At 42.1% G+C, this 142,978-nt stretch overlaps 3 protein-coding genes and 1 long non-coding RNA gene across 12 annotated transcripts; 3 read left to right on the top strand and 1 right to left on the bottom strand.

Moving 5' to 3' along the window:
- The first annotated feature begins 12,626 nt into the window (after positions 1-12,626).
- FSD1L (fibronectin type III and SPRY domain containing 1 like) lies at positions 12,627-46,558 on the top strand. 4 transcript variants are annotated; one of them, XM_051643068.1, is made up of 14 exons: positions 12,627-12,735; positions 17,237-17,332; positions 18,232-18,363; positions 21,716-21,817; positions 24,666-24,688; positions 27,078-27,199; positions 30,961-31,170; positions 31,494-31,592; positions 33,329-33,455; positions 35,429-35,461; positions 39,289-39,386; positions 39,831-40,082; positions 40,408-40,496; positions 42,183-46,558. In XM_051643068.1, the coding sequence occupies exons 1-14, from the start codon at positions 12,721-12,723 to the stop codon at positions 42,300-42,302; spliced, it is 1,518 nt and encodes a 505-aa protein (XP_051499028.1). In that variant the 5' UTR covers positions 12,627-12,720; the 3' UTR covers positions 42,303-46,558. The 4 variants fall into 4 exon arrangements, with proteins under 4 accessions (XP_051499028.1, XP_051499029.1, XP_051499030.1 ...); XM_051643069.1 differs by having other exon boundaries at positions 39,292-39,386; XM_051643070.1 differs by lacking the exon at positions 35,429-35,461.
- Positions 46,559-46,875: 317 nt separating this feature from the next.
- FKTN (fukutin) lies at positions 46,876-94,645 on the top strand. 5 transcript variants are annotated; one of them, XM_051641999.1, is made up of 9 exons: positions 46,876-47,249; positions 48,517-48,576; positions 51,295-51,498; positions 52,972-53,249; positions 54,689-54,821; positions 56,462-56,591; positions 57,748-57,881; positions 58,804-58,931; positions 93,798-94,645. In XM_051641999.1, exons 1-9 carry the CDS (start codon positions 47,145-47,147, stop codon positions 94,159-94,161), a joined length of 1,536 nt encoding a protein of 511 aa, XP_051497959.1. In that variant the 5' UTR covers positions 46,876-47,144; the 3' UTR covers positions 94,162-94,645. The 5 variants fall into 5 exon arrangements, with proteins under 5 accessions (XP_051497959.1, XP_051497960.1, XP_051497962.1 ...); XM_051642000.1 differs by lacking the exon at positions 93,798-94,645 and adding an exon at positions 62,991-66,192; XM_051642002.1 differs by lacking the exon at positions 93,798-94,645 and adding an exon at positions 62,991-63,064 and having other exon boundaries at positions 58,804-58,975.
- On the bottom strand, positions 62,266-78,807 carry LOC127395300 (uncharacterized). Its single transcript, XR_007891773.1, has 3 exons — positions 78,737-78,807; positions 77,985-78,057; positions 62,266-62,347 (listed from the first exon to the last, which is right to left on the bottom strand). It is a non-coding gene; the product is annotated as an uncharacterized LOC127395300 (long non-coding RNA).
- Positions 94,646-112,264: 17,619 nt separating the features above from the next.
- Positions 112,265-128,757, top strand: TMEM38B (transmembrane protein 38B). 2 transcript variants are annotated; one of them, XM_051642004.1, is made up of 6 exons: positions 112,265-112,453; positions 118,065-118,221; positions 121,210-121,394; positions 122,323-122,410; positions 123,974-124,091; positions 125,638-128,757. In XM_051642004.1, exons 1-6 carry the CDS (start codon positions 112,348-112,350, stop codon positions 125,845-125,847), a joined length of 864 nt encoding a protein of 287 aa, XP_051497964.1. In that variant the 5' UTR covers positions 112,265-112,347; the 3' UTR covers positions 125,848-128,757. The 2 variants fall into 2 exon arrangements, with proteins under 2 accessions (XP_051497964.1, XP_051497965.1); XM_051642005.1 differs by having other exon boundaries at positions 112,294-112,362.
- The last annotated feature ends 14,221 nt before the right edge of the window (positions 128,758-142,978 follow it).

The following is a 142,978-nucleotide window of genomic DNA, read 5'->3' on the forward strand; positions in this document are numbered from 1 at the left end:
TCATTCACATCAAGATACACTTAAGGTGTGCTTGTGCAGGTTACGTAGTAGAAACTAATACATTATAAGCACTCCCCACTGAAGTAGGCTACTCTTTAGAAAACAGAGCAGTTGCTCTTGAGCCAAAGGGTTATTTTCTTGCTGTTGAAAAAGCCTAGACAAATCCAACATTTGTGTTTCTTCCAGATGAGCCCTGCCAACTTGCTCAGCCTAAGGGCACAGCTCAGTACAAGGCACAGGCAGGACATGAGCCTAAACAGTAACAGCTTCATCTGCTATTCTGTTCCTTCCCTTGCAGTCACAATAATGAAATCCAGGGGGAATTAAAAGTATTCTGGCTGCAGAGCCCATCAGCCAACCATTGTAATTTGGCCATGAAATGAACAACCATAGACTAGCAAGCACAATTAGCTAATAAGATTGGTGTTTCAACATAACCCCATTTTAAACAGGCTGCTGATAGAGTAATAGTGACACCAAAATAGAAATGTATATTCCCTGAAGCTCATTGTGTGTTCAATTAAGCAGCGTTACAAAGAAGCCAGCAACTGATTTTTCACTCCAGGCTGTCACCGGGAGGAATTTCTTTGCAGAACACTGTGCTCAGACCTGCGCTGACCTGCACATTTGGTGTGTTGTACCCCTCCCCCAAGCACAGCCTGGAGTGCATCGCTGCTCATGCTACCCAGGTTTTAAGCTGCTGCAGCTCCCCTCACAGAGCTCAACCAGGAGAGACTCCACAGCCGTCTGGCTGCATGCTCAGTTCTGCAGTATCCATGTAAATAACTCCATTCTGTTCAACTGGCGTGGGCTGAGCCATATTTATTCCTTTGGGGCACTAGGGGCCTGCTCCTCCCCTTCTGTACATGAAGATCAGGAAACCAAACTGGCTGTGTTTGTTTCTCTGCAGGCTATTTCAGTGAGGTCCTAGAAAACGGAGTTCGCTGCAGCTGCCAGATCTCACTAGCACCTCAATGCTTACTTATTAAGGAATGCCATAGCAATGTGCAACTGCTTCCCACAGTGCTCCCGGGATTTGGAAGCCCACTAGCAATGGTGCCTCCACTGCCCCAACTGGAGACTTGAGTGCAGCTCTCTGAAAGGAAATGGCAGCATTTTTTTTCTCCTCTACTTTGTCCTGTAAGAGCAAACTGCTCCCTTTTATAAATCTATTCTAGGCTTCTAACAAACTAGCAAAGGGCAGTTTGTCTCCTGAGAGCCCATGGCATTAAATCTTTCACCACAATAATAATCCTGGTGCAAAGAAGACTCCAGTCTTCAAAGGCACCTCCTGGACCAGCTCCAAGGTGGGACAGTCCTGAGATGAGCTGTGGTGCTGCAGCTGGGCTGGGTGGCTGCCTTCAAACCACTCTCCCTAGGACCTGGGACCTCGGTGTCCCTGCTGCCTCCCAAGCCTCCCCCAAGGGTTGGGTGCCCCTTGTGCCAGGACTGCTGTGTGGTTAGCTACCCTTCTAGCTAAATGCCTATTGCCAGCTCAGTGACCTTTTGACAGATGTTGGCCGGGTGTTGTCTGCCCCTGCACCTACCTCCTCCTCCAAGGGAGGGTCTGGCTGCCACCACCCCCTTCCCCTGCAGCCTGTGTTCCAGGCACCTGGTGTGACCCGGGAGCTGGAGGCAGCTGGCCTATGAGCACTCTGAGGAGCATGAACAGATGAAAAGCTCGCCTTTCCACTGGCCCAGCCCAGGATCAGGAGATGGTGCACAATGCATTGCCAGTACCTGACCTCCCCCAGCGCCCGGCCTTGCCTTCTCCAGCCAGCTTATCAGAGTGTCACCCAGGGTGATGCACCAGAGGTCATTGCTCTCCCAGAGGCTGCAGGAACTTAAGCCTTTGGGGCAAAGGTGATCTGCTCCCTTTGTGTTTCAGTTACTGTAAATATAGGACAGGGTCATAACACCCATTTCACGCTCCCCAGATTCTTGTGCTTAAGGAGAGTTATTGGCTCCTCATATCCAGCTGTACTGTGGGGATTTTTCCTGCTGCCAATCTTCTTTTGCTGTGCAGCCAGGCTTCCCTGCAAGATATGGGAAAGGGTCAGATCCATCCTCCATTGCTGCTCTCCTAAGGGGGAGCAAACATATGCAACCCTATTTTCACAGAGGTGCAAAAATGTGACTTTCAACCCTTTTATAATTTTATTCTTGTCCTTGAAGGTCACATCCCCTGAAACACCTATTTTACCTCACTCAATCACTGCAGTCCGATTTTTTTCTTTTCTTTGAGCAGACAGGAGATCTTCATGCCCTTTCCTTCTCCCCATTCTGCCCTATACTCCCTTCCTTCCCCCACACTCTCACCCAAGCATTGCCCTGGTTGTGCCTCCCCCTGGTTCTCTGCTGTGATTTTCCCAGATGAAGCCCCAGCCTCAAACACTTTGTGTGATCCCCACCTCTTTCTCACCCAGACCTTCCCTCATGACACCTCTCTGCTCTTCCAACTCAGATCTGAAGTGTCACACAGCCATGGCTGCTCACCCCAACTCTTGCTCCTGCAATATGGGAAAATGTTCCTCATCTTTCTTCTGCTATCTGTCCTTTGTCAGGCTAGATGTTAATTCTTTCTCTCACAGTTTAAACATCCTCTGGGGAATGACAATGGAAGCTGTCTCCATTCTGCAACCCTGGCTTGCCCTGACAACTTCAGTGAAGGTATGCAGACGGACAACAGCTTCAAATCTCTGCCCTGCCTGTCACACAATCCACTGATGACCATGCAGTTCTGTTGCTATTTTAAACTTTAATCTTCTTGCTTTGCAGTTAATGCTGGCAACAGAATGTTGCTACTGCCTTCCTCTCTCTGTGTAGGTGTGTCATTAGGTAGTGCTCGGTAAACCAGGAGTCACTCCAATACAAAACTACTGGTGAAACATAAATTGCAATTGGCTCTGCCCCTCTTCCCCCCAGCCCCCCCTTTAATTGCACTACAGGCAGAGCATAGTGCTCTTCCAAATGCTTTTAAACATCTCACTCTAAATGGTTTGAACAAAGACCCAAAAGCCTTATGCCATGGTGGTTCTCAACTTCATTCTTAAAGTAGCAATTAAGTGGGAGTGCTAAGTGCAGGGTCCCTCACTGGTACAGCACACAACCACAAATAGAAGCAGCATCTATTTACATTTCATTCATAGTGCCTAGACTCAGATCTAAGTAACCCCAAAGCTTTGTTTCAGAGTGTGTTTTGTCTCGGGTCCTGTTATAATTTGAATACTATAATTCATCTGAAGTGGTCCTTTTGAGAAGACAGGATGAAGTTAATCACTCCACACTAGCTCCAGCTCAGGTGACACAGAGAGACTCGCATTGATTTCTGCAGGATTTCACTGCGCTTCTCAGCTGAAAGCTGAGAGCACTCTAAAGTGACTACTGTTTTCAGTACCTGGCATTTTAAAAATTAAATCTTCCTTCAGTTACTGACATTAGCAGAGCATAGTGTCTGATGTTGTTACCTTTCCCTCTTCTGAAAGACCACAGCTGGTGGGTGGCAAGGCCCCCATGATCCTTGGCACACAGACCGACGTGCAAGCTCTTCTAGTGGCAGGTGTGTCCCTGCAGTGGTCTCATGGTGTCCTTTGCTGCACAGGCCCTTGGCATCCCTTGGTGTGTGAGGGCTGTGGGGCACAGGGCCAGACAGTTCCCTGCAAGAGCAGGGACAGAGGGAGTCTGGGGCATGGGAAGGGACAAGGAATGCAGCAATAGGTGCTCTTGATACCCAGGTCTGGGGGTGCTGATGAGGATGTGACTCAAGTCCTAGGATAATGCAGGTCTTTTGCAAAGCCAGCAAAAGTGCTTTCAAATTCACATCCCCCATTTCTCTGCCTTGTCTTTGCTCTTCAAACCTCTTACAAAGTTCTTCAAATGTCCCTAACAGCTTTTTTGCCTGAGGAAAACTGTGGCCACTTCAGAAGAGGTCATGCCCCTAGAAGGATCCAGTAAAAAACCCTATTAATTACAAATCTCTGTCTGTGATCAGTGAGCTACACATTTGGCCAGCAAATGGGAGGCTCTACAAGCTAGGCAAATCCAAATTGCATTAGCAGCAGGCAGTTGTTTCTGTGATGAAGGGCACGTACAATGCACAGACATTTTCTCAAGGATCACAACAGCCTGCTTTCCATTCAGGTCTCTGGCAACAGCTTTGTCCTTCCAGAGGAAGAATGCTTTGGAGCTTCACTGGTCTAGGTGGCCATCCCACCCACTGGAGGGAGCCAGCAGGCCACGATGGGCATCAGATGCCTCTGACTGGTTGCAGAACAGCTCATCCTGCTCCAGAGAGCAGGGGGGCACTGTGGAGAAGGGAAACAGGTCCTCTTGGCCACAGGTTGTGAGTGGGGACTGGGTGTATCTCTTCCTCTTGGCCACAGGTTGTGAATGGGGACTGGGTGTATCTCTTCCTCTGCAGGAGAGCATTGGTGGTGTTCAGGTGGAGTTGGAGCTGGCTGTCCTTGGGAAGAAGCTGTAGAGCTGTACCCAGCTGCTTCTTCAGCTTTCAGGCCATCTGCAGCCCCCAGGAGGAGAGCCTGGATTGCCATGTATGCCACAGCCTTCAGCTCCATTGCTCCCAGGCTATAGTTTCTGTGGGTGCAACAGCTTTCTCCTGTGCAAAGCCTGCAGACCCCACCTTGTTCAGCAAACTGGTGGTAACTAGCTGCTAAAACCAGTAGTACGTCGTGCACCACGTTTGGAGCTGCAGCATTCCTGCTAGACACTGGTCACAGGCAGGTAACCCACCACTCTCCTCTGGCCAGTCAGACTGATGAAGACACAGTGCCATCAGCTGGGCGTTTGCAGCCACCTGCCTGTCACCAGAGACCAAATGACTTCTGTACCAGAAGGCAGGGGCTTCACGTGACCATATCTTTTCTGGTGGACCAGCTCTTTGCTGCAGACAGCAGTGCACACAGAGCATGTGCCTGCCCTAGGTGAGGAGGCCAAACCAGTCTGCAGCACAAAACCAAGATTACGTCTTGAGTCCATTAAGAGGACAGCAGCTAATCCCTGTGATGAAGCAGCTTTAGGGAGCCTGGTGTCCTCCATGGCGTGCCTTGCTGCCCATCAGCACTTCCCACTGTGCTGCACGTCAGCAGAGGTGCTCCTGGCACTAACAGCCATCTGCCATGGGTCGAAAGCCTTTGTCTGAGCTTTGCTTTGGAAACCTCTTGTGAGGAAAGGGGAGGTCCAGCTGGCAAGTTGGAAAGATAGTATTCCTTAACTTTTAACAACCAGACAAGTGCAGCTGACAGTACAGCCCAGCAAAGGGCAGTCAGCCTTGGAAATCCTATTAATCATGCTCCCTCTCTTCCAAACTACAACCAGTCTCTCCACTGGAGTATGCCAGCACATCTCTTCCTGAAGGTTAGAGCTTATATTTCCTCATCTCCTCTTATCTCCTCCTCCCTCACACTCTATTGGAAAAACAGAAGCAGACCCTGTTTCCCAGGTGTGCTTGCTTTATGCCACATGAGAAAGCTCCTTTCCTCTGCTCTTTGTCCTGCAGCTGCCTGTGCTCCTCCCCAGTTTATCTCCTTACTCTGTCTGTCTTCTTTCTGCTTCTGGCTGGCTGCAGGGCTTCTCAAAATCTGATTTTAAAATGTGAAGTGACTTCTGGATGGTGTGGCTCTGGGCCAAGCCTTCATAGGCAGTGGCTAGGAAAATGTACTTATTCACTGCTTTTCAACATGGGTCAGAGCTTATTCCAACAGGCACTTTGGCATGAGAGGAACAACTTCAGAAACTGACAAAATGATGTGATTTGAAGAACACAGCCTTCATCTTCATGGATGAGTGACTCCAGAGCACTATACTTTGTTTTCATTTCTTTCCAGCAGCTCATATGAACTTTCTTAGTTCTGCTTTATTTGCACGGTGTGTATGGGTATATCTTACCTGTATAGATATACCCTGTGTCCTGAAGTGTTCCTCTCTCCCTTGGAGGGTGGGGGGTGGGGACTGGGGGAAAGAAAGAAATTCATACTAGTTAAGTGAAATTGAAGCCCAAACTCGACAGAGCTGGGTCCTTTTGAAACTTAACTCACCCACCAGAAAGAGTCTGTAGTAGGAGAACAAAATTCACAGTGGGGCAGATATGGCACAATCTTGGTGCCATGCCAAGGCACTGATTTGCTACCAGAGAGCTGCTACCAGCATGGGGCAATGGCCTACCAGAACTGGTTTTACTGGGCCTGGTTGCTGCCTTGTATTATTCCCACAACTCATATTTTAATGTAAGAACAGTTTCCTGGGATGGAGGATGGCTATTTTCTTTTAGTTCTATCTATTAGGAGCGCCGTGACAATTTGTAGCACTGAAGGGCTGTTTTCTGTAGGCTTACGTGTACCCAGAAGGTTCACATCATGTCTCTTCAGCCTCCTCTTGCAGCTACATACAGTTTTTATTTTTGCCCTACTGATCTGAAGATGCTTATGACCCAGGTCACAGCTGTGAGCATCTCTGTTACACTTTTTGGCACCACAGCATGAACTGGGAGCCAGGGCATTTAGGAGCCTGACCAAAGTGAAATCTGCTCTGACAGAGATGGATGAAGGAGCTGACTTTAAATATGGGTGTGCAGTGGTATGTGGTATACATGAGAGGGTCACACATGGTAGCAATATCAAGAATATGAAAGTTGGGGATATGAGGACAAGAAATAGGAGGGAAAATAAATATGGAATTTAACAGTAAAAGGTACTCTGGAGAAGAACACAATGGGTCTAACTGGTTAGCTTAGGTATGATTTTCTCTGATGTCTTCAGAAAATGTTTAAAGTAGGCTTTGGGGCACATGCAGATAATAACCTTTGCAAGAACATGTGAAGAGCTAGGAACATGTACAGGCCCTTTCACCTAATCACAAAATTAATCTGCACAGGGCACGATGTTTAGGTCTTCTGGAAGAGGTTGTGGTTCAATGGCAGCCTGGCAATACTCCCCTCCACAGGCTTCAGGAAGGCCAGCTGTGAATTCATCACCTTCCCAGCTAACTGTGCTCACAGAAGTAAGGTTTCTACAGAGGCAAATACCAAAAAACAAATCCGTGTGCTGTGGCTGATCAAGGATTCTTCTTTTTTTTTTTTTTTTCTTATTTCTCTTCTCCCTGAGAAATATACAATGCTTAAAGCCCAGGCTGCATGGAGCAAGGTGAGAGGCAGCCAGCACAGGCACTCTCCTACCTGGTGCAGGGTGTGTCCCTAGTGGACTCAGGCTCCAAGGTTTTCAGTAATAGGGATGATGTCAGGTTGGTGCTGGGGTGAATTTATTGTGTCCCAAATGGTGATGGCAGTTTTTACACTAATCACACCAAACTCCATTCCTCCCTCCTTGCAATTTAGTGCCAATAAAGACAGATTCACCACTGACCTATAGTGCATTAAATGAGGAAAATATTACTTTAAAAGCTTCAAAACCTTATTTGACAACGCATTTTCACTGGCAAGAAAGTATCATTAAATGAAGAGCAATTCAAGTCTTCATTCCTTTTTTTTTTATATATATTTTTTTTTGCCTGTTTTTAATTCTAGTGGTTTCTTGTTGTTTTGTGTTTGTTTTGTTAAAAAAAGAAAGCCTTAGTGTGCATAAAACCAGCAATGCGGCAGATTTTAATGGGCATTCCAGGGGAGGAAAATCAGTTGTTCATGTTTCAGAACACATTTCTTCTCCTGGAAGACTACTAAGAAAATTAATCAAAAATCAAAGCCCTGCTATACTCAGTATACATATATAATTTATATTATGTATCTAATGCACAGTTCTTATCTCAAAGCACTGTTTGTATGTACATTTTAATTCTGTGGTTGCAGAGCCTGTTGGAACAATACAGCAGATTTGATAGGTGCAGCCATCTCTGCATGCTCATAAATAAAACCTCATTGTGTTTCCTTCAGTGCAGTGACTAACTGATTCAAAGAAGAGTGGGAAAGCCAGTTTTCCTCTGCCCACTGTCCTCTGTGCTTGATATGAAGCAGAACGTTCAGAGGTGCAGTCTGGGAATACGAGGGGCCTTTTTAATAAAAAGTTCTCATTTCAGATCTTTAACTGCAGCTAATATTTTCTTTGCTTAAAAAACAATAAAATTCAGAAGTTGTTAGTGGGAGGAAGGATATTGCACAAATCTTATTTTCTTGAGTCATGATAGAAACACCGCAGTAATTGCATTTAATATAATGAGTTGTCACCAGACTGACATCTGAGGCTTTCATGTTCATCAAGGTAACGGGGCAATAATCAAGCACGGAAGGAGCAGCCGTGTCACAGCCTCTTAGCCCGACCACAGTGACTCCCAGGAAGCCCTGGGCACAGCCCACACAAACCCTCCTGCCCAGCCCTGCTAGCTGGGGTAGCTTGCTTGGAGGGAAGCCAGGTAGTCTTTTAGTTCTTAGGTTGTTCAGGCAGACCAGGTCCCATATACCGAGGCATCCAGGCTTTCCTGCTGCTCTACCAAACTTCCTCTGGGTGACTGGTAGTGCTGGTGGTTTCTGACCTGCTCAAGGAAAAAAAAAAGGAAAAGGAAAAGGAAAAGGAAAAGGGAAAGGAAAAGGAAAAGGAGAAGGGAAGAAAAAAGAAAAAGAAAGAGAAAAAGAAAATGAGGGAAAAGCAGAAGAAAAAGAAAAAAGGAAAAGAAAAAAAAAGAAAGAGAAAAAAAAAAGAAGAAAAAATTGATGTAGCAAGGAAAGCCTGCATCTATGAGGAGCCTGTCTGGGCACTTTGTCTGGGACTCACACCTTGCTTTGGTACATCCTCAGGCACATACCCTCAAAAGCCCAGAAGAGCTTCAGGTCAATGATGGAAGTGAGCTGCCTTGTGTTTTTAAGTCACAAAGAGAAGAGTCTTTCAAAATAATGAGTCACAGTGATTTTGAACTGTGCAAGGCATGAGGTTAGTTGCATATAAGCAACTCCAACGTCAGTAGCCGTTGTCAGAGGGTCCAGCCCTTCTCAAAGCCAGCACAAAGCAAATAATACTCTTTTATAAAGGCCAACCACAGCTGTCTGCCTACCTTGTTATTTTGCTAGCTTGACTTCTTAGACAGAATTTCAGTAAAGTTTTAATAACTTCCAAGGCTTCTTCCATGCAATTGCAAATAAATGTAAGTACTGCAGCCCAACTAGCATTCAAAAAAAAAACCCACATATAACCAGCATAATTCTATACTTCTAGCTGGAAGAAAATATTATGAGTTTTGTTCTTCCAAGTTTCAAGATAGTAAGTGCTCTAAAGAGAGGGCCAGGTAAGGCTAAATCTTGCTTTATGCTTCAGGTGTTAAACTGTAGGAAAGCAGTACGTTTGGTGCCAGAAGAAATTTGCCCTGGGGCAAAGTCCTTTCTTAAATTCTAACCTCCATTTAAGACAAATTTGATAAATAGATGTGTCTAATTTACCATCCTGAGTGGAGACAGATTAAATCCAACCTCTACCTCTATTACTGTGTGATTACCCAAGCTGGTCTGTTTTCATTTAGGTTTAGGGAACTGAAGCACTTATTTCTCCTCCACCTCCCTGCCATTGTTTCCTTTGAGTCTTCTTCCTGTGACATCTCTTTTTGGCCTAAAACAGCCCAAAACCTTAACTTGAAGGTATTCTCTAACCCCTGCAGCATCCTGCTAGCATTGCTTTTGCTCATACATTAGCTTAGTGACCATCTGCTTGTCAGGCACCCTACCTAACAGGGTTTTTGTGCAGGCCTCAGCTTCCTACTGGCTCCTGAGGATCCACACATGCTCCTGTCATGTTCCCTGATCTCTCAGTGTATAAAGCAGTAATATGTCATTACAGGTTCCTTCAGGGCCAACTTTAATAATATGAAATATGTCTTCTCACCTGTTCTTCCTTTTAAAAAAATCTCTCATCATGGAAAAATAGAACATAAACAACTCTAGAAAAAATATTCTCAGTAGATATTTTGTTAACAAGAGTGCTGAAGAAACCCATAAAACCATGGAATTATTTCCTGATGGTGACCATTCCTTTGCATTTGCAGTTTTGAAATAAGAAAGCATGTAGGAAGATGTGGTTAAATCTTTACACGTAATCCAGACCTGGGATTAAGAAGCAGGCCTACAACTTCAAAAATCATTTTAACCACCACGCAAATACATTGCAGAGGGTTCCAGACCTAAATGTGCCCCTTCCTGAGGCTGGCATTACTGGCACCTCTGATGTCTGACCACAAGGACTACTTCTGACCCAGCTGCCAACTTCTTTCCAAGAAATTAAAAATCCCTTTGAATTTTAGTATTTTGTTGCTAAACTGTTTGGGGAAAACAGCACTGGTGCCTCTTACCTTTGATTCATGGAGTTGCAGTCATGGTAAATCTGCATTCTCCCTAAGAAGTTGTGTTTAGAAATGTAGGCATTAAGTAAGTTCATTTGAAGACCTAGTGCTGTCTTCTTGAAAAGCTTTAGCATGTTTTGTACCATAGGGAAGACGTGATAGGTAAGTCCTGTTCTGAACAGATGTCATCACTGAGAAGATGAAACCAGCCCTCAACAATGAACCCCCTTGCTGCCAGTCTGGTATGAAACAGGGATGAAAGGAGGATGGCCAGACAGCTTGCAACAGAGCAGTCCCACTTATCATTCAGTCCCACAGCTATCTTTTTTGTCACCACCAGTCATGTCCCCCAGCAGCTGCAGGCTGCTGACTTCTGTGGTGATAGCCATGCCCTGTGCTCCAAATGGTCTGAAACCTTTCCAAGATATTTATAGGGTCTACTCAAGCCAAAGACTCTTGGGGTTTTCTATTCAGCACCAGCAAAATTAGCAGGTGTGCAAGGCAGAGCCAGACTTCTGCCATGGGTAGACAGTGGGTATGACTTGCTCCCAGCACTGGTTGTTTTTCCTGCAGGTATAAGACTCCTTGCCTCTTGTCAGCCTGAGGTGTCGCATGACCAGACATGATTTTTCTTCCTCTTCTTTCAAACAAAGGTTTCAAATGGAAACTACTGTGGGTGATAATTGTAACAAATAAGATATAATGTACCTGGAAGACATGATAAAATGTTCAAACCACAGCCAAGGCCCAGACCAAGCCATGTAACATAGCCCTGGGAGACCTCTGGATGGAGCTGGGAAGACTGGAGTTATGCCTCTTGGCAGGTGACACCTCCTCATTGCTTCTGCATTTCCTCTTGCCCTGCATTTGTACAGTGCTGCTGATGCAGAAGGTTAAACCACGGCAAGAGAGGGCTCACAGAGACATACAAGCCTTTGAAGAGACACACAAGCCTTTGAAGAGACACCATCTCTGGTAGGTGGCAATATCTCCCCACTGTGATAAATTTCTGTGCTAGAAGTGGGCTCGTGTTGGTGTGTGCCTGGTGTGAAAAGCGTTGCCTTCACAGTGCTCAAAGCTGCTATAAAAACCATAAAGCTACACTTCAGCCCAGCAGCTGTTTTATGGCTGCTTCCCTGTAGAACGTCATCATTATGAAATTACTGTTTCTTTTCAATACTGTGGAGAAACAACTTCTTTTTTTTTTGGATTCTTGAGCTCGCAGATAAAGCAAAGCTGCCTTAGAGGACGTCTAACCTAACACCTAGCAGCATGACACTGTCGTGCAAGGCACATCACTGCAACTGTTACACTGCTGTGGTCGTGCCCCAGGCCCCAGGGCAGTGCCTGGGGTGCTTCGCAGAATCACAGAATTGTTCTGTTGGGAAAAGACCTCTAAGATGGTGGCCAAGAAGGCCAGCAGCATCCTGGCTTGTGTCGGGAACAGTGTGGCCAGCAGGAGAAGGGAGGTGACCGTCGCCCCGTGCTCAGCAGGGGTGAGGCTGCGCCCCGAGCACGGCGCTCAGCTCGGGGACCCTCACCGCCAGACAGACGTGGAGGTGCTGGAGCGAGTTCAGAGAAGGAGCTACCAAGCTGGTGAAGGGGCTGGAGAGTAAGTCCTGTGAGGGGAGGCTGAGGGAGCTGGAATTGTTCCATTCGGAGAGGAGGAGGCTGAGGGGAGTCCTGATCGCTCTCCACAACTACCCGAAAGGAGGTTGTAGTGAGGTTGGTGTTGGCCTCTTCTCCCCAGTAAGTAATGACAGGACTAGATGAAATGGCCTGAAGCTGCGCCAGGGCAGGTTTATACACTAGATACTCAGAAGACTTTCCCTTAATGAAAGAGTGGTTGGGTGCTGGAGCAGCCTGCCCAGGGAGCTACTGGAATCACCATCCCTGGAGGCACTAAAAACCCTGCAGATGAGCCGCTGCAGGACATGCTCTCATGGCCATGATTGTTTTCACGGCTCAGCAGGAAGCAGCGCTGCGCCGGGCAACTCCAGGCCCAGCGTCCCGGCGCTCGGAGGAAGGGACCTCCCTGGGCGGTGGCGGGACTCGAACCCGGGGCTCCCAGACAACCACCCCCCTCCCCCCTCGCCTCGCCTCGCCCCGCGCGCTGTCCCCGCTGACAGCAGACAGCAGCCGGCTCGGACTGCGCATGCCCAGAGGCCCCTCCCCGGTGGGGGGGGGGCAGACGAGCGGCACGTGCCGCCGGCGGGCGCGGGGCGGGGGGGGGGGCGGGGGCGCGCGGCCCCGCCCGGGAGCGCGTGCGCCGGTGCGGGAGGGCGGGGCCGGACGGGCCGTTGGTGCGGGCGGGGCGGGCGGTGCTGCCGGGGCGGGCGGTGCTGCCGGGCGGGCCTCGCTCCTGCCCTCCCTCCTGCCCTCCGTCCTGCCCTCGCTCCTGCCCTCCCTCCTGCCCTTCTCCCTGCCCGCATCATGGACGAGCAGAAGGTGGGTCCGGCGGCGGGATTCTGCCTCCGCGCGGGCCGGGCCGGGCCGGGCCGGGCCGGGCCGGGCCGGGCCGGGCCGGGGGGGAAGGCGGCCCTGCCCTCCCTCCCTCCCTCAGCCGCCGCGGGCCCGGCGGGTGCGGGCAGCGCCCGGGCGGCTGCCGCCGGGAGGGTCCCGGGATGCCGGCGCGGCCTCAGTGCTCGGCCTGGCTGCCCGAGGGGCTGGGCTGGGCCAGTTCCGCGTCACCCCGCAGCGGGGCGGGAGGGCAGCGAGGCGGGGAAGGCGCCGGCCCCTTGGCGGTTCAGGGGAAGAGTTGAGGGGAGCGGACTGGCGGGGCTTCTTCGTCTCTGCTCGCTGCGGCTGCTGGCGGCGCCGCTGCAGCGCGGCGTCCTACGGCTCGGGTCTGGAGCCCTTTCGCAGGGGGTATGCCTGTCATGACCGATTATGGTGTGTGCACAGGCCCTGGTGTTTGCCATGGATGTCATCCAGTGTTGAAGGGAATTAATTGATGAAAGCGTTCTGCAGGTTTTCTTTTCTCATGGCTGCTGACCTGTAAGCCCTTCCCTTTACTTGCCCTCTGCCCCTTCCGTGAAGTTAGTGCAAAGCAGACGTGCCCGGCTGAGCCCTGGGCTTTCTAAAACTGATACTCTATGCAAAAAGTTCTGACTCAGCCTTTTGACTTCCAGTCTAGCATCCAAAAGGGCTTCTGTTACTGTCTTTGTGAAGACTGTTCTTTGCTTGGAAACAGCTCTGTGAGTAGGGTCTGGATAACTAGCACCACTAGTTACTTGAAATTTACAGATCACAAATGTTTGCTGGTCAAAGTTAGGTGTTTGTGCACTGCCATTTCCTACACATCTGTGGTTTGAAAAGTGAGATGTGAAATGCCAAAAAAAGATTGCTTCTATTAAATGCTGTGTGAGTGTGAGTCTGTGTTTGCCTGCTTTAGGTGAGATTAGTCCCTCAGGGAAATGAACGCTGCATCAGTTGTGGGTGCTGTAGGTGGATGTTCCTAAGTGGCATCATTCATCTGTTTGAATTTCAGTGCTGCTGAGAGGTTCTGAGTACAGGTGTAAAATTGCTGTTGATCTCCTGCTTTACAATACTTTGTAAATTTGGTGCTGTCACCTGTATTGTCTTAAGTATGGCTTCGAACTCTGACAACTTTGATTTGTGAATAAGTGCAGGAGATTAAAGGAATAGAGGTTAAGTATGTCATCTTATTTGAAATTCAGTCTGCACATGAATGTTAGTGTGTAAGCTGACACAGGTAGGATGCAGAAAAAAAAACAAACCACCGATGAGATGCAGAGTGTAAATTTTTTATTGTTACCTCATGAATCAGGAAGTCTCCGCAGCAGCACCTGGGGCAGAGGCATGCAAGCAGGAGTACAGGCACCATGGATTCCTGTCCTTGCCAGAGAGAGAGATTTTGAACCTGCTGCTTTTGACTGTACATTAGGGATTTCTCTTGAGTGGTGGTTTTCCACTGTGCTTCCATCATTCTCACAGTAGTGCAGGAATTTTGATAGGGTGCCTCTGAGTGTATCACAGATCAGTGTTACCAAAACACTGGTGTTATACTCATCAAGCATGCAAGACTAAGCAATGATATATGTGTTTGATATGTGATTTTTGACACCCTGAGGTGCAAGTTGCTTGAGTGCATTTACAATCCCCCTCACCAATTTTCCATTATATTGCCACAGTTAGTATGACAGGATTTTTTCCTAGGCCTGAGGCTCTGTCAGAAACAGAGTTCTGCATTCAGTCATGTCATAAGACTTCAGTGTGATCTTGACCAAGTTGATAACTTGATTCTTAAACAGAACTGACATAATTGTTTATCAAAGTTTACTCTAACTTTTATGAGGAGCCTGCTTCAACAGGTGTTCTGTGGCATTAGTTACCAGCTATTCAAAGAAGGATAAATTGTCTACATTTATGATTCTGTCAAGTCTATAAGCCACCACATGTTGCAGGGCTTCCTATTTGTTTTCATATCCTTTTATGTTCTTCATCCCTTGGACATCTGTTATTTTATAAATGCAATGCATTTTTTTCTGCAAAGACTGTATTAGATTCAGAGAATAAGACTAGAACATAAAAGTGAAGAGCAATATGAAGCTCACCACCACCAGCAGAAATTACTTCTGTAATAAACATGCTATGATGTTTTGAAAACAAATTTGAAACTGACCTCGTTTAGCATGTGCTAGCCAGATAGAAGTCTAAAATAAAATTATTTTTAATGGGATTCTGCAAAATACTGCATCTGTCAGTGGGCGATAAATGTAAATTTCCTTCAGTGTAGCAATATCATGAAGCTTTACTGAGCTTGGTGCTGTTGTAATTATTTTATGAAGTAACTTAGAATCTAAATCTCAACTGCAGCTTAATTGCTAGCTTCTCTAGCACCCTTTACATGTACTTGTAGTGGTTTTCAGAAATTCCACTTAAAGGAAGAAATGGCATCAGTGTTGTGTTCTGAATTTGGCATGTGTCTCGATGTGTTTGGAAGAAAATCTGTTTATTACATAGTAATTATTAGAAAATGAGATATGTTAGCGATTCCTGAAAGCTGACTTTCTGTTCTGGTGGCTTGTGCATTGGGAAAAACTCTGTCTACAGCTGGTGGATATTTTTAGCCTCTTTCATCTGCATTTGTAGAAGGTGTCTAATCTTGTTTGGTTTGACGACCAAACCTGATGAAGTTTCTCTTTGGAGAAATTTGTAGCTTACTTAGATAGCTGTACAGATCCCTGTTTGGTCAGTTGATTTTAAATTTAGATGTAGTGGAAAACCTGGACAGCCATCTTCCAATTGCTGCCATATATTTGGCTGTATAAAGGTTTTCTAAGTATTCTTCACATGTAGATATTTTCCTTTAATCACATGGAGCTGTAAAAACGAAAAGCTTTGTTCAGTAATACATAAAAGACTAACTTTTTTTTCCATGTGGTAGAACAGAGTAAGCCCTAAAATCCTAGTTGAAAGAGGATAGGGAGTTTTCTTGTTCATCCAAATTGACAGGTACGTTTATAGGATCTAAGGCTTAACTGAGGGCTGTCTGACATGTGAAAACAATTGCCTCTGGTCAGGAGTGAATGCAGAAGCAGCTGGTTGGACAATGGTATTTCATCTGCCAGTCCGATGTGTACAAAGTTGTCTTTGCACATGTTCAGTTTTAACCAGACAATGAAAAGATTCTGTAACAAAGTGATCAAGACTTCTTGTCCTCTTTGTTTCTGAAATAAGCCAGTCTCGTCCTTTTCTGCTTCCTCAGAGTCCTGATTTTGATCATTGCTAGCTGGTCCAGTGTATCTTTACATAACACCATCACAATGCCTGTAGTAAATGCAGTAATATTTCGCTTTCTACTGCTATTGTTTAGACTTTGTGAACATGACCCTGTGCAGACAGACAGTGCGCTAGAGTACCAATAAAAACATCATTGCAGATTCTTTGAAAACTGAGGAGGAAGGGGTCAGAAGAAACCGGTATGAGCATGGTTTAGGATTAGTGGAGATTCCCTATATGGGACATACTTTTGAGGATCGCTGTGGATGTTGTGAAGGGATAAAATAGTTTTCTTGCTTTAACACATCTAAGTGATCTAAGTAGTAAATGATTGTTAAGAAACTGTTTATCAGAGGTACCTTTGTAATATCTTTTTGGTGTTCTGGCTGGTTTTAAGTTGTGCTTATTAGCTCGCCATGCCTGGTTTTCCTAAATGTTGTTAAGAAACAATGTTAAGCTGAGTAGCTTGAAACTCACAGTCCAGCTGATTAATAACATTTTAATTGCAATTAAGACAGCTTTTACTCTTTTTTTAACAGAGCCAAATCTAGCATTTTAGAGTCAGATTTCTTTCTAGAACTTATCAACCAGACTAAAGTATTATCCTCTATTTTTACTTGCATATGCCAATATGCTCTGAGCTTTCTTTATGCAGCTTGACTTAGTTTTAAGTAGCAAGTGTTGATGTATTTTTGTCAAAGTCTTAGAATACGAGGCTGACTGCTTAACAAAATTAGATTTGGTAGTCTGACAATAGAAAATGCTACATTTTGTTTTTTCTGGTTTAACTTTTACTACCTTTTTTGATTTTAATTGTTTCTGTATTTGGTTGTACAACCTCTAGCTTTCTCATCTGGAGAAGCTGTACACAGCAGAGTCTAGTGCCAGTAGGTAGTCTGGTTATGACTTGGGAGCTGCAGTAGCGTGGATAGCAAAGCATGTGAAACTGGGATGTATCATAAAATGGATTTTTGGTTTCTCTTAAACTAACAACTGGAGATCTCCAGTTCAGTGAAATGCTTCTTAGAACCTTGATACTCTTTTCTAGCAAGATATGTTTCCTCATCGCATCAGAATAAGAGTTGAATTCACCCCAAGTGGAATGTGTATGATGAATGTCCAGATATGTTGAAATAGTGATGGTGAAAAAATTACACAGTTCTTTTACAGCTTCTCTAAATTTTATTTTTTTTTATAATTCTAGGAGACTCTGCAAAGGATTGTGTCTACTCTAGCAAACAAAAATGATGAAATTCACAACTTCATTGATATGCTGAATCATACAATAAAAAATGTTCAGGTATATATATTAAGGTTCATAGATTGTAGGTGGGAGAGCAGCAGGTTTCCAGTTTTGTCAGTATCAAACTGTGTGGGTTATTATGTAAGTTTAAAATATATCTTAATGTTGGAGCCAAATAGAAAAACATTTGATTTTTTTAAAATCTGTCTCTAGTGGAAAGTTTTGGGTTTAGTTTTTGAGTGGAAAGGTATTGTGGGATTTGTGTCAAAAATCTGGATCTGATGCGAGAGCTCAAACTCCTCTGTGTTTTTTTTTATGACTTACAGTCTGCTTGGCAGGCTGAAAAATGAGACCATTCTGATACCTGAGAGAAAATTCTTTGCTGTTTTTTTCAGTAGTTGCAAACTCTTGGACTTCAGTGAAAAGTTAAACCTAATTTTTAAAGCATCTGCAGCAGGATATTTAGATTCCTTTAGTGTGTCCGTAAGATTTAAGTTGTTTCATTTTAAAGCTGAGCCAAGTTAACTACAGAAATTGAAATCACCCAGGAGATCTGTAAGCTAGTTTTTTGAGTGCAATTTTTAGTATCAAAATGTTTTATATGGAACTGGGTGACTACCTCCTTACAGACATCTAGCAATCCATATATAATTGTGAGAAGGAAATCAAGGCCTTTGGGCATGAAAAAAGGTTTCCAAATATGTTGGCTCAGTGCAAGTTTTAATATTGTGGAATTTTTGTTGATTTCAGCCTCCAGTGTCCTGACATAAAGTCTGTTCAGTATTTGTCCAACATTCTAAATATGTTTTTCCCTTTTGATAAGGTGAGGAGTAGGAGTGACAAGGTATGTAGTGGTCGTAGCAAAGTATGTTTGGACAGGCATTATGACTTTCAGTCTATAAGAAGGTCTGCGTTGTCTCCAGTACAAGTTACAGTGGTTTTGATTATTTTCTCAGGTAAACTCTTCTAATGCAATCAGTGAGTTGGATGAAGAATTTGATGGTCTGTATTCCATATTGGATGAGATGAAGGGGAGTATGACCAACACTATTCAGCAAGAAGAGGCCCGTAAAATTCAAGCCCTGCAGGTAACTGTGTAACTACATCTGTGAATTTTTGCAGCTACATAGAAGCAGTCTAAAACTGCTACTTCAACTGAAAACTGAGATTTTGATAGTGTTGCAAGAAGTACAGTAAGAGTAAATTTAATATTTTCTTTGATATAAGTGCTTCTCTGGTCCCTTCTGGGATTAAGGGTACTTCACGGTCTCTAGCATATTTATGTTCCCAACATTGTTGTGTAGAAAGAAATTGGTATTATCTGTAGAACTTGTAGGTGGAGAGTCACTGCATAGGAGCAAGACGTAGATACGTTTACTAACTCCAAACTAGAGAGCAGCTTCTGAACCAAAATTGTTTTTTCCTCTTTGGAATATGAGCATCTGAACCTGTAGACATGCCTAAGTGATTTGCTTGGGCATAAACTTGAGTCGAGAATTGCACCAGGTATCCTTATCAAAAGGATAAGGATACCTGGCCATCGTCTGCTTATTAACATCAAGCAAATTGTGTGTGCAAAGAGGAAGACAGCTGGGCACAGGTTACAGTGTTGCCTGCTGCTAAACCTGGTAGGTGAACTTCACAGCTAGTAGTTGTGCAATTTCACATAGGAGAATCATTCCAATGTATTTCAGAGAAATAGAAACAAAAATTTAACTTTGTGAAACACGTATAATGTTTTTTCCAGTAGCTTATAGGAGGCTGGTTCTAGCTTTCAGAAAAACTAGTTGCATGGGGCCAAAGGACAGTTAAAGCTTGTAAGCTGAAGCTGCTTTTCCAGCTTTTTTTGTTAAATTATTATAGTTGCAGCATTCTTCTGTCTAGTTCTTTTTGCTAATGCCAAGCAGTAAGGAAGATTTTTGTTCCTGAAAAATGGTACCTTCTTGTGTCTAGTAATTTTAAAAATTCTAGGAGCAGTTTCCTGAAACAAATTCCATAGGCTTATTTATAAATTGTTTTATGTTCATACTGAAAGACTGGGTGTAAAACATTCCAGAACTTCTGAATCCACAACTTAGGTTAAGCACTTAAGTGCACTTTCCACTTCCAATTTAATCTTTCTCCTCATGTATCTGTTTTAAGTCCTTCTGAAATTTCTCAACAGACAGAAGTCTAACCACAGCCAGGGACACTATATGTCAATGGTTGAAGAATAACTGCTTCTTAATCAACAGCTCACAGGATAAATTTAGCTGTGGAATGTATCAATTATTCTGTTTTATAGTGAAGAAAAACTATAAACTTAATTTTGCAAGTAATGATTATTGAACTGAATCAACTGTTTTGATCAAGATCAGATGTGGTTGAACCAAGTTCTTCTGAAACCTTTTCAGTGTGGTACAGCTGTATCAAGAGTTGCTGCCTGGTATCTGTGTTGAACAGCTGAGCTGCTACTTAGTCAGCAGAGGATGAAGACAAATGGAATGTTAGAGAGCACTGACACAGTTGTTAAGTGCCCTACTTGTCTTTCAACTAAGTCTGTTCTCTAGCTTCATTCCCAAAGGACATTCTATTTACTTGATGGCAGACCAAGCTTCTGTAACTGAAGGCACAGCAGGAATGCTTTTCCCAGCAGTCAAACTACCAACCTAACGGATGGAAATTGTTGCATTGAATACAGTAATCCAAGCTATTATCTTTGACTGGAGCTGAAAGTTTGTTTTGTATGAGAAAACCAAGGAACTTTAGTGAAGTCTAAACATCCTGTTTAAAGAGATGCACTTGCTTAATTTTTTTGTCCTCTTAAAGTGTTTGTACTGTAGGTAGTCTTCTGCAGTATTACTAGATGCCCTTGTTGAGACTGTTGTAACTTAAAATACTGGGACTACATAACAGTGGATAAGGGTGAAACTTTAAGTATTTAGACTTACTGCTCCCAAATAATTTCCTTGGAAGTTAAGGCTGAGAATTTAAGTTCTGCCTAAACCCTTGCTTTGAAAATATATTGCTTCATTTTGGCCCAGTGTATTTTAATGACATTACAGTATTTATTTTTAGCTTCCAAATGCAGATGCATGTCAGTAAGATGCTAATGTAAGCATCCAGTTGCCATGTCATTTCTGCAAAGCTGTTTGGAAATGCCGCTGGCATTTGCTTCTCTCTTTTGAGGTTGTTTGGCTGGGATGTTTTAGCAGTATTATGGCATATCTGAGTTTCTCAGCATTGGATATCCTCCAAAGAGGAGAGCTGCTGTATTAGATGAATGACACCTTGTGTTAATGGCATGCTTCAGAAGTTATCTGGAAACTCTAGGAAGTTCTAGCTGTTGGACTGGTTCCTTGCTGCTACTTCATCTTTGACCAATAAATCTGAGGGACAGCTGGCAGCTGGCCCACGTCAACTTACTACACTTGCCTGGACTAGTTACACTTCTGAAGTGCTTGTGACCAGTCTGTTCTTGAAGTTGATGCAATTGTTGTTTGCTTTTGAGACAGTGACTAGGGCAAGCTGTCTTTCATGAAGTGTTTTAAGAAGAAAGTTACTTGCGCTTCACTTGTTCTGGGGTATTTCGGTAAGTATCACAGGAGTAGAAAATAAGCTGTAGGTTGAATGGCAGTGCTGGCAGGTTTAAAATGCTGTCACAGTTTGAGGATCAGCAATTAAACCAGAGACAACAATGCTCTCCATCCCGTCCCCTTCCCACTCAGGTAGGGAAGGAGAGAGAGGATGAGGGAGAGAGACTTTCTGGATTGAAAATTAAACTGGTTTAACCTACAGTATGTTTAGGATCCTATATTCAAAACTAGTATTTTCAGGAATATACCCGTAGTATGTAACATCAAAAGTTCTCTGACTGTTTTATATGCTGGGAATGGCAGTTTACTAATAATAGGAGTTTTAGAAGTATCTCTTTTGTCCTTCTTCCTATGCTTTCCTTCCTCTATTACCACCTTTTGCTGTTGATTTTCAGAATTGTCTTGTGATGATTCTGAAACTGATTTGAGATGTAAAATGGTTGCCTTTTTCTAGGCTGTTGCTGCATTAAAAAATACCAGTTCATTGGTGTAGTGCAGTTCTATAAACAGAAATTGCAGTGTATGCAGTTTTAAGCATTTCTTTGCTTCTGAAATCCTGGTTTTGGGAATAACAGGCCTTAAAATTAAATCTGGCTTTAAAGTCAAACTTCACTACCTATCCAACTTTCTCCCCGTTGGTTTTATAGGATGTGCCTTTTATCATTGTGCACTTGTCAAGCATGGTGAAGTTCTAGTTAACACATTTTGTCAGGTGTAAGCCCCTGATTAGGCCAGTAAGTAGTGACAACGATTAAGATAGTAAGTTGTGACAAATGCACAGCAAAGTCATGTACATCTTGTACTCGTAGTTTGTAGACCACTTTTTAAATGTGCCTGCATCAAATTTTTCTTACTCTCTCTTCAGGATCAGCTAAGCCAGTGTAGTAATGCCTTAGAGAGTTCTGAAGAGCTGCTGGAACTTGCTGCACAGTCACTGGACATAAAGGACCCTATGGAATTCTTAAAGGTAGAAAACATTGAACAAATGTGCATAAGGTAGATGACTGTATTTGTCTCAATTTGAAGTATGCTTTGCATTACTGTACTGGACCCTGCAAACTTGCCAGAAATACTGAAAGGATAAAGAGGCATTTAAAAATACAGTTAATGCTCTGTTGAGGAGGCCAAGTCAAGTACTATAGTAAGAGAAGAGCAAAAGGAATGCATTTTCCTGAGCAACTGTCAGTGATAAGCACACTTACACTAATGCTAGGTGAATGAAGCTGGAATGAGGTAAAATAAATCTTGAAGTAACTGAACCAAGGCTTAGAACATGTGTGGTGTCCAGCAGTCACAGCCATGTCAAGTGACCTGTCAGTTGCCCAGTGTTGTTGTTACACAGCACTTGGAAGGAGTCTATATTCTAGCTACAGCCGTTGTGGATGATAAGATTATTTGCTTTGCAGAACTTCATGCAAGCTGTGGATCTTTAATTTACAGCCCTGAACTCTAAAGCTGTCCTGAAAGATCTTACGAAACTGAATTCAGGGCAACTCTTCTGCTCAAACCATGTAATGCATATGTATACTGTGTAGTTAGGAGCCTGGATTTGGGCCTCACATTGTGATCAATAAAAATAATGTGTACTTCACCAGAGCAGACTTGTAAACAAGGTGTATAACTGGTAGAGTATACTTGAAGATTAATATAGCAGATCTACATATACACTGACTCAGTACACTAGGCTTGCTATAATAATCCATGTGTTGGTAGTGGGGCCAAGACGCAATTACTTTTGCCTTTCTGCATTTTAACAGGAACAAGGATACAAGTTACTCTAAAAGAGTGGGAATGAAAGCTGTTTGCTGTGTCACTGACAGTTTTTGACAACTTGTTTGTGTGCTGCCGTGCTTCCTGAGTGTCAGCTTTGATTTATTTGCCTTGAAGAGTGACAGTTCCTAAACTGAGTCTTTTTCTTAGCACTTAGGTTTGAGTTGTCCTTTCTGTCTCGTCATTGTGATGTGTAAAAATTAAGATAGTTCATGAGCGCTACTCGGAACAGGGCTTTGCTTTTACTCTTAAGTTTCTTTTCAGATATTTTCAATGGTTTTTTTCAATCAAATACACTAGGGAAAGTTATTTGAATGTTTGCTGGGGGAAGAAACCTCTTTAAATTTGGAGTCATAGGATACCGAAATCCAATTCAGTGCTCTAATATCTATTGACACTTGTGTTATTCTAGTATTCACTTGTAAATGTGCCTTGGATGTGGCATATTAAGGTAATATTGCCTTGGCTATTAGCTGGCTAAATCTGTTGCTCCACTAAATGGAATACCAAGTTCTCCTGAAAGGGTAGCTCCAGCCCTGACTCTTACTGGCACAAATTTTCTTTGGATCCCCTAGTAAATCCCTAGTAAAAGGAGAAACTAGCATAAGACTAAACCAAGATAATTTTAATTTTTTTTCTGTCTTAGATTTTTGTTGCTTTCTTTGCTGAATTGGCTTATCTGGACTATGAATGCCAGCAGACAGGAGGGGTCAGTGGTTAGATAGGATGTAACTTGACACTGCTGGGCAGCTTATCTGATATGGGCTGACAAACTTCCTTGTTGGTATTTGAGAAACAAACTAAACTCAAAAGAGTTAAGCCAGCAGTTTTGCAGAAGACTTTTCACAGGGTCCTGGCTACCACATATTCTGCAAGGCATGGAGGTTACAAAAGTGTTTTTTTTGGTTTTTAAGTAGCTCTGTTTTTGTCCACTCCTGTCATACAGGAAAAATCATAGAATGGTTTGAGTTTGAAGGGACCTTAAGGGTCATCTATTTCCACCTCCCCTGCCAGGAGAGAGACTCCAAGCCCTTTCCAGCCTGGCCTTCAACACTTCCAGGCAAGGAGTATCCACGGTTTCCCTGGGAAATCTGATCCAGTGTCTCACCACCCTCATAGCGAAGAATTTATTTCTGATGTCAGTGATTTTTACAATAGCTTTAGTTTGAGGTCAAACAAAGCTAACTCCTAAGCTAAATTGTTTCTGAACAACTTAGTTCTTTTCTGCTTTCCGCTTCAGGAATATAAAATTGATTTTATTTGATTGCTAAAAATTTTATTTATAGCAGGAGTAACTAAAGTTTTGGGGGTTTTGTTTTCTGGTGGTTTTTGTTTGTTTCTTTGGTTGGTTGGTTTCTTTTTTATTGAGTGTACTTTGTGTTTAATTGGAAGTCCTCCACTTTTGGTTGACTTTAAACTGGGATGCTACTTCATGTTTGTTGTCTCCTCTTTGGAAGGGAAAGTAGTTCAGCTGAATTACAACTAGATCAAGTAGTAATGTTAGCTCAAAAAGTGGATTCAACAGATCTAGCTAAGCCACCACTACTTCAACAGTTGTTTTTTTTTCTTAGGTTTGCAGTTCCTCTTAGTGAAGGACAGAGATTTTGTCTTTCCAAATACCAGTTAATATTTATCTTTGAAATATAACATCACCACTTCTACCTCTGCCTCAGTGGTATCATTTAGATGCTGGGAAAAGCTATATATTGTTTTGAATAGTGACATATGGAGAGAGCCTTTTAGCAAACATTGCCAGAATAGTACGGTTACTTTCAGAGGGTAAGTTAAAACGAGCCCTGTTTTTTATTTTGGTGTGGTTATTTAGATCAGTTTTTTCCCAGGTGATATGTTATTGCAATTCTAACCATTCTATTAACATGCTTTATGGGAAAAATTCATCTTGGAGCAAATGTTTAACTCATTTTGATCTTCAAATCTGAGCAATACAGCTGAGGTTGTTCTCAGCCTTCTTGCACGTTCCTGCCATTGATACTTGCATGGAAATACTAACTACTTTCTCTTTCTTCTCCCTGACATGCATCAAGGCTGCCAGACAGATCAAAGATAGGTACAGTACAAAGTCTATCGCTTTGGTGTCTTTGAATTAATCTTACCCTTGAAAATGCATTTATTTTGAAAGGGTCATAGTCAGCTTAAGTCAAATTCATTAGCATTTTCCTAAGTATTTGTCATGATACAACAATTTTTGAAAGAGAGCTAAATTTTTGTGTTTCTTTGGTAGTGTTTTTCCTTGTTGGCCAGTGGTCTTCCATACCGTAATAAAGAAATGTTTTTATCACAGGGAAGTAGAGCTCTGCAGCAGCTATAGTAATAATAATAATTTTTATTCTTGTTTCTGTAATTATATAATGAATAGCATATATCATTAATAATAATAAACGTATGGTTTATTATTAATAGCTGATGGCTGAAATTTAATAATGTGTCAAGCTGACTCTGTCCCTTTAAAGTATGAGAAGAATCTTGTTGTTTGTCTGTTTTAAGTGCTTACAGACTTTTGCTAGCTAACTTTCCTTTTGGATGTTAAAAGTCTTGTAGCTCTTGAAATATTTCTAATGACATCACTGTGACTAATGTCAGTAAAATTGCTGTTCCTGATAGCTTTCCTTTGACCTGTGTCTTCAAATGGTAATTTAGAAAGCAAAACTTTGCTGTTTCAGAATAAATACTAAGGCCATTTTTGTTCAGTTGGAGGAATGGTAACTACATTCCAAGAGTCTGACTTTGGGTTCAGCAACCTTATTATAATATGCATTGTATTTTCTAAGATGGGTCATGGGGTGTTTCCAGCAAATGTTGCTCTTATGGACATAATATGTTGCTTTTCAATTTACGAGTTTCAAGAAAGGATCTGATTGTTTAAATTGAAGTTTTGTGCAAAATGAGTTACTGCTAGAGAAATCAATATTTGCTTTTCCAGGGGTAAAGATTATGTCCTTAAGAAATCAGAGGCATAATGACAGTGGTGGGAATTTTAATTTTTTTTTTTTTTCTGTAATAAGCATCATCTTACTCTTTTAGTTTCTTGAAATGCTGCTTGATCTAACACTTTTGAACCAATTTTGGCTGGTGCTCTAAGATCAGTGCCTAAACAGATATTAAAAAACTTTCTGAAGCTGACTACTCAGTGTTCTCTTACTGCTAGTAAGAGGATTATTCTTCTTTAAGGAGAGATTTACTCTACCTGTCTGGCTGAGCAGTGGAATCTGCCAGACAGTCCATACTGAATTTCATAAGAGAAACTCTCTCTTTGAAAATCAGTTGACCTCAATTTCATAATTGTCTTATATCTCAAAACCGTAATGCTTCTTATTCTTGTCATGCTTATGTCTTTTAATACTTCATATTTCCTCCACCTTCTTCACTACCTTTTTTTTTTTGTTTTCACCATTCTTCAATGTACCTGTAGTTAACAAAAGATTTTCTTGCATACCAGTGAAGTACTTAATGTGTGTCACTTCCTGTGAGCTGTTTAGAGGCACCACAGATTTGTGGGTATAAACTGGATACAAGTGTTTGCAGCTCACTCTTTCATGGTGTGCATGTTACTTTCTAGTTAAGAATCTGTTTTTTAAAACAGGAGTTAGGACCTGTGTGCTCTCTAAATCAATGTTAAATTGTGCTGCATGGCTTGATGTCTTCAGGGTTAGAGAACTATACAAGAGACTTGTCCTTTTGTTTGGTAATCTAGTTGATGAAGAACAGGAGTGTTTTAGAAGTATTCAGAATAAGGATGTGCTAAGATTTTGGAAGTGGAAGTGGGAGTTGTGCTTTAGTGTCTCTTGTAAGACTGATCTGATACTTGCATGCTCCAAAGCAGTGTGGTGTCTGTAACCTAAACACTTCATCCGCTTGAAAGATCAGAGGTAGATATGAAATCAGAATATTAAGCTTGTTCACTGCTACTTATAAATGCCATCTGAACACTATTTAAGGTGTGAAAATATATCCCACTTTGGAGGTAATGAGTGGATCTTGTCCAGCAGAAAATTCTTTGGACCTTTTTAAACTAAAGGCTTAAGTTTCAAATATCTAAATACATAAACGTGATATTGATGCTGCAGTACTTACGTTTTTTAATTCTACCTAATTTTGTGTAAAATGATTAAAATTTTGTCTCATCAAAGTTTTTTCACTAATAAAAGAAGTTTTAAGCTTTTTAGTAAATTATAGTATTTCTTTGCCTAGTAATATGGAACAACTGGTAGCATACACCATACTAATTTTGAGACAGTCACATTAGCAAAACTTTATTTTGGAGTCTGTGCCAAATGGTTAACAGCTATCTATTAAAAAATGTTCTGTTTTTTTCATTAGTGTTTTGGCTAACTGTTTGAAATTAACATTGCATATTATCTGATGGCTGTTTTTGGAAATGGCTGTAGGACTTAAACAATGCAAAATTTATTTTGCTAATGCTGCTTTCTTGACTTTAGAGTCACAATGGCTTCAGCGTTCCGCATCTCTCTGAAACCAAAGGTCAGTGATAGCATGACTCATTTGATGGTGGACTTCACTCTGGAAAGGCGCATGCTCCAGGCTGTAAAGTTTTTGCCAGGTAAAAACTGTACGCAATGAGTTTAATTTGTTACTACATTAATAACTACTGTATTTAAAAAACAAAAACCCAAAAAACCTCACCTCTTGCACCCTAGTAAGCAGATTTTTCAGAGTACCTAAACTCATTTATCGGCTGTTAAACTGAGTACCCTGAGGTTAAGAGTTTTATTGTGTTGCTTTCTGCACAATACAGCATTTCAGAAAAGAACATTGATCTTGGAAGTGTTTTTTCCTTGAGGTGTCAGCTTCTCTGTGCTTCCTGAAATCATAAGGTTCTGAAGACTGTACCTGCTAGCTTGATGCTTAGTGACATGCCAAAATCTTAGTCATCTGCAGTAGTGTTATGCATGGAACTGTAAGCTAGTATGTCACTTAATAAGAGTGGAGATGTGGTTTGAAACACGAGAGAGTAGTAATCTACTCAGGCAATGATACTAATACGTAATACAAAACATAGTACATAATTCCAAATGTGTATTGATGCCTTTATTTGTTGCTGTTTGAAAGTAAACTTAGGTTTCTGAGGAGGAAGGATCTGCAGGAACCACCAGCCTGTGAACTGACTCTAAGCCCCATCCCCTGTCCCCTGTGCCGCTTGGGGGCAGGAGGGAGAGAAACCAGGAGTGAAGTGATTTGGGGCTGGGAAGCAGGGAGGGGTGGGGGTAACATATGCAAGCCCTGCTCTTGTGTGTTGTCTGTGTCTTGTGTGTGTTTGATTAGTGTGAAATTTAATTATTTTTTCCACAAGTTGAGTCAGTTTTGCCTGGGACCTTAATTGGTGAAGAACCCTCCTTGTCCTTTGTCTCAACCCAGGAGCTTTGTCCTCATCCCAGTTTGTGTGTGTGTGAGGGGGAGTTGAGTGAGCTGCTATGGGGCTGTTCCTTTGTTGTCATATTGGGCCCAAACCATGACAATGTCCTTTTATTCATACTGCTTTTCTATTTAAACCACTTTGCCTATATTCCAAGAATATATTGATAAAAATACTGCTGGTAGGGGTATAAATTGTTTCATCTCTAGGTCACTAATCCAAATCTATTAAGGACTTGGCAGCTTCAATTTGTGTTCAGGCGCATTTATCTTGTATGCCACAGATGCGGTATGTGGTAGCAGGTGTAGTAAAATTACCAACATCGTTCCTAATGGTCAGCTAGCAGCTCCTAGCCAGAAATTAATCTATTAGTCTTAGACTCTGGGTGGCAATTATTGCTCTGTATTTCATGGATAAGGGAACAAGGTAGGAAGGCTGATGAGAGTGCATGTTTCACAGGAACGGAAGTGTAAAGGTCTAACAGTAACCATCAATAAAGTCTTTTATCAAGATTAAGATATTATTTAGTATGACCCTTCTTATGCTTTCATTGTCCTTATCAAATGTAGAAGAATGTAAATTATTTGGGCCTTCAATTTGTAAATAGGAAAATTAACTGGCTGTGTATCAATCTTGCTGTCTTCTACTGTAGTGCCAAGCTATCAAATTACTCTTACACCAAGTGCTTATAGCTCAAACTGTTGCAGGCAAAATTGCACTGAGCATTGATGGACCTTCATACGTGAGAAAATACTAATTTTGTGGACTGGGAAGCTTAAAACTGATTTGGTGTTGTGGTAATGCACATGTTTGAACAGTGCTTCCCAGAATTATGCTTAAGATTTGGTCACTCCAAACACTTGGAGGACTCTCTATCTTTTCCAGAGAAAAAATAGCTGGGGAAATGTAGCTAAACTTACAGGGATATATTCTGAAACAGTTGTCTTCATCTTAATCTTTCTTTTGCCTAAGAAAAGATCTTACTGATAACACTCTCAAATTATTGTTGAGTGACTTTGAAACTTGATGGCAGATGCATGTGATTAACACTTGACAATTTGTCATGGTTTAACCCTGGCAGGCAGCTAACTGCCACACAGCTGTTTGCTTGCTCCTCCCTGCCACAGTGGAGCAGGGAGGAGAATCGGAAGGGTAAAAGTGAGAACTTGTGGGCCAAGATAAAGACAGTGTAATAGGTAAAGCAAAAGCTGTGCATGTAAATTAATTAATTTGCTGCTTCCCATGGGCAGGCAGGTGTTCAGCCATCTCCAGGAAAGCAGGGCTCCATCATGCCTGACTGTTTCTTGGCAAGAGAAATGCCATAACTCCAAAGGTCCTTTCCTTCCTGCTTTTTCCTCCAGCTTCTACTGTTGAGCACGATGCCATATGTTATGAGATGTCCTTTTGGTCAGTTGAGGTCAGCTGTCCCAGCTGTATCCCCTCTTGACTTCTTGTGCCAACCTACTTGCTAGTGGGGCAGTATGAGAAGCAGAAAAGAGCTTTATGTGGCTCAGCTCTAACTAAAACCCTGGTGTTACCAAAACTGCTTTCCAAAGTGTAGCACTGTACAAGCCTTTATAAAGAAATACAATTCTGTCCCAACCAAAATCAGTCCAGACTTGAATACTTCTGCTTTCAGTCTTTTCTCTGCTGCTTATTTGTTCTGAAGCATTTTAAACCTATACCATCAGTTTCAGTGTAATTCTTGCTTGGCTTAAACTGCAGGGATATGAGGGTAAAAAGGTGTGTTTTGGTGGTGCTAGGTTAAAGTATTTGAACAGCTCACAAAGAGAAGATGTGAAGTAGTGTGTGTAAAGCAAACTAGGCCTTCTTCTTCTAGTGGACCTTCTTATGGCTAGGAGGTGATGCTTATTGCCACCAGTCAGGGTGGAGGGGAATCGCAGCTAACAATCTGCTCAAGAAATAGTTGTTTTAAATGCATGAAGGCAATTTGTATCTAATTAGGACTTGTTCACTGGGACTTAACTATACAGAACAACACAGTTAAGGGTTTGAGTATGAAAAGGGATGGTTTTTGTCAAACAAAATGTGCAGGTCTATCATTTCCATGAATGCATCAGTATTGTACTTTCCTGATGTTCCTGCTTGATACCTTGACTTACAGGTAACTTTGAAATCTATTTCAAGCTTTTGTGAGTGCTGAAACAAAGGAAGAGCTTTTGCAGATCCTTCCTCCAAAAAAGTGCAAACAAGAGAACAACTTACTGGCTTCCTCCAGCAAAAATCTTCCTTTAATGTATTTTAGAAGCTATGAAGAGTATGTAAATGCCTCCTTTTGAAAATATTTTCCAGTGAGTTAAGTGCTTTTTGATTTAAAGGAAACAGACTTCTATTATCTGTAAACAAAACTTCAGTCTTTTCGCTAGTGAGTCTTAGGAATTATTTCCTCCTCTTTCAAAGAATGAAAAGGAAACAAAACTAGGTAACTGCTGACTGGCTAGTGGAAACTATTACACTGTTAGTTGTCTGTAGTGCTGGAATGAAACCTAAATTGTATTGTTTGAGGGCTGCAACTACCTTATTTACCTTCCAAAGACTCAGAAATAAAAGTTTGCTTCTTAATGTTAGTTTTGTGTAGTGTTATTTTAAATGTAGGTTCATAATTTTAAGTCCACTCTGCTCTAGCATGCCTTTCTTACTGCTTCCAAAAGGAGATCAGCCCAGCTGACTGAAAAAGCAAACATCTAGAAAATGTACTGGAAATGTTTACTCTAGAGCTAGTGCATATTTCTCCTTCTATGAAATGCACATTCAGTGAAAACAATATGCCTGGTTTTCTATTGTGCTTTACTAATGGAACAGATCACCTAAAAGGTGTGACTGTGACTGTGCTAAGGGCAACTTCTGAACTCTAAATCCAAGGACAACAAATTATTATTCAGGCCATTCTCTTCTTTAAACGGATCCATATATTTGTCTTTCTGCAGTCCCTAAAGCTCCAGAGATAGATCTAGCAGCATGTTTGGTTGCTGACAACTGCATAACGGTGTCGTGGAGAATGCCTGAAGAAGACAGCAGAATTGATCATTTTGTACTGGAGTACAGGAAAACCAACTTCGATGGGCTTCCTCGAGTAAAAGATGAACAGCGCTGGGAGCTGATAGACTATATTAAAGCTACTGAATATACATTATCTGGTAAAGGTTTTTTATACATCAAAACCAAGAGTACTGATAGAATTTTTTTATGCTTGGAAGTTATGCAAAATGTCCATTTTTCTGTATGTAATGAAGCCTCCATTGCTTCTTATTAGTCTTGGGTGCTTTGTACAATAGTGGCTCTGTATTTTATTTTGGCTTTGAGGTTTTCTAAAAAATCATGTACTAAATGAAGTTAATGCTGATATTTAAGCTTGTTTTTTGCAGATTGAGATAAATGGAAGACAGCTATATGGAAAAAATCTTAGTTTTGAAAAAAGTGTCAGTAATTAAACTAATGTTTCTAAACATTCACTTTTTAGGTCTGAAATTTGATACAAAATACATGAACCTTAGAGTACAAGCTTGCAACAAAGCTGTGGCAGGGGAATACTCTGATCCTGTAACTCTGGAAACCAAAGGTAAAATTTTAAAGATTCTAACCTTAGATGTAAAGAAAAACCCTGTACTTACTGTTCCTCCTTCATATGTAAACTTGTATGTTAAGTCTGTTTCAGAATTAACACTACCAAAACATGTCCTAAGTGAAGAGGACAACAACCATTTCTGTAAAAGATTAAGAAGCTTGTTGGCACAAAGTTGGTCTTTCAGTGTTCAGACACTAAAAATGAGGCAGTGATGTAACTGTCTTCAAGAGCTTGATACTGGTGGTCTAGAGCTGTGGATTGATAGTATTATGTGCTGCTACATCATTCCAATGTATAGCAAGGGAAGATGAATGTTGTGGCTAAGCATAAGTAAGACTCTAGGGCACCTAAGTAGTTGGTGTAGTTGGCTGGTTATTGGCGCTTAGTGTGTTACAGTTAATATATTTGTGTAAATATGTGCTGAAAAGGATTTTTTTTTACTTTGCAGCTGTAGATTCTAGTCACTGTCAAAAGAATAGGCAGCTCCAAATTGTTTTAAGTTAAGTCATTGTTTTAGAAATCAGTGGTCTGAGGATGGGGGCTTGCTAATACTGTTTTGTAAATAAACTAGAAGAAAAATTTCAAGTGATGTTTTGTGACAGAACACAAAGCTATGATAGAAATAATGATGTTATGATGGAAATAATGGTCCTGAGGCTCTAAGTGTAGCCTAGTCTGTAGTATAAAGGGCAAAATGGCTGATGTGAACTGGATAATGAAACTATACATTCTGTTATCTGTGGAAGTTACTTCCTAAAAATAAAACTGTGTGATTTGATTGAGCTGAGGGACATTCTAGTAACTCTTCAAAACTGATTTTAAGCAACACTTAAGCAACAGTTGTTGTCAGATATAGTATCCGTGTAATAGCCACTGATGTTCATTACTCCAATACTAGAAAAATAATTTTCTTTTTTATTATTTGGACAGTTACCATAATTTCTGTATTATTTTTGATGTTTCTTTGTGAGTATTTAATTCACTTCCTTTAATAATAGGCTTACTCAGTATACTTGTCCATGTGTTTGCCTTAATTGTTTTTTAGACTTGGGTACTGTTGAGCTTTAAACTCCATACATCTCAAGTATACTTCTTTGAGAGGCAGACTATAATATCTGATGGTATTAGAACACTTAGAGTATAGTCTGTAAATAAACATCTTCAGAGAACTTGGCATGTGGTGTTAGCTTTGTTTTCTTGGATGAAGGACTTGGCTGCAATAAATACCAGGTCTCTTCTAGTTGCATACATCCCCCATTGTTCTTGTTTTTGCATTTGGCTTCACAGTTCAACTCTTTCTGCTTGTATGTGCTATCCTGTCAGTTCAGTATTCTCCAAGTTTGCAATCCTTATCATAAACACCTTGTGGGAGAATCAGTGCTGCAGAGCATGTAAAATAAGTATACCTGTTGGAATTACTCATGATTGTAAGAATCTAGGGAGTTAGCTCTAATTAGCAGAAAGCACTAGCTGAATTTAATTGCTGATACTGCAGCATTATAAAGATGAAAAAAGTTACTTTGGAACCTATGCACTGAAGCTAGATAGTTTAGATTTATTTAAAAGGCTTCTTACCTTGATTACAAGCATCAGACTAAAAAGCTGGTGTTTCTATTAAGTTAAGTAGTGCTTTGCTACCATATTGCTACTGCTTAAATAATCTTCTGTGAATACCACTGTTGGGCGAGAGCATTATGCCATTTCACTGTTTTGCATTTTGTCTTGACCAGCATTTGTGTTCAGTTTGGACAGTACTTCATCTCATCTGAACTTAAAAGTTGAAGATAACTATGTTGAATGGGATCCTACTGGAGGCAAAGGCCAAGAAAAAATAAAAGGGAAGGAAAATAAAAGCAGGTAAGAACAGTTTTGTAAATATTTCTGTTGACTGGGAGGTCTCATCTGGAAATAAAATGAAGAGAATGGGGGGAATTAAAGCACTTGAGAGCAATGGGACAGCAAAGGAATTTTCATTCAGAAATCTTTCTCTTTTTTATTTCCATTCCTCTGTCACACAGATTTAGGGGCTATTTATGGAATCTACTGGAAATGTATTTTAATCATTAAATAGATTTTCATTATTTTTAAAATACATTTGCTAGGGTAGCATTCTAAGTACTGAAACAGCTTGTACATGTGGTGGATTAACCTTGGCTAGCCACCAGGTGCCCACCAAGCTGCCCTATTGCTTACCCTCCTCAACTGGACAGTGGGAGAGTAAGTATGGTAGAAGGTTAGTGGGTGAAGATAAGGACAGAGGGACCACTCTGCAGTTACTGTCATGGCGAAAACAGACTTGAGATGGAGAAACATGAATTAATTTATTGCCAATCAAAAGCCAGGGTAGAGAATGAGAAATAAGAACAAGTTAAAATATCTTCCTCCCAACCCATCCATGATTCCCAGGCTCCACTACATTCCCAACTTCTCTACCTCTGCCTCTTATGCAGTGCAGGAGTATGGGAGTTGCAGTGAGTTCATCATGTGTTCTGCACCTCCTTCCTCCTCACACCTTTCCGCTGTTCCAGCTCCTTCTTCCTCCACCTCTCTGCTGGAGTCTCAGCCAAGGGAGGCAGTCCTCCGTGGACTGTTAAAATATGCTGTTATCTCATAACCCTTGTTGTTGAGGAAAAGGTACCAATAAAATGAACTAGATAGGAAAAGATAACAGATAATGGAAGATGACTCTTATAAAAGTGGCAGTCCTGAACATATTTACCAGCTATTTTCATCTAGGAAAAGTACTTCAGTAACTTCAACAGAATTCTTGGTAGATTGTTGCGCGTTAGGCATTTAAATGTGTGCTGTTCAGAATCACTGACTAAGTATGATTGGAAGAATATCACTAGAGCAGTCTACTCTGGCTGAACCTTGAATATATCCAAGGATTAAGACTGTGTTTACTTGCTAGGCATCTATTCCAGGCCACCTTCATGGGAGGGAAGAGGCATCCCCAATACCTGACTGGAATTTCCTGTGTGCAGTGCGTACCGGATGCCTCTCCAGCTATCAGTGTGCACCCCTCTGAGAAGAACCTGGCTTGATCTTCTCAGTACCTTCCTGCTACCATGTTAAAGACAGCAGTTGGCCCTTGTCTTTCTGAGACTGAGCAAACCCAATTGTCTCCCAGTGCTTTAGTCCCTTAATTGTGCTATTGGCCCTCCACTAGACTTGGTCTAGTATATTAGTGTATAGCCCTGAGGAGCCCAGACTTGGACACAGGGCTTCAGGCTTAGCCTGACAAGTTCCAAATCGAGAGGAACAGTCACTTGCCTTGCCTTCCTGCCACCTCTAGCACGAGGGCACTGTGCAGTGTGTTGTCCCCCTGTTGTTGGCTTCTGTTGTCCATCAAGACTTCCAGCTGCTTTTCTGCAGAATTTTGCTTTCATCAGTTGCCCCCCAGCCTGTCCTATTGTGGGGTGTTTGCTTATCTGGAGAACAGTATCCATAGCTGTGAGCCTGGTGTTCAGCACTTTATGTACACAGCTTATGGTCCGCTGCCTAAATCTATATCCCACCTGTTTGACATTTAGGGATGCTGTGTGAGAATGGGTCAAAAGCCTTGCTAAAGTCAAGGTGTGAACAGTGTCCGTTTCTCTTGCCTTGTCCACAGGACTGGCTGCTTCTTCCTCAAACATAATTAATTGACTTTCAGCATGTGCTTTTTGGTGTAAATGCGCTGCTTGAAATAATTTATGAACAACCACCTCCCCTTTAGGCATATACTGCCAGAAGCATGGTAGAGTAAGTTTCATTGGCATCTTAAAAATTGAGATAATTTATTGTAGTATGAGAACAGTTGTTTAATGACTACTTATTTCTGTCGACAGTGGCCAGAATCCTCTGCTGAAGAGCAATAGAAGGTGATAATATAACTCTTATTCCTAGAATCTAGCACCTAGTTTTGTTGGGAGTCTGTGCTACTTTGCTTGATGTAATCAGAAATAAATCTAATAGCCTTTATCAGTAACAGTACACAAACGCTTTTAAAAGAATTTTGAAGCTTAATTTTGGGTTCATAGAGATATGTATATATTTTCTAGTGACTGGAAAACAGTCTTCCTGGAAGCATGCATCATACTGTGTGGGGAGACCTGATTTTCAATAGGTGAAAGAACTTTAGGTATTCTAATGTTGATACAAAGATCTCTGTTATTTACAGGGATATTGATGCTGCCTTAACCTGGTACATGATAGCACACTAATTTTTTTAATGAATGCAGTAAAGAGTTCCTTTCTGAGAACTTCTAAAAAAAAAATTATAATTTATATATTTTTTTCTGAAAACAGTTTTGACTCTGAACATGTTCTGTAGCTGTTACCAGACATCAGAGAAAAAGAAATTGTGTTTTTACACTTTTAACGAGGATGAAGTGAAGCCTGATGTCATGTGTAAAAAGCTTCATGGCAATTCTGCTTGTGGAACGAGGTGTTCAAATGAGAGTGACTCTTTTTTGATATGTAAAGGCAGCTAAAATATTCTCCTGTTCCTTGTGCAGTTGTGTTTTTTATTATAAGTTTTTTTCAGTACTTTTCTAATAAAACTGCAATTTAATAAAAATATTTCTGTTTTTGCTCTGTCGCCCTTTTTCAGTGGTTTAGAAGTTGTGAGATCAAAACAAATACTCAGGTTCCAAATTTCTTGTAGGCTTTACTCTTCTATATTCATCCATTGGGTGAATATTTCTTTGGATTGAGATCAGCAGTAAACAAAAGTTTGTGGAGGAGGTCTTGATGCTGGGCGGTGTTGAAAGTTTCTGGTAAATGAAGTTTTCAAACTGTCTTGGAGTATTTTGTACTTGCTTAAGAAACTCTTGAGTCTTATACCTTGGTCTGTCTTTGTAGTTGTCAGTAAAGAACTTCCTTAGTTCCAGCCTTTGCTTTGGTAGAAGAACATGGTCACAGGCTTAGCTTTGTGTCTCAGGCTGAGCTTTCCTAGTAGGAGATTTGGATGAGCTTTAATTTTTGCAGGAGACTTTTGTTTTCTGTTTAAGAGTATCTGTGCAGCATTGTCCATATTAGAAGAGAAATCTGAAGCTACCTCTATCGTTGATGAAAAAAACTGGAGTATAATTGTTTTAAAAATCAAATGTGCAGCTTTTGAAGGTTGGGAAGACATGATGGCAAAAAGATGCTTAATGATCTGTAACATATTTATTAGACTAGCATAAAGCCTCTGGATAACTTCTGATGTCCCTCCTTGGCCTTCTTTCTCCAAAAGAGGATACATATTGCTTAGAAGATGTTTTATTTGCTGAAATTAATAAGAAAACTGAGACTAACTACAGTGCTGTAGGCAATAATCCTAACCATGGGTTACTGAATAGTGGAAGAAATGCCTCATTTACTGTACTAGGTAATGAAGACTGGTGTATTGGAAAATGAGCACCAAATTGGCTTTCTGCCAGTTATCTGCTATAAAGTTTCCTGCCGTTCTCTATTGGAAGGGAGACCTAAGCACTGAGGATAAAAACAACTGTTTTTTCAAACTTTTATGCCAAATATTTAACTTCGTTGTCTGAACTGTTAAAGGCTGTTAGATTTTGAGTGAACAGAGCATATGCTGCGGCCATTTACAGAAGACTCAAACAAAATAAATTATATTGAGGACCTTTTAATGTCTTCCTAACTTTGAGAAAATACTAGCAAAGTACATGTATTTCTCCTGTGGTGATTCTCTAAATGGCCACATTGCTTTCTGCAAAACTCATTTACACTGAATCTAATAGAAAAATTTCAGCAGCTTTTGTTGGAAGTGTGAGTGAATGATCTTTGATGCACTTGAAGCAGGATGGAATCTGCAAGCAATGATTTCCCCTGAAATCATGCTTTAATTCTTGGCTTTGCTTTTTTTTTTCATGCTACCACTTGTTACCTTTTTATTTGGTAAGTAAACTACAGCTTGTTAACAAAATTCAAAACCATCTAACATGGTGTACCTGCACAATATACACTTACCTTCTTCATGTAACTCTTGCAAGTGATTTAGAAGCTTAGCTGTCTTTTGGTCAGTACTGGCAAATATATATGCTGAATGGTGATGCTAAAGAAGACACCCTTTTAATCAGTGATTTCTTGTACACTTCTGTAACTGGAATAAAACAAACTCGATCATAAAGGTGAACCAGAGATTCTGGCATACTTATGTATGACAGCTTAATACCACTCAGCTTTTGATTCCTACATGACTTTATTTTAATGAAGGTATTAGGTAAAAGGAGTATTTTCTAGCCCTTCTTGTAATGGTATTTTAGTGCAATTCCAGAAAACTTGAAATCCGTGTGTTAAACAAAACAGAAAGGAAAAAAAAAGCTAAACTTCTCTGTATTAGTGAACATTTGAGTAGCCATTAGGTTTAACAAATTGCGGTTAAGGAAAAGTTGGAGAGGAAAATGTGTGTGGTAACTCTTCTAAGACTATTATATGATAGACTACAGAGGATGTGGATTTAAAAATTACTTCTCACATGTGCATTTCAGAGACTTCATACTTTAAAGTTTTGTTGTCTGTGCAATTAAACTGCTTAGGCATTTCTGAGAAGTTAAAATTCTTTGCTACTGATTGTCTTTAAAATAATAACCAGATGTGACTCCCTGGCGAGTGAGGTTTACTGTTGAGTGTAATTTGAAAGTAGCCTTCATTTTGTGTGATGGTTAAATTGCTAGGAATTATTTTTGAGGGCATAACCAAGGAAAACAAAATGTTTGAAAATCTCATTGAGTTAAAATGATTCTTGTGTGCAACTGATTGCTCATTAGAATGTTCTGCAGAGTGAAGTGTGTCTTCATTTATTTTGCTATTTCTTACTGAGAGTTCTTTTGTAAAGTGTGATCAGAAGTTCTAAGCCTTTCTTGATTGGGATTAGACTCCTAAATGTTATTACTCTTGAGGCGTTGCTGTGTGCTTCTCAGCACAATGTGTTGTGGCACAATTTTCTTTTCTGAAGTCTTTGGTAGGGCTAATATCAAATAAAATTTCTCCCCCCCTTTTTTTTAGGAGAGTTGTGATGTGTTAAACTCTGAAAGTCTCACTTAATCTTTTTTTAGTATAAATTGTGTTTAGATTTTATGCTCTTGGGTTTTGTATCATCTTCAGTGCATGTATTTTTAAATAAAATTACTAGTTTCACTCCTTTCATTCCTCATTGGTTTACACGTTTTCTTGGGATTTCAGTTACTGCTGACACAAGCCACACCTGTGCTGAAAAACCTACCTTTAACAGATCTGATATTTTCCCATTCACTGATATTTAAATTCCAGTGAAAATTAGACATTTTTGCATCAAATATTGGGAGTGAAGTCACACTTGTCCTATTGTTGTAGCTGATCTACAAGACTTACTATAAATTTTTTGCATCAAACTAGAAACTTACATTCTGTAAGGTTCTACCTAGTATGTGGAGAACACAAGCATTTATTCAAAACACAGGCCACATATCTGTTTTTTTCCCTCATGTTGCATTTCTCAACTGCCTCTAAATTTGCTTCTTACAATGTTTTGCCTTTTTTTTTTTTTCCTGACTGTCATCTCTCTCAGTTCTTGTGCATACGTAGTGTTAGAGGTGTTTAGTGGCTGAACTAATGTGGCATTTCAGTAGCTTATGCATGCCTTTAGCACCCTAATTGACTTGGGAAAAATCATGCATTTCTGTAATTGCATCCAAATCTTGAATGGTTCATTTCTTCTTAGAAGTGGTGCACCATCTCCAAAGAGGACATCAGTTGGCACAAGATCCCCAGCGAGGAGCAGCAGAGATCATTTTACTGGTGAATCATACACAGTGTTGGGTAAGGTGAACTTTTTTCTTCTGATAGATGGGTAATACTATGGAAGGGCAGATTAGGTAAGAATTTGAGGGAAAGTTTGTGACTTATTAAGGCTGTGTATTTGATGCTGTCCTGCACAGAGGTTTTGCCTATATAACACCAGAATTTTCTGCTGTAAGTGTCTTCAAGCCTATTCTTCATTACAAAGCTCTTAATCGCTGATATTCACTGCTATTAAATGTGAATTGATGTCAAATCTCCATGAGTGTAAGTAAAAACTTTAATTATTCTATTTTATATTTATTTTCTTGCATATTAACTTTTTTGTTCCTTACAGTTCAGATTTTTTGTATTTCTAAGCCTTCTCCTTAAAATACAACAGAGAAGGCATCACTGGTGCCTGTCAAGAAGCAGGCATTGTAAGGTACACTTAGTTACAGCAACTATATGTATTCTTTTTGGTAGGAGACACTGCTTTTGAAAGTGGACAGCATTACTGGGAGGTGAAAGCCCAGAAGGACTGCAAATCCTACAGCGTGGGAGTAACATATAAAAACCTGGGGAAATTTGACCAGCTAGGAAAGACTAATTCAAGCTGGTGCATCCATATCAACAACTGGCTGCAAACAACATTTTCAGCAAAACATAATAATAGAACCAAGACTCTAGATTTACCTGTTCCAGACAGAATAGGAGTATACTGCGACTTTGACGGAGGTAAATTATGATCATGTGAAGTTCAGCTAAAAACTTGCTTAGCTATTCAGTGTGAAGTTGAAGCAATGCTAAAGTAGCACATCATTTCCAGATTTGTATCATTCTATATGAAAATAAGGTCCAGAGCTGTTCGTGTAATTGTGCTTGTAATGTCAAATGACCTGGGTCCATCTATGTGACAGAGCTACTAACTGAGGATTTTTCAGTCACATGGGGTGTATTTGGTGTGTTCTAGAAACTGTTCCCTGGAAAAGAATCAATTTTACAAAAAGTTGCACCCCGGTAGCATTTAAACGTATTTTAACTTGTTTTCTGCCTGTTTTAGGTCAGCTCGCATTCTATAATGCTAACTCGAAGGAGCTGTTACACACTTTCAGAACAAAGTTTACCCAGCCATTATTACCAGGCTTCATGGTCAGTATCTTTAAAATTTTGTTCAGTTTCTAGGACTGAATTCAGTTTACTGAGACTTAGTGCTTTTTAAAGGAGGAAACTGGGAGTACTGTTTTTGTCGGACTAATAATTTTTGAAAATGTTTTACTTTCACCTTTTTTATTTTGTGTTGTGCTTGTAATAGCACTCTGACAGGAGAACTCTGCACCTGGATGTCTTAGCTATGTAAATAAGTCATTATGTTTTTTAGGGAGTCAATTAACAGCACATTCCAGTAGCTGATGAGCTACAGTAGTTCACCTAAACTGATGCAGATAGGAAGCCAAGGTGCTGTGAGCTGTCAGAGCAGGAGTCATGAGACAGCAACACCAGATGTTTCCCTCAAATACAGGAGTCTAGCTTTCAGATCTTTAAAAGCTCAGTGGGATTTTCTCACCAGTCATTTCACTGCTCTGCGTAACTTTTTTGTGGCTCCAAAGCTACTCAGTGAAAAATTACTGCAATTCTAAAGACTCAAACCTTGTGAAAAATGCAAGGGAAGAGAATTAGTTACTGCTTACTGGTTTTGCTATAACGATTTAAATAATTTGTGTAAGTAACTAGATTTGGAGGCCTCGGCTGCTTTATAAGGTGGCATCATATGCATCATACTTTGGGAGCAGGGCTGGGAAAACTTGGGAATCCAGAGGAGGCTATCATGCTAATTCATACTAAAAAACTCAGCTTCCTGGGCACTGATGCCTAGCTTCCCCTAAACAGGCCCATGGAAAACACAGCATGGTCATTTCCAAGTGGGATTAGGCCAGTTATTAAAGTTACTCTTCTTTTGGGCATGGAGGAGGAATGGAAAAGAATGGAAAATTTCACAGTTTCTGCAGTTGGTTAGATGTACTGGCAATAGGAGTCTAGATCTTTAATGGCTATTTGGAGCTGACTAAGCAAGTTGCCTTACTGATCCTTTTCAATATGTGGGAACAGAACAGCTTCGGAACTGTTGGGATACACTTCTTGACCATCTCTCCACAATTGCAAACACAATTCCAAAGGCATCCAAGGAAATACTTGTTTACCACACCTCAGCCTGTTAGGCTGTGTCTCATACAGCCCCTAGTACTTAGTGGTACTAGTCTTATATACACTACTTCGTTTAGCTTGAACATCTAAAAAATGACAAACTACTTAATTACAGCTCTCGAATATATTCATAAACGTGGAGATACATTCTTTCACATAACTCAGTTGTAGAATAGAGGTCCTTGGCATCTGTGCCTCTGAAGCTTCTCAAAGCTTAATGTTTTTGTACTGTGTTTACATTGATGTAATTCTGCCATGTTCTAAAACTGCACACTGCTTTCAGACACTGCAGCATAGTGGGAATGCTGCTTTGCATTGTCATTCAAAGTACTTGCTGCTAGCACATTGTTCTTTAAAGTAGTTTTCCTATTTGGAGCAAATATTTTAGTATTAGATCTTACACTTGGTTATAAACTTGGTCATAAAGCATACTTTGTGAAGCATCTCAGATTTTATGGTCTTAAAAATTAGCTTCTATGTGATTAGAATGTTTTACAGAGTGCTGTGGCTAGAGAGAGAGAAGACAAATGTAGCTGCAGGATAAGTTTTGTGTTAGTTCTATTGTGGGATGGGAGAAGACAGATGTAAATGCTTCATAATGTTCAGAATATTTATTATTTTTTTCTCCCTTAGATTTGGTGTGGTGGGCTTACAGTGAGTACTGGATTGCAGGTGCCAAGTGCTGTGAAAACTCTCCAGAAAAGTGAAAATGGATTGAGTGCTTCAACAAGTAGCCTAAACAATATTGCCTAGTAATGTCTGTTAAATATTTCTATTGCTGAATGGGTTGGTTTTTTTTCTGTGTAGCTGCTACTCACAGAAGCTTGTGAGCATTGGATTAAACTGCTACCTACTGCTATTTAAGACCTGGGTACTGATAATGCAAAGGTTTGGGGCTAAAATGCTAGAAACCTACTGTGAATCCAGACAGGAGTGTCAGACAGAAAACTGAACTAACTGTTGCCTATTTGGAAAAAAAGTGGAGAAATCATGACCTGTAACTATGTACTTTTCTAATACTGTATTTAAGTGTTTTGTTATGGAATTGAATATTAATTTTGGTATTGATATTATTTTTCTATGAAGACTATAACAAATGCCATTTTCTTAGCTCTCTGAACATTAATGACTTGACTATTTATTTTATTATTAGTGGGCTTCCCTTTAGAACTTGGGATATCAAACCTGTATTTTGAAATAATACTAATTTGGTAGCCTGGCCTGGCAAAATGTCACAGCAGTATAATTTCAAAAGAATACTAGAAGAATTTGGAGGCCTGATACGAAGAAACAGTAAGAGCAGTTTGTGATTTTCCTTTAATACAAAATAATTCTATTTCGCATGAGTAACTCTTTCAGATATATTTAGAGTTTTGCTCCTATTTATCACAAATTACAGAAAACGTAAAAATTTAAAGTATTTCAAAACATTCTTATGTCCTCATTGAAAGTTGCATTATGATAGCCAGCCATTGAGGTAGGAAGTATTTCAGGTCGGAGGTTCAGAAGCAGACATCCAAAGCTTTTTAAAAACCACAGCATGGTATTGCTCACTCAGAAGCTCCTAATTTTTGGTCATCTCTTGCCTTTCCATTTTTGTGGCATTACTCTGGTTGGATTGTCATAATCAACAATTCATGTTGTTCATCAAATGCAACTGATCACTGAATCTTTCTCTGCTGATAGCAAAGCTGCAATGCAGCCAAAGGTAGGAACCAGGGTGTCAGAACTTTGGTTTAAATCCTTCTCCTTAAAGAAGAGGGCATGGGCAGGATGTAGAAGATCTTACAGCTTTTCTTTCCAGCCAGCTTCAAGGCAGGCTAAGACTTCTCAAGCAGCCATGTCAGTATCAAAGCTGTCATTGAGCAGAAGCAGCCCTAGATTCCTGGTGATAAGGCAGTACACTCTGAGCCCAGGCACACATTTATGCTACCTGTTTTGACTAGCCTAGTGAGCATTCCTGGAAGTTTCTGGATAAGCAGGGAAGTCCAAAAAAGTGCATTATTTCTTTATCCAGCAGAAATGTGGCTTTTATATATAGCATCCCACTCTTAACTTGCTAGCTTGAACTATATGCCATGTATAGGTTGTTATGAGTCTGACTTCCAGAGGTTCATACTCTAAAGAATCTCTTTATAGCCTCCAATTTAACACCTTCCCATTCTGTAAGGGCAACGAAAAATTAAAAGATGAACAAATGCTTTGACAGCTAACATACAGTCTGCTTCTGGATCTCTGGTGATATATTTTCATTCACATATCAAATGAAATGTTGAGCCTGGATGTTCCATCATCTCAGCTCCTAGTTTGGAAGCTTAGTAACAATAGTTAAATAATTCAAATGATGGGAGAGCTAAAAAAACCCCACAACTTGTTATATTCTTCGTGGAAAATCCGACTTTTAAATGAGAATTACCTGTGTATTACAGACTGTTTAAATCTACTATCTTCCCTTAAATCAAGTCCAGGAGACTAGAAATAATTTTCAGATACACACTTGAATCAACTGTTTCATAACTGAAGATTTTTTCATAATCTCACCTGAAAACTGTTTCAAATTCATGCTGGTAAGGTCCATAATGAATTGGCTCCTTTCCTACAGGGCCAAAGTACTTTCTCTTCTGTGTATCTCTTAGTCCATAAAACATGAGCATCTAATAATCTAATACTTTGTTAGTATCAGTGGGTTCTTTCTGTCCATCAGGATTTCTCAAGAGGAGGAGAAATTCCTTGAAACAACTCGTAATAAACTGGTTATGATGTTCAGTGGAAAACTTAAATTTTGTTCTTAATTTTAATACCTGATCTGGAAAGATTTGTTCCGCTTGAGAAATCAAGTTGACAGGACCCTTGAGCTGTTAAGTGTTCATTTCATATCTGGAACTTGAGCATCTCTAAATATTTTCATTGTGAATAAAGTTAATTGTAATCTCTTTTGCAGAGGAAAGTGCAAAACAATTCCCTGTTTAACTGTACCTTCCTCTGCCATTTTAGTGTTTTGGGTCTTGAAATTATGGTACTGGAGGGTTGGTTCTTAAATGTTAACAGCGTCCTGAATCTGTTTCACACTTTATGTACAGATGATGTTGTTATCCAGATAGCCTGTGTAGTAATCTTAAATATTTCTTCCTCCTTTATTTCCTTTTTACTGCAATGAACACCTGACTGTCAGTTCTAGGGGCTCAGCTGCTGTGAATTCAGTGGTATGTGAGGGAGTGAGACTTGAAGGCTTGGACCCTGGTGGTGTTTAGAGAAAGGAAGATTATGACAGATGCTTCTTGTTTTGAGACTCGTTCTGCTGAATGACTCTGGTAAACAGACATTGAAATAGTCTAGTACCTGTTGACGCTGCCCAGTCACTGGCTTGATCTTGGGTGTTCAGTTACAGTTCCTATTTAGGCTTTCCTTTTTGGAAATAAAGGGAATGTTTACAAGAATTTAATGTGTAATGACAACAAACCATGAGTAATCTCCAACCCTACATAAGAGCATATAAATTATTAAGTTCTTTTTTGAGGAAGTTGTAGTGCAACCTGCAAGGTAAATTTGATATGCACAATGTAAAAATGTAATTTTTCTTGGACAGTTATAAGAAGGCTTAAGTATTTCATACTGTGACTTGTGACTCGCAAGTTTTAAATGTAATTTTTCTTGGACAGTTATAAGAAGGCTTAAGTATTTCATACTGTGACTTGTGACTCACAAGTTTTAGTTTAACGGATGTCCTAGATGAACTTAATGTGAATTTTTACCCTTAAAAGATGAGTTTGTAATATAATAGTTTGCACAGATGTCAAATTTTTGCTGCTAACAGCTAGTCCAATTGTTTTTAGTAAATGGGGATATGAAGAATTGCCTTAAGCACTTTAGATTATTTTTTTTTTAGAGTCTTTTTTTCTGAGCTAGTGTCTGTCCTTACCAATATATTGGTGATACTTCATTGCAGTTGGCCCACTGTTTGTACTTGCAGCTAGGGAGGGATGCATGCAGCCTATGAAGTTACTTTTTTCCTAGGGAGTCCACTTCAGGGTCCGGAGGCATTGTTCTTTGGCAGGGGAGTAGACCTTTTGAAGGTCTGTAGTTTTGCCCAGCAGTTAATGCTAAGTATAGTATGCCTGGTGACTTTAATACTCCTTGAGCCTCTCTCCCCTGGAGTTGATGCTCTTTGGTGGCTCGACAGGAGTTTTCTTCTGTATGACCAAAATGAGATTGAATTTAAAAGAAAACCAAACATTGGTTACTGGTAGTATTTCAAAGTCAAAATAACTTCAGAATAAGGAATGAGGAACTGAAGGTTTCCTTTGAATTTCTAATAGATCAGAAAACTGTAGCTTTCATTGTTTTCATGGAGAGATGTGTGAACTGCAGGAGGGGATGTTAATTTCAGAAGGGATGATTTAAAATCATCCCAGTGATAGGTGCTTCTCCACATACCAAACATGGATGGCAGAGGTTGACAGGATTATTTCTTTAGCCATCCTCTAAGCAAAAAAAAAGTAGAGGCTAATGTGCAAATCCTCTTTCCTCCCCCCTGCAGTCTCCCACGCTGCCGCTGTTTTGTATTAAGACTGGAGAAACTAACCGGTTCCGTCAGGAAGAGCATCTAACTTAGCAATATTTTAGTCCGATAACAGGTTATAAACGTGACACTTTGACAGACACTTGTTCATCATTGCCACCCAGCCTCCCTGGAACTCTTAACAGTCTGGATGCCCTGCTAGAGGGGGAAGCCTGGGTGTGGTTTTCCCTTCTGCCGAGCCGGGCTGATCCTCCATCGCCTGGTGACCCCGCAGCAAGGCCGGTGCGGGGTCTGCCCAGGCACTGCCTGCCCGTACCTCAGGTATCGTCTGCCAGCTTCCCCCCTCGCCCCCCGGAGAGCACCCCGAGGCAGGAGGCGGCCTCTCGCTGCCCACAGCTCGGAGCCGCCTGGGAAACCGCCGAGTATTTCCATGTCTTTGACTTGTGTGTGATGCAAGCTTTTTGTATTAATACAGAAGTTTGAAATCTGACGTCTTGACCTGTTCCTTTGCTTCGGGGAGGCTTGGCGGGGCGGGGCGGAGGGGCCGGGAGAGCCCTGTCCTGCCGCGCAGGCGCGCGGGGCGGCGGGCGGCGCTTCCCGGGGCGGCGCTTCCCGGGGCGGCGCTTCCCGGGGCGGCGCTTCCCGGGGCGGCGCTTCCCGGGGCGGCGCTTCCCGGGGCGGCGCTTCCCGGGGCGGCGCTTCCCGGGGCGGCGCTTCCCGGGGCGGCGCTTCCCGGGGCGGCGCTTCCCGGGGCGGCGCTTCCCGGGGCGGCGCTTCCCGGGGCGGCGCTTCCCGGGGCGGCGCTTCGCCAACGCCGGTCCAGGCCGCCGGGCGGCTGGAGCTGCGCTGCGGGCCAGGCCGGCCTGGCAGCGGGAGCCTGACGGGCCGTGCCCCGGTTGTGCGTGCCGGGAGGGCCGGGTGAGGCGCGGGGGACGGTCCCTGCGGGCTGCGCGGCGGTGCGGGGCCCGGCTCGGGGCGGCCTCCGCTGCCGGTGCGCGGGGAGGAGCTGGGAAGCGGGGGAAGATGAGCGACGCGGCGCTGCTTCCAGCCGGTGATCGACATCGTCCCGAAGACTAATGCAGAAAATCAATAAGAACGTGGTTTTGGCGCTCCTTTCGCTGACCAGCCTGGTTTTCCTACTCTTCCAGTTGTACTATTACAAGTTCTACCTGTCGCAGAAGGTAAGGGAGAGCTGCCCCGCGCGGGCTTGCCTCTCTGGCATAACCCGGTGTCATGCCGGCTGTCTCCGGGCTCCTCTCGGGCACGGCTGAGCTTCCCTCGCGTGGGCGGCAGTTCCCGCAGTGGTGACACGAAGCGGCCGGGGAGCCCGAGCAGGCTGGTGGTGGCAGCTGCAGGGTCCGACTGCAGTTGTCAGCCTGAAACTCCCTTCTTCGTGTCAGAGACTTCCCGTTCATTCTGAAATGCGCTGCCGCTCGGTGTTCTCCGCTGCAGGCTTGAGCCACCAGGATTTTTAACCTTCACAAGCCCTCCTACTCCTGTTGATAAGTGTCTTTTCTTGGAAGTGAGCTCAAACCAAGGCCTATCTTAGGGCTTTTCCGAAGAAACAAGGAATGCAGCATGTGTTAGTTGCAGGCTTTTCAGCCTTTTTAATAAACCTTACCTTTTACCACAGGTATCCTAGTGCTTTGTGATACAATGCTCATAATTTTCTAGATATGACAGATCAAATCTTGCTTTCATGCCACCTATTGAGTGTGATTTTCCGTGATGAAAGAAGAGATGTCACTATAAATTAAATACTTTGCTCATAATTTGCAGTTGCAATTTAAGCCGAACAAAGGAATTAATTGTCTTTTCACAGAAAAAAAACCACATAGGTATCATGTTTCCCAAGTTTGCTTTCTTTTGGTGAGGATATTCTTAATAAATGCAGGCAGTCTTCACACTAGGTGAAACCAAAACCTTTGGCATTTTTCTGAGTAGTTTCAGATTGTAAGCAACAGGGCTGAGGATAAGAAATTCTTCATCCTTTCAAAAATGCTAAAAGCTGAGCCAACAACTGCCTTGGCTTTATCGTGTGAGTAAACTGTCTCAAATTTAGTTCTCTAGGATAACATTTGTAAAGACTGAGGCATAGTCCTGCTGTCTTTCCCCCAGTGCTGTTTGCCTAACAGGGTTTGTGTTTGTCATCTTCCTATTCTACATTTAGCCACATATTGACTTAGAAACTTGAGGCCTGATCATGCAATCCATGCGTGTCTGGAAGTCCCTAAGGCTTGTGCTGCCCTGCTACATGCACTAAGCCAGAGCAGTTGTTTATGATTTCACGTTCAGTACTGTAGTTGAGTGGAGACACAACCACAGCCATAATTATAAAGTGCTAACTGGATAAATGACCTTGAATATCCTGTAAAGAAACCCTAAGCAGGAATTGAACTGAGACTTACTTTCTTTTTCTTTACCTATTCCCTTCTTTGATATTTTTAGAATGGAGCAGTTTTTTCCAAGGTCAGAGGAAGCCAGTCAGGTCAAGACAGCACGAGATGGGTATGTACAATGTCACTGGTGTATATAGGTCTTCTGCAAGTCTCAGAAACTCATACAGGATTGCAAACTCAGGATACACTTCTCTTTCCTCTTCATGGGAGATTTTCTAATATTAATGACTAAAAGATACTTTCTTCAATGGCTAAAGTTCTGAAGTGTTTTAAGAGAGAATTTTAAAAGAGAAATAGTTACAGTTTAGCAGCCTTTACTTGAGCAGCCCTTAGTAGTGTTGTTAAAAATTTAAGAATGAAAACGTGTTCTTTTTAATATAAGAGTTTTGGTCCAGACTTGTGTGTTCTCTCAGACTGAGAACTGAAAAGCTGGGTTTGTTTGACATGCAGCTTGTTGGATAGTCAGTAGCATGGTAAAAGAATCAGCTGCAGGACTCAGGTCGCATAATACCCCTCCAGTTATTTAACCTGCTGCTCAGTGTTTCGTGTTTCTTGCTTATGCTGGGTCATGAAGCATTTCACAAGCAGGAAAATGTCACATTTCAGCATTCACCAGTTGCTGTATTCCAGTGTTCAGGAGCAGTGTTAGGAGTGCCATTATGTACCTGAAATGTGATATTTTTTTGTGGTTCGTTACTTCAGGTTTGCAGGATTGAGTGCAACCAAAGTGCCTTAGGGAACTGCAATCTCAGTTATGATATTTGTCACTAGCATTTGTTTGGAAACACTTCTACAGAAGTCTTTTGTTAACAGATCTCCCAGTGGAAAAGCAGCACAGATGGTTAAAGAGTATGACACCCTGGGAGCTGGCTGCTTTTCACTTTGGATGCGGTTTTGGTAATATTGCTAGCTAGTAAAATAGCCACTTAAATGCCTGGTTTCTGCTAAGCAAGAAGAAAGGTGCTCTAGTTAAGAGCTGTTCTTGAGAGTAATCCAAACCAACATCTCTGTGGACATCTGCTTGCTTTCTCCAGGAATGTCTCTCTACTTTTGGAAGTGTCACCCCATGGAACTACCTACAAGGTGCTAGGTGACATGGTGGCAGTGGTCTTCCAGTCTGCCAATCTGTGGACAGAGTTCTCATTAAGCTTTTAAGTTGATATTGCAAGATCATTAGTAACAAAGCAGAACGCTCCACAGTCCTGTCTTAGACCTGTTGCTCTCCAAGCTTTCTTCAGAGTCTCTGCATGATGGGTGTGAAATGCTGTGTTTGAATGTTTCTCTTAGCTTCTTAACATCATTAACATGTCTTTCTACTGATTATGGAAGTTTCAGCTAAAAGTGTTTGTTTCCCTGGAGGATTGATGGGGAAAAAAATAGATGTTCTTGCATAGATCTGCTACCTGCTCATCAGTCTGATCTGCTGGTGTTAGTTACAGAGATAATGCTCCCACGTCACTGACACTTAGATCTCTGTGTAGCTGAAATCACCAAGAAGCTGGCCTTGCTTCTGCTGGTGCAGCACATGTAGTGCTGCTGCCTAAATTCACTTCGTTGATCCACATTCTGTCTTCATTCATGTTTTTATGTCTTTCTGAAGCCAAAGGCCTGTGCCAGAGTTGGAGGTTGGCCTTGGATTCTGGTGGAACAGATTGAGCAGCTGGACAGAAGAGTCATTACAGTTTCAATTAGAAAGCCAGGGTCGTATTGGTGGGCAGGTAGCTTGGGCAGTAGGCCACTCTTTTACCTCATCACACCTCTTCTACAATCCTTGAGATTGTAACAGACAGAAAGTCTGATAGTGCTGTTCTAAGCAAATATTCTTTCATATTAGAACAGTACTTAAAGTAATTAAATTTGGCTGTTGCAGTTAAATACATTAGCTGCATTTTTAATAGCAGGTTGGCTATGATTGCTGTGTATCTTCTGTGTGCCATGAACATTTAAATGTACTTGATTAAAATTCTGCATTGAGTCAAGTTGATAAATCCTCTCATCAGGCACAGGGCTTTCTTGCTGCAGCTTATGCAGGGTTGCCATGCCTGAATGCCCTGGCTACACTTGTATCCAAAGGCTGTCTACCACTGACTTGTTACTATCTCACTGAATTGCTCTTCCCACACAGCAGTCATTGTGCCTGAGGTCTGGGGATGCTGCTTGGCAGTGGGTCAAGTGCCTTGCTAAAGTCAAGGTGGGAACAGTGTCCATTGCTCAAGCTTGCCCACATACTTCTTCAAAGGCAGTTGGTGTGATAAGGTGCAGTTTGCCTTTGACTGGCTTTCCCAATCACATCCTTGTCTTTCATATACTTGGATGTGACTTTCCAGGGGCCTTTTCTCTACAAGCTTCCTGGGGACTGAGATTAAGGTGACCACAGTTCCCCATATACTCCTTTATGAAGATGGCTTGAGATTTCCTTTTTCTTAGACTTGAGAAACAGCTCCTGATTACCACAGCCTTTCAAGATGTTGCAGAGCAGCCTTGAAATTACATCAGCCAGCTTCCTCAGCACCCACATGTCCATCACATCTCATCCTATAATCCCTGATATTCAAGTGCCTTTCAATTCAACTGAGAACTGGAAAGAATCTTGAATTTAATTTTAGAGACCTGGAAAGCCTGAGAGCATCCTGTTCTTCTCAAAGAGAAAAATTCTATTTCTATGATTCTTCATGGAAGTAAAACACACACTCAAAAAATGTATCGGGAGATAAGATTTTCTTCTCTCAGTGGGTTGGGTTTTCACCTTCTGTTGAAGAGTTCTCATGTATTAACCTTTGTTTAAAGATGGTATTTTTAACTTCTAATTTTATCTTCTGTCAAACAGCATGTGGTCAATAAGTTCCTAGGCTTAATATCCAGTCACAATATACCAGTGTATTTGATCGATCCTTTGATTCTGGGACTGGTTGATAAAGACATTGAACAGATCAGAAGTTCTCCTGATGGCCCCAGTCCAGAATGCAAGTACTTTTGTGCTCCAAGAGACTTTACTACGTTTGCACTACTGGACAAAACATGGAAACATGAAGTAAGTGCCTTTTCTTCAGTTCACATTTGTGTATTTTAATGCTTTTGACTGATCTATGATTTTGAGACATAATGCTTTCATGTTTGTATAAAGGCTGCTGAATTACATGTGTGGAAATCTTGTAAAGGTATTGGTAGAGGAAACTATTTTTAAAAGTAAAAAGTGCCTAGATACAGTAAGAATAATTTACAGATAACTAAGAGTTTTTGAAAGCTGTCTGCAGTATTCATAAACACTTGTAGTAAGAGGCCATGCCAGAAAGAAAACAGAAAGAGGTCTGTTAAGAAGGAAAACCTTAAGCCTGTAATGTAGGTACAGCTGTAATAAATCTCAAGTTTGGGGATCTATCAAGGAGGAAATGCAGGTAATGATTTGACAGGGCTAGAAAGATTATTGTAATCTGCTGCCTTATTACTTTTTTTAGTGCATTCATGTGCTTAACACCATTTTATTTTGTGATGTTTGGAGATTTTTAAGTAAGTGTGTTAAAAATAGAGGTGTAGCATGTGATGAAGGACAAAATGGAATCCAAGATTATTTCATCAGCGAAGTGTCACCTGGAAATACATCAGTGACAAACATCTTTTTTTCTTCTTTTTTTTTTTTAATTTCTCTTTAAGAAAAAAGCAGTACACATTAAAATGGTCTGTGGGTCTGTGACTATTTTACTGAAGGAGTCCTGGGTAAGTGAAGGGTAGTGGCACTCTGAAACTGGTCAGGCAGTTGTTTTACCCACAGCTGTAGAGAAATTAAAGAAACTGACAATAAGGTTGTGTGGTAGCACACTACTATAAATCCATCTCCCTTTTCTTTTGTGGCTCAGTGGTAATATCTGTAGCATCCAGAAAGTAAGTTGATATACCTGTATAAAGTAGCTTAAGGGGGGTAATTTAAAAGTTCTTCACATGATGATTGGGTCTTTTTTTATCAGCTGGAATTTCATTCCTTTTTTCTATGGAAATGTGAAAGCCTGTTACCTAGTGCAATGTTTAGCCTTTGCTGAGATTTATACAAATATTTAGGTACATCATTAAATAAGATTTTGCAGTAATTGTTTTTGTATTAATGGTATCATTATTCAAGGACTTCTGAGCACCAAGTTTGGCACAAGAGAAAATGGAGAGAGCAGTTTGAGGATGGAGAAGAGGGTGCTGTGGCAAGGAGTAACCCTAGTGCAAGAATGGCTTATAATATTTTTTTTTTGTTCTATTCAGTAGCTGGGATTTGAGTCTGACTTTGAGTAATCGAGTAGTTTGAGGGGCAGAATTTAAGATACAGAAATACACTTGCTGGAATTGCTTGTGGATGCTGGTCTTTGAGGTCTTAGAAACTTGGGACTAGTTTGTACCTAAGTCTGAGTAGAAAATTTAAATGGAGAATAGTGTCAGTTAATAATAAACATTTAGCATTCAATTTTGCTTTATCTAATCTTTAGCTTCTATTGCTCTTCCTGTCTCTCCCTCTCCCTTATAGGTGGGCCTTTTTAGAACTGCTGAGAAAATGGGGTTCCAATGGCTAAAGATTATAAACAAGGACCCACGCTTGGATGGGATGGATGACCTATCAGGGATTGAAATTCCCTTGCACTACATTTTTAAACTGGCATCTCATGCCATTCACCTGGTGGTCTTCTATGAGAGGAGTGGTAATTATCTCTGGCATGGCCCTCTGAGACTCAAGCAACATATGGACAAAAAATTTGTGCCTTTCCGGAAACTCCACTTTGGTCGCTACCCTGGAGCATATGAAAAGTGAGTTCAAAACAGAGGAGGGAAGAAGCTATAATGGCATTTCCAAAACAAATTATTTCTCCTGCATATATAAAACTACTGTCTCCTAAAGTTGGGTTGTAAAATTTAAATCATGCATAGTTCAGCCCTCAAAGTGCTGTAAATTAAGTTAGGAAGATAAATCCAGTTCTGTTTACCTGAAATCAAGAGCTTCCCACCATTTCTAAATTAAGAACTGTGTTGTAGAGGAAGTTGCTGTGTAGCCAGGCTGAAGCACCCAGAAAGGTGAGAGAAGTCAAAAAAGTCCTGACTGAGGTTGATTGAATGTACCAGAGGGTCTTCTGCTAGTCAGGGGATTACCATTAATACATTTAGAAGTCTGAAATCTGTTGATAGACATCTCTGCTACCAACCCAGGGGGAAAGAAGTGGCAAGTGATTTAGTAATAGCTGATAGGTAATTGGTGTTCTTTCATAATGATATGTATCCAAAAGTTTAATACAGATATGGAAAATTAAATTAAAAGGTAAAGAAACAAAAATGCATTGAGTAATGAGTGCTAGAGAACATGAATAAAGAGAGGTGATGTACCACAAAGACGTGCCAACTAGTGCAGCTAACCCATGCTCTTAACATGCTGAGGGGACATGTTTCTTGCATAAATTTTTGAATTGGTGTTGTTATTTGTCCTTAGTCCTATGCTTAAAATTTGCATTAAATTAGTAAAGTTACTGTCAATGCCTGCCTTTACTTAAAATGCTTCCAGTAGCATTTCTGTATTTCAGGAAATATAGATCATGGCAAATCTTGTCACTGTTTTCAAAGCCAAGCACATACCACTAGGCTTTGAAAAGTTTTGCTGTAGGGTATGAGTGTATGCCATAGATCAGAGGAAAAAAAAAAACACTTTACAGGTAAAAATAAATCTGTTTATGCTTTTCCTTAAAATTGACACCATTCTTTCTTCCTTTTAAGTCACGGAATCTGTACTATTTATGTGCCTAAACATTAAGTTGACTATGTAAGCTGTTAGTATCACATTACATTCATTGTAAAATGCTGAACAGTTGATAAATTTTGAATGCAAATAGATTCAAAATAGAGACTAAAATTTGGTTCTTAAGTGCATTCCATACTTATTCAACTAAATAAATAGTGTGAATTTTCAAATGCACTGACCAACAGCTCTGAATAAATTCTGTTTAAGTCATAAGTCAGTGAAGGAATTAGTGATCTGACAAGCTAACTGTGGACTTATTGGCATAGAATTTAATTTTAAACAATTTTTAAGTGTATAAGGTATTTGTTGAAGTTCTTCTTCACTTTCATTTGGGTGTACTTGAACAGAGAAATCACTGCCAGTAGTATGGATTAAGATTTTAACCTGAGCTAGAGGAAAAAGAGGCTTGTGGTTTGTAAAGAATTGAATGGTGTAATGTATCCTCTTTCATTCCCCGCAGGCCAGAACTTCAACTTGTTTCCATTGATGACTTAAAAGTTCATATTCCAAAAAATCCGTCCAGTTTTCTAGAGGAGGTGTCACAGTCTAGATTTCTTGAATGTAGGTACAGAGAAGCTCGGGCTTTCTTTCAGGTCAGTGGTAATCAGGTAGTGTCTCTGAGATGCAATGTATGTTTTCACTGATTGACCCTACCTACAAACAGTTCACAGTTTTATACCTAGATGGGACTGTTTGCATACATAAAGCTAAATACAGCCTCTGAGACTTAATCCACGAAGTTTATTAAGTGGTAATAAAACTGAATCTTTAAGTGAAAGTCATGGTTTGTCTTCATTATTTGTGAGTGCATTGTTTTTCCATTTTCTAGAACTTTGAAGAGATAACCAGCTTTTCCATAGCTTACACCATTGTTCCTATTAAATAGATTTCCTGTAAAAAACTAAAATCTTGTGTATCTTTGTGATTGAAAATTTTCCTTATGGCAAGTCTCAAAGTTCTGAGTAATATTTAATTTTATATTATTTTGAACCATGTACTGCAGTTCCACGTTCCCACTTTGTTTTATTTGAAATGATATGGTCATTCCAAAATTTTTTTACCTCATTTCTATTTGACCATGTAAACTAATGGTTTTTAGAGAATTATTTAAAAAATATTGCTACCTGATTAAGCAGATAGTAGAAGTTTTTCCTGCTGGAGTATGGGGAGTATTTTGTCCTAACTTGAAAAGGATTGAAATATAAAGTGGTTGAGTGTTAACCACAGTTAGGATTGAGTCAGGTCATTGAATTTGAGCCATCTCTGATTTCATGAAAGGCAGGGAAGAAAAGGGGGGACACTAGAGGTTCTGTTCTTGAGTCAGGTGAGGTCTTTGGGAAGGAACTTCTCAGGGAAGGGAAGGCCATCCTTGTTCAGTCTAGTAGGCCATAGCTCCCCATGCATGTAACAGTTGCTATATCCAAGGGTACCTACCAGTATGTTGTCACTTCACCTGTGAAGGACAGAAATTGTAAGCATGCTCCACTTGAGCTCTGTAACCTCCAAACAGTAATTGCCACAGGCAGAGAAAACATGCCTTGGGAGGTTTATTGAAATGTGCTGGGGCTTTAATATTGAAATAAGCAGCTGGCATCCATTCTGAACAGTTAATTTCAACTGTTTGCTTCCCCAGAATCCATAATGAGATCAGTCATGAAGCTAAGTGGTGCATTGTGCCTGTGTTTGAGTCGGTGCTGTTTGCCCAGGGTGCCGTGTTGGTTTGGGATTTGCATTAACAGAAGATCTTGCCACAGCTGTAGTTGGAAGATGGGCACGGTTTTCTGCTCCCACTGTTTCCAATACTGTGGTAGAAGTTGTCGACGTCCAGTTCTAACACTTGGTGGCGCCCAATAAACTAATGTGCTGGGAGTGACTCTGATTTTGTCCGTTTTCCCCCTGGACTCTGGGTGTTGCCTTCAGCCTGTGTGGATCTGGGGATTCACCTGTGTTGTTGCCAAGTGCCGAGAATCAGAGCCTAATACCTATATTCTTACTCTGTTTTACTATGACTTCACATTCTGCCAGTTGGAAAAACAGAAAATTGATGCTTCGGAGATTAAATTGTAGCTTGTTATTCTAGTGCATGTTCTCAAACTGGGCTGTCTCTGTGAGAATAGGTACTACCCAGATATCAGTGAAGTAAATTTTTAATGGTATTTTTTTCTTAGAACACTGAAAAATAAAGGGAAAAGTTTTCTCTCTGTCAATGACTTGCTCTTCCTTTGCCTTCCAGCTGTATCCTGATGATGCCTCTCTTGATGCAGTGGAATTCAGAAAAAAAGCAAAATCCTTGCTCCATAAGGCTGTCCTGACACTGAATAACTTAGGAGTAAAGTTCTGGCTGAGCAGTGGAACATGCCTTGGTAAAACATTTGTGTTGTGTTGCATTTTTAAACTAATCTGAAATTTTAAACATGTCATCCTCTATTGCTTGTGATGTCAGCTGAGGTTACATGTACTAGGTTGGGAGGTAAAATATGGCATTAGCTGTTTTGAAGTAGGCTTCTTTTGCTACTGACAAAATGCTTTTTCTTCAGAAACCTGGGCCTTGGAGATGTTGAGCAAATTTCCAGTGAAGCATTTGAAGTTGTTAGCTATTGTTCATGCTGTCTTGATCACTGCTTAGAAAGCAATTGTTTTTCCCTAAACTGTGTGACTTGGAATTTACTAAATGTACTTTGGAAAGCAGAGTGATGGGCACATATTTCTGCTGTCCACGTAAACTCTCATCTGATTTTTCTTCCTTTGCAATTTGGTGCTGATCACTGACTTTAAAAATACAGTTTATTTATCTACAACACATCTTTTTAATAAAATATCGGCCTAGGAGAGTAGGTACTGTAAATTTTCAGTTCTACTGAAGATGAAAGTAGTATCTTATAGCTGGTGAAGATTCTTTTGTTACTGAAACAGGTTGTGAAAGCTCATGTGTATGCAGATTTGATTTGTATTTATTTAGTCCTTGGGAATGTAGTTTTCTGAGTGAACAGTTACTAGAAGCTTCTTTAATTAAACAGACAAAAGGATGTCCCACTTCTTGTCTTACTGTTTTGCAGTAGTGATGGAAAGATGACTACTGTCTCAGACACTATTTAAAAGAATAGTTTCAAAGTAAAAGCACAGCTGTAGTAACTGTTCATTGATTATACTGTTAGATTTGGGCCCAGGTGAAGAATATTTTTTCTATATGGACATTTAGATTAGGCAACTGAAGACACTATGTCTTTAAAAGGGTGTTCTCTCTCTCATGCTTTGGCTTTCTGGAGGAAAGGGCTGTCTGTGAGTGCAGTAGGATTTGTTTTCTTCAATGTTGGTTCATTTTGTACTGTACAAAGGCAGAAGTCTTGTTTATAGCCTCATTCAAATATTTCTGCCTAGTGACCTTATGGCAGTTCATTTTTATGTTCCTTTTGTTCTGCTGATATCTTTCTCATGCTCCTGACTTAACTAGGTTGTTTGTTTCTTTTTTTTTTTTTTTTTCCTTTTTTTTTTTTAAATGTATTTTTTTTATTTCCTCAGGCTGGTACAGACAGTGCAATGTCATTCCTCACAGCAAAGATGTGGATTTGGGAGTCTTCATAAGAGACTACAAATCAGATATCATTCCAGCCTTTCAGAAAGCAGGGTTATCACTGAAGCACAGATTTGGCAAGGTACATAGATAATGAGCAATTTGATTAAGGTGTCTTTTCGTAGGCTTGCAAGTTTGGTACAGCTACAGATTCCTTAGGTAGAATGGTATCTGAAGCCTCCGTGGCAGATATTTACTTATTATGGTTTTACCTAACCATATAATCTTGTTGATTCTTGTGTGTTCTCTTGGACTGTGTGTGAGAAAATAACCCTTCTTAATGGCTTCTACCCTGTTCGGGGAGTCTGAGTTCCATCTAGGAAGAAGTTTTTAGTAAGTTTTTAAAGGAGTGTAATCTGTGTCAGTGGTGTTAGGGTAACTGAAGAATCAAGATAGAACTTAGTCTTATGAGGCTGGATGGGCCTCATCATATGGAAGGATTGGTGATAGCTCTGAGATTATCTGTAGCCCTGTACATAAAACTAGCAGAAAGGGAAAGATGGCTTGAGGTGGGCATTGGGGTTGTTAATTGTTAGCTTATATAGATCTTTATTTAGCATTTTTAGAGGGTAGGCTGCATAATGGTAGTGAACAGAAACAAAATTACAGGAATATGAAAGTTCAGCTGCAGTGCAGGTGATTTATTGTTCCAGTGAGTGTTTTATGATGGAGGAAGCATGTTAAATGAAGACATCTACTAATCATGTGTCTGTTCACTGAGGTTATTTTGCTTGTGGTAGAGGACAGGGAAATGGTGCTGAAACTTGTGAAGCAGAAGAGAGGAATGAGATGGCAGTCCCACTGTGGTGCAGAAAACTTCCAGTGTTCTCAAAACACCAAATAACCACCCCAAACCAGCGATACCAGTGACAGTGGATTTTCTGCAGTTTAGGATAGGAGTAACTCTGCATACCTGACCAAAATACATTTGTTTTCTGAAACCTGCAGACATTATTACGCTTCTATTTTTATGAGTATATACAATGTGTATTTTTGTGTTGCAGGTAGAAGACAGCTTGGAACTCTCTTTCCAGGGAGAAGATGGTGTGAAACTTGATATTTTTTTCTTCTATGAAGAGGATGACCACATATGGAATGGAGGAACTCAGGCCAAATCGGGCAAGAAATTTAAGTATGAACTGAATTTGTACCTCTAGTAGGAAAGAAATTGAACAAGTTAGTGTTTAGTGTTGGCATTTTGTGTGCTGTTGTCTAGCAAAGTCTATGCATTTTGGGGGAAAGGCAGTTGTCAGAGGAGAAACAGTGGAGATTTTGCACTTTGAGACCGGAGAAATAGAGAACAGTACTTACTGGAGAGATGCTGGGCTTGTCAAATGTCAGTTCAGTCATGAGGTTGTCAAGCATTTCTGTCATGCTTTTGTGTTGAAAGCAATGCTGGCACATCATGTATCAAGCAGACTTTATCTGGACTGTGACAAACTCTGAGTTAAATAAACAGCTAAGATGAGAAAGAAGTCTCTAAAACTATGTTTGTTGCACAAACTAATTTTGCAGTAAGAAATTAATCCTTAGGCATCTGTCTTGATGACAGAGCGTTATGGCAGAAAGCTTCAGCTGTCCTTGCAAAGTAAACCTTGTAGGATTGGATTTTGTCTTAATGATGTGGAATGCTTTATTGACTTCAAATGTTGTGACAGCAGCATAGATAACTACTGCAGACCTTGGTGTTTGTGTTCTGAAAATGGAATTTTAAATAGGATTCCACCTTCTTCTTTCATACCTTTCAGTATTAAATCATCAAATAAGTACAACAACTCCCTAATCTACTCAGCAAACACTATAGGTTTTGATAACTAGATTTGTTTCTTTACATCATCCACCTTTACTCAGAAAGAGACAGTTGCACACCAGTTGAAACCCTTGCTGACTTCTGTAGGTTTTAATTATCTTTCATATTTTGCCTGAACCGTATTTGCTTATATTTGACTAATGGGAACTTAGTGAGCATTGTCATCTAGGTGGTGGTAATGTCTGAATCCTTCTCTTAGTTATCTTTGTTCTGAAGTGATAAACAAAGCTTGGGGAAGTTATTTTGATAACCAGAGTGAAAAGGCACACTTAGAAATAGGAAGAGCTCTTGGAATATTCCTGCAGAAAATTACATGTTTCAGAGTATTTTTCAGCAGTAATACAGCAATAATTACATACTTTTCCAAAGTGGGCTTGATGTCTGGTTTTCTGTACAAGATTTTGGAGGATTTTCTGTGATCTTTTCTGGGGAGGAAGCTGGCCAGTAAATTCTTTGCCTTTTCTTCTGGCTTCTGTTGTGTATAAATTGCAGTATCTGTTTCCATGCCAGTGGAGTTGACATGCTCTTCCAAAATCGCATTGTAGCATCAGACCTGGGGTACTTGAGAGCTGTTTTTCCCCTCTTTGGTAGGACTGGTCTAAGGCATGAGAATAGAAGGTAGATGTGAACCTGTACTATGCTTCTGCTCCTTTATCCTAGGATATTACAGGTCTTTTGGAACTCGAGATTTCATAAAAACACTTTCATTTTCTTGTAGCCTAGTACTTATTTTTGGTGGTAGTTTTTTTTCAAAGTACACAAACATGGCTTTCTGGATCAGTAAGAACTTATTTGCTATGAGATTGTGGTATAAGGAAGCCTCTAGTTCTGAACTGGTGTTTCTTAGGATTGGTTCACTGTACTTAATCCATACAGAAAAGGAGCAAGAAAACTGCTTTGTTTTACCATTATAAAGGCCCTGAGAGAACATGGCAGTTCAGGATGCTTAGCCAAACAATTCCAGATATGTCTTATTCAGATACTTTCTCAGAAAGAGAAAATAGATCACAGCTTTTTAACTGTGAGATGTGATGACTTAGCATGCTTGACCTGAACGGTTGGGAGAAGGTCAGTCAAAAGAGAAATGATTGTTTGATTTGATGAATCCTAAATCCTCTTTAACACTTTTGAAGGAATCTCATATATGGCACCCACAAGAGATACTGGTTGCTACTAGATCGTCACAGATAAATGTGGAAGATCTGTTCCCAAGTTAATTATGTTTTTTAAAATTAAGGGTAAAAACCAGTTTCTTCAGAAACCTAAATATATGCATAGGCATACATTCTACATATCTTGCTAAATACAAGTATGAAGAATGTAAGCATTTATCTCAAAAATATTTTTAATAGTAATTTTTAGTCTCTGTTGCCTTGGAGAGCTGGTTTCTAAACCTTACATATCTGGTTGCATGGTTTGCTTTTTCATGTACACGAATACATTCTCAGCATTGCAGGCACAAGCCAGCATGTACATCCTCCTTTTCTTGTCTTGGAGTTAGAGCAGTTGAGACCTCCTTTTTGCTTAAAACAATTTAATGCTTGACAATTGCTTTCTTCAGCAGAGAATAAGTATTTAAAAAACCTGAATTTAGGAATCAAATCTATACTGTGTGCTTGAATCTTTAAAATGAGTTAATTCTGTAGGTTCTTTCCATAGCGGACTTTGTGTAAGTGTAAAATCTTTTCAGTACTTTTATCTTCAAAGATTGATGAGACTGGAATTGCACAAAAGAATGGTGAGCAGTGAATAAGTACAAGAGAACGTAGCTTCATTCCAGCCCCTTGGAATGAGCAAATGACAGAGTGTGAAGTATCACCAAATGCTACATTTTTCATCAGTGAATGTAAACATTTGGTTTTAATAGTAGTTAAATAATTATTTTGGTGAAATTACCAACAAATTCTTAACTTGCAAATTAGTTAAATTCTCCTTAGCATTACTATTCAGAGTTCACCCTCTGGAGGTACATTATTTCAGTGGTTTGCTGATAGCTTTTGTGTGTGCATGCCCACTACAGTTCAGATAGATGAATAATATCTTGGGTTAATAACAGCTAAATAGCTATTTGATGATTATAGATCCACAAATGAAGCTTCTTTACTTTTTTTTTTTTTCCCTTGATAGCTGGCGTTTTTTTAATTTTTGTTTTAATTTAGAGCTAATCAGTAGTCTCTGGGTATGTATCCAAAAGTGCTTGATGACTTTTTTTCTCTCCTTCCATTTAAGGCAAAAAAGCAAGGTTGTTTTATTTTCTGAGACTGTCCACTCGGCCCTTAGAAAGAAAATTAACTTTATGCTTAGAGGAACAGGTGTGGTTTATAATTTATGCAGTGCAGAAATCTTTTAACCTTCTTTTTCAAAAGGTCTGAGTGCTTATGGTTTAATTTTAACCTGTGAGAAGGAATTTTAAGGTTACTTTTTTTCCATGGAAGACTTCACAACTTCCGAAGTTGGAGGGATCTTCTGCAGGAATAGTATGTAGGCTTTGGTATTTACTTGTTTAACAAAACCACTCTGAGGAATTTTAAGGTTACTTTTTTTCCATGGAAGACTTCACAACTTCCGAAGTTGGAGGGATCTTCTGCAGGAATAGTATGTAGGCTTTGGTATTTACTTGTTTAACAAAACCACTCTGACACTGTGCTCCTATAGGATGTCGTTCAGATCAAACTGTGAGATTTACCTACCTTACGTCAGTATATGCCAGGATATAGGCAGGGCTTGTGTTGGCTCACCTAGAGAAAGCAGCAGGTACAGAACAATGTTGGATTGGTAAAATAAATTATTTAGAGAATTTGAATGGGCTGAGATGGTTTCAGAAAGTACAGGGTGGAAGCTATATCTTAATTCTTTGCAGCTGCTCCGAGTCTGACACCATGTTTAAACATGGGTACGGAAGGGGAAATGCGTGCTTGCTTTGGTAAGATTGAAGAAGGTAAAACATGTTTTCAAGAAAGCCCTGACTCGTAATAAAGTACTTAATGCTGCTTTTATCAAAATCTTCCCTGCCAAATAACATGTAACGTCCACTTGACACCCTTCTAAGTGAGGTAACTGTCAAATCCAGTTTGTAATTGGCAAGGTAGAGAGACAAGGAATAACTTATTTCCTATAGGTGGCAGAGAGAGATGAGAATAAGCAGCAAAGGAACTAGAAATGCTCCTTCCTAAGAACACATGACACATTACTGTTTATAAAACCATCCCTGTCCGGTATGTAAATAATAGCTCATAGATAGAAAGCTATGAAATAAGAAAATAAAAAAAGAAGTTAAATGTAATATGGCCACTCGCTGCAGTTGTCTGCTTTCTCTGTGAACTTACTTAGAGGTGTATGTCAGTCTTCTGCCAGTGATCATGTGTTTTTGTTGTGACACAGGTATCTGTTTCCAAAGTTTACTCTGTGTTGGACTGAATTTGTAGAACTCAAGGTACATGTGCCCTGTGAAACCCTTCAGTATGTTGAAGCCAACTATGGGTCGGATTGGAAGGTTCCTGTGAAGATGTGGGACTGGAAGAGCTCACCACCCAATGTGCACTACAATGGTGTCTGGCCTGTTGATGAGTGGGATGATGTCATTCAAGTCTACTGACCACCTGACTTCTAGCTGAGCATGCCAGCTGTATTTGAAACTGTCAGTTTCTGTTTTCCTATTTCCCAAAGGCATCAACTTCCATTCCTTTTGTAACTTCCTATCTGTTTCCTAAGGAGACATTTCCCTTTTTTTTTCTTTTTTGCTTAACAGGTATTTTTTCATCTTCATCCTGCATTTTCCAGGTAGTTAAAGGAGAAGATTAAAAGCACCTGAAAATAAAGGAAGCTGAAAGAAAAGCTGCACAAAGGGAATAGAAAGGAAATGTTGCAGTAAACATGGGCAGTTTAAGAGTAAACAGCAGCCAGCTGGCTTAAACTTTCCTGGGAGCACCAAAACCTTGGGACTGCTCAATTCTCAAACTTAAAGAGAGGGATAGGATGGAAAAATGCCAGAGTAGTTCCTCTTCCCTCAGAGGAGATTCTGTGAAAAGTTCAAATTTTAAACGTCAGAGTTATGACTACCTCAGGTGTGCTTGATTGCAGATTGGTACAACCCTGTGATACACACCAAGTTGCTCTTGGGAGTGGAATGTTTCCATGACACAGAACCTGTGTCACCCACCTGCTTTACATGTAGCAGGTATTTGGTAATGGCGTAATGCTAAGTGAGTAGAAGGAGTAACTAGCTATCCACACCAGACATCATCAAACAGTAGCTGGGTTTTCTGTGAACTATCACCAGTACAGGCATTTGTGACAGGGAATGTTACCTGCTGTTTTTCCTTTTCTTCTCTTTTTTAAGAGCATGAAGGTGTAGGCTGCACAGATACCTTTCCCATAAAGTAATAAATATTCTGGTTTTTTATGCCCACTTCTCCATTTAAGAGTGTTGACCAGATTTTAGAAAATTACAGCTGTCCCTGCTTTCTTACAAGTAGGTAGAAATGCCAGTATTGTTAGCACCCTGTTTAACAGGGCCTCACAGGAAAGAGATCTCAGAGAATCGCAGCTCTTTTCTCTAAGACTGAGCAGAAGTGTGTACATACACCAACTGTTCCATCAAATTTGCAAAATCAAACTCGTCAAACTGCAAGTGAGTGTAATACTAGGTTTTGGATGGGAATAGAGTGGAAGCCTGATAGCTCCCTCCTCCTGCTGCTGCTTGTGCTTTTGGTCAGTGAGGTAAGAGTTCTTCCGTATTTTGGAGAGGGATAATAGCTTTTGTATGAGCGTGCTTTTCCAAGTTTTTCCAGTCCTATGCAGGGCAGACAAGGGTACTTGGCTGCTAGTGGGTTACAACTATAGTGTACAGTACAGACCAGGAGTTCTTGTTAACCAGGGTCAAGGTACTGAATGGAGCTCGTGTTTACTTGTAACAAACCTGTATCTGCTTTCTCCTCACTAAAGCAGAAAGAATATCTGTGTCACAGCTCTTCCACTTCCCCTGGGTAGAGGTAGGTTGAGTCTGTGTTTGCATCTTGGTGATCTGCAGTTGTCAGCTGTGTAATGCTAGAATCACTTAGGTTGGAAAAGACCTTCAAGATCATCAAGTCCAACCATTAACCCTGCTCTACCAAGTCCAGCACTAAGCTATATTCCCAATAGCCAAATCTAGACGACTTTTCAACCAATCTAGGGATGGTGACTCAACCACCTCTTTGACAGCATGTTCCAAAGTCTGACAGCCATTTCAGTGGAAAAGTTCTTCCTCATGTCTAGTCTAAACCTCCCCTGGCACAGCTTGAGGCCATTTCCTCCTGTTCTATCACCAGTTACTTGTGAGAAGAGACCAGTGCCTACCTCTTTACAACATGCTTTTAGGCAGTTGAAGAGGGTGATGAGGCCTCCTGGTCTCCCCTCAGCCTCCTTCAGTCTAAACAGCCCCAGTTCCCTCAGCTGCTCCTCATAAGACTTGTTCTCAAGGCCCTTCACCAGCTTCACTGCCCTTTGGACACACTCCAGTACCTCCATGTCCTTCTTGTATTGAGGTGCCCAAAACTGGACAAAGTATTTGAGGTATGGCCTCACCAATGCTAAGTACAGGAGGCATGGTCCCCTTCCTGGTCCTGCTGGCCACACTATTTCTAAACAGGCCAGGATGCTGTTTACCTTTTTGGCCACCTGAGCACACTGCTGGCTCATATTCATCTGCCTATCAGTCAGATCCCCAAGGTCCCTTTCTATTGGACAGCTTTCCAGCCACTCTTCCCCAAGCCTGTAGCATTGCATGGGGATGTTGTGGCCCAAGTGCAGGACCTGGCACTTGGTCTTGTTGAACTTCATACAGTTAGCTTCAGCCCATCAATCTAGTCTGTCCAAGTCCCTCTGTAGAGCCCCCCTACCCACAGGCAGATGTGTACAGTTCTGGAGAGATGAAATAGCTACTGCCACAAGGCAGTCCTACTCCTGTGCTGTTCCAGATGTGCTCTGGGGATTCCTGCTTTTTTTGTCCTGGAGTATGCTGCTTGTTGTCTCCTGCCAATCCTTTTTGGTTCCAGCAGTCTCCTGCCACTGAAGAACTGAAGTAAATTATTTAGCTTCTGGCAACAGCTTGTCATGCTGTCTCTTCAATTGGAGTGGTAACTTCTTTAGCTTTGCCTAATTAAGAAGGGAGATGTAAAAAACCTGTCATGCTGTTTACTTGATAAAGTAAATGTTACATCATAAGGGGTAATTTCTCAGGTAGATTTTTTTGTAATTTTTCCTTAAAATGAAAAAAGCCAATGTCCTTACAGTTTTCATGTTCAGAACTCCATTGCTTTGAAGTTCTTTGTCTAGTAACATACAATAAGCCTGTACATTTTTCAAGTGTGATAGATGTTTAAGAGTAAAGGAAAAGACTGTCAGAAAATTATAATCCTCCCAAATTTTTGGCTTAATATTTTTAGATGGAAAGACTAATGGGAAAAAAAAATGCATGAATCTGAAAGGGAGGATGTCTTAAATAGTTGATTGTACCTGTTAGTTATTGTTCGGGTTAAAATATTTTCAGAAGATACAAATGTATAGTTAACATTTAATAAAAGGAGTCTAATTTGCAGCTCAAGATGTTGTTTCATCTTTTGTTTTGTCATCTTGGGCAGCATTTAACACTTAACTGCAGTTACCATGACAGTGCACAGACAAGAATCAGGAGCCGTTTCTTACACTGCTTATAGAATGTCTACCTTGAGCTTTTATACTTGGACACAACAAAGATACTTGAAATAAAGCGGGTGCCTGTATGTAGAAGAAAGGATCCTGCAACTGCCCAAACAAATTGCACTTCTGCATGTTTCCTGTCATCCTCTGTGCATCCTCTTCAGAAGTGCTCTGGAGAGCAGGGCACTTTCTAAGTTCTCTTCATGTCATGCATTTAAGGTCTTAACTAGCAACACGCAAAGTACTTTGACTTTCTTGTAGCAAACAAAGGACATAAGTATAACTGGTAAAGATAGCAGAGCCTATTCAAGGGATGCCCATGAGCTGAGAAGAGGGCTGCCAGATAATCAAAGCTCCAGAATAACTGCAAGAAAAGACTGAAGAAATAGGTCTGCCTGAAGAGAAAGTACCATAAAGAGTGCTTTTCAAAAGCCATAAAAGATGGTTACAAAAAGGAAGATGTGTGTTCTCCCTTTCCGTGTTTGTCAGGAAACAGAGGTAAATGAGAGGAATGCAAAATGAGGTTGCCTGCATAGAATACTGGAGTATTTTACGTGTGGAAATGAGTGAAGCCTTTGACTGGGAGGGTCTCTGAGAATACACCAGACAAATGTCAGCCAAGACTGTAGTTAAGGATTGACTGTAGTTAATGCTGTCTTTCAGCTGGAGGGAGTTCCTGTTTCCCATGATTCCGCGGCAGTTCTTGACAACTTCCCGCTTTTGCAAAATGGAAATTGGAATAATAACTTTTGCATGAGTTCAAGGAATGTTATCTTTCTAGAATCAGACACTAGAGCTCATACTGGGCATGACGGTGAACCACCACCCCACTGTGGAAATTACAGGAACTGGCAGCATCTTCATCACATGAAAAATCTGATGGTTTACCACAGGAGTCTGATGCAGCTCTTTGGAAGGGTATGTCTGAGCCACACTGAGGCTGTGGAACAAGCTTGGAATTCCTGCACAGAACAGTGGATGCCTCGCTACACAGGGCAGTGAATGTCTGAGGGAGGTGCTGATACTCTTGATCTGTCTAGAAGGAATCTTCTGTAGGGCCACCACTCTTAAAGTCAGAAATGGAAGGCAGACAAAACTCTGATCATAGGAGAGAGTCCTGAAATGGCCAAGTCTTTTTCTGCTGTCCAAATTAAGCAGAAGAAGCTGACTTTGGTAATTTCCCTTGAAACAGTCTGGGAGGTGCTGGTTCCTGATATTAAACAGTTTGCATCCTTTTCTACTTCAGAATTTCCTCTTTCATCTTGAGCCTTAAAAGTCAGTCAAGTCAAGAGAAAAACAGCCTCTGCTTTGCACTGTCAGTTGGAATTGTTTTGCACAGATTAATTAGATGTTCACAGAACCACTGAACAGTAGGGGTTGAAAGGGACCTCTGGAGACCATCTAGTCTAATCCAACTGCTAAAGCAGGTTCATCTTGGCACAGAGTTGCATCCAAGTGGGTTTTGAATGTCTCCAGAGAACTCAACTGCCCTGGGCAGCCTGTTCCAGTGCTCTGTCACCCTCAAAGTAAAGAAGTGTTTCCTCATGCTCAGATGGAACTTCCTTTTTTCCAGTTTGTGCCCATTGCCCCTTGTCCTCTCACAGGGCACCACTGAGAAGAGACTGGCCTCATCCTCCTGACACCCACCCTTTAAGTATTTGTAAGCATTGCTAAGATACCCCCTCAAGTCTTTTCCAGGCTAAACAGACGCAGGTCTTTCAGCCTTTCCTCATAATAGTGATGCTCTGGTCCCCTAATCATTGATGTTAACTGAGTAACATCCATGTAATAATGCAGAGACCTTTCTTCTTTCCAAGAATTGTCTTGTCATGGAGCAATGACTTTCAGGAACTTGGTTGTGTCCTTTACTGCTTGTTGGCAGAATTATTTGAGTTTGCACAGCAGTTTAAGCAGCTACCTAATTGTTTTATTTCTCTTCATGTAATTCTATAACACCTCCATCTCTCCTGCCCTGCCTGTCCCTCCTGAACAGCCTGTAGCCCTTCATCCCAGCACTCCTGTCGTGGGACTCATTCCACCAAGTCTCACTAGTTCCAGTGAGCTTGTAGCTCTGGGACCTGACCAGCACTTTCCCAAAGGCCCTGGAAACTCAGTGCAGAGCCTCTCCCTGGGGCATTCTGGGCATTCCAGCTCAAAACCTCTGTTGCAAACGGGATCAACAAATCTCAATAGTGTTGCAAAGTTCAAAGCAAGGATGGGAGGAAGATTTTTATTTCAAAACAAAATTGATTTCACTCACATGCTGTCATATAGGCATGTGTCATCTGCATCAGCTAAATGTGCATTTCCACCTAGTCTGAACAGAATCACAGAATCATGGAATATTAGGGAATATTATGGGTTTAAAGGGACCTCTGGAGATCATCTAGTCCAACCCCCCCTGCCAGAGCAGGATCACCTAGAGCAGATGGCACTGAATGGCATCCAGGTGGGTTTTGAATGTCTCCAGAGACAGAGTCCAGAACCACCCTGGGTAGCCTGTTCCAGTGCTTTTCCACCCCCCAAGTAAGGAAGTTCCTCCTCATGTGTAGATGGAACTTCCTGTGTTCAAGTTTGTGCAGTTACCTAGTCTGCCACTGGGCACCTCTAAAAAACCAGTGGCCCCATCCTCCTGACACCCACCCTTTAAGCATTTATAAGATCCTTCCTCAGTCTTCTCTTCTGCAGAATAAAAAGACACAAGTGCCTCAGACTTTCCTCATAAAAGAGACGTTCGAGTCCCCTAATCATGTTCATAAACATTTGCTGTATCCTCTCCATCAGTTAGTTCCCTGTCCTTCTTGAACCAGGGAGCCCAGAACTGGACACAGGACTCCAGATGCAGCCTCACCAGGGCAGATTACAGGGAAAAGAGAACCTCCCAGGATGCATCAAGATGTTAATGTGGTCTGGCAATGACTTCTGTCAGCTCCCTCAGAACTCGCAGGTGTATCCCATCAGAACCCATGGACTCGTAGGTACCCAGGTTACTTAATTGATCTGTGATGTGATCCTCCTCAACCAAAGGAAAGTCTTCCTTCTTTCAGATTTTCTCTGTTACCTCCAAAGTCTGGGACTCCTGAGGGCTGGCCTGAGCAGTGAAGACTGAAGCAAAGAAGGCATTCAGTAACTCCTCCTCTTCTGCATCCTCTGTCACCAGAGCACCTGCCTCATTCAGCAGCTGGCCCACATTATCTCTAGTTCTCCTTTTGCCTCTGGTATACTTGAAGAAACCCATTCTATTGACTTTGACATTCCTTGCCAGGTTTAATTCCAAGGAGGTCTTGTTTTTTTCTTGTTTCATCCCTGCATAATCTGATACCATTCCTCTAATCTTCCCAAGTGGTCAGTCTCTTCTTCCACATACTTTAAACTTCCTTCTTCCACTTGAGCTTTTCCAAAAGCTTCCCGGTCAATGATGCAGGTCAAACAATGTAGTGTCAAATGCCTTACTACAGTCAAGATACACAACATCCCCAGCCTTTCCCTCAGCCAATAAGTGGGTCACCTTATCATAAAAGGAGATCAGGTTTGTCAAACAGGACCTGCCTTTCATGAACCCATGCTGACTGGGCCTGATCACCTGGTTGTCCTGCCTGTGCTGCATAATGGCACTCATGGTGAGCTGCTCTATAACCTTCCCCAGCATCAAGGTCAGTAATTCTCTGGATCCTCATTTCAGCCCTTCTTGTAGAGGGATGTCACCTTTGCCAATCTCCAGTCTACTGGCACATCTCCAGTTACCCAGGACTGCTGGTAAATGATGGGAAGTGGCTTGATAAGCATTTCTGCCAGCTCCCTCAATACTCTTGGGTGTATCCCATCCGGTCCCACAGACTTGTGTATCTCTGTGTGGTGCAGCCTGTCACCAACCATCTCCTCTTGCATCATGGGGGCTACAAATTTCTCCCCTTCCCTGTTGTCCAGCTCAGAGGACCAGGTACCCAGTGAACAACTAGACCTACTACTAAAGACTGAGGTAAAGAAGGCATTAAGTACCTCAGCCTTCTCCTCATCTCTGGTCTCTATGTGTCCCCTGGTATCCAATAAGGGACAGAGTCTCTCTTTAGTCCTCATCTTGTTCCTAATACATTTAAACAAGTGCTTCTTGTCATCTTTGACAGCCACAGCCAGGCTGATTTCAAGCTGGGCTCTGGCCCTCCTGATTCTCTCCCTGCACAGCCTCATGACATCCTTGTAGTCCTCCTGAGTAGCCAGCCCTTTTTTCAAAGGCCACACACTCTCCTTTTTTTCCCTGAGTATCAGCCAAGTCTCTTTATTCAGCCAGGCCATTCTTCTTTCCTGCCAGCTCATCTTCCGGCACACAGGCATGGCCTGTTCCGATGCCTTTAAGATTTCCTTCTTGAAGAGTGTCCAGCCTTCCTGGACTCCTTTTGCCCTTCAGGACTACCTCCCAAGGGACTCTGTCAACCAGTCTCTGAGACAGGTCAAAGTCTGCCCATCTGATGTCCAAGGTGCCAGTTCTGCTGACCCTCCTCCTTACAACTTCAAGAATAGAGCACTTTCTCATTTTGTGGTCACTATGCCCAAGATGGTCTCTGACCATGACATCCTCCACAAGCCTGTCTCTGTTGATCAACAGCAGGTCCAGCAGAGCACCTTCCCTAGTAGGCTGTCTCACCAGCTGCATCAGGATTGTTGTTCTTTATACACTGACAGAACTTCCAGGACTGTTCCCTCTCTGCTGTATTATGTTTCCAACAAGTGGAAGGGTAATCAGCAAAGACAAGGCACAGCTGGAGCTGAACTTGGATAAGGACATAAAAAATAGCAAGTGTGTTTCTTCAGGTACATCAGACAACAAGGGAAGTTGAAAGAAACTCTTAACTCCTTGTGATGAGTGAAACAGGGGACCTGGCTACAACTGACAAGCAGGCATCTGAGGTACTCCATACTTTTTGCCTCAGTCTTCACTGGCAAGTGCTTTAGCCATGCTGCTCAATTCACAGAAAGCAAAGGCAGGGACTGGGAGAATAAAGTACCACTCATCACAGGAGATTAGGTTTGAGAGCATCTAAGGAGCTCAGCTATACATAAATCTATAGGACCTGATGAGACGTATCTGTGGGTCTTGAGGGAACTGACAGATGAAGTTGCTAAGCCACTATAGAACATATTTGAAAAGTTGTGGCAGTTTGGAGAAGTTCCTAGTGATTGGAAAAGAAGAAGCTTCATGCTTATTTTTAAAAAGGTGCTTCAGACTTGCATTTCATCAGCCCAGCCATTTCTGTTTCTACCACTTCAAAACCAAGACTAAACAAGTAGCCCTCCTTGACATAAAGGAACTAATTGCAGTGCGTTTTACCCAGTTACCTCCTATCAGAAGAGTTAAAACTCTTGAGTATAGCTACTTCCACACAGAGTTAGTGTTGAACTCTGTGGCCTCTCCTCTTGAACTGACGCCCTGTTTATTACTGCTGCTGTCTGGAGTGGTATCTCAGAAGCCCTTTGGGGCAGCAAGAGCATCTTCTGTTGAAAAGTCTGCATGTTTGCTCTTCTGGTACTTGTAATCATCACACATTGTCAGCATTCAGGCTTGGTCACCTGTTAGTAACAACCCTTCCAGCTGCTGTGAAAGAGATGGATTTGTGAGCAAACATGGAAAGGGAGAGAAGATTAAATGGGTGACAGCCGGTAAAGACAAGAGCCAGGCCAGAGCTGGGTTTTTTAAATTAATTATTTTGAGAAGACAAGATACATTTGTGGCATGGGGAGGGCGTCCTCCATGTCTCCCCAGACATACGGTGCCTTACCCCTTGGAGAAACTCTATCTGTACACATGGATGCCTTGCAAACTTACTTTTTACCTGCAGTTGTTTCCAGACATATTCCTAGAGGAAATGCACAAAAATCACAAGTTCTTACCTAGGCATGAAAAGACACTGCTTGAATTAAGCAACAGTATTCACAAGCACACCCATCATGACTGTAGTTATACTGGCATGCAGGCATTTATTCCAGAGCAGGTATGTTTTACCAGGTGAATGAGGAAAGCAAGCACACACCTGCAATCTTAACTCTCACTCTGGTCTACAAAGGAGGAGTTATACCAGTACAGATTATATTCCTGTATCCCCCAGGTAAGGGGTCCACCAGATCTCCTGTGAGGAAGCCATGGAAGAGCACAGAAAACAGCATTACCTGTTCTTGTTTTGACTGCCCTATTTTCCAAGGCCTCCCCAGTATCACTTCTGAGCCTGTCTGAATTTAACCAATCCTTACTAATATTTTACCTGCAGACTGACATAAAGCTGCTTGAAACCTGGAGCTAGATGCTTTTAATTTTGACCAGACTGCTTCATCTCCCATTTCACTTCTTGTAACAAGAGGTTTCAGCAGATCTTGCACTGAATAGATACAAGGCTTTGTCACTGGGCCACACACACTCAGATTTCACCTACATATGGGCCTGTAATGGAAGAAACTGTGTTTGAAATGAGCCTAGTTCAACTTTTGTCCATGGTCATTGATGCTCATGTAGAGGCTTGGAGTCCTTAAACAAAAGGTGTGAGCAAGACAGAATTGTCCCTACTCGTAGTACTAGTTGATGTACTCCGTGATGTCAGCAACTACTGAGGCAGAAATGCCAAGCCCTACCACAGCACCTTCTGTCTTGCTAACCTCTTTCTGCCAACCAGGCCAAAACTGTAGGAAAACTGTGTGCAGCAGTGGCAGCTGGAAGCAACAGATTACACATGTTAAGTGACTTTGCAATTTTGAGACTCTTAAAACACAGAAGAGCTTGTGCTGTTAATAGTTTGTATTTGTGTGGCTGCCTTTCCCCTGGGACTCACAATCCAGAGTGGGCTGAAGAGGGACTTAATCTGAATTGCTGTGTGATACCTGAATAATTGCCAGGGTCTGTGCAAAAATGGGTGTCTACCTCCTGGAAAGGTGTTGCTGTCTGAACAGAACAGAACTGACAGTTCTGGGTCTGATATGTTCCCTGCTCATGCTAAAGGTACTGAGAAGAAAAGGTGGGAAAGCAGAACACATGAAGCTGTTCTAATAGTGTTACATTATTCAGGAAGGCTGGTTTACAGCAAAACACCTGATGAAGGCCAGTTTGTAGGGGGAGGAGAAAGACTGCCAGGGGTTTGGGAGTCACCAGTGCTTTGCATGTTAGGGGGTAATTTTATTTGTATGTGAGGGAAGGGGAAAACATGAAGTAGAGGGGAACAAGTATAAACTTCTCCTTTCTGACCTCATCCTTAGTGGGTACAAAGAGGGAAGGCATCTGATGCCAGCCCAGCTGCTCCAGTTTATACCAGAAGGGGCAAATCCAAACCAGCTACCAGGTGGGCATTACTGCCCTCCCACATAGTGTGGATCACGACCATGGCTCTAACAGTGACCAGTCACAGCTGGGAGGTTTCAGGCTATTCTTCCTTGTCCTCCCCAGCCCTCCCCCACTGCTTCTCATCCTCAGTCTCTGCCCCATTCCAGAGAGTTGGGTCACAAGCTTTACTTACAGGGGGAAAAAAAAACCCAAATCAAACCAACAAACAGGTCTGTGGGGGTGGGCAGAGGGGTGTGAGTGAAAATTAGTTGTGCTGATAAGCTTTCTGACTGTATTTTATTTTACTGAGGTTCTTAACAAATAATCTTTATGCAATACAAACCTGGCTTATCAGGCTAATGCAGATTGTCTGAAATCCTTATCTCCATGGGCCAGTTAGCTGGAGTGATCCCCTTTTCACAATGAATAGAGAATGAAGAGCTGCACACAAGCCTGTCCCTCCCTCCTTCCAATCATTGCCATTTACTGGCAGTGAACCAAAAGGCTCTGATTTCCAAACTCATAAATAACGAAGGCGCTTCAGAGCTGAGCTGTCCTGTGCTTTGAAACAGTTGCTCAGCTCTGCAAGGAGCCTGAGTCAGCCAGGAAGGGCACCGGGGCAGGGCTGCAAAGGGGAAAAAAGGAAGAAGTCCTTGGTTTGTTGCACCTTTCTGAGAAGATCTGCCTATGTTTAAGCTGACTTTTAATGCTAGAGACAGAGCAAGTTCCTCATGAGCACAGATGCTTCCCTTCTTCTAACTGTTGTCAGCTGACCTGGCCCCTGACATTTGTTTCCTTGGCATGTTTTTTTGCTCCATAGATTTGCCCGCTGTGTGCTGGAGAGAAGCTGCTGCTATTCGTAGGTTGAAGATTTACGGTGAGAAAAGTCCCTGCTGCTCAGGAGCAGGGTTTTTCTTCATTCTGTTCATGCTGTATATGTATTTTCCATACTTTCTGTGGATGAAGTTTGTGTCCCTGGGGAATGGATGGCAGCTAAATAGCTCTCTTGCCTCTTCTGGGGACAGAAGCACGGCAAAAAAATAATAGGAACTGTGAGGAACTTTTATTGTTCTGGCTGCTGAGCTCTGGGGAATATATATAAAAGTCCATTTCTGGAAACACACGATGAAACAAAGAGATGCTGCTGTTGTCTCTGATCTGTGATGTTTTCCCTTTCTAGGATAACATGAGATGCCAGATGATCTGCACCAGATCTTTAATTCCAAAATACAGCATGGGCCTGTACTGACGTGACTAGGCCTGCTGAACACAGGGTCTGAATTTTATCCACCAACATGTGCTGGTTCCCTCTTTTTTGCCTCTTCCCATTTTGAATGGTTTTCTGATCAAGAGACAAGTGTCTAGATTCATCATTCAGTGCAAGGGAACCTGATGAAGCTGTAGTTGTACAGAGAAATAAGGGTCTACAGACCAAACAGGTTTCCCACAGCATGCAGCACAGAGAAGTAATAGCAGACTTGCTGTCAGTTCCTCATTCCTCTTGGCATCTGGGCAAATGCCAGTACGAAGGATTAGTTTAGCAACAGAGATGAATTCTTCAAAGCTGGAGAGCTTTTGTACTTCAGGATATAGTTTATCCCTTTGTATTGATACTAGTTAACTGATAAATCCAGGAATAAGAATTACACCAAAGCATGAATATATCTTGGCAGTACCTCTACCTTGGACCATGGACATACAGCTGCCATGTGGTACACTGGGCACCTTGCTACATCCCAGAGGTGCAATTGCTCTCAAGCTTTGCACATTACACAACCCAAATCACATCAGCCAGCAGAAGGGAGGAGTTACTGCTTCCAGGTGCCACTAAGGCTTGAGCCCCAGTCTCTGTACAACATACAGTGAACAGGCAGCTCTCTGTGTTGCCACTCATAAAAAAAAACCTGCTCTGTGTAAATGACTCTGCTCATGCTTCCAGCACACAGAAGTCTCATACGATGGTTGCTTCCTAGCTTTTGTTCTCGTGCTTTATCCCCAAAAGACAGATGTGGTTTCCCCTTCTTGCTTCAGAGAGGAGGAGAAATTGGAAAAATAAAAGGGCAGGATGACTTCATGATACTCTGCATTCTCCCTGTTTAACTAGACAGCATTTTTCAGTTTCACTGCTGTTGCCAGGAGTAAGAAACACACATTGCACTGCAAATCTATTTAGGTGGTATCTGTGAACAGCTGCCATCATGCAGGTCTTCAGAGACTCCCAGACAAACACAGCAGACATGACTGAATGTGTAAAGCAACATCAGCAACTCCAAACGTAGCTGTGAGGATGGAGGTACTCCTGGAAAGAGATACACACAATTAGCCTTGGGTGATTTTATTGTAGCATTTCTACTGGAGGATTAAATTCAGTTGTGTCTCTTTTCTTCTAGAAAGTTTAGGTTTTGTTTCCTTGGAAGGCTCAAAAACCTCTTATGGTTGCCTCGCTTTACAGATGTCCCTCTGTACAATGAAAAAATGTCCCAAATCTTCTTCTTTTCCTGGCTTTGATATGAATGTGTGTGAGAGGATCCAGCTCATGCTACCTGCAGTTTCTCCTGATTTGAAGATCTGTGTCCCCAGTTATTTTCCATTCAGCTGTTTCTCAGCTTGGTGTTTCACCCCTTCATCACGGGGGGATGTCAGAGATGCAGACCTAGTTCTGTTGAAACCACCAGCTACTCTTGTCTTGCTGGAACCTGAACTTCATCCATCTCCCCTTCTTATTCTGGATGAGCTTGACTCAGCCCCAGTTGATGCCCTTTTTTGCTGCTGAGTTTTGCAGCATGTCCCAGAAGTCTTGGTGTTCAGTTTTATTCTAGCCTGCCTGTTCAGTTGCTACATGAGAGTTAGCTGCTCTTCTCTGTGGATGGTCTTGGACTGTGCTTGTGGGAGATCTGTTTCGCAGGCTTACTCCTTCTCTCCTGAGCCTACAGCTGGGTTGGTCTGGTGGGTCCTGCTGCCTTTCTCACAGTTGCCACCTCAGCCAAGTCTCTGAACAACTGGACCATGTAGCAGCTTGTGGGCAATAAAAAGATAGCATGGTGGGTGTGATGTTTGCAGGCCCTGAGTGTGTTTGTACCCATGTCACTGCTTTGTTCCCGGCAGTGGGGAGAGGTGTGGGCTACAGCTTGGGAAGCTCTCTCTTGAATGCCAGAGCAACGATTAGGTCTGCTTTGCTCCCAGCTGAGGGGGCTGTACCAGTGAGCATGGGGAAACTGTGTTTTTGGTTCTTGCATGTGCAGGACCCTTCTACCCAGCTCCTTTCTGCAATGGGTCTAGATGGACCCCACTGAACTACCCAGAGGGAAACCAGAAGGAGCCACACAACGTGGCCCTTTTCAAAGGTGATGGCTGTTCCTGATAATGCCAACTGGCTCAGCTTTCATTTCAACTTCCTGAGGACTAATGCAGACAGATCAATTAGAGACTGCACACAAAAAGCTGAAGCTCCTCAACCCTCCCCCAGATAATAAAAAAAATATGCCCTTGCTTTTCTCCTTCCTTGAAGTCCCCAGGAGAGAATTAGCTGGTGCTGCAGGTGCAGCCGTCCTGCGGGGTGGTGAGAGCAATGAATAGTAAGGTTTTTAGCTCAAGCACACTAAGGCTGTTCAGCAGCCATTGGATAATCCTCCGTTAATCAGATTATGTAAATTACTACTTCAGCATCCCTATCCCATCTCTTGTCTCCCTGCTCTCCAAGCTGGAAATAAAAGGCACTCTAAAAAGAAACATTTAAACTGCAAAAAGGCAGCACTGGTGAAAGGGATGGGCAGAGGGTGCTGAGAGGAGAAGCAGTGGAGCAAGGCTTTGTTTATCTGCAGACAGGCTTTCCTGCTTGGCAAAGCAGCAGGAGACACCAGGAAAGCAAAGGTCAGGAGTGGGTTCTGCCTGTGTATTTATGGTGTCTTGGTACCTCCTTGAAGAGGGCAATGCTTGCACATGCCTGGAGGCCATGCTTTACCTTGGCATTTTACTTTTGGTGCACTGAAAAACCATACCTGACCTTCTCGGAGCAATGTTACCTCCTGCCCTTTCTTTCTTGTTCATGATGTGCTATGAGTTTGTTCATTCATAGTGTAAAGCACAGCACCCTAAACAAGGCTTGCGTGAGAGGTGCTGTCAGCAGTCTGGACTTAGTCACTGAACACAGTGAACAAACTGAATGAAGGGACAAATTTTCGAAAAGGGGCATTGAAGCTGTGAAGTCTGGACATGCAGAGGCTGTATCACATAAAACCTGCACTCATGGTTTAGTGCATGCATGGTAATCACAACCTCTGACTCTGGGCTTCATATAGAAGTATGTCTTCCTGTAACACTTGTCAGGAGACCAGACCATCACAGCAGCATCTTGCTTTAGTTTCACCAGTACTCAAAATGTGGTTTATGGCACTTACTTTATCTCTGAGGCTGTTACATTTTCACCCAGGTATGAGTGGTGGTGGGTTTTTTACACACTGGAGTAGAAACCTGAGGAAGGCAAGAGAGGTCAGTTAAAACTAAAACAGAGGAGCCGAGAGCTTATTTGTTCTTTGTGCAGCTACCAACAGCCACCCAGAAAGCTGAGCTGACCTACATTTTCTGTGTAATTCTCCTGGCTGAATGCAATTCCTTTTGTTTGTGACAAAGATGAAGCTGCCTCTCTCATGGCAGATGCAATACACTGGAGAAGAGGTTTTCTACCCCAGACGGCTTGTCACTGGGCTTTTGATACTCACAGATTATCAGGAAAATTTGTTCACCAGTCCTTCTCCACAATGTTGAATACATATCATGATAACTCATATCTTGTCCTCAGTGGGCAAAGCTCTCTGAAGGGCTACTCATGGGCTATTGAAAATATTGCACATAAAGTGTTCAGACCCTGCTGGTTTGATGGGCCAAGCTAATCACAGGGCATGCCTTGGTTTCATGGGCTCAAGTGACACCATTGGGGTGAAAACATGCTAACGTGTACATGGGGGACTTTATTGGTGTTACTGGAGCTGTTTTCCCCGTGCTGTGAAGTGAGAGGCTGAGACACCAGCTCTGCAGGAGTGACACGTAGTCCGGTGGAGAATGGATATCCTGGTTGAAAGTTTTAGGAACTTCTCGCTGACTTTGCAAAATCATTTAAAAAATGCAGATATGCAAATAAAGCAATTCTCACCTTGAGGTATTTTGTCCAAAATTCATCTTTCTTCCTCTGCCTGCTATTGGCTTTTGTAGAGCTAGTGGAAACAAAAGAGACATATAGCACAAATGTATGATAGCATACAGGTGAACTGAAAGAGTGATGGAGTGATTTCTGCATGCTGTGGGTCAGCACTGTCCTAGAGGAGCCAATGAACACCAGCTGAGCATCTGAAATACAGAGATATATTTTTAGAAAATGGAAACAAAACATTTGAAAATTAAATTTGAAATTAATTGTACAATCACTTCATCATCAACACAGCTGTAAGGGCATGCATTAATAACTGAAGGAAACTACGATGGCTTGTCTTTAAAAGCAAAGGAATAAAGCTACCTTTCAGAGTCAGTGAGTAGGTCTGTTTTTCCTTTGTGAAACAGACGGTGTTGGCATCATCATGAACCCTTGAGAGGCTGGATTTCCTGTAATTTCCCTTTGCACAACCATGCATTGCTGGTCCTGCAAGAGGAGCATTCTGAAGCAAAGACACTTTTAGTATGTCAACCTCAGCTGTTCTTAAGCAGCAACCTGCACTGAGAAGAGATGTTAGAGACATTCAGAGCAAATTCCCTTGTTCCTTGCAAGAGTTCACCTCTAAGAGCAAGACTCATGGTTTCAAAGACTTGCACATGAAGAAAGAGAACTGGCCAGAGTATGAAAAAGCCTGGCAACTCCTTGTGCATTGAATACACACAGCTAGGGATTGCGTGTTTTTCTTGAAACTGTAGTGGAAGTTAAAACTCTTGATCCTTATATTTTGTCATTAGTTAAAAGGCTGTTGTAGGTGGCATGAACACATCTGTCGCCAAAACCTGTCAGAGCTTATAATCTGGCCAGGAAGGTTTTCTTAAATTCAACTCCACATTTCTTTGAATCCCAGTACTGAGTGATGCTTATGTTGCTGCATGCAACCTGGCTAAGCTCAGCATTGTGTGCTGATTCTCTGAGATGATTGGCCTGTTTTCTATATTTTAGGTTATTCGCAAAGAACTGCAAATGTCTAAGTATATCTGTGTCAAAGGGAAGCTGAGATGCTTACCTCTTTTCTCTTGCTTCCAGTGAAAGGTTTAGAGAACCAGTAGGTTTTCAGTCTCTTTCTTCTGTGACTACATGTTTCCTTCAAGGCTATCAGCAAGTTTCAGCATCAAAAAAGACAAAATTTTTCGCTTCTGGAATTAAGCCCAAAAGTGTGGCTAGAATTCAAGGCACCCCCTGATGTGAATGTTTTGTTAACACTAACAAGAGATTCAAAACATTACAAAAAGCTCCAGATGATCAAAGTTTCAGCATATTTCAGCAGTCTGCATGCAGCTGCTGTTCTGAACCTCAAGCAGCCTCTTCCAGCTCTCAATATTCAAAATCTAACTAAATTTTCATTTTAAAGGGCAGTAGCCCAGATGTGTATAATTGCTTCTTATTGTTCCCATCTTTAGAGTGTGAACTCCCAGTGATAATGTGGCTCTGTGTTTGCAGCCTCTTGCTGTCCTTTCTCTGTCCATCACTTTCTGTGTGTTGCTTTCATCAGACTGAAAGGGGTCACACCACAAAGGGGGGGAAATAATCTGAACACAGGCCCATTTTCTGAAATCTCTGCTCACATTTAGGAAGAATTGTCGTTCATTTCCTGCTCATCTGCAATAGGAGTTTTGCTGCAGAAAGACAGGTTTTGAGGTCTGGCCTCAAATGCATTTGTTTTTGTTTGGTTTTGTTGTTGTTGTTTTTTTTTTTGGTTGGTTGGTTGTTTTTTTCCATCTGAGCATTAATCTGTCTTGCAGGATAAAGTCTTCTGCTCCCGCTTGCATACTGCACAGTCACACATCAGGAACAGCTTTTTTTCCTTTTAGAATGAGGGTTACTCCCCTAGGATGTTTCAGGTGCTGGAATTTAAATGCAGGCATGCTGAATTCCAAAAAAGGACATGAGAAACCCAGTTTTGAGGACATTTACACTTTGCAACCACTCCCATGTTCTTGACTTCTTCGAAGTGGCATCTCTCACATCTTCTGCTTTGCAGAGCCATATGTGTAAATGCTGTTGCATAAATTACTGGTAATGCAGGCAGTCTGTTGCTTCATCCAAGTCTAATTGATATCAGTATTTGGGATGCTGGGGCAAGCCGATGAGCTGACTGGAATGTAGCTCTTACAGAAAGTGAGTGCACTGAGTTCAGCACTGCTTCTGGTGGGAGGACGTGGTGGGCATGAGAGCAGACATAGGGAAGTGCAATGTCCTGTGGAGGGGATCAGTACTCTATGTTCAGTCTCAGTTCTCACCCATGAGAGGGCTGAGACTACCTTTTTTAATTTTCTCCCTAGGAAGAATATGTACCTGCCTGGCAGAGTGGGTCTCCATTCAGCAGGGTCCAGTACTGCTGCAAGAAAGCAACAGCTTCTGCATCTGCACACAAAGGGGCTGTACGACCCCAGTTACCCTGTTTGCATGTGCAGTGTTGCTCACCCCTCTTCTTTTTGTTGGGGCTGAAAGGGCTGTACTTTCTGAGCGAAGTAGCTGAAAAGGGAAAATGTGGCCATTATACCAACAAACATGCTGATACTGTCTGCAGTCTGGAGGCAGAGAACAAGTTACAAAATATGTTCTCCTTCCCCCCTGACGTTTGATGAACTGGCAACGGGTGGCTGCTAAGAACCAGGCCTGTTGCAGGCAAAAAATTGCCTGAAACTCCAAAGAAACTGTCAGGATGGAACCTGGCAGAAATTTTTGTCAGGAAGAGCACACCCAGGGTGCAATACTGCTTTCACTGTTCTTGTTCCCCTCTCCTTGCCCATGGCAACTATGGATTGCTCAAGGGAAAAGTATCCTCGGGACTGCAGGAGTGTATTGATACTATATTCCTCCTGCTGTCATGTGCCAGGTATGGAGAAGAAGCTGAATGAGTACCACTAGTGTGGTACAGTGATGCCACGCAATCACAGTTCAATAGGAAGTTTAATAAAGAGATGGGGAAGCTGACCTTCATGTATGACCTCTTCAGAGGAATCTGTCAGCATGGAAAACACCCTTAAAGTTGGTGTAAAAGTCAGCATCTCCGCGACATCTCATCAGCATTCCCAATGGCCTCCTGCATGCCGTGGGTTGCACAGCCTCAGCTGGGCTGCCACAGAAGGGTTTTGGAGGAGTTACTCTTTTGTACAACAGGAGGGAGACAAGGACACCTTGGGATGTGGCTGAAGCACTAAAGAGGTGTAGCGATGGCTTTCCTGAAGTACTTGGGAAGGAGCTAGGATAATCCTTTTTCTCCTCATGTTTCCTCAGTGAGGCAGGTCTCTCACCATGAGCCTGTCTCTGGAGAGGTGAAATGGTGAAAGTCATATCTGACAGCAACAGGAGCAGGATGCAGCTGTCTGGCATGGATATTTGAGTGAGAAACAGCAGCCCATCCAGTCTTTCTCCCTGGAAGGACAGAAACTTTCCTGGCTGTATATTTTATAGTGCTTTGTCTGGCCAGGTTTTGAAAGCCTTAGGCAGTTGATGTACCCAAGCATTTAGGGATAAAGACCTTCAGTTCCCTCCTCTTTGCATGCCCCTTTCTCTACCGGTTGTGTGCTGGCTGGAGCATCTCAGGGAAGATTGTGGGTAAATAATGTGTTCGAGGAGGTATCAGGGAGGAGGGGCACTCCACCACTTTCCAACATAAATTACATGGAAATTAGCCTTCTGTGAGGCCAAGGGCCCCTCTGGAATAGGGCCTTTAGTTAACATAACACTTGTGCTAAATGAGGCGGTTGACACAGCTTTCGGGCTGTAGTGCTGCTCCCAATTTACAGTGTGAAAGGGCTGAACCTCCAGTAGAGCTCTGCAGGGAATGACTTACCCTGGCTGGGACCTGGGGCACTTTCTCTCCAGAAAGCAATCACATCATTCCACCACTGGGTTGTTAACGTTTATGGGGACAATCCTGTTAATGGAAACTTTTGTAGTCCTTTTAAAAACTCAGTAGGTGAGCCCTACCTAGCCAACTTGCACTTTTGGGTGAGGTGCTCTGAGTAAGGCCTGGGTTTTCTTGGGGCTTGGTAGAAGAAAAACATACAGTGTGTTTAATGCTTCCTTAGCCTGGATGCAGGTGTTTTATTGTAGTGGGGTAATTAGCTGGGGCTCCTCTTTTTTTGCCACCCCTCTTCCCTTTTAGTATCCTGTTGCTGTCACTGTGTAAGTAGGTATCTTGCTCTTGTTCTCTCTATCCACTCCTACCTCCCTCCACCCAAAATAGACTGCCAGCACCTAATGGAGAAGTGGACGGAGGTGTAGACAAGGTCGTATGAGTCCCAAAGTCTTTGTAGGTTTGTAAGTAGGCTATGCCCTAGTCGGCTTGTGCCTGGGGCAGTTTGGTGACTATTTTCCTATGAAGAAAGTTGCTACCCAGTGGGAAGGTGAGGCTGGATGGATCAGCCTCTGTCATGGACAAACAGGCATGTGCTCCAGTGGTGGAGATGATGTTAGTTTGCTGTATTATTTTTTTGCAGTCAGATGTGAGCTTGCTTGGCTGTTGTCCCTGGGCTGAGAGGAAGTTTTGGGGCCACCCCAGCAATGGAGAAAGAAGTCTCTGTTTCACTGACCCTGCGTCCTAGCCACAGGGATATGGAGCTGGCTCATGTTTGCTGTAAAAGCATGGATTAAACCTACCGTTAGTGCACTTTGTGGGCCCTGAAATGAAGGGCAAGCTGGTAGATATGTGTATTCACACCTGCAGCCTTCTGTTGTCACACAGACTCAGGCAGAGGGCCAGCAAAGGGCTTGGGGCAGTGCCGAGACTGCAGCAGCTGTAGCTGTCCTCCCGTGACTCTAAGTGAAGGAGAGCTTTCCCCAAAAAGGGTAGTGCAGGATCGATTTGCCTGCACATGGTGACCCCCACAGCTTCACTGCATTTACTCTCGGAGCGGAGAGATAATCTCCTGCTTAGAAATATAATAAATACACCAGCCTATTCCTCAGTAGTGAGCCATGATAAAGCTGGCTTTTGAATGAGCCCTGCATCTCTGTCTCTGGAAACATTTACATTTACAGCTCAGAGCTGAAAAAAGAATTATTTTTTTTAAATCCCCCTCCAAAAAAGGGAAAAAAAGAGAAAAAAAAGAGAAAAAATAGATTCTAAGCATGAGCAGCCTCCATCCTTTCCCCCAAAGTTCACCTGACCTGGCCAGAGTCACTCAGAGGGTAGTAAGCACAGCTAGTCTCAGCTACCACCCCATACCAGCCTCAAAAAGGCAGAGAGTGTTCAGTAAGAGGAGAAAAGGCAGGATAGAGAGTATCTCCTGGGAGATGCAAAACAAGCTCCCTGGATTGCTAGGACTAGTGGTGACACGCGCCAGACAAAGGACCTGCAACTCTATAAATGAGGGAGCCAGGACCAGGGCCAGAATGAATCCAGTGGGAGCAAGCTCTGCGTCCAGGCACTGCCAGAGCAGTTGGGAAAGAAAAGCAGGAATTGTCTGATTTTGCTGCCCATTTGCCCACTGACCACATTTCAAGAGCCACAAGCACCTGGGACCAGAAAAGTAAGTAACAACAGCCTCTTAACTTTACAGTGTTGCTTCCCCATTTTTGGGCTTATTTGGCAACTTTCTTAGGAATGTCAGTTTCCTATTGGAAAAGGGAATATCCTCAAAAGAAGCAAATTCTGCAATAGCCTTTTACCATGCCCTGGATTTTTATTTTTTATCATGATACCTCTGGAACTTGTCATAAAAAGTTAAGAGTAAGGCATCTGACCTGATAAACAGAATAATTACAGAAGTGGCTATTTACAGGTGGCTGTGTTTATTCAAGAAAAACAACCATGTTGCCCTGTTTTTGTGGCTGGATTTATCAAATTCTTAGTGAATTTATCAAAGGCTCAGTGAATCAGACCTCATGCCAGGATAAATTATTAATTTATTTTACTACTTTTGAAAGAAGTGTTCATCCTTAGATGTGCAGCAAACTAATGTGATTTTAAAATAACTGTTTCTACTATTCCTGTATTTTCTTATATCATAACTGTATAATTATACACTAGGCAAACTCATTTATACCTCTGCAAAGCATTGGAAATCAGAGTTACTGCACTGGTGCAAAATTATTACACAAAGCATCATAGATACTCTGAGTTTAGGAATAAAACTTAAGGGAATTCTCCAGTGGTGTCTGATATTTCAAACAGATTATTTACAAAAGCATGGATAATGTGTTCATTAGACTTTACTATATGATTATGCATGTGACTGTGGAAATCCTGTGAAAGGTAAAGATGTAAAGAAACAGTTTTAAATTCCAGTTCCCATTTCCAATCCAATACTCCCCCCACATTTCATCTGTCTTACATCTGATGTGAAACATACGCAGGCTTTTGAATTTTGCTCAGTTCAATAGTTCAGTTAGGGGGAAAAGCTTAGCAATTTTATTAATTTCACTTCTGCTGATAAGTATTAATAACTCAGATTTGTGAAAAAAAACTTTTGAAACTGCCAGTCTAGAATATATTGATATTTCCAGGTGTAGCCTGCTGCATAAAGTGGTATTTGCCTGATTAATAAGCAATAAACCAAGCATTTTTTCTGAAGTAGCTGTCTCTCCTTGATTTCCATATAACTTTATACGAAAAGATAAGATTTTTAGAACCTTTTTCCACCACGTATTTCTACATTGTTTCACAAAAAATTACAAAAAAAATTAAAAAAGTGTCTTGTCTTTACTACCTGTTTACACTACTTGAAACAGTTGTGATATGAGCAGCTGGTCCAAGAAATTAAGTCTCCAAAAAGTCAGCATGCCATGTAGGAGGTTTGGAGTCTAAATGCAGGTGCCTGTGAGAGTGTGGTTGGGGCAGGGATGATCTTTCTCTCTGGCGTAGCCCCACAGAAGTTCACAGCAGGACATTTAGGTGAAAATTTAGATCTGCAGTCCTTGTCTTGCAATGGTTTGTATCACAGTTCTGGAAGTTACAATTTGCTGTGGTGGTTATGTTTCTCAGTGCTTATGGTGACCTCTAGTCTTATGCAAATTAATTCTTGGGGTGATGCTGTGGTGGTCAGTAGACTGGTTTCAACTTGTGTTTGGTAGGAAGACAGGGGAAGGAATGCTGCTGCTGTCAGGATGCTGTCAAACTCTGATCTTGCTTTTGCTGAAGTCACAGAGAGATTTGCTATCAGCCTCAGACCAGACCTAGATAAACTGCAAAAGCAAACAGTCTCTGGGGGCCATACACAAACATAATACAAGATCTAACTTCCCCCTGATGTAGATGTTCCTTACAGCACTGGATTTTCCCTTTTCTGTTCCTAGTAACTCCTGTAACAGCAGGAGCTGCTGCAGACCAGTCTTTGCCGGGTTTTAAGACATGCAGCACCTGGTACCACCTCCTTCCTTACCTAACAAACTTTCTGTAAGGAGGATGTGGAGTTTCCTACATATGCAGGCATGGCAAGGAAGTTAAAGCAAATTGACATGTTTCTGCTGTTCACAGCTACCTTACTGCCTCGTAGTGGCAGGTGCAGAGAGAGGCACGCAGGAATGAGTGCAGTAACAAGATAGGAGCAAGTATCTGTGTGGAACAGGGTTTTGCACACTTGGTCTGTAAAAATGAGTCCCTGAAAAACTCCTGGAAGACCTCCAAGCTGTTCTCTTCTCCATGTGAACCCTGAAGCACAGGGATAGTACCTGTATGTAGTATTTGGGAAGTTAATTTGGTACACACTGCTTTTAAAGGAAGCTCACTGGAACTGTAGTTCAGACTTTGACACAAGAGGGCCTTACTGGAGATAGAGAAGCACTTTTCCAAGAAAGCCTCTCAGATCTTGAACAGAAAATAATACAAATGCCAATTTAGTGAACAAAGGCTAAACCTACTGGCAGAGTGTTCCTTGCTCCGTTTTGCAAGCTGTCATGTCCATGCCAATACACTAGACTTCCCTTCAGCAAAAGCTGTTGCAGCCCATGGGTGTGTTCTTTGTTTTTTGCAGACATGTAGTGTAATTTGACTTTGCTGCAAACAAGCATTGACAAGATGGGAGCCACAGAAAAACAAAACAAAACAAGACAAAACAAAACAAAAAACCACTCCCATGTGCAGAGCAAACCTTTCCTTGAGTAAACCTCTTTGTCATTATTGGTAAGTTCTTAACCACACATTTTGTGCTCCCCCAAGGCCTGCTGGATGGCAGCTCACTGCTTTACAGACCTACCTTTCCTGAGGCAGCCTTTGAGGGAACAATTCCGGGGTGTCCAGATTACGAATTTTGCAGGCTAGGCAGATTTCTAAGAAAGCAGTGAGCTCTCTCCTCCTCTGAAGATCTGCATCCTCTAGGACAACTGGATTAAAAAGCTAAGCAACCCAGGGTCCACACTGGGTAAGGAGTAAAAACTGCCTTTTGAAACTGATCACACATGGACTAGATCCCCAAACATGAGGGGTAACTTAAGCTGGAGACCTTTAAACAGCTGCTTTTGAAGACTCCAGAGATTTCCTTGTTCTAAAGGTTCAACAAGAGCACAGTGTAGCTGTGAGAGTTTCTATAAACGCTGCCCTCAGATGGGAGGGCTCTCAGAAGCAGAGATTTCACTGTGTGCATTTTGTCCCAGATTTACAGACCCTAAAAAAGGTAAATCACTGTCAGTGCTGACTGTTTTTTAAAGTGCTTTTGCTGCTCTGCTGAATTTGTATGGTGGTATTGATAGTCATAGGATACTCGTTAGTAGATTCAATAGAAATCTAGCCTAATAAAAATTTACTAAAATAATAAATTCGCTGTACTAAGCTAGCAGAGTGGGTTACTTTTAAAACAATGCGCTTTGTGGAACTGTCAGTCAATTATGCCAAGCATCCTGCAGGTTGTGATAACATCACAGCTTCTAAGACCTGTGGTACCTGTAGACAACACTCATGTTGATTCTGACCCACCTGGGCAATCTACCAGCAGAAGACTGGAGACAGGACCAGGATGGGAGACAGGACAAAGATGACAAAGGACTAGAATCAACAAAGACCTCCCCCCCCAGGAGACCCCTGAGCATGCATAATTATGAAGACAGCCAATTCCAGAAAATAAAATGACTGTAAAAGAATTGTCAGATAACACTCCCAGCAGAGGTGTGAGGCAGTGAAAAGAGTCCTTGTTTTCTCCTGAAATAGCTCCTCTTCCCACATCTTATTTGAAATAAAATGTTCACTGCTGGTGTCAGGAATCACCCTGGCAGAGCAGGGAGAGGCTCTTCTACTTCATTACACAAACACAGCACCTACCAATGCTGAGCAAAGCTAGGCTGCGGTGTGCTGGCAGCTGCTTTAACACATCACACTCAAAAATGCATTCCTTTCCACAAACCTTGCAGCTGAGACAAATTAATTACAGACAGGAGGGACACATAGGTGCAGAAAAAAAGAAAAGAATTTTCCTGAGGCAAAGGAGCAGCAGAAATGAGGACAGAGGTTAAATTTCCTGATTGGCCAGGCCAGTGTTTGGCTCAGTGGACCATGCTTTCTCTCTCTGTCCTTGTTCACCAGCACACTGGTGGGATTTCAGGTGGGAGGCACTCAGGAAGGGGCACAGTGCCTAGTTACATGGAGGCCATGATGGAGAGAGCAGGCAGAGGAAAGCTGGGAGGGAAGAGCCTGTACCTAGAGGTGTGCTACCCCACTTGCAAGCTGTCAAGGTGGGATGCATGGTCTCCCTCCCTTCCCCCTGCAAGTCCTTGCATTCCAAGCAACCGTGCAGCTAACTGAGCATGGTTCAGCTGCGAAGAGTTTGAGCTTACTCCTCCTACGGGTGAGGGAAAAAAAAAAATATCACACATTATGGATAGGCAGTGTAATGTCTTGTGACAGCCATGCTCAGTCTTCCCCTCTGCATGGAGCTGAGTCCCATGCTCTGAGGCTCACATGAAACTGAAGAGGGAAACAATGAGCTTCCTTTCTTCTCTTCTCCAGATCACACTGATGCAGAGTGAACAAAGCACAGCATCAAGGAGTGATAACTGGGGAAACTTTTCTCCCTTTGGTAGTTCAGGCTCACAAGCACCTGCCTGTTGTACCAGGCACCATCTGCTCTTCGGTTGCCATTTACTTAAGGGCTGAGGGGACTTCACAAAATCCAATGCAATGTGTTAAATAACCAATTTTAGCAGGCACTGGGTTTCCCCTGTGGAGTAACAGTGTGGCACTGTGGGTTTACTAGAAGCACTCCAATTTTTGCTGGCAGCAGGCATCTGCTGCCTGATTAAGATTTGCAGGAGTGGGTCTCCGGTGGCCAGTTTCAACATGGATTTAACTTCCCTGAGGTCAAAGGTGTAACTTGAGGGAGGAACTTTCTCATCCAAGATCTTTATTTAATAGCAGCCTGCTAATTATGACTGAGTGCTGGGCTCCTGGCGAGTCCCTTGCCAGCCCTCAGGCATTACCCGCTGGCTCAGGGGCCATTTGCTGGGGAATGTCCTGGCAGAGGCTGCGCTTTGTGCCTAAGCTGCCCTGCTGCTGCTGCCTGAAGTGCCTGAATGGCTTTTGCATCCAGAGGCTGCGCGAACTGCTGCTACCGGGGGAGACCTTCATCTTTTCTACTGTTTAGTCTTTTGTCTGACGACACTTGCAGCAGCATTAACCACAGTCTGTAGTTTTTTCCCCTTCTATTTTTATGTTTTTAAAAGGGGCAGGCAGGGGGGTGGAAAGAGCTTCAGTTACCCGTTTGGTGGGTAGTGGTGTTTTCTTTTGTCTCCTTCCAGCCTTTGGAGCTGATTCACTGCTGGTCTGGGGTTATTTCTTTGCAGAATTCATTTTACACCCTGCAGATGTGGATCTTAGCTCACAAAACTGCACTTCTTCACTACTTCTGGATGTTATCTCCTTGATCGGAGTTAAATCCTGTCCTCAGTGGCAACGTTTTGCCCTTTGAAGTGATTGCTCCAGTGAAAATGGTGTAACCTTCCAGATTTACAGTCCTGAGAGCAGAATTAATTCTTTTGAATTTAAGGTGCTTCCTGGTGCTTTTTTCCCCCCCTTTTTTTTCTTTCTTTTTTCTTTTTTCTTGGTTTATTTTTTTGTTGTTGTTGTTTTAATTGTCAGCTAAATATGGGTCTGTTATCCTGTGCTTATGTGAGGTGAACAGAAAGCAGAGAATCAAGGCTTGCAGGTTAATGCAATTTATCTGTCCATGATACGTAGCAAAGGGTGATTTCTGCACAGATTTAAAATGGACCAGTGGAATGTAAGCTGCTCACAACCACTAGACAACGCATATTTTATAGAGTGCATGACAGAAAGCTAAGGAATACATAGATCAGATGTGCAATATTTGCAAAGACCTGAAGCTGCAAGTACCATCATATTGAAAACCAAGCTTGGTGGGGAGGGTTGAAGAGAAGGAGGGAAGAGGAGGAAGGGAATGACACAAAAGGAATGGAAAGCAGATCCCTTGTTTGTAAACTGGCTGCATCTCAACTGGAAGGTGCTGCAGCTACAGAGAACTGCAGGATTGGACCAGGTTCGTTTTTCTCTTACGTTTCTAGCTGAAATTTTGAGCACAACAACAGGAAACCCACACTAGTAAAGAGGAAAAGGAGAGAGGAATTTAAGGTGGAGAGATGTGTAGAGGTGGGTTACACCTGAAATAGCTCCTGTAGAGCTATTAGTGCACGAAGAGGTACTGGGGGAGGGGAAGAACTGTTGTTTGCTGATCTTGATTAAATGTCAGAAATACAAACTCGTGTTTCTGGAGAGTAAAGCAGGAGGGAGCAGGTCTCACAAAAGCGTCTGTTTGCTGACAAGGCTTGTGACCACGAATGCACTATTGTCCTTCTCAAAGGCAAGAGAAGAGAGAAAAAGAAAGCGTGGTGTGAAGGAGTAGGCTGGGGTTATTTCCCCACCAATAATACAGCTAACAGGACAAAATGACAGTGCCTGAGCTGGCTGCTGTCCTGCTTTCCTGGAGTGCTGTTCTGGGGACTGTCTGCAGCAAGAGAAAGAGAAGGAGCAGACCCTCTGTTGGTATTTGTAGCTGAGTTGTGAACAGGCATCCAGGAAACCCAGACCCACCTAACAGTGCAGAGACTGAAAGAACTGGCAAAACATAATCCACCTAGTCCAATAGAAGAAGCAAGGAAGCCAAAAAACTTTCCATGCATTATGAAATGCGTATGTCTGTGCCCTTGTACACAGACAAATTTGTCATTTAAAAAAAAAAAAAAAAAAAAAAGTAAACCAGCTAAAAACAGAACAGAGAAGGTGATGGCACTCTGAATTTCACATGGACCCAAGCAGCTGCTTAGAGGAATAAAACTGTAAAGGCAGAAGCTTTGTCTTGGGGAGTGAATGTGCTGCAGAATAGAGGAGCACTGGAAGACAGTGTTTAAAATCTCTATCACTGCTGTGGCAGCATTTTTGCCAAAGGTACATGCTAGCTGTTTCAGGTATGTGCAAAATACCAAGTAGATTGGTTCTCATAGCACAAATGAAAAGTGATACATGGGGTAGAAGAATAATTTAACAAAGAGATAAAATCCCCATTCAGATCAAGCAATGAGTTTCAATGTAAGTCTACAAAGAATATGAAAAACTCTCAGCAACCTGAAATATGGGGGTTTGTTTTTTAAATGTGCCTCTCATGAGGCAAGGACATTTTGAGGAAGCAGCTTTCTCATCTCCTCCAGGCAGAGTAGACAACTAGGTCTGACAGTAGTTTCAGACTTTTATCAAGGTAGAAATGTGTTAGGTCTGTAAAGGCTACAGTCAAAGGAGCCTGTGAAGTATGGGCGGTATGTGTACAGCCTTATATACTATAGTATAATGTACATGTGTGCGTCTGTGTTAGCTTCACCTGAGACTGAGGTTTCTGAACACAGCTCTGACATAATTTATGAGGCTCTAACTGTGTTTCTCAAGTGATTTGTAATCAGTACTGGACTAGTACTTGAAGAAGCTGGGAGGGAACTTCCCTGTCTGTCATGCATGTCTTGTCTCCCTGCCAGGGCATCTCAATTAACCTCTGAGTCACAGTGTTGTCCTGGAAGTGGGGTCTGTCACCCAGTGTGCAAGAAGCCCATCCAAACATAGAGTCAAGAGATTTACTCTGATATTCAGTTCTGCACAGAAAAGGGACCAGGGTGGTATTCCACAAAGCAAGCTCAGTTTCCTGAAACAAAAGTGTCACTTTTATACCCAAACACATGAGAAAGGACTTTAACATCTTCTATCACTGGCACACACAATTGGTCAACTGACCCCTTTGCTTCCATTTAAATTGGAAATGATCAGAAATTTCACTACACCTGCTCAAAGAGTAAGGGGCTTGTAGGTAGTAGGGGTCCCTCTAGCCTGTGGGTGTGAATTTCAGTATGCTAATGGTTCATTAATGTATTAATACAGTGATTTCAGTTACTCTATGTATTTTTCCCCAGTGCTCAAGGCTGTAAGCAAGACAAGCTGTGGGGAGTGCTCCTTTCCATCCCTTCCATCTGTCCTGCAGGCCTGTTTCAAGGCTGGGCTGGTGACTGCCTGGAGAGTGTTTTTCTCTAACTAGAGTCTGGTTTTGTCTAATTCTTCTTTGCCTGGGCCCGTTTTTATTCTGTGTGCCTTATGTTCTCTTTTATGTGCTTTTACCCAAATGTAATTTTCCTCTCAAATTTTACTTATTTCAATTAATAACTGACATAAACAGTGGGATTTCTCTATTCAGCCAGGCTATTGCCATATACTCTGTTGAATCCCAAGTGTCTTGCATGGTATGAGGCTGCTTTACATGGACGCAGGGTCACAGCTGGGCTTTCACCTCAAAGTTTCTTCTTTCTGGGGGTGAAAAGTGCTATCAGGCCTGCTCCCAAGTCCCCTCTGGGACTGCTGTAAGGATGGGTTTGCCAATTATATAAAAAGCTGAGGTTTTCACATGCATGAGAGGGTAAGTGGAAACATTTGTCCTTTAGTCTCTTGGCTGTGATAATTTTTCCCTGCTCCAACTGTCTGTGTGCCATTGGCATAAAAAGCAGCTTCAGAAATGGAGAAGGAAGTGTCTTCTGCCAGGCTGTGGGAGAGAAGGGAAGACTAATTCCAGTGGTGCTGAGAGGGGGTTTGGGCAACCCCAAAAGCTTTTGAAGACCTTTCTGGTAAATGACATTTAAAATTACTGCACATCCCTTGCACAGGTTGCCAGGTCTGCTGTGGGCACTGGGTTCCCTTTGCTGCTCAGCCCTGTGAGGCAGGGTGGACAGGAAACACCTCTGTAGACATTTTGGCTGTGATGCCAGCATGTTTTGTAGGAATTGGCCTTTCCCTCTGCAGCCTGTACTCATGGCATTATTGGCTTAGTCTTGATAGCTCTTAGAAGCTAAAGCAGAGGCCCAAATGGATCAGATTGAAGAATCTCTGCCACCAGTAGTGAGCAGTTAGTATGGCCTGGGCAGGGAACTAGGCTGTTGCTTCTCTGGAAAAGACTCCTGAAATAACCATAATCATGTGTCTGTAGTGCCAGCTGTCTGCTCACTCAAGGCCCATGATGAAGGCCCACCTGGCTTATGTCCAGCCATGAGTCATTGAGCTTGGGCCAGCTGGGAGCAGCCCAAGAAGGTGTGAACTGGGGCTGGGAAAGCATGGATGTGTTCTTCCTTGGGCCTGGTTGTCTTCTCCCTAAAAAAAGTGCCTGGCTGTCCCTCACATAGCCTGATGGGACAACCAATGCACTGGCTATGAGGAATTCTGAGTTTTGTTGCAGGGGAGCGCTCAGGAGCCTGGAGAAGCTGAGCTCACAGCAGCACCAAGCTGTCGTGTAACAAAATAAAACTCCATTTACTCCTTTGTGAAGTCCTTACTGGACTCTGGCATCTGATTGCAGTTGCAGTAGTTATGATTGTGGTTATGAATGGGGACATGAGTTCAGTGATTAGGATGAATCTGTGTGGGACATGCAGGACGTGGGCATCAGCCATAGAGGACAAAAATAAAAAATGTGTAGCACCACCACTGTGTGCTTGCTGCTGACCCAGAGGTTTCAGTGTCACCAGAGCAGCAGCTTGCATGAAAGCCAGGGGTATATAGCATTCACTCACCATCTACTTTGCTTTGTAGAACCTTGAGAATGACAAGGAAGGTCTTCACCAACACCAGGGAGCGATGGAGGCAGCAAAATGTCAACAGTGCCTTTGCCAAGCTGCGGAAACTCATTCCCACCCACCCACCAGACAAAAAACTGAGCAAGAATGAGACGCTTCGGTTAGCTATGAGATACATCAACTTCCTGGTCAAGGTTCTGGGAGAGCCAGGCCTGCAGCAGACAGCAGTGGCAGCACATGGCAGCATTCTGGGGTTCTTCCAGCAAGCTCCATGCTTGCAAAGCATGGAGGAGCTGACTCTGATGGAAAACTGTGGTGTCTCCTCTCCTGACATGAGCAGCAATATAGCAGAGTGTTGGTCAGAGACATCATCTCCCTAGCAGACAATGAGACATTCAGTCTTGGTGTTAGTCTGATAGCCCCCATCTTTCTGCAGAATCTGTGGATTGCTCCTCTATGTATTGTGCTCATTTATTTATATTTATTATTGTCATACTTGGTATACATTTTTATTTAATAGGAAAGGAAATTCTTGGTCAGCCAAAAACCTGGAAGACCAGATAAAGAACTTGCAGCCTCTGGGAACCTGGAAGGACTCACTGCTGTCACAACAGAGTCCAATCCTGGAGGGCCTTCTCCTCCATAAATCAGGCCATAGAATTTCATCCAGTGCTTCTGGCAGGGTAAGAGGTTATTCTCCCATGCTACTTCTAGGAAACACTACTGAGCTCAGGAATGATGACAGCACCACAAAATTTGTCCAAGACAGATACGTGGCCTCACTAGTGAAAACATTTGAGAGACGTTATCTTTACCATAGCTCTCCATCAGTGGTTCCAGGGGCTAATTGCACTCTTTCTTGAACATGTGATTCTTATTTACAGCTTGATTAATTTTTCTGAAAATACAAGTCCTAGCCCCTGATCCTGGCTACATCTTACTCCATCAGACTGGAGGGATACCAGAGGAAAATGCTATTAACAAAATGAAATATTAGGTTAAAGCAAAAATGTCAATTTAAAATAGAAGAAGCCATAGTCATGTTGTCCCAAATGTCTTCCTGCTTTTATCTACTGTAGCTGGGCTTCCTCCATCTGGACACTAATCCCAAATGGGCTGAAGGAGCAGATGCAGAAATTGTTGTACATGTCTTCCACTTGAGGAAAAAAAAGCTGAAAGGTTTCATGGTGATTTATTTTTCTTTTTCTGAACACTGCTAATCTTCAGTTTGCTTATTCTTGCATTTCTGAGCTGTCAGGGCTGAGGACTGGAGTGGAGAGCAGCTGAGTAGAAACACACTAAGAGTCTTGCACGTTCTGTGAAGTCAGTACTGCTTTCTCCCTGCCTCTGCTCACTTTAATGTCACAGCCTCTTGTGCACAGTGCCTCAAACGTAATGAGCCAAGTCCTTCTTGCCCTGCTTTGTGTTGACTTGCTGGGAGTTACAGCAGGATAAATTAGTCCAAGTGAATCAGAGCACAAATTGACAAAGTGTGGTGGTGCTATTTGGCCTACCAGTCAGCCACTTGCTATCCTAGGAAACACATGTCATGAAGGCAAGCCAGAACATCTTGTAAGCAGTTACTGTCCAGGGAAGAAGAAATCCTGGCTATTTTGTAACACAATGTGCTTATATTATTTTCTGTCTTAAAAAGCTTCCTTTCTAGTTATTGCTTTGGTTCGTATCAACAATTCCTTTGTTCTCCTTTCCATTTAGGAGCTCCCTACTCCCATTTTCAGCATGGATTTGACTAGATCTGTCTACCAAAGAGTATTTTTTCTGGGGATAAGGTTTTTTGTTTGTGTTTTGTGGATTTCTTATCTGTATGATCATGAACAAAGATGGTGTAACTCGCCACACTTTGTACTATATGTTATTTAACATCTAATATATTCCAAATAAATTATTTAAGGAACTAATCTTTGTCTTTTTTAACTTCTCTAAAATTTCATTTTACATTTTCATACCACTTGGTAGAAGATAACAAAAACACTGCAGCATAATTTTCAGCAGAGGATTGTTCTACTTTTCAGCAGTTACACATGAGGTAAGTATTAAGTAAATTTCTTGATGCTAGAAACAACATTACCAGATTATTAAGAATGACACAAATTCTTTACTTATTATGATTTCTTAAACTTTTTGGTTGAATTGTTTTTCAACCGACATGATAATTTTGACCAGATGTTGAAAAAGACAGATAAACAAAATTTCATTGTGCAACACTGCTGTGTTTCTCTTCCAAATATTCACGATTCAGAAAGATTTTAACCAACTCCATTTTAAAAGGTGAAGTCACCGTAAAGAATTAATTTGGACTCTGATTTGAGTCTGTCATGATCTGGAGATGTTGAGATAGGCACAACCTACAGATTCAGACTGGAGTCCAAGTTCAGATACAAAAACTCACCCAAAGCTGAGGGGAACTTAGAATGTAAAGCCACTCTTTCTGACTAGCAACTGGAAGGAACAACATAATCCTCAGTTGACTATGAAGCTAGGAGAGGGAGAGGAAGAACTAGGATTACAGATAGAGAAGTTGTGAGGAAAAGATGGACAATGACTGTGACACAGGGCCAGTTTCAGTTTCATACCTATATGGATGTCTCTGGCACTGCTCTTTGGTACACCAGGAGAGGGACTTCTGCACAGCTGTACCTAAGAAAGGTATAATCTCAAAAGATTAAATGTACAGGTCATTAAATAAACCAAATGTGAGGTTCAAAATATGTTTTTCTACTGAGCAAGGAAACGCCACCTTAGAGAGGATCCTCTCCTTACAGCAGGTAATGTCAAATAAATTAGTATGCTCAGGATGATGTCAATGTCTCCTCTGGAAGTGGGCACAGTAGAGCCATGTCAATGTTGTTTTAGGACTCTAAGATCCATCCTAGCATATTTTTCTGAGCAATAAGTGGAAGCTGCAGGAGCAATGTAGTTCAAAGGCATAGGATTCAAGACCCACTTAGTAATTTATCTTCCAGTATCTAACTAGCTCCCACAAATTTATTTGCTGCTAGTGACCATGGTTGAAGGAGTGTGAACAAGGGAGATCTGACTTTTGTTCTTTGAAGGCTGTGTGATGAAAGAAGGTGGAAAGAATGGGCAACTTAACTACTGACCTGCGGGGCAGAGGTCACTTGAGGCCCAGTCTTAAATCTAAAGGTCATCGACAAAGTGTCAGAGTTTAAATCCTTCACTTTTCAGGGGTGCAATTGTGTTTTTAATACAGCAGGTGGTGAGAGGATCAGAGGAGAGAAGATGGGTGGAGGAAGCAACTCAAGCATTTGGATTACAGAAGGTAGAGGTTGCCCAGTATCTGCTTCATACATGTATCTGGTTTAATTTATTCATTATTGTTCTCTCTGTAAGCATTTTCATTGTAATTTAAGTTAGTCCAGCTCTTCTCTGTAAGAAAAAGTGTTAGTCTCATCCCATTGTATTGCTCCTGCACCCCCTTCCATGTGTGCAAATGAATGCACATCCCATCCCTCCACGGTTTGTTGCTCTGCCATGGATTGCAGACCCTGAGAGAAGCTCCTTTTGGGAGGAACCCCCATAGCCACCATGATCCAAACAGAGAGCCAAAGAGCATCCAGCTGTTCTGTGGATACAACTCCCCTGCTGAGCATCAGTGCCACAAAATAGCACAGAAGTGACTCTGGATGGGGGCAGAAAGGAGTCAATGAGACTCCTGGGGATCTCAGCATGGGCTGCATTGGGCCTGAGATGAAGTTTCCAACTTTTATGCTGGCAAACAATGCAGAGAGGTAGTCATAAGCACCCACCTCTCTGTCCCATTATAACTGGCCAGGGACACAGTGAACAACACTGTCTCAGACCTGGGGAATTCCCCTCATTTTCTTTGATACTGCCTACACTTGCACCTTGAAAGACAGACTCTTTCTTAGGTAGCCTAAAACCTTAAAGGAAGGCTAAAGGATGAGGGCCTGTGGTCAGAAAGTCTTCATGAAGGCATTCTGCCTCCAGCCCTCGGTACTGACACTGCTTAGCACTGATCTTCTATTGCTGACAGTATTTGGAAAATCCTGGTAGACAGCAGAGCCCAGCCCTAGAGCTGAGAAAGTCTAAGAACAGCTAGTATTAAATCTCCCTTCAAATTACAGCTGTGTTCCAGTGCCTCACCACCCTCACACTAAAGAATTTCCTCCTAATGTCTAGATTAAATGTCCCCTTCAATGACAGCCAACATGGCTTCACTAAGGGCAAATTCTGCCTGACAAATTTGATGGCCTCTTATGATGGGGTTACTGCATTGGTGGATATTTGCTGATGTTGTTTACCTGGACTTGTACAAAGCATTTGACACTGTGCTGCACAACACCCTTGTCTCTCAAATGGAGAGACACAGACTTGATGCATGGACCAGTGAAAGAGTTGCAGTCAACAGGTCAATGCTCAAATGGAGATCAGTGACAAGTGGCATTCTTCAGGGGTTGGTTCTGGGTCTGGTATTATTAAAAACCTTTTTTGGTGACATGGACAGTAAAACTGAGTGCACCCTCAGCAAGTTTGCTGCTGACAAATTGTATGGTGTGGTCAACATGCTGGAAGAAGGTGAGGCCATTCAGAGGGACCTGGGTAGGCTTGAGTGGTGGGCCCATGGGAACCACGTGAAGTTCAACAAGGCCAGGGGCAAGATCCTGCACATGGGTCAGGGCAATCCCAAGCACAAATACAGGTTGCACAGAGAATATGTAGAGAGCAGCCCTGAGGAGAAGGACTTGGGGTGTTGGTTGATGAGAAGCTCAACATGAGCCAGCAACGTGTGCTTGCTGCCCAGAAAGCCAACTGTATCTTGGGCTGCATCAAAAGAAGCATGGCCAGTGGGTCAAGGGAGGTGATTCTCCTCTACTCTGCACTCATGAGACCCCACCTGGAGTTCTGTGTCTGGCTCTGGACTCCCTAGCACAAACAGACACAGACCTGCTCAAGTGGTTCCAGATAAGGACTACAAAGATGGTCTGAAGGCAGGAGCACTTATCCTATGAAGACAGGCTGAGAGAGCTGGAGAAGAGGAGGCTCCAGGGAGACCTTATAGCAGCCTTCCAGTACCTGGAAGGGCTGTACAGGTAAGTAGAAGAGGGATTTTTTATGAGGGAGTGTAGTGTTAGGATGCGGGGGAACTGTTTCCAAACAAAAGATCTTAGGAATAAATTATTTTCTATGAGGGTGGTGAGGCAATGTAACAGGTTGCACAGGGAAGTTGTTGCTGCCCCCTTCCTGGGAGTGTTGAAGTCCAGGTTGGATGGGGCTTGGAGCAACCTGGTGTGGTGGGAGGTGTCCTGGCCCATGGCAGGGTGGTTGGGACTAGATGATCTTTGAGATCCGTTTGAACCCAAACCATTCTATGATCATGATTCACAGAATGACAGAATTACCTTGGTTGGAAAAGACCTTCAAGATCATTGAGTACAACAATTAACCTAACAATGAGAAGCCCTTAACTGAATGACGATGATAACTGACATACCTGGATGGATGCTACTGTTCTTTTATGGGAGCAGATTTCTTCAATACTACTTCTCTATATATCATCTACAGAAAACAGAACACCACCTCCTTATTTCTGCTAAGTAAGTCTCACTGATAGGTAATTCTGAAAGCCCTAATATATGGGCTCCTATTAATTTTAAGCACTTCTCAAGAGTATAGGCTGCTGAAGCAACACAAATATTCATTATATGTTTTTGATTTAACAATATAGTTGTAAGTTAATTGCTTATTTCTAAGGTCAAAGAAATGAAAATGCTGTTAAAATAATAATTAAAAAGTTTACTTGTTTTTTATTACTACTTCATCAGTTAAATACTTCCAGCAGTCTCTGCCATGTGCTGCTAAGGTAAATCAAAGCAAAGACAGCATTTTTCCTTGAAAACTACATGTTCAATCAGTCAGGGGCTTGTCATAAATATTGCCTAAAGGTTGACTTTTCCTGACATTTATGATTGCTCTTACCCTGATTCCGTGAAATATTGAAGAAGTTTAGGGCTAAGGCTGTCAGTAAGACTCTTGATCCTGAGGGGTCAACTTAAAACATTTTAGGGTTGTCATGACTGCTTTTTGGGGTGCTTGTCTTGTAATCTCTGTCCACTCATGCTTTTTAAGATACCTCAGAAAGATGAACATGACTGGTCAGGCAATTCAGTTGATAGAGCTGGCAGTGTGAAAGTAGCCTTGGAAGACACCTGAAGATATTTTTAAAAACAGGCACCTTCAAGTAATTTCATCTTGTGTTCCTGAAAACATAGGCATATAAAGCCACTAGCTGCTTTTAAAACCTGCGGCTGTGGACCTGAGCGGTGAGTCCTCAGAAGATTCTTGTCCCAGCAAGGGCAGAAAGGAGAAAATTAGAGCAGGCACTAAGGCAATCAAGCAGATTGTTCACTACTCTTAGTGATGCAAACCCACCAGAGAAAACGCCTAGGAAAAAAAAACTCAAACCCACCCCCACGGCCCCTAGCCAGTTTGCTTTTTTCCTACCATCCCTTTTATCAGTCTTCTGCAGAGTCTCTAAAACTCTTATCTTGATAGGCCAGATTATCAAGCTGATCTCCTCTCCATGATAAACAGGAATCAAACAATGTTTTCCACTGTCAGCAAACCATACATTTGTGCTCCCTATAATTCAATTAATAGAATCTCTCCTTTTCTGTCCTTTCGTCTCCATCCCAGCTCTTCTGTCATCTTTTCCCTGCCTCCTTACCCTCCCCCCAATTAATTCCTATGCTTTAATACCATCTAAGAGTCCTTAGTGAGAAGAGGATCCGCTTGCTATGCAGGTGCAAGTTTTCAGCACCACAGCACAACAGCAATACCACCCCCTTCTGCCCTCCTCAGGGCTTCTCTTTGTGAACCACGTTTTCTTTTTCTTCCCTTTCAGCTCCTGCTGAACAACCCCACGCAGCTAATCTGATTATGCTAATTTGTACTTCATGAACCCAAAGACTGTAAGGGGATCTGTGGAGGGTGAGCTGGGCTGGGGATGAGGGTGGTGAGGACAGGAGAGAGGCTATGGGGAGGGGGTGGGGAGTGCACAGACAATGAGTTCAAGTCAGTTAACAAAAAAAGCTGTCTGTACTGCCAAACAAAGCAACCCCTTGCTGCTCTTGACAATTTAGAGTGTCCCAAACTGGCCTGTGCTACTGAGCAGATAAGGGAGCATGGAGAATATACAATGAAGAGGCACAATGAGAAGTCTGTTTCCTGTTGAACGTTGCTTTTCTTTCTCCTTAACTAATCCTTCCCAGAATCTAGTAGTTGAAGTATGGTCCACAAATTGTTCATCGGATGGTAGCTATGGCACTAGACAACCTCATCTGTCCAATGAGACTGACATTGCTCTTGAAATCTACTGAATAATAGGCTGTGACTTTGCAGACACACACACACAACTCTAAACTCTAAATATGGACCCTGCCTCTGCTAGAGCTGGCAGCGTCCCCAGCTTGGTTTTCCCAACATTGCCTTTGCTACAGATGGGTTTGGTCAGGAAGCAGTTCTGAGAGGAAATATATAACAGGTATGCAAAAAATTGTTTTTAAGATTAAAGCAATATTATGGTAGAGTTTCAGCAATCACTGAATTGCTTATGCTGGCAGGGACCTCCTGGGTTTATCTGGTCCAATCCTTCTGCTCGAGCCATGTCACCAAGAGCTGGAAGCCCAGGACTATGCCAGGCAAATTTTTAGTACCTCCACAGATGGAGAATACACAGCCTCTCTGGGAAATCCATTCCTGTGTTTGATCACCCTCATATTAAAAAAGTTTTTTCTTGTGTTCAGCTGGATTTCCATGTTTTTTAACTTGTATCCACCACCTCTTGTCCTGTCAGTGGGCACCACTGAGAAGAGTCTGGCCCCCTGTAAGTCATTCCTCCCAACATATATTGGTACACATTGAGAAGCTTCCCTTCAGCCATCTTTCCTCCAGGCTAAACAGTCCGATCTCCCTCAGCCTCTCCTGCTGTGAAAGACATGCCAGTCCCTTAATCATCCTTGTGGCTCCACGTTGCATTTGCTCCAGTAAGTTCGTATTTTTCTTGTACTGGGAAGTCCCAACCTGGCGACATCACTGAAGATGTGGCCTCACCACTGCTGAAGAGAGGGGAAGGATCACCTCCCTTGACCTGCTTGCAGGACTCTGCTCCTCAGTGTGCTGGAATCACTGCAGAATCAGGACCGAGTGTTGGTCTGAGCAGGTTCCAAGGATGCTGTGAGTGAGAACAACTCTACCACTGCTTCTGCTGTGTAATATGTCACAAATCAGAAATACATGTAGTCTTTCAAACTGGAAACAGAACTTGAATAATATTTATTAGCTTTTTTTAGTGATGGTATGTTTTGGTACTTGAAGTGACTTTCGATAGGATAGTATTTTGTCCTTTTTTATGTCAGTTTTGAAGAACTGAACTACACAAAGACTAAGCTGGAGTTACAGGGACACTAAAATTATTTTTTAATATTTACAAATACACTGTAAGGGATCTTTCTGATTCACAGAAAATATTCCATGGTGTTTCATTTCCACTTGAGATTTTCAAGGAGCTGTTTGGTTTAGCATGGAATATTTCCAATTGTTAGCTGGATCTGTGTTTTAAAGTATACAATTCTGGTTTGCTCATTTACTGAATTGTGGGATTTTAATTTCATTTTAATTTTCATACTGTACTTGCTAGTGTTGAGAAGGGTTGCTGCTTGGACTGTCTAGGCATCAAAGAGGTCACACTGGCATTAAAAGAAAATAAGGCATTGACCTCTGCATTTGAAAAACAGAAATGAAGCATTCTTCAGGTTTTCCATCACACAGTTATATCCTCAGACAATGGACTGGTTGAGTTCTCACTTCTGAGATAGTTGTATTTGAAACACATTCCTTCTCTCTTGGCTGTGGCTTCTTATGATGGCTGACAGGGAGGAAAGTTGTAAGGGTCTGGTATACTTAGGAGGAGAGAAAAAATAAGGCAAGGGGGTTTCTTCTTGGGAAGCTGTTGGATCTCATACAACTCTGCTCTGCTGCGGAACTGAAGGAGATTTTATTTCTTGGTCAATTCTCAATTACATGTGGAAAGTGTGTAAGTTTTCCCTATGGCTTTGGTGGAGTACAACCTGTAGCAAGGACTAGGAAAACTGAGAGAAGAGCTCAAAGGGTTTTGAAACACTGTGGGAGTGCAAATCTGTTCATAGATCTTTACAAGCTGCAGCAAGGTGGTGGGGCAAAAACGTAATTCCAAGAGGGAAGCTCATGTCAACCTCTTTAATACAAGGGTGGCAGATCACTGGAATAGGTTGCCTAGAGAGATGGTGGAGGCCCATCCCTAGGGCCGTTCAAGGTCAGGGTTGATGGGGCTCTGAGCAATCTCTTCTAGTTGGAGACATCCCTGCTTATTGTAGGGGAATTGAACTAGATGACCTTTAGAGGTCACTTCCAACCCAATACATTCTATGATTCTATTATTACATATATGTAACATATATATGCATCTGTTTATATATGTAGGTCTATATAAGTACACAAAATATTATCCCAGTTCATCAGTTACACAAGTGCTGCTGAAATGTGTTTGGCAGTAGTCCCTGCTCCACCCAAATGCAGCTGAACAAACAGCCCACTGCTCACACAGGAAGCCAGGCCAGTTGGATAGGAGGAGGCAGCCTGGTAGATTTGGTGTCCCAGCAGGAGAGAGAACCACAGTCACAAAAATGACCTTAAATAAACTTTACTTAGGGATTTGTGTGTCTTACACAAAAACTTGGCTTGGGAATTTGACCTGTAGGGCTCTTGGAAAGAAAGAAAAATTAGCTTTTCTTGATGGGGGAGAAAAAAACCAGCCGACTTCCCTTTAATGATGACTATTGTTTCCAGGGAAGTCTTTCCTAGAATAAATTTATCACAGTGTGATAGTAACATGGCATGACTTTGCTCTTTTATTGAGGCCTCATCTGCAGCCTGCAGATGATTCGACAGCCTGCAGCCATGATTTGACAACCACTATGAAAAGAAGCACAAGGCATGGAATAACCACTGTCTTTTTTAGCTGTGCAGCATGAAGTGCTATTATTAGGATGAGCGTTAGGAGCTGGAAATCCAGATACAGGGAGTGGAGGGAGAGAAAAGTCTTCAATGGATGAGAGAACTAGAAGGAGGCTTTGTCCTTCAGCACTCTCTGTAGCTCCCAAGTAGCTGCAGAACTCTGTGGCAAGCGGGTCCAATGAATGTGAATGATGCAGTAGCCTGCAACATAATGAGCAGCAGTACTTCTGCTTCTCCAAGCTGCTTCCTTTCAGATTTCATCATCATCTTCCTCCTGAGATTAACATGACCCTTTTTTTTAGTGTTGTCCTGCTCTGTGACTTGCAGGATGAGTTGAGTAAATGCCAGTCCACCAAGTCCTGGTGCAGGGCTCCCAAGTGACACAGAGACAGTCCAGAGTGTGCACAGGGGACAACAGATGGATGTTCTGGAGCTCCCAACACAAGGACACGGGGCTGTTGGAGGAAGTCCAGAGGAGGCCATGAAGATGCTTAGAGGGCTGGAGCACCTCTCCTATGAAGACAGGCTGAGATAATTAGGGTTGTTCAGCCTGCAGAAGAGAAGGCTTCAGGGAGACCTTATGGACGCCTTCCAGTACCTGAAGGGGCTACGGGAAAGCTGGGGAGGGACTTCTACAAGGGCTTGTAGTGAGAGAATAAGCAGGTCAAAGGAGGTGATTCTACCCCTCTGCACTCATGAGACCCCACCTGGAGTTCTGTGTCTGGCTCTGGACTCCCCAACACAAAAAGACACGGACCTGCTCAAGTGGTTCCAGATAAGGGCTACAAAGATGGTCTGAAGGCAGGAGCACTTATCCTGTGAAGACAGGCTGAGAGAGCTGGAGAAGAGGAGGCTCCAGGGAGACCTTATAGCAGCCTTCCAGTACCTGGAAGGGCTGTAAAGGAAGGCTGGAGAGGGATTTTTTACAAGGGAGTGTAGTGATAGGATGTGGGGGAACTGTTTCCAAATGAAAGAGGGGAGATTTAGATGAGATCTTAGGAATAAATTCTTTTCTATGAGGGTGGTGAGGCAATGGAACAGGTTGCACAGGGAAGTTGTTGCTGCCCCCTTCCTGGAAGTGTTGAAGGCCAGGCTGGATGGGGGCTTGAAGCAACCTGGTCTAGTGGGAGGTGTCCTGGCCCATGGCAGGGTGGTTGGGACTAGATGATCCTTAAGGTCCCTTCCAATCCTAACCATTCTCCTTGAAGGCTAGATTCTTGAAGGTATTGAAACACCTAAAATCCACTGATATCTAAGGAGCTTCAAACACCTGGGCTTTTGCCCTAGTTATGCATCTAACAGAGAAAGTCTGCACACAGCAGGTCTTAAAGCACAGGAGAAGGTTGAGGCATGGTGATTTGTTAAGGTTGTAAGTCTTACTGTGCCATAGAATCATAGAATCATGGAATGGTTTGGGTTGGAAGGGCTTCTTAAATGTCACCTGGTCCAAGCTCCCTGCAATGAGCAGGGACATCTTCAACTAGATCAGGTTGCTCAGAGCCCCATCCAACCTGGCCTTGACTGTTTCCAGGGATGGGAACCATCCTCTTTGGGCAACCTGTTCCAGTGTTTCACCACCTTCGCTTCCTTATATCTAAACCAAATCTACCCTCTTTTTGTTTAAAACCATTACCCCTTGTTCGATCACTCTAGACCCTGCTAAAAAGCTTGTCCCCATCTTTCTTAGAAGCCATTGTTAAGGTTTGGAAGGCTGCAATAAGGTCTTGCTGGAGCTTTCTCTTCTTCAGGCTGAACAACCCCAACTCTCACAACATGTCCTCATGAGAGAGGTGCTCCAGCCCTTGGATCATTTTTGTGGCCCTCCTCTGGAGTTGCTCCAACCACTCCATGTCCCTCTTATGTTGTGGGCTCCAGAACTGTATACAGTACTCCAGGTGGGATCTCATGAGAGCAGCGTAGAGGGGCAAAAATCACCTCCCTTGACCTGCTGGCCACACTTCTTGTGATGCAGCCCAAGATCTGGCTGCCTTTCTGGACTGCAAATGCACATTGCTGGCTCATGTCCAGCTTTTCATGCCCCAGTACCCCAAGTCCTTCTCCATCCCTTCATCACCCAGCCTGTATTGATACCAGTGATCTCCCTGACCCAGGTGGAGGCCTTGTAATTGGCCTTGTTGAACTTCATGATGTTCAGAAGGGCCCACTTCTCAAGCTTGTCCAGGTCCCCCTGGATGGCATCCCATCCTGCAGGTGTGTCAACCACAGAACTCAGCTCAGTATCATCTGCAAACCTCCTGATGGTGCACTCAATCCCACTGTCTGTGTCCTTGATGAAGATATCGATCAGTACGGGTCCCAGTATGGAGACACCAATCGTCACTGATCTCTATCTGAACATTGAGCTGTTGACCACTACCCTCTGAATGCAACTATCTAATCAATTCTTTGTCCACCAGGCAATGGACATTGTCAAATCCATATCTTTCCAATTTAGAGACAAGTATGTTGTGGGGGACCATGATAAAGGCCTTACAGAACACCAGACAGATGACATCCATAGCTCTAACCTTGTTCACTGAGGTAGTCACTCCATCCTAGAAGGCCACCATGTTGTTCTGGCAGGACTTGCCCTTGGTGAAGCCATGGTGGCTGCCATGAATCATCTCCCTGTCCTCCATGTGTCTTAGCATGTCTTCTAGGAGGATCTGTTTCATGATCTTCCCAGGCATGGAGATGAGGCTGAGAGGCTGGTAGTTCCCAGGGTCCTCCTTATTATCCTTTTATTCCTTTTTACCACAAGTCTTGTGTGAGATCAGACTAGCAAGGATTTGACAAAGGAGGTAAACAGAGTAAGTAGCATAATCTAGAGGAGAATGTCTTGCTCTATTGCCTTGCCTTCCTCCTAACCTGGGGGATGACCTTTCCCAGACTATTGCATTTCCTAACTTTTTGTTTAGAGATGTAGTTAAGTTATACTAACCAATGTTTTTTCTTTTGCTTTGTATATATAGGGAGTTTGATGCAATGGGCTTTGGCTTAATTTGAAACTCCTAAGTAATATTGTGACATATAATACTAATGCAATAACAGTTGTAGTTACAGGAATATATAAGGAATGTATTGCCAACCATTACTAGCAATAACCTTGAAACTAGCTAGCAGTGATTATTAATGACGTGTATTTCCAGAAACAAAAAACCTAAGAAGTTGGCTGACAACTTCCAGACACAGAACAGACTCTCACCTTCTGGAGGATAGAATGGAGATGGTCAACAATGGCAGCTGTGTAGAGATGAAAGACACAGCAGGCATCTTGAGCACACACTTTGGGAATCATGTATGTAATGAGAGGAGGGAGAGGCTGCTCAGTGCTTGTCAGAGCAGAATCATAAATTATTACAGTGGCTCAAAGTGGAACCAGGGAACATTATGGGAATGACAGTGTGGTACTCCTGTGTGCCATTGCTTCAGCCCTGATATCTGCTTAAGGAGCAAAATCTTTGAACCTGGATTGGATCAACAGAGTGCTGAAACCTCTTCCAGTCCTGTGAACTAAGCATCTAGCAATAAATCTAATGATGCAGTAGCGAAATAAAGAAGGTAAGTAAGAGTTCAAGCCCACTCTAGAAATCAGCTCGGTTCAAAAAGCATACAGTTAAGGAAAAAGATGTGCTAAGGAGAGGCCTAACCCCACACTGAAACCTAATCAGACATGAAAAGAACTGAGTACTCAGGAGTCTAGTGACCATTTCTAGAAGAGCTACATCCCTGCAGTGAAGATCATAACTTTTGTACAAGATACCTGCAGCAACTGAATTCAGCTCTACATGAAGTCATGACTGAGTTTACTGCTGCAATAAAGATAGTATGTAACTCAAGAACCTGAAGCACATGCTTTGCTGAATTTTGTGGACATAACCTAAGGGTACATGCTAGGGAGCAGCATTGGCTACAAGCTGCTTCAGTCCCCAGTCCCAGGTATCACCTAGGAATAAACACGATGCTGTTGCTTTAAAGGTTGTAGAAGAGAAACTGTAAATGGATCATTAAATATTTATGAGAAAATAATCAGGTGTGAGGGAGGAGGAATCTAAGGCAGATGTAAAATCAAAGCAACACTACTGCTCAGCTTAAGAAACACTTTGCAATCTAGACTGGCATCAACCAGCACAAGACGAAAACACACCAAAGTAATGTGTTAGGAGACAAATGACCAATTGAACTTCCTATGATTTATTTTCTCATCTAATTTTTTCAAAGCACTTTAGAAAAAACCGTTCATAGAAAAAATTAAAGGAGCCAGGAGAAGGTAACCTGCTGCAGGAAGAGAGTGGAAAAGAAGGAAGTGAAACATTAGTGAAACATGAAGTTAGAGGGTATACAGAGGTAAAGGTGAGGCCCAAGCATATGAGTATATATGCATTGAAAGCACACACAAAAGTAAGGTGTTCCAAGTCTCAGGGAGAGATGGGAGACAGAGAGGTGTACCAAGCCATGACTAAATGCTGAGGATGGCATGGAGAAAGGAAGAAAATCAGGGAAACTGACAATGTGATAAAAAGCATAAGAAGTGACACTGAAAGAAGCTTGATGAATATATGGTGCAGACAGAAAGAAAAGAGAAGAAAATATACTAGAACATCAAAGTAAGCAGCTTGAATGGGACAAGAGGCTGTTGCAAAATGAGGGAATACAAATGTTCTGGTTTGGTTTGGTGGGTTTTTTGGTAGTGGGGGAAGGGTCCCAGGAGAGGCTCTGGTAAGAAGATGAGAAGCTCCCTCTGCTCCAAACCCAGCCAAGGAGCCATTAGAGGGACAATAGATGCACCTCAGCCATTAACATCTGAAAGAACTGAGATAAGAGCTGAGCAGAGGATTTGTGGGAGAGGAGCTGTGCTGGAGAAGGAGAGCAGTGCTGGTGGTTGGTGAGGAAGAAGGGCAAGAAGGTGCCCAAGCAGAAGTTTCCCTGCAAGCCATGGCGAGATGGCAGCTGTCCCCCTGCATTCATGGAGGAACGTGGTGGAACATTCCCTGAAGGAGCCAGGAGGGGTGAATGTGGACTTGCATCTGCAGCCGTGGAGGACCCCACACCAGGGGAGGTGCCTGTTCCCTGAGCAGCCCGTGACTCTGTGGGAAGCCCAGGCTGGAGCAGCTCCAGACCTGGTGGGAAGGACTCATGAAGGAGAGGTTTGTGGAGGACTCTCTCCCATGGGAGGGACCCCGTGGGGAAGCAGGGAAGGACTGTAAGGAATCCTTCTTCCTGAGGAGGAAGGAGCAGCAGGAACCACCAGCCTGTGAACTGACTCTAAACCCCATCCCCATCCCCCTGTGCTGCTGGGGGGAAGGAGGGAGAGAAACCGGGAACCAAGTGATTTGGGGTGGGAAGAAGGGAGGGCTGGGGTAACATATGCAAGCCCTGCTCTGTGTGTGTCTGTGTCCTGTGCGTGTTTGAAATTAAATTATTATTTTTTCCCCAAGTTGAGTCTGTTTTGCCTGTGAACTTAATCAGTGAAGAACCCTCCTTGTCCTTTGCCTTGACTCATGAGCTTTGTCCTCCTCCCAGAGTGCGTGTGTGTGTGTGTGTGTGTGTGTGTGTGTGCGCGCGTGTAGAGATGAGTGAGCAGCCAAGGGGCCATTTTTTTTGTTGTCGTGTTGCGGCCAAACCACGACCACAAATGAGGCAGAAAATTGGTGCAGAATGGGAACTGGATTGGAAGAAGGTAGCATTGTGTCAGATAAGTACAGATCACAAACATGGCAGGATGACAGAAGACAATGGGAATGACCATTTTTGTATGTCGCAAAGATTACTGTTGTCACCTGACTAGATTCTAATGCATAGACCTGAGTTTGAGAGAATATCTAAGAAAGGTAAATAAATTAAGTCTAATAATCCATAAACCAGGAGTATTTCTGATTTCATAATTTTGGGGAGTACATATGTAGGTCTTTTGAGACATACTCATGACTAAATAAGTCCTTTTTTTCCCTAAGGCTCCATATTGTATTCCAGGCCAATGTCTGTAGGATCCTGGACATGATGAACTAAAGCAATACTTAAACATATCATACATTTAGCAGCAATGTCACCAGCCATGCTTCCGTGCCAGGTACACAGACCTTCTTTTCAAAGACTACATTATCATAATTTCCATGCGAAATGGACACAAGAAATCAATCAGGTATGACAGCTCTAGCTCACATTATCCACAGCTCTGTAAAATTTAGGGAGTAATGGGTTACTCATGTCATGCTCTATGGAGATTAAAGATGTGGACATGCACTGTTTAAAAACAGCTCTTTTCTACTTCTCTCCTTCTTACTGTCAGGTGTTAGGTGCTCGTTTCAGCTGTGCTTAGAATGGACCCAGAACTGTCTATCCGGGATCAGTAACAACGTGCAGGAAGGCAACTGTCAGGAACTGCTGACAGGCATGTAACAACAAAGACTTTCACAGCTGTTTCAGAAGTAAAAATGTGGCAGCTTCATGAACAGCTGGAATGTTCTCTGAAGCAAGTTCAGAAAATATTTGTATTAATTTATGAGTGTTCTTTTGGAAAGGACAGCTAATCCTGCTGAAAATTACTCTGGCACATGTGGAAGTCTGGTAGCTAATCAGCAGGTGTCTACAGGGGTTTTTTTAAGGTCACGCTAACATTCCTTGGGCAAGAGCATCAGTTCAGGCTTGTGCTGTGTTTTTGTGTTGAGCTTTATCTTAATGCAACAGAGCAGAATACTAACCAGTCCATCTTTCATTTTCTTGCATGCATGGTGTCCTCAGCTTTTTATAAACCTACCCACAAGAAGAGAAAAAAGGGGTATCTGTCCTTCTAGTTTGAAATCAGCAAAACACACAAAAATGGTCTCACACATAACACATGCAAGTGTACCTAGCTTACATACTGATACCATCCTCTCACACTGCCACACCTCTCTCAGCCCCAGCGTATTTGGTCCTAGGATGAACAGGATTATTTCAGCAGCACTTATCCCATTATTTTTAAACTATTCCTGAAATATCTGGGACAGCTGGAACACCAATGACCAATTTTCAGTTCTCTAACTTGTTACTCTACTTTTCGTACCCAGGCTGTGTTCCTTGACCTGATTTCTGTTTGGTGGGTTCCTCTGTCCTGTGCCCTGCTAAGATGCTACACTGAATACACAGAAACCTCACCAATCTCTCCTCAGTTATCAGCAAAGTCACAGAAACTGCTATTCCTATTTCCCACTGGTAGTGGAGCTGGCAAACCCACTAGACCTTCCTTCTAGTTTAGCTGTGTCAGCTAACAGACATTTCCCACCTAACTGCTGTGAAGGCAACTTAAGAGAGATCTGCCTTCATAGAATCATAGAATCATAGAATCTTAGGGGTTGGAAGGGACCTCGAAAGATCATCTAGTCCAACCCCCCTGCCAGAGCAGGGTCACCCAGAGCACATCACACAGGAAGGCGTCCAGGCGGGTTTTGAATGTCTCCAGTGAAGGAGACTCCACAACCTCTCTGGGCAGCCTGTTCCAGGGCTCTGTCACTCTCACAGTAAAAAAAAAAAATTCTGATATTCACCTTAAACCTCCTATGCTCCAATTTGTATCCACTACTCCTTGTCCTATCACTGGTCATCACTGAAAAAAAGCTTAACTCCATCTTCTTGACACTCACCCATTACTGTCTGCTTTGGAAAGCGATTCTCCAGGTGCAGGAAAGACCACCTGAAAGAGGACACAGTGCGTGTCTGAGAATCGGAGTGAAGACTCAGGTCGGTGCTGCGAATCCGCTACGCGACAGCGACAGCACCAGCACCAGCACCAGCACCAGCACCAGCACCAGCACCAGCACCAGCGCCGGCCCTTCAGAGCACCTGGGCGTGCTTTCCACTTCCAAGGACGGACCTGGTGCCGCTCGGTGGGAATGCAGCGGCACTGCGCTGCAAGGAGCAGAGGTGGCCTAGCATTTGTACCCCCTGTGGGTAGAGGATCGCCGAGCCACGGAAACCCCGGCGGTGACTGCGCCCTGGCTGCAGCTGGGACGCGCATCGGGCTTCCCCGGGAGCCGCGCCGCGGTGCTACGTGTTCACAGGCAAAATGCGGCCGTCAAGGAAAAGGGGGACCAGGAGCTGCGGCCTGGGGCGGGCAGGGGGGCTGGAACGAGATGAGCTCCCAGATCCCTTCCAACTCCCACCCATGTCATGATTCTACGGCTCTGAAGGCGATGCCTCCACAAGCCCCTCCTGCCGAGATCACCCAGAGCTGCCCCCGCACGGGCAGCGTGGCACGAACACCCCTGGGCCCGGGCGCTGCGCCGGGCTAACGCAAAGAGCTCCAGCCCCCGGGGAGACGGGACATGACCTGCCCCGGGGAGACGGGACCCGCCCCGGGGAGACGGGACCTGCCCCGGGACACCCGCCGCGGCTCCGCCTGCCCGCGGCCGCCCCGCCCCGCCCCGCCCCGCCCGCCGCTGACGGCGCACGGCAGGGGCCAAACGTCCGCCGGGGCGGCCGCTGCCGCCGGGCTGGCAGCGTAGTCCCCCGGTGCTCCGTCCCGCCGCCCGGCCATGGAGCTATGGCAGGTGTCGCTGTATTTCTCGCGCCTGTCTATGTTCCCCTTCTTCGATCTGGCTCACTATGTGGCCTCCGTCATGGCGCTGAAGGAGCAGCGGGGTGAGCGGGGCCGGTTGGCGGGGCGGGACAGAGCCCCCCCCCCCCGTGTTCCCCTCTCGTCCCACCGCGTCCCTCTGTTTGTTGTTTGTTTCTCCCCCGCCTCCCTCTGTTTCTCTCCCGCCGTGTGCCCTCACCCCGCGTACCCCAGCCCAGAGGGGGTGCGGGGACCCCCCCGGCGGGGCAGGGCGGCAGCCGCGCAAGATGGCGGGGCCGCCTGCGGGCGCGGGGCAGGGCGCGGGGCAGGGGCCGGCGCTGCCGGAGCCGCGGGTGCCTCGGCCGGGCTGGGTTTAGGGCACCCCCGGGGGCTGCCGCCTCGAGGAGGGGCCGCCTTGCAAAACGCACGCCTGTGTTGTTGTGTCCCCACCCACCGTTTACTTCTGGATTCCGTTTGTTGGTGCTGCTGGGGGCTTCCCTGGCTGCCGTGTCCTGCTTCCCCACACTTTCCCCCCCTCCTCCGTCGTCTGCTGGTCTTAGCATCAGAATCCAGGTGTTCTCTGTCAGCCCGTGAGGGTGCACGTACACTCCTGTGCAGCCTCCGTTAGTCAGCCGCTGGAATAATGTTGCACAAAATCGGTTGCACAAAATCGGTTGCACAAACCGTACAGAAGCCCCCAGCTGGGATTTTCTTGCTTTCTCAGAACTAGAGGCACAAGTGAAATCAGGAGTTTTGCTAAAAAAAAAAAAATAAAAAATGTTTGCAGTTTAAGGTATTAAAAGTCCCAAGAATAAAAGGGCTGAACCGCCTGAAGTTAGGTTTACGCATGCAGGGAAGGAATGACAGGCCAATGACTTGCTGCCAGGAGTTAAATCTGAGAGGTGAGAGGAGAGCTGCTCAGCTCGGGTTTGTATCCTTCAGATGCCCGGGAGGATAGGAAGGAAGCTGTTACGGCAGTTCTGTCTTCGAGGAAACAGCCTGGAAGTCTGATGCGAGGGTTGTGTGCTAGTGACTTTGCATGTTGTGTCCTTAGATTGTAAACCTAAATTAGGAAAGTTTTTCTCTCCCAGTAACAGAATTCTGGATTTTGTGTGAGTGCCCATGGTTAATACTTTACATGCTCTTTTCTGGAAAATAGTTTGCGTTGTGTTTGTTAACCTCAAGCCTAGTTGTCACCCAAGCAGAGACTAGCCTCGTTTTAATGTTTAGAATGTATAGTTGTGTGGCTTTAGACAGTTAGGGTAACTGTGCATCCCTGCTAAGAACTGTAGAAAACTAAGCTGGCTTTCAGGATCATAGCGCAGATTCAGGAGCTTGTTTAAGATTTTTAAGGCTCTGTGCTGTTTGTTCTTTGCTCCCTTCCTAAATGTGTTGAGATGAAGTTTTACTTCTGCTGAGTAAGTGTACTTAGCAGACTGTGAAGGCTGATAGAAAATGCTTACTTTTGCTAGCATCTTCACCAAATTTTTGTTACTACTGCTAAAATTGCTTCTGGGTGCTGATTTGAGTCATTGTGTAATATAACTGTAATATAGCTATTAACATTACCTTGCACTACCTTCAAACATTTCTCTGGAAAGGACACATTTAAAGACTGGGATGAGAGGAGTATCTCTGCTTTGCTGTTATCAGCATAGTGAGAGAGCACTTCTGGACTGTAGAAGTGCTATCAGAAGTCTGGTGAGATCTGTGCCAGTAATTTATTTTTTTTTTCTCTGTGCTTAATAGCTGGAAAGTTCAGAACTCTTGAGTATTCTCTTAACACTTTGAATTAATAATTGTGATTCAGGTGATGCATGCTGGCCTGTTGCTCACATGCAAGCACTGTGAAATTAATATTATGTCATAGCTGAAGTAGCCATCATTATTAAATACTCAGGATGGATATATTATCATTGATTAGTATAATCTAGGCATAACTATATATTCTTCTTGAAAACTTAAAACACTAGCTATATTTCACAGGGGAATAACTGGGTAACCTTAAATGTCTGGTGATATGAGAAGTATGTGGTCAAGTCAGCTTTGTTTGGTTTATACCATATTACTTTCTCATTAAAATACCACACCCCTCTCACTGCTTAAAATCAAGTGCAGTGTGGGTATTTGTATCCTGCATGGGCACACACACTAACTGGGACTTCTCTAGCCCTTTTAGCTAGATTTTCTTGCTTACTTTTGAGTGCTGAGAAACTACAACAGTGACAACCAACATGTTGCTTTCTGCATGTTTTAAACTGAGTGTTCTTGGTTAGTGCGTTTGGGATTGCTTAGGAGGTGCTAATTTGTAACTCCAGGCAGTTGTAGAACTGGCAGTTTTCTTTTTAGGGGATGGAGGGACAGCAAAAGGTGTCGAGGGTGGAGGATGTGTCATATCTGGAAAGAACGTGCTGGGTTTGTTCTTGCAAGTTTTCTATTACATGATTCTGGTGAGAGAAAAATTTTTTTTAGCATAATTTTGCTAAATTAAATCTGACTCTATCCTTTAGCTTAATTGACATTATTTTATACAGTTGAACAGAGGTGCTAGAAAAGCCTCTACAAGTCCTTCTGGTTTGCTCTTGACGTGTATGTGGTGTGTATTCCAGATTTGGAACATGTTGGAAAGGTTAAAGCAGATCTTATTCTACTGACAAAAGTAGTTTGCTGGCAAGGTTTTTTTTTATTACTATTGTCTAGAAACAACATTTAAAACTGTATTCAACAGTAGTCCTTGCATTTTAAACCTAATCTTTACTTGCTAAGTAAACAACTTGGAGAACCAGTAGCCTTTTGGCAGATCATATTTTGCATGCCTGTACAATGCCTCATTAGTTTTTACAGGATGCATCAGAGGACAAATATAAACAACCACTTGTTTAAAAGCCCACTTAAAAATGAATTTGTTTTCTGAAAGGTTACATCCCAGTCGTAATTTAGGTAGCAATGCTATGGTGAGCTTTAAGGCAGTATCAGTGTTTTTTGCCTCATTGCCTTCTGTGTTGGGGAGTGTTCTTTGTTACAAGGCATGACTTGTTAAATACTGGTGTTCGAGCTGAGAAAATTCTGATGTTGACCAACAGAAAAATCTTGAAGTCTAGCAGTTTCCAGTCTCTTTTTTACACCTGGCCTTCAGTAAGGAAGGTGAAAAATCATGAACATACTTTTGCCAAGTACAACAGGAATCAGTTTGAACCTTTTCTAAGCTGATACATTAGAATCTTCTTCTTTTTTCTTCTTTTTTCTCCCCCCCCCCCCCTTTAAACTAGTTGTTACTAGCTGTGTTTGATTAATTGCAATCAATGTCCTATGTGTGAAAAATAAAATAGAGTGTTAAATTGAAAGACACAGCACCTGGAATGGTTTCCTTTTGTTATGTTAGTAATCTGACCAAACACCTGGTGAAGTGAAGAAGCAGCTGAGTTTCAGGTAGCTACGTCTCAGTTGTGCTGCGTTTTTTGTGGAGGGAGGAGGTAGTTTGATATTTTGAGGAGGCGTGCCATCCTGCTAATGCAAGGTGAGAAGCTTCATTGTAAGAGGTTGGTGCATGCCCAACTGACAATGGATGTCTGAAATGTAAGATTTATTTTTTTACACTTGGTCTGTATGTTGATAGTTCTTGGATGTAGAACCCCCCTGTTGTGATCTGGTTACCAGTCTTGCTCCAAGACCAGATGACTGTGCACATTAGGTCCTGTATTACATCTGTTCAGGAGTTAAAGCTTCTGCATAATGGAACATCTGATCTCTTAGCCGTACACCCCAGTTCCAGCACATGTTCCCTTGGGATTTACACTGGCTGCTTCTGTTAGCTGAATTTTCTCATTGTCTTGCAAAGTTTAGGATGTTTCTTCTCTATGTGGTCACTTTGTGATGTAATGCCACAGCAGCATTTAGTGGAGTTACTCAACAGAGAGAGTACTGCTGAACATGGGGGACAGGATACTCTCTTTTTGTTGCAAGGAAAGGAATTCAGTCCTTTCATGCTAAAGGAGGTATATAGTAGTGCTTGTAGTGTGGCTGTGTCATTAAACAAGACAATAATTCCATGTTAGAAGGGAGCTAGTGTATTTCTTATGGACCAGTGAGTGTCTACTTAGTAAAATTTTACATTGTGCTGTTCTGTTTTTTTAATGAATGCAATGGCTATCAGAATATTTAGGTTTGTTTTTTTTTCACCTGAGGAAACCTCAGTGTAGTAAGCACAAACCACTAATATTCTGCATCCTACCCTTTTGAAATATGTTGATGAAAACAGGTCCACATTCAGTTATATGGGATCTGGGTGCAATGGCTCATTTTGTATTTTTACTTTTGCTGCTAAGTAACCTTAGCAGGCTTTGTAATTTTCTCCTGTTAATTTTATGCATGTAAACATAATTGATAGCTACTTTGGAGAAGTGGTAATACACAAAAACAAGCTGAGCATAAGCAACTTGAAACATCAGGTACTGCAGTATGAAAAATAAATTACACAATAGTTAAAAAAAGAAGATATTTTATATTCAGCTATTCTGTAATATTTAGGAGAGCTCATTTTTATAAATTGGCTGTGCCACAGGAATTTAGATAGTGCTGCAATATGTGATAGGTATGCCAGCAGTAAAACTGGAACAATCTTGTTAATATCCGTGTGTCAGGTGAATTGTATTGAGAGTACTGTATTTTCTTTGATATGTTTGAGCTTCTTACCTTGGGTAAGAAGCTTCTTTTCCCACCAAAATACTTGAAAAACCAAAAGCTTCCTCTCTGAACCTGGGAAAGTGTGAAATTTCATTTTAGGGCAGACATTAGGATTCATCTCTGCTTTTGTGAACTTCAGCCTTTGGACTATAGGAGTTTAAACTAGTTCAGACAAACAGAGCTCTGCACCTGTGTAAAGGGAAAGCTTTGGCAACGTTGGACTTTTGAAGTGGAAATAGTCAAAATAATGGCTTGAGGATATTTCTGGCTTTGGTAAAGTGTAAGGTTTCCCATTACCTCCAGTATAATCTTTTAATATTGAATACTCTTTTGGCAAATTCAGTTGCAATTTAAAACAGATCTTTAATTTTGGAGAGAACAAAATAAACCAAAGTGTGAAAGAGTGAACCTTTTAATAACAAGTGACAGTGACATTGATTATTATGGCTTCAGAGAACCTTATTTTTCTCTGTTCAGGATTGCGGGTGAAATGATTTAATAATTATTTTGGATACTGGTTTCATTTTGGTCAGCAAGCACAGTTAGCAGGTTGTTACAAGGAAAAAGGAAACTAGTAACCTTGAGTTTGTGAACACTCCAAAAGCAGAAAAGGAATTTGTAGAATAGTGCTCCAAAACTTACCAGTGGTTATATAATTTTAACATAAATTTGAAAGCAACTGTGTGTCTTCACCATATTATTAACAAGGACACACCTCAGCCATGCTTTGAAAGCTTTTTCCTCTTGGTTGCTTAATAGTTGCATTAAACAAAGCCACAAAAGATGTCCAGAGAACACAATGTCAGTATTTCACTTTTATTTAGATAGCGTATGCTTAAGTCAGTGTACTCTGTGTTTCTGAAGACTTTTCCTGTGAAAGCCTACAGATTTTGCAGAGTTTTTCATTACCTACAGGAACAAAGTTGTACTGAATGATTTGAAAAAATACTTTTAAGATATGATGTGATTTCCAAATGTTTATTTCTATTTATGCGTCCTTTCCCATTGTTTCAGGAGCTGTGGAAGTGGCAGTCCGTAGTCCAGTTGCCTGCTGGTTTAGTGCTATGCTTCATTGCTTTGGTGGTTCAGTTTTGTCTTCCTTGATGCTTGCAGAACCTCCAGTAGCATTTCTGGCGAAGGGCACAAATATTCTACTGGCATCTTCAGTCTGGTAAGCAGCCATAATTGAGGTAGATGAGTAGCATTGGTTCTGAGGAAGCTCTACTTTGTAAACTGCGATTGTGTAAATCAGAAGCCTAACTTCAAAATGTTACAGATTTGGATGCTATTTCCTCATCCAGAAAGTCACTGTAGCAAAATAGCTGTTGTGATCCTGTTCTATCAGAATAAAATGCTTATAAGAGAGCAACTGTTACGGGCTATTGTATAACAAAATCCTCAATCACTAGACCAGACTTTTCTTAGGTTTTTTTAGTGTTCTTGGGTAAAAAGCTGAAAACATTATTTTGGAATAAAGTGGACTTCAGTTACTGCCTTTCTGTATGTAGGAAAGTCATCAGTTCTGCCTGGTTTTTCAACAGTAGATCCTGAAGACCCAAACCTGGCTGATAAAAAGAGTTTGAACTTCCCTGTAATTGGAAGTCTTAAAACACAGATCTTCTTTCCTCTCTTCTAGTTATACTTCTTGACATCCTTTTTAAATTTTTTTTTGCCCTTTCCCAAATGAGTGGTTGTCGTGGAATAGAGTACAGAGCTGAATGGGAAGTCAGGTATGTGAACAAGGCAACAATTTGGCCTGTTTGGGAATTCAAAAAAAGCACTGGAGTTATCTCCATGTAAATGTGGCCTTCCACTGGAGTTTGTTTGTTCCAGAGAGTAATCTTTGCGGAAACCCTAAATCTTAACAAATTTGCGAGCAGCATTGGGTTTTTGAATTTATAAATACAAATTCTTGTTTTAGGAGAGTTTTCCCTGACTTAAATCCTTTAGAGTCAGTTCTTTGTAGCCTCCTTAGGTTTTATAATTGCAAATCCATGACAGTGAAAATATGTGTTTCTGTCTGTGTATATCTATGTATTAGTCTTTTGGTTTTTGTCTTGCAGTGGGAGATGACAGGTCTCAATTGGGTGAAAGAAATAATGTGCAATAAATAGTGCAGTATTAACAAAGCTTATAGAATCTGCTTATGGTTCATGTTAGACTGGTTCAGGCAACATGGCTGCTTGTTAGGAGTGACACAAGTTAGGAGTACACTTAAACAGAGTGTGATTTCTGTTGAACTTAACATGGTCAAATGTGATTAGCTGTGCACAAATAAAGTAAGATTTTAATGAGGAGCTAGGAGTGTTATGAAACCTTTTAAGCTTCTAGTTTTAGAGAGTTCTCTTTTCATAAGCGTAATGACTTTAATTCTTGTTCCCAAATCATGTGAAACTAAATTCCCCAAGCCGTACATAAAGCTGGAAAATAAAAGAGGGTGTGCTGCGCTTGAGGAATGCTCCTAAATAGCCTGTAGGACAGTGACATCTACTGTTAGCCAGTGTTGCTAGCAGAAATCTTAGGCAAAAATGCTGTGTTGGGACTGCAATGCTAGGTTCAATCCAGTTACCTGTGCTTCAGAGTCCTAAAGCCACATTCTGCCACTGTGAATTAATTTTGTTTAGTGTTGTCTGTTGAGTACATGGCTTAAATGGCTATTTGCAGTAATAAATAAAATACATGCTCGCTGTGCATCTTTAATTTCATATCAACTGAAGCTTGATTACATACAAAGGCAGTTGTCTTTACAATACTGGAAAAAGGAAGAATATAAGTAGTTAAAAAATACAGCTATTAATACCAGAACAGTATTTATCAATGTAACTTCAGTAACTTTCCCGTATGTGAGAAGTAATTGCATGCTCCACTCTGGGAGGTCTTGAAGAAAAGACACTTTAGAATTTTGCAGTAGCAAAATACTATATCCACTGCAGAAAAGGAAAATAAATGACTAGGACAGGACTTCAACTAAATTTTGCCTTTCTAGGGAGGAAGCTTCCTGGCATACTGGTCTAAAGGATAAGCATGTTTTTAGAGAAAACCCCGAGTGATGTCTTGGTTTCTAATCTCCAGCCATGAAGCATGACTCTAGTTGTGGTGTCTGGTAGTAGTTCTGATGAAGTAAACTAGATATGAAAGGTGCATCTTTGCATTGCAGCCTGAGTGAACAGGAGAAAGATAACAGCCTTAGAGATTCTTGATAGGATTGAGGTGAGAGGCCCAAACCAAAAGACAGGTATATTTTTTTTTTAGAAAATTAAAAAGTACTCTTTCTTCTTAGAAAGACCTCTGCTATTACTTGTTACTCACTTATTCCTGTGCTGAAAAAAATCTAGATACTTAATCTTTATTATTTTTTGAGACTTTCAGTGTCTCTGCAAAAACTGAATTTTGTTCATGGTTGAAGAGATACAGTAAACCATGACTTAATCTAATATTTTAAAATTTACTGTCAGCTTATGATATCATTATTAGCCACCTTTACTCTGTTTTAAATGCAAGTTGATAAAAGATATTACTAGATTTTGAGTACTGTGCTTTCAATGCCTTGAAAAAAGAAACATGCTTATAATTGGCAAGCTGGAAAGGCTAGAATTGGTGGTTACTAAGGTGTGAAGTGTGTTTGAAAATAGCTCTGCATTTCATCTGGTATGACAGTAACTAGTGAAGACATTCCTGCTGCAGTTATGTAATCCCAGTATGAAAGCATGGTGTCTGCATGTAATTTACCACCCTGTTGCAATCCTATTAGAAAGCAAAACAAAACAAAACAAACAACCAAACAAAAAATAACCTGCATAAAACCAAACCACACAAAGTCAGTCAGGCACTAATGTAATAATTTGAATTATAAAAATGTATGTAAGCTATAGAACAGTTGGTAAAATTTAAAGCTGTTTCTCATGTACATTATTCTCTGGGACAATGAGGCAGTAAGAACAATTTCAAATAATGTTTGATGATTTTGGTGCAAGAGCTCATGCATGCTCATAATCATTTCAAATTTGTTCCAACATGTCTACCACCCAAGACAGTGAGTTACCAGGTGAATCATGCACTACTAGTCATATTCCAGAAATGTCTTTAAAGGTTATTAGAAAGTGAATTCCTTAGCAAAAAACTCCTGAATGCTGCTAATGGGTTTTCTCATGGTTTTCAGGTACCTTGTATTTTACTGCCCACAAGACCTATTCTACCGGTGCTTTGCCTTTCTGCCTCTTCGCCTCCTGGTTGCAGGAATGAAAGAAGTGACTAGGACTTGGAAGATAATGGCTGGCATTGCACATGCAGACAGTCACTTCAAAGATGCCTGGCTTCTCATGGTTGCTGTGGGCTGGGCCAGAGGTAACATGCATAACATCTTGTTCTGATAGATTGTGATGTTTTGGAGTGGTACTTAAATGGCTAGTCCTTCAGTGTAACTGTAGCACCACTCCTTGCTGTGCTGGATTGGATAATCCTAATGCGATCTGTATTCCCCTAAAGAGAAAAGCCTATGCAGCAGTTTTTCTGCCTGGATTAATGGTGACATAGAATGACTTTGAGGGCAGTCCATTCAGAAGGTCTTATGAGGACTGGTAGGCTGGGTACTTCATGGCATTAAAGAAATAGATGTCCTGTGTAGCTGTAGTGCTATTACTAAACTTCCCGACAGCATGTTTCCTTGCGTGCCTGATATTTGGAGTATGAGTCTGGAAGATACCTTCCTAGCAGCTGTATTTGTAGTCAAGACATTAGAACCACTTCAGGAAGTCATAGTGCAGGTCTTGCTTCTGTTCCCTTGATTCCGTTCTGCCTTGGGAAACAACATGTGTTAATGTAATGTATTGATCTAATATATTATTTTCCCAGGTTATAATACAGATCAGTCTCATTAGCCAGAGTATCTAACACCTTCTTATGTCTTGTATTCTTTTATGCCAAAATTATGTTATCACGAAGGGTCTCTGTAGTTTATAGAGACACCCTGTATTTACATGGTGACATGAAGAAAGGGATGATTCAGACCTCTCTGCAGATTTACTTTGGCAGTTCAGGCATTTGTTTGTAGTGATGAGGGCATCAGTTCAGTTGCTTTCACATAAAGATGTAAACCTCTGAGTTTTGATGTTGGTGGTTCAAGTCATACACATTTAAAAGAGTGGATCAGTGTCCTTAAATTTGAACTTTGGGTGTCACATTTGGCACCAGGTGTAGCGAGTCTTGCTGGGAGCAGTATGTGCAGTAGTGGTAGCATGCAGTAGAGGCTTATTGGAAATCTCTACAATTTCAGGAGCTGGTGGTGGCCTAATTTCCAACTTTGAGCAGCTGGTGAGAGGAGTCTGGAAACCTGAAACCAATGAACTACTGAAGATGTCCTAGTAAGTATTTTAAAAAGACTCAGACACGTTAACTAGGTTTACTAACTCACTGTGTTGAGACTCCCTTTTAGCGGCTCAGGTTACAAAAAACCCCAGACAACAGGACATGTTTGTACTCAATGTTTTGGTGTGTATCTTCTGAAAGATTGGTTAATAATCTTCAGTAATTTTAGCAGATGTTTTAAACATTTTAGGTTCACAGCAGAGGAATGCCGGATGACAAGTCTACCAAAATCAGTTGGTAGAAAGGAATATTGAGTCAGTATGAAGTTGCTGGAAAGCAGTATTGACTAAGTTTTTCTTAGTCTTCTATCCAGACTAAAGGACAGTGGTACCAGAAGTATACAAGTGAAGGCTGCCATTTTGGTGCATGTCCTGAGTGCCACTAAGATTACTTTTGTTTGAGCATTGTCACTCTAACTTTCTCTGCCAGTACTGTTTTTCTCCATAGATACCAATTATTTGAGAAGATGCAAACTGATGATTCAGTTTAGCAAAAACATCTTGCAAAATAGGAAATGTTGCTTCTCTTGTAGAAGCAAAGAATGGGAACATTACACACCTCCCTGTTTAGTCTGTACAGTAAAATGAGAATTGAGACATCCTAAAAAGCCACAAGCTATTATTGTCAGTCAAGTTAAGATCACTGTGGTAATTTCCTAAAACTAATTTTATCTTTCCCATGTTACTCTCAGGTCTTTAGAAATAATAGTACTATTTTTTTAAAGGTATCTTGCTTCTTTGCACCCACTCTTAGCAGCAGAATAATAGAAGTTTACTAGTTGCTCTGTGATAACAGGAATGTCACCTGTAAATGTCATATGCAGAGACAGATTAAGAAATGCACAGAATTTTTCTGCCAGGTTGTTACTGCTATCTCTTCAGATGACTTTAGATAACTGATCAAAGTTCTCTTGTTTTCTGACCAATACCTAGCAAAAGATTTACCACCAGAATGAAGACAGCTAGAAGATGTAAATCTTTCCAAGTCTCAAGCCAACACAGCTATGTTGGCAAATCTGGTAACAGAGGCCCGGCCTCAAGTCAAGTATAAGCTGAATAAAACCCTAGAACAGTGGGAGTGTCAGTGGACCAAGACTTGACTATGTTGTTCTTCAACACTTTAAGCAACTCCTTGGAGTAACTAATACCTGGAGTATAGGAAAGGAGCCTGTTTGTAAGTCCAAGTAGTGCAAGTTTTGTGATTTATCACTTCAGTAAGATACATTGGTAGAGGAAGAAGGGGAGCAGACTCTTGTATAGAGCCTGAATAGAGGCATTGGTTTGACAAGGATTTATCAAATATGAGTTTGCTGGGTGTGTAAAGTATTGCTGAACTCCATCCTTGATCATATTGTGAAGAGACAGCTTAATAATAGTATATAAAGTGAAAGTCTTGTTTTTATTATAGTTGGGTTTTGCACCTTGTCACTGTTACCAGAAGTTTTCATTAGTTCTATTCAGAAATAATTCTTTTGCACATTAAGAACATACATTGCTTTCCAGGTTGTGGCAGCTTTCACTGCAGGGAAGAGAAATTAATATTGTTTGTTTGATTTCCAGCCCTGTGAAAGTGACTTTGATAGGAGCTGTTCTTTTCACCCTGCAACACAGCCAGTACTTGCCAATAGCAAGACACAACCTTATGTTTTTATACAGCATCTTTCTTGTTGTCTCCAAGGTAAGAACGTGAAAATGTTTCAAATACTTGAATAACAGAAAATGTATTTTTTTAATTATTTCAGAGCAAAACAATTCTGCCACAGACATTCTACCACCATTTAGAATGCATGCTTCTGGAAGGCCAGCTCCTACTGAAGTGCTAAACCTGTGTTTAGTCTTCTACACATGAGCAGAACAGAAGATCTATTCTGCCACTGCCACTGATACTGTTTGATGTAGGGGAAAAAAAAAACAAACACACAAAAAAAGAAATCAGCACTTTTGGCACCTAACAGTTGATATGGCAGGCTTGTGTGTCCATAATCTCAAACAAAGCTTATGGTTGTAGAAAGAAACTCTTTGGTTCTCTGCCTTTTGCTAGCTGTTAATGCCTTCCTTGTATCTGTGAAGTCATCTGTGGGCTAGCAAAACAAGTAACTAGATCTCATCTAGGTTGAAATGTTTGCTATGTGTTTAGGTGGGAAGAGAAAGTATCAAAACCACTCTGGAGTAGCTGTAACTACTTTTAAAATAAAATAGATACTACTTCCCTTTTGAAGCCTTTAATCCCTCCAGTTTTTTAATTTCTAAGATTATGCCGGTGTTTAGGATTATTATCTAATAAGAAAATGTAGTCTCTGTTTGCAAAAGTCTGGCAATTGTGAGAGCATCAGAGATGCTGTTGCACAGACTAGAGACTGTCTTAAAGTGGTGGTTGTCAGTGTCATTTCTGTGAAGTAGCTGACACGTTTAGTTCCAGAGAAGTTGCTTTGGGGAGCCAAGATTTTAAGCTGATGCTTATGATTCTTCACCTAAACCAATAAAGGCAGTGTTGAACTGGGAATGCTGGGAATGGAGATGGAAAGGAATGTTATTCTGGAAGTGAGAAATTACATCTGTTTTCAGAAGCTGGCTGTCAGTCTGCACTGTAGTGAACTATTTCTTAAATCAAGGGTCATACTAACAATCAGGAACTGAAGCATTTACTTTACTAATAAAGCAACAGTTGTGGATCTGGCTTTTAGAAACTTTTATGTCTCTGAAAACTTTAGAAAGTGTTGCAATATGAACTTGTCCAGTACTCAGATATACAAAAGTTGTTTTCTTTCCTGATTCAAAGTTAGATACTCTAAGGAATTTCCACCTAAACCTTTCAACATTATGGAGTGGGTATGGCTCTCTGGAATTCTAAGTGAAGTCTAGCTGTGTTTGCACATTGCATTCTTTCCATTTAAATGGAAGTAGACACTCTCTTTGCAGTTTTTCATTTTTAACAAGGTACAAAACTTAGACATAGGAGTTGCTCTTCGCCTTAGTTATATGACATTAAAGGTGTCTAGGATGAATTTTGCAAAACTTAAGCTGTGTGAAGAGCATAGCTCAGAAAGAAATGCATTCTTTGCTGAATTCAAGCTAAAAAGAACGTATTTATGTTCTTGGTGGCATGGCCTTATGCTCATGTAAAAATTAGAAATGCCATACATCCATTCAGCTTTGAACTTGTTGTCAGTCGTGAAGTCACCAAGTCCTTTTTTGTAACTTGATCTTTGTCTTGTTCTTCGTAGGTAACAATGATGTTGACAAGAACTTCAGCTTCTCCATTTGCTCCCTTTGAGGCTGCATTAGGCCATATGTTCTTTGGCTTGCAAAAGACACCATCCAAAGTGAGGGGTGAAGGTGCCTCATCTTCCAGTGGCTCTTCTGACTGTGACCCGTCTTCTTCTGAACAGCCCCGTGATGGTGTTAGGAAAAGACAAGCAAAGAAAACTGAATAAGTGGTGTAAAATGATCATAATCTTTAAAGATGTTTGTATTTCAAAATAGACTAATTGAGAAATTTGTTTAAAGAAATGCCTGTGAGGAGAGAACTGGGTTGTATACTACTGTGATGTTGTTTGCCTTTGGAATGTGTTTTGTAACCTATTCTTCAGATGTCTTAATGCACATGTTGAATTTGTAAGTTAAAACCTACAACTTTTTATAGTGTATAAGTTTACTAACTTTTGTATTTATAATAACTTCACAAGCTTACATGCTTACAAAAAGATAGTTTCAAAATGTGACAATCAGCTTCCCGCCCCCCCCTCCATTGCTTGTTTCAACTCCTCTCCACTCTAATTCTTATGCTTTGTTTGAATAGCATGGATTTGCACTGCCAAGTGTTCACAGCATGTCCCAAATAAGAAAGTAATTATCTGAGTAAGGCTTAATCCATATTGCCCTGTAAAAACACGAAAATGTGCCGAACTTATGCCTTTAACTAGAAAAGTAACTGAATTACTGTGATAATTCACGTTGCACTGGTCTAGATTTTCATTTACTTATGCAAATATTTTTAATATTTTTCTATTTTTTAAAATAGGAGTGAATTATCTGGCACTTTAAAAAATCCAGCAGTTTACAGGTAGCAAGTAGGAACATTTCGACATTTTAATTGTTGCTTACTTTGACACTTTATTTGCAAGCATTTGATATATAGATGTTTTTTCATGTTACACAGGGGATTGACATGTGGTTTGTAGCTATCTTTTGGTTTGACTGGGACTGGACATCTCTGCCTGCAGTTTTATCCAAGCATACACATTTTTTCGTTTCAAAGCCAAAGTTCCATTTAAAAAAGAACACTGGAGAGTACATTTACCTTGTTGCTCATGAGTTAAGCCTTATTATGGCTGCTGTTAATAAATACCTGCACTAGTTTGTAGCAATGACCCCTAGTGCTACTGGGGAAGAACTGTTAATAACAGAGGCACTGGAACTGTTTATAAGTGTTTGCTGAAATCTGCTGCTTCCTGCTGGTTGCATCTTTTTTGCACATGATGTGGAGCAGTTTTAAGTGGCATACACTTCGGAAATGAGAATACAGATATTTTGGAGATGTTACATTTCATAAGAATAGGATCTTTTTTGAGCAATCTTTCACTGATGTGCCAATTTTTAGAATAAGTTAAGCCATTTTTACGGAATTAGATTATTTGTCTTCAGAGTGTACTGCTTTGAAGAGTATTCTTCAGCGAGAGGAGGAAGGTTAATATTTCTGCAGAGATCCCAAGGAGAACATGGAGGGAGATCTGACAAAATTCTAGTTCCAGGTACATACCTAATTTAGAAAAACTGTCACTGGTGCTGTTCTTAGAGCTTGAAAGCTAAAATGAGTATATTCTTCAATGGAAATCAATAATAAAAAACCAAACCCCCAGCTCTTTGGACAAAATAGCAGTCATATTCCTGACATTTCACATGGAAACTTGGTGTACAGTTACAAATGCTTGGAATATTCACTTGCAGGGTGTCTCAGTTTTTTGTAGCCTGTTATCATGGATGTATGGATAAACTTGAAGCTGCAACCTGACTAGTTGATGATCAACTAGTTATTTAGCAACACCAGCAGAAGTTTTATGTCCACAGCTTTTAAACTTTTGGATGTTTTTTTTTCAAAAGGTGTATCCCAAGAACCTTTAGAGAAATAGATTGTGCTGTGGAACTGTGTTGCATAACTGTGAAATACTGTCTGATAAATAGCCACTCTTAGCCCAAGTAAATGTGAGAGCATGCTTAAAACAATTATTTAACATGTTTACATTTTGAAGGAAAATACATGGTTTTGATTCCATTTTAGACTTAAAGTTGACAATATTTTTTTGAAGTTTTCTTACCTGAAAACCTTAAGAGAAATACAAATCACACTAAAAATGTAAATTATTGTGAGACAGAACATAAGTTATGCTGAAAGAAATCCTGTTGTAAGCACCATGAAAAGTAAGCCTTCATGTTTAAAGATCTCACAGGCTTCTGAAGGATTAGTGTTCAAAAGAACTCTGTACTGAACAGTTAAATGCAAGTGTTCTGAGAACTACATTTTTATAATACAGAAAAGCTAACCAGTTGCACAGGGTTTGACCTGTTCTGTAGGAGAGTTTAATGCAGTCTGTCCACGATGCCTTAAATAAACAATTGCTTCCCAGCTTCCATGGTGATAGTTTTATATGTCTGCTAAACTTCTCTGTATGAGATTGGTAAGAATTCTCTATAGCTGTTACATTCTGGTAAAGCATGTCAGACTCAGCAGAGCTGCATGTGTAAACTAGTTCACTGTATCTAATTTTGTCATTAGCCTCGTAAAATTAGAAGTAGTTCTCTTGTAATAATATAAATTAAGGCTTGAAAGAGTTGAATTTTCAGCTCAATTCTCAGGCTGAAAGGGCCTATTCCTGATAAATCCAATTGCTGTTCTGGGTCTTCATTTCTATTAAGTATGCCTAATTTTTATAAAAACAAATACCTGAAGATGTGGTTCATAAGCTAAACCAAAGGTGCTTTAGATGATAAATGCATTTTGCTTTCCTCTTCTGTATTTTCTCCTTTTGACTCTATTGGAAAGAAATGGGGATAGAAGGATATCACACATGACAGTGCCTTAATTCTTAACTTGATTCTTCAGTCTTAGGCAAACGCAGTCGTGCAAGAATTCCAAACATCTGTCTTCTGTAGGAATCTGAATTTCCTAAATATTAGGGCTGTGCTGAAATCTAACATCTTCCAACAATCTAAGCAAATGTAAGCTTTACTCAGAATGGATACTTTTAATTTATAAGGTGAATCCTCATTTCTGAGGTCTAAACGAAGCCTCACCAACAGAGAAGCAGCATTTGACACTAAGATGAGAATAAAAAATGTGTTGTAAATACTAGTTTGCATTTGTTTTGATAAAGCTTCCCTGTTAAGTAGTCAACCATCTTCTGTGAAATGTATGAAACTGTCCAGCAAGGAACACAGATAGCAATAGGAACACTGATGGAGAAATACATTAATATTTTCAGGCAGGAACAGCCTATTGCACACTGATCTGGAAGTGAGTTTTGTCTGCAACCAAGGAATAGAATATGATGATTAAAAACACCATACCAAATAAAAACTGCTGCAACCACATTTGTTAAACTAGTGCATGTGTTTGCCCAACAGCTTCTGTGAAGGAGGAACATAATAGGTTGCTTAGAGAGGAGGAACAGAATCTGTTGTATGGTCAGCAATCAGTGATGAGTGGTGTTCCTCAGGGATCTGTATTGTGTACTGGAGCAGTGCTTAGTATCTTCCTCAGTGACACAGTAGGGTTGAGTGCACCCTCAGCAAGTTTGCAGACCACACCAAGCTGGGTGGTGCAGCTGACACACCTGAGAGACGGGATGTCATTCAGAAGGACCTGGACAAGCTAAAGAAGTGAGCCCAGGTGAATGTCATGAGGTTCAGCAAGGCCAAGTGCAAGGTCCTCCACCAAGGGCAATCCCTGGTGCTGTTACAGGCAAAGGGATGAAGGGATTGAGAGCGGTTCTAATGAGAAGGACTTGGGGTACTGGTGCATGAAAAGCTGGACATGAGCCAGCAATGTGCATTTGCAGTCCAGAAAGGCAGCCAGATCCTGGGCTGCATCACAAGAAGTGTGGCCAGCAGGTCAAGGGAGGTGATTCTGTCCCTCTGCTCTTGTGAGACCCCACCTGGAGTACTATGCCCAGCTGTGGGGCTCCCAATGTAAGAGCTATTAGAGCAACTCCAGAGGAGGGCCACAAAAATGATCCAAGGGCTGGAGCACCTTTCTCATGAGGACAGGCTGTGAGAGTTGGGGTTGTTCAGTCTGGAGAAGAGCCCCAGGCCCCAGGGAGTCCTTATTGCTGCCTTTCAGACCTTAATGGGGGCTTCTAAGAAAGATGGAGACAAGCTTTTTGGCAGGGCCTGGAGTGATGGGAAAAGGGGTAATGGTTTTAAACAAAAAGAGGGTAGATTTGGTTTAGATATACTAGGAAGAAATTTTTTTTCAGGGAGGTTGGTGGAACACCAGAACACGTTGCCCAGAGAGGTGGTAGATGCCCCATCCCTGGAAACAGTCAGGGCCAGGTTGGATGGGGCTCTGAGCAACCTGATCTAGTTGAAGATGTCCCTGCTTATTGCAGGGGGCTTGGACCAGGTGACCTTTATGAAGCCCTTTCAAGCAAACCATTCCATGATTCTTTAATTCTATGAAAAGAGTTTCTTTAAAGTTGTTGAAGCATACTATCAAGGTGGTTGAAACAGCCTTACCCTGGGAGCAGACAGTGCCAGTGACATGTAGTTCTTACGAAAGGACATGAAAAGCAAGAAACATGCATCTCCTTTTTTTTCTCTTTAGCTGAAAGTTTATCAAGCTTTCTGGCATACTTTTCCACTATAGTTTTTATCCTAATGGTTGCTTGTAATAGACACTTCAGATCAGAGTCACCTTTTGTTTGATCAGATTTTTTCCTTCCCATAAAGAAGTACACTATCAAGCACTTAAATATCAAGGCTGGATTAGTGGTCTTGTGGATTTTTTTACTTTTTTTTTTTTCCTTCCCCCCCCCCCCCCCCCCTTTGGGCCAAATTTGGAATAAAATCACTGACTTTTTGATACAAAGCTCTTTAGCACACATTCTGTTTTCTGAAAATTGTACTGATTTAAGGTCCTTGGATGTTTATGGAATCATATGGAAGTATTTTTGAGCATTTGTCATTGTCATTTAAGTATACCTTTAAGTTGAAGACAGATATGTTGGTTCTATTGTCACAGCAGAATATCAGAAAAATGCAAGGTGAAGAAACGAGTTTTATATTCAAGAGAGTACAGTTTCATGGTAACTTCTGTCCCACAGGAGTGACTTCTGTAGTTCAAATGTTTCTATGAAAACTTTGCTATCTTTGCTTACCAATCAATCACCCATCACACTGAAGCTTGGTTCTGACTCTCCCAAAGCGAGCTGTTGTCCTGCAGTGGAGGTGGTTTTTCTTTGATGTTTGCTTTCTAGATCATGAAAGCTTAAAACAGCAGGAAAGAGGCTTAGGGCTTTACATGGTATTTTCAAGTTGAGCTAAGGGAAAGAATGGAGCATGGGAGAGAGATCCATCTTTCTGAGCAGCTCCCTTTGTATTAGTTGGGGCATGTTCTTTGGCTTCAGTCCAATTGTCCAATATATTTGTAGGCCCTTTTAATTCAGTATAGCAGCTGAAATCAAGGAGAGGTAGCTCATGTTAGGAGTTCGGCTCCTAACAGACCCCAGAAGTGATGCTGAGAAACAGTGTATTAGGAAGAAGGATCAGCAGTGAACTGCCCCTTTAACAGGATCCTCTTCTATAAGGTTTGTGGATTTTTAAAAATCAGTGTAGGCTTCAGAGTCTGATAATATACACAAAGGAGAGCTGGTGACCTTATTGCCAAGTTTTGATCCAAGTTTTGAAGCAATGTTGCATAGCTCCAAAGATCTACATTGCTATAATTTGGGTACCCTCTCCTGTGGTAATCGAGATGTCTTGTAGCTGGTTTTGATTTAGAACTGTTTTGCCTAAATAATAGTTACCTAGAAATCAAATGTGTTGATAATTTTTTCATTCCCTTGCTTTTACCTAAATCTCCTGCTTATTTCATACTTCATGTGAGTAAGTTTGGTAGAAACTAGATCATAACTGAGTTTAGAAAAAGCTGAAACACAATGTCTGTTTTAAAAATAAAATAAAAAAAAGTTTTAATGCTAATATCTATTAAGTAAGAAGACACAGATTCCAAATGTTAGTGTTTACTGAAAATCAACAAAAGTTTAGTACTCAAAGGCTATACTTAAGAAAAGCAGAGAAACTTCAGGAAACAGAGCCATGCATTGCTATTGAGAGAAGTCTCTGTGTATGTACACGGGGGGAAACAAGTTTCCAGATGGTGCATTGCTGTGCATGTGTCCTTGTCCTCAAATGCAAACTGAATGGAGCACAAGGTTAATGAGCTTCAGACCAAACTGAAGCAAGCACACAAGGAGTCAGGACAAAGTGGATTAACTCCTGGGAATGCTATACAACTTGTTACTACTACAGCAAGAGGTGGAAACCCAGACTGCTGTCAGAAATTAACTAGGAATATGGTTCTAACACTAGTACAGCCTTATTGTTGCTGACCTAAGAGGTCACACACTGCATTTCTGAGTCTGTAGCTAGTCTTTATGGATGTCTATGAAATTAGAGCATCAATGCTGTATGGAAAAGCAGTGATTAAGCAGGTCAAGCTGGGTAAGACCCCTGGGGATATCTTTGCATCATGAACTACAAGAATGTGATCAGGCATTTCAAGTTATTAATGAGATGTGCTTCTGATATCTTTGAAGAGTGCTGATTTTCTTTTTTACCCAGGCTGAAAGGATGTGGAGAAGAGTGGGATTATGTTTGAGCAGTGTATTAATGTCAGAAAAAAATAAATGAGGACTTTGAACACGATCCTCCCAGTAAAATGCATCCTTTCTTCTTGGTACATAGTAAGGTGGCAATTTCAGGCAATACAGAAGTTAACCACCTGTAGTATGTGCAATGTGGAGCTTCTCATTGCTCATCCAGGAGCATCAGACTGGTGCAGCTACTACATCGTATTTCTAGAAAAAGTGAAAAGCAAGAAAACTTATAAAAATTATGGGTTGTCTTTGGAACAGAGAGCGACTGACCCAGTACATCAAGACTGCTACATAAGAAAGAGGACAACACTGGCTATCACAAGGGTCTGTAATATCAAAATTGAACCTGATGCACTTGTAATGATTTTAACATAGTAACAGCAACTTCAAGTGAAACTGGCAGGTAAGGAACACGGAGCAAACCAAACTTCTTGTGCACCTGGCAGAGCATGAAAAACTGAAAAGTCCTAGACATAGGATACACCACTTAGTGACAACTAAAACATCAGTATATTATCACCATTATTCTCTGACCTGGCAGTGCTTCCACCCCTGGGGCAGTTGATTCCAGGTGTACTGGATACCCCTCCAGGCAAAAGCAAACTGGGATCTGCACTCTGCTTCTATGGGAATGGAGAAAAACGTGTTAGCGATGTCAACAGTGGCATTTCATTTAGCTGTCTTGAGCTCCAGTCCACATTGATGTTCCAACATGCCTGTAACTGCAGCACTCATTGGTGGTGTGACTTCACTCAGACCACAGCAGCTCGTAGTTCATCTCCATTCACAGGGAGTCTCTGTTGGCACAGTACTGCTGACAAGGTACTGTAATAGAGGCTGTTGGTACCTGCTGTTCCTCCACCCTCATCAGGCCCACAAGGGGTCATCTGAGAGACCAGCCAGGGTAGACAGCTGGTTAATGCACTCAGACTCCACAGCTGCTACACCAAAGGCCCACTTATACCCTTTCAGGTCTTTGAAATACCCTTTTGAGACACAGTCTATACCAAGGATCCACAGAGCATCTCAGCCAGTTACTGTATGGTGGGTGTCCCAGTCATTCCTGGTTAAGTTAATTTCAGCCTCCAACACAGTCAGTTCTTGTGACCCTGCAGTGACTCCAGAGATGGTAATGGAGTCTGCCCCTCTGTGCCTGGAGAGCATCAAGGTGCACTGTGCACCAGTGTCCACCAGGGCTGCATAACTGTGGTTCTGTTGTGCCAGGTCACTGAATCCACACTGTCCAGTAAACTTGAGTATCCCACTCCTCCACCTGACTGGAGGCAGGGCCACTCTGATGTTGAGCATGGCATCCACAATTAACAGAGGGATTTGTGTGGTGTACCAGACTCACATCTGGGTCAGAGACCCGTCTGCTTGGACCAGCAGTTACTTCCTGGGAGACTGGAGCAGCCATCATTCTGGGACTGTTCCCTCCAGTGGCACCACCCTGCAGATCCTGTACTCTTACATGCAGAGCAGTGGTGGGTTTGCAGTGGTATCTGCTCATGTCCTCTCCATGGTCATGTATGGTAGACCACAGAGAACCTCGTGTTTGGTTCTGCCAACCCTGAGCTGGTCTTCTAGGAGTGTCCCTGTTTCCAATCATGGATTCATTCAGGAGAGGAATAGGTGTTTTTCTTCCTTTGCAGTCTGTATACCTTATCATCCAGCCTCTCACAAAGTTTCCTCCACTCCTCAGCCACTTTTTCCACAGCTGAGTCGTGAGCATTTAGGGGGTTAGAGATACTCTGTAATATTGCCTTAGCTGGTTAGCAAATTCATCGACATGGTATGTCACCATTTCCTGCAAAGACCTTTCCTCCCAAAATGGTGGAGTACATAGGAGGGGCATTCTAAGTGAGCTTTTTTAACACTGGCTTACTGCATGGCCTACTGCATGGCAGCTCATCAGGGCTTTCAGGTGTGTCACCACCACCACAGATGACCTACTGGACTGCCAGCTCTCACAGGTATCTCTTTCTATGGTGTTCCACCTACTAGGGCAACATTCAGTGTCCTTCCTATGGGGATATTGGCTTGTTATGACCATTAAAATGTAGTTCCAGAGATTATGAGTACTCTTTTTCCTCTCAATAATCTTATCAATGCCTGCATCTCTGGTTACTGACCCCAACTGCTGAGCTTCCCTACCCTCCAGATTTATACCATCAGCTCCTAGGTCCCAACACTGCAGGAGCCATGAAGTCAGGGTCTCGTCCTCATCACAACAAGAATCCTTTCTTATAGCCTGCAACTCTTACATGGACATAGATTTGACAATTTTCTCAGGGTTTTAGTCACTATCTTGTGTTGTTCCTGCCTCAGGACGTCTCTCTGACTAGAGTCTGCCCCTCCCCGTCTCCGAGTTCTCATCCCTCACCTGGTGGTCTGACTTCTTTAAATGCTTTCTGTGGGTTTTTACCAGACTGACAAGGCCTGGTTTGGACAGAGATGGGGTGGTGTTGCTTCCTGCCGTGGTTAATAGGTGTGTATGAGAGTCCATTGCAGCAAGGCCACCTCAGGAGAGGTGTCCACAGCTCCTCACAGCACCCAGTGGAGTTAGATTCTGGAGAGCACGTGGCGAGTTGAAGAACCTCTGAGCAGCACCACCAACATGCAAAAAACACACAGGAAAAGGGGGCTGAGCTTCTGGTTCTCCTGGCTTTTATGGCAGGAAGTGGGAGGGAATACAGATCCCTCTCTGTTCTGACCCTCCCAGGTCCTTCAGGGTCCTAAAGACCCTCTTTCTAGTTCCTCTTACAGGTGTCAACAACCTGCTGGCTCCAACCTAAACCATAACAGCATGTGTCCCTGCTTTCAGAAGTAATTTGGGCAAGTGGAAGGGCAGTTCTCTGGAGCCATGACAGTCTCTTCTATACATCCACATTGGGGCACATTTTAAAGCCTTTATTTCCTCAGCCACAAAGTCTTCGAGTGGTTGCATTCTGCCTGGTAAGCGCTCTATTTAGGGCTTTTCCAACATGTATTTACAAGTCCATATGGATGTGCTGAGGATCCATCTGGAGAATCAAACCTTGCTGTAGCAATTCCTGGCTCCTCTTTGCTGAGAATATCTTGCTACTCATAGGAATTTGGAGAGAGAAGGAGCACAGTGGCAAATGACATCCACAATTCCCAGTGGCATGAGCCAAAGCTGGATGCCTAAGTGTCCTTTATACAGTCTTCCTCTTCCTATGGAATGGGAATTCTTAATATTTTCTCTGCTGGTAAAAAAGCCATGCTACTTCAATCAGCACATGCCACTATTCTCATTTTACCCTCTCCCTCTGCTCATTGTCATCATCTAAGAGAGTTTTTAACCAAAAATAGATTAAACTAACCTGTTCTGTTTTATATTTGCAGCTTCCCTAGTTAAAAGTGTTTCAACTCATGAGCTGTAGCTTGTTAGGCCATGGCAACCCTTTGTCCACACTCTGAGTAGTAGATTTTTAATTGCCTGCTAAATTAAACTATTCTTTCCACCTTCCCATTGTTATTTTCCTTTATCTCCTTTGATGCTCACATTACAAAGTAACAAACTGGTAATTATTTTTAAAAAGAATGAAATTACTTTGCCTGTGAGACATTCAAGCTTAGGAGCTCTAGCAAGACAGAATATTATTGCTGGGTAGCATGCAATAGTGTCATCCTGAAAAATTTGGGAAAAAGGCACAAAAAGAATGCACAAGTAAAGCCATAAGAATGTAGACACAAAACACACTTGATTTAAGAGGGGAGCAGTCATCCTGGCATCAAGGGAGAGAGATGTGAACCTGAAGATCAGCGTGTAGAATAGGAGTGTATAGGTTTTGTGTGTCATAGCTAAGACTCTGATGAAACAGACCCAGTAAGTCAGTTACCCAGCATGGGAAGTATCAGTGCAGCACAGATACACTTGTAATCTTTAATTAGGACAGCATGGACCAGGTTGTGGGAAGTGTTATCCATGGAGCAATACTTCACCTGCAGTGACAAATACTTGTATTTCAATGCTCACCTTGACAGTTGAGCATTCCCACCCCTCAGAAGCAGTGATTGCAAGGTATGAATTTTGCTGAGAAGCATGAGAGGTGGTACTCTGAATTGTGTAAGACCTGTGCAGGGGAGACACTAAGCCTGAGGTGTGGAAGTATACCACTACCCACTGTCTTCATTTAGGCAGGCAATCTCCAGTCTTGTTCCTGTGATTCTGGTAGTCCCAATATCCCAATGCCTCAAAGGAAGGAAGAGTTTACAATTTGGTTCCTTGCCTGAGCAGAGTGTTTCTACTTGTGAGCCCTGCATCACTGTGCTTACTGCACACACAGTCTTGATAATGTCCTTTAACTTTCAGATTTTAAAATGTATTAGAAAAAAAACCCGCTGTCTGGATTGTGTCTAGATTCTCATCTGTTCTGCCTTTTAGCTTTTTCTGCCACCATCTGGGTTCTTCCTAGAGTGTTTCCCATGGCTCTGAAAAGACATGCATTAGCCCACACGTTTCTGGCCTTGTCTGGTCTATAGACAGTAATACTGACAAAGCTAAGTACTTGGAGAACACGGAGGTATCCCTGTCAGCTCCACAAACAGAAGCAGAGGGGTCGGTTTAGCTTTTTTCAATCGTCTGGCCACCAGAAACCATGGAGGATGTTGCAAAGCAAGTGATGGTGGCTGTTCATGGAGCCCTTATCCTGAACAGCGAGATCTCTGCAAGATGTCAAGTGTGAGATGCATCGAACCAGGCTTTGCCCTAACCCTCGTTACATGCAGCGCTCCGGCTGCTGACCCACGTGTATTAAAATTTCCGTATGTCCCATCCTGAAATGTATGGGGGTTTGTAGCTGTTCAGTTTCCTGACGGCCAACGACCACGCAGAAGTTCAGGCTGCGCTTCTGCACAGCCCGAGAGACATCTGCTGGTGGAGGCTGTTGTAGCACCTGGCATCAGCACCCAGCTTGAAACGCAGGCGGCCTGGACAGTAGCGACAGAGATGGCAGTAATACCACACTTGTCCAGCAATTCAGGGAGTAAAAGGCTAACAGAAAATTAGTAACTACACAAATAGTCCGCCTTAAGTAACTGTCTAGTTGAGTAAATGCACTTTTCGCATGCAGAGCTGCTGCCCCAGTTTGAAAGCAAATGGGTGTGTTCAGGCTCATGCTTATGCCATCAAAAGGTGCTTCTTGACCCATCTGAAAGGGCGATGAGATCTATCAAAGTACTACTATTTTGGTAAAATTAGGGACCTACTTTTAAATTATTATTTATTTTTTTTTCAAAACAAAAAACCAGTATTTTCCTTAAAGTACTTGTGCTAGTCCAAACTGGCTGATGACCTAGTCTAGAAGCTCTCAGATTTTTTTTTCGTGTTCAAAACTAGGAATAGATGATGACCAAAGAGCATGGAGGTCCTTTTTTGAGGAAGAAAAAAGTTGCATTTCACCTTCTCCATTTAAGTTGTTTGTTACATCAGTACAAAACAGGAAAGGTGAAAAACATCAACAGTAATGTAGATCTACTAGTGAATTTGCATGTTTGTTTTACTGTTACTTCCAAGGAAGAGATCTGCATTAGAGCTGAGACTTACGTATAATTTAATTTGCATGTGAATCACATATGAATTGTTTATAAATTACAATTTATCTCTTACATAGCACCTTTGCTAGTTAAAAGACATCAACCCGTGTCCAACCCTATATATGCATGTAAAAGTTCTGTTTCTTTCACTGAAATTTGGTGAAGGATAGAAATTTGCACTACCAGAACATGCTGAAGCATAGCCAGAGATCAGAATTGTGCTAGAAAACAAGCATCAGGTCTTTAAAACAGCAAGTTTCAAACCAAGCGTCCTCCTGACAGTGAGTTTCTGGATGTGAAAATGGCCTGGTGAATGCCTGTCTCCAGTAGCTGTGGCACATGCCTGAAACTGGAAATATTATACAAGTGACCTTCTCTGTGCCTTCCTGTATGTATATAAAATTTGCCATGGTTGAAGTCTGTCTTTTGGGAAGTTTCAGAGGTAATTGTTTGGAGTTGACTTAGAGGGCTTCTGTCAAAAGGAATTAGTATTTCAGCAACTCCTTGGCCAATTCCATGACAGGACTGAAATAGCTGACTGCTTTACACATCAGCTGGCCTTACTTAGGAGGAACAACTCAAAAGGTTTTTAAAAGCAAAATAGTTATCATTCTTCCATTGCTTTCTGCCAGAAAGCTCTTCAGGCCCAAAAGGTTTCAAGGGAATGAGTGTCTTTATTTTTGTCTCCCCTGTCTTTATTTATAGCTTATGAGTATTGGAAAATACATGACAAGGAACTGGGAGAGGAATAGATTTTAGGACTTCAAGCTCAAATATTTTGTTCAAGGGAATCCTGAATTGTTTGTGATGAAAAGGACAGCCTGATGGCAAAGCCTTGAGAAGGAGGTCTGTGCTGTGCTTAAGGTATGTATCTGAAAAGAGAAAGTGATTTGTTTCAGGAATAAATCTTCAGTGGACACAGAGGGCTACCCATCACTTCTGAGTGTTCATCTGGAGTCCAGAAGCCTGTCTTGAACCTCCCTTTTAAAGATGAAATTCAGCAGCCTTTGTTTGTAGCCAGATGGAGTGCTCTTTTTCCTCATTGCTCATGACAGCAGTTGTAGTGTGAGAAAATATTACTCAGCATCAGTAAAAAATACTCAGCTTAATCGAGTACAATTAAAACTGTTCCATTATGAGTTTCCTCCCTCACAACACGTTCTCCCATGGTTGTTTTATCCACTGATGACTGCAGCTGGAGGAGGCTGGCAAAATGAATCCCAAATCCTTGAATTCAAGGTGATTTAAATGGACAAAAGATCTTTTTTCCAAGGTTATCAGTTTAAAGATAACTGGCACTTGGCCTTCAAACTCTGAGCTGTATAATCCTTATCTTGGTAAAGTCAGCAGCAATGTCTTCACTGACTTCAGCAGAAGTGGACTGTACGTCACTACTGCTCAACTATGATCCTTCAAATCGTCTCACACACTGCAGCATACAGCTGTGTGTCAAATGTGATTATTCCACTGCTTGTTATTGACATTTTGTCTCATTTCCTTCTGCTTTTCTATCACAAATGATATTTCACCTTCACTGTTTTATATTCTACCAGAATCTAATTTGAAATGCATTAGTCTTATTTACAATTTTTAACAGTACTCATTCCTCCTGCTCCTTGTAATTCTCAGTTCCACAATCTGGGACAGGATGTAAACACATCTTCCCTAAAAAGTGTGGTAGTACTTCACTTGGGAACTCATTGGAGGCAATGTCCAGGTCAGCCTAGGTCTGAAGTTGCTCAGAAATTGCATCTGGGAGCTTGACTCCTTATGGGCTTTTATTAATAATGTATTATTAAAATATTAATACAAATTAGTAAAAGGGAGCATAATATTTAAGCTTGGATTATATAGTATACATTTTCCTGACTCTTGTTTTTCAATTTTCGGGTTTTGTTTGGAAATCATTCCTCTTCTCTCTTAAAAGAAAAAAAACAGTAAGTCAAGGTAAACAAACTTAAAGCATTGTCTGTGATACAAGGCTCATTTATAATTCAGCTGACAGGGCTGGCTCATCCCACAGAAGACAGAGAACGGTGAAAAGTAACTTTCTGCTGCTGCTGTTATGTCACTTCGATTTGCATGTGTTCGTGAATGTGCTCACTTTAGGTACTGGTTATGCATCCTTGCTAACTTTAGAGGAGGCTTTGGCTTTGTATCATTCTCTTTGGAATGGCTGGTTGTGTTGTATCCTGCAAGAGTAAAGTGTGTATATTTAATGTATAATATATATGTATGCAAAGAGTATTTGACTTAAAAATCAAAAGTAAAATACACTGTAGTCTTTGTAATACTTAAAATAGAGGAAAAATCATGCTTTCAGCTGCAGTACACTGGTAGATCGTGTCAGAAACAGATACATTTGGCCTAATGCCTGTATATTGTGATTCTTCATGATTTTGGCAAACTGCATAAACAAATATTGTGGTATTATTCTTGGCAAACAACATGAATACCACTCTTGCTTTATTCTCTTTGCCTCCACAAACACTGTATGGCAAGTATTCATCACCAAATAAAATATGAGACCATGTACACTGCAAAACCCATTAGGCCATGTATTTTGGCACTCTCCTAGGCTGACGGTATTTCCCATGCCATATAAGTCTGGTGTCCTTTTCCCTTTGTACTCAGAGATGTATATTTGACCTAGTGGGTAGTCTTGGTGTGGTACATTAGTCCTAGATCTGTTTACCTAACCAAGCCCTGTGTGCAAAAATAACACGTGTAAAAGCTGCACATTTAAAATATGCCTCTGTTAGGATTTTTTAAGAGTGTGTACACAACTGTTGAGGTCAGGTGTTTTTTTTCCTGTCCTGCCCTAGCCCATCAGCCATTTCTTTCTACTCTTCATAGCAGACTCCTATCACCTATCAAGAACCTGAAGATCTCTGCTGTTACAGCTATGCTAGAAGTTAACTGTAACAACATCTCTCCTACCAACCTTTTCCCCTACCACTACTTCATCCTGCCCCACTGCTACTGCTGGTTCTGATCAGCTTAAAGCACTATCAATTGCCAAGAGCAACAGCCTCTTTTGGGAGGATCTCCCTGGCAAGTCTGAAACTTTGGCTTCTCCATCAGTACTTCGTTCTGCATGCACTCTGGCATACATCCTTTGGTTATCAGAGCAGAAGTCAAGGATTTCCCTGCATACTTAAGTCGCCTTTTCAGCAATGTCTTGGAGATATGATTTGGAACCTGCCTGCAAGTCTCTTTTGATCCTGAAACTACCACTAACTGAAAAATGGAAAATCTCTGCGGATGACACTTGATCCTTAGAAATTACTGTGTGCTGGAATTCCAGATGGGCTGCATGCACAACGTATACTACTCTGGCCCTTCTGAGTATCACGCCTAACGAAACTCTAGTGACCCAGATATTTATTACTCCATACACACATTCAGTTGTTTTTTGGCGTTTCTCAGCAATGGCTATATGTCAAATATACTGGAACCAGTGGAAGGACTCTGTCTAGCAGCATTGTACCCTCGATCAGAGGTGAAGCCAGGCAGTGTCTACAGGCAACCTGATGACCAGACCAATTCTGCAGTAGATTACTAACACCATCTTGAGGGCACTGCTAATGAACCATGATACTGTTCAAGGGAAGTAAAAAAAGACACTGCCAGAAGTATTTCAATGTTATTTTCTGTTATTAAATTATTCCTTTTAATTCACTTCTCTTTGTGCTTTCCCTACAAAAATATAAGCATTTGCATCTTTTTACCTTGGTGACTGTCCACCTATGTAAACAGCAAGTCCGAGAAAACTAACTTGATTTAAGGTAGAGCATGAGAAGCTTTTGTAGGGAACCAAAAGGTGCAGTTACCTGCAATAACATGGACTCCATTTGAGAACTGAGGGGGCTTTTTCAGTCCTGTGTTTCCAAGGCATTGTTTTGTAGATGCTGTAAGAAATAAAAAGAAACAAACCTGCACATACCTACTGCAGTACTTTCATGGTTTTATAATGTTATTCTAGAGTAGCAATAAGACTGACAAATTATTGTTATTTATAGCAAGTGCTGGCTGTACCTGACAGCACATTTTCACCAGAAATCTTAGTGGATATGGAAGACAGAGGACAACACTGTAATGTCTTGCCCATGCTACTGCCATCCTTAGGTAATCACCTGGAACTGAGCATCGAAGGAACCCATCTGTTCTGCCTTGCCTGGAGGGGAATCGAGTACAGGTAGATTATCAGCTCCTCCAGTGCAGGTGGTAACATGACAGAATTGTTTACATAAGTCTTTCTGCACTGGGCTGTATTATGACATGGTACAGAATTTTTAAAAGAAACCATGTAATCAAGATCTGAAAAGATGGGTATTATCAGCAGTCGCTTCCCTATTATCTCTTGATAGTAAGGCTATGCTCTGACGTGGCAGTTGACTGTCAGTAGATGCAACTGTTGTCCTCATACAGAAACAGTGAGACCCTGGAGCACTGATCCCTTCTCTGTTAATTTCTGCAATGGTTTTATTTAAGCCTTGTCTAACAACTGGCAAGAGACTTGGTGGGAAATAACCTACTTGGCTAAGTTTCCCCATGCTGGCCTGTTGTCTACATTGGCTTCATTTTGCTGAATTAGTTTTTTTTTGCATATTCTCCTCCTCCCAGAAAGCCTTTTCTGGATGGCAAACGGTCTGCCACAGAATCTTCTTGGGCCCACCAACACTGTAGATGGCCTCAAAGCTTTGATTTATTTTGAAGCTCAGATCTGTTATTTCTGAAAGATAAACACAAAGCATACCCAAAGCAAATAAAACTGGGGTGTTTAGAGTAGGACTGGTACTACCGTGGCCTCTGAATCTATGCTGACCTGATGGTAGATGCCCCAAACGAGGGATCCCATGTCTGAAGCCATCCTTCAGGAGAACAGAAAAAGCTGCGAGCGCTTGGATAACCCTGGATGGCGCCGCTGAACGTCCTTTCGGATGAACTCGCTCAGTCGGCCACGCAGGTGGGTAACAATGGAAAGGGACCGGGCGTTTTTGAGACAGGGGGTGAGGCTGGAAAACCCTCAAGTCTTAGCAGGCGGGAAAGCACAGGCGGGCTGAGCCGTAGCAAGGATGCAAAGCCGTAGCAAGGATGCAAAGCGCAACCCGCTGCCAACAGCGGAAAAACT

Source organism: Apus apus, chromosome Z, assembly GCF_020740795.1.
Source record: "Apus apus isolate bApuApu2 chromosome Z, bApuApu2.pri.cur, whole genome shotgun sequence".
Lineage (NCBI taxonomy): Eukaryota > Metazoa > Chordata > Aves > Apodiformes > Apodidae > Apus > Apus apus.

Bases quoted from the DNA above. Each gene is read 5' to 3' on its own strand.
- FKTN (XM_051641999.1), top strand. From the start codon at position 47,145: ATGCAGAAAATCAATAAGAACGTGGTTTTGGCGCTCCTTTCGCTGACC. The intron at 47,250-48,516 runs GTAAGGGAGAGC...TGATATTTTTAG, and splicing joins AGTTCTACCTGTCGCAGAAG to AATGGAGCAGTTTTTTCCAA. The intron at 54,822-56,461 runs GTCAGTGGTAAT...TTTGCCTTCCAG, and splicing joins AAGCTCGGGCTTTCTTTCAG to CTGTATCCTGATGATGCCTC.
- FSD1L (XM_051643068.1), top strand. The intron at 18,364-21,715 runs GTAACTGTGTAA...CTCTCTCTTCAG, and splicing joins GTAAAATTCAAGCCCTGCAG to GATCAGCTAAGCCAGTGTAG. The intron at 35,462-39,288 runs GTGATAATATAA...ATTTCTTCTTAG, and splicing joins CTGCTGAAGAGCAATAGAAG to AAGTGGTGCACCATCTCCAA.
- TMEM38B (XM_051642004.1), top strand. From the start codon at position 112,348: ATGGAGCTATGGCAGGTGTCGCTGTATTTCTCGCGCCTGTCTATGTTC. The intron at 112,454-118,064 runs GTGAGCGGGGCC...CCATTGTTTCAG, and splicing joins GGCGCTGAAGGAGCAGCGGG to GAGCTGTGGAAGTGGCAGTC. The intron at 122,411-123,973 runs GTAAGTATTTTA...TTTGATTTCCAG, and splicing joins GAACTACTGAAGATGTCCTA to CCCTGTGAAAGTGACTTTGA.